Source organism: Chelmon rostratus, chromosome 15 (genome assembly GCF_017976325.1).
Source record: "Chelmon rostratus isolate fCheRos1 chromosome 15, fCheRos1.pri, whole genome shotgun sequence".
In the NCBI taxonomy this organism is placed as follows: domain Eukaryota; kingdom Metazoa; phylum Chordata; class Actinopteri; order Chaetodontiformes; family Chaetodontidae; genus Chelmon; species Chelmon rostratus.
In genome coordinates this window covers 23443676-23587854 of record NC_055672.1, presented here as the reverse complement: position 1 = coordinate 23587854, position 144179 = coordinate 23443676, and the positions used below count along the sequence as shown (strand labels likewise).

General features: G+C 42.1%; 3 protein-coding genes across 5 annotated transcripts in view; all 3 read left to right on the top strand.

Moving 5' to 3' along the window:
- The window catches only part of syne3 (spectrin repeat containing, nuclear envelope family member 3), a 40726-nt gene extending 12312 nt beyond the window's left edge, over positions 1–28414 (top strand). Inside the window, exons 7-18 of the mRNA XM_041954070.1 lie at positions 1703–1839; positions 6895–7069; positions 8112–8294; positions 9780–9923; positions 10579–10713; positions 11730–11891; positions 14564–14736; positions 15990–16647; positions 17326–17469; positions 17835–18014; positions 18740–18790; positions 23391–28414. Coding sequence (XP_041810004.1) covers positions 1703–1839; positions 6895–7069; positions 8112–8294; positions 9780–9923; positions 10579–10713; positions 11730–11891; positions 14564–14736; positions 15990–16647; positions 17326–17469; positions 17835–18014; positions 18740–18790; positions 23391–23573 — 2325 coding nt within the window. The 3' untranslated portion in view covers positions 23574–28414. The remainder of the gene's footprint in view (positions 1–1702; positions 1840–6894; positions 7070–8111; positions 8295–9779; positions 9924–10578; positions 10714–11729; positions 11892–14563; positions 14737–15989; positions 16648–17325; positions 17470–17834; positions 18015–18739; positions 18791–23390) is intronic.
- Positions 28415–42910: 14496 nt separating this feature from the next.
- clmna (calmin a) lies at positions 42911–92398 on the top strand. Of its 3 annotated transcripts, none has more exons than XM_041954549.1 (14): positions 42911–43172; positions 72251–72312; positions 76204–76299; positions 76420–76503; positions 76575–76667; positions 78822–79018; positions 79276–79469; positions 80047–80129; positions 80233–81956; positions 82002–82509; positions 85137–85315; positions 86417–86507; positions 86604–86656; positions 87811–92398. In XM_041954549.1, the coding sequence occupies exons 1-14, from the start codon at positions 43088–43090 to the stop codon at positions 87932–87934; spliced, it is 3573 nt and encodes a 1190-aa protein (XP_041810483.1). In that variant the 5' UTR covers positions 42911–43087; the 3' UTR covers positions 87935–92398. The 3 variants fall into 3 exon arrangements, with proteins under 3 accessions (XP_041810483.1, XP_041810484.1, XP_041810482.1); XM_041954550.1 differs by having other exon boundaries at positions 80233–82192; positions 82283–82509; XM_041954548.1 differs by having other exon boundaries at positions 80233–82509.
- Positions 92399–96295: 3897 nt separating this feature from the next.
- On the top strand, positions 96296–129626 carry dicer1 (dicer 1, ribonuclease type III). The gene is made up of 30 exons (XM_041953461.1): positions 96296–96422; positions 107870–107917; positions 108237–108350; positions 109328–109528; positions 109717–109879; positions 110070–110200; positions 111322–111456; positions 111547–111707; positions 111902–112070; positions 112328–112800; positions 113118–113250; positions 113422–113664; positions 113822–113976; positions 114079–114211; positions 114424–114499; positions 114604–114743; positions 115130–115309; positions 115456–115669; positions 115770–115923; positions 116065–116247; positions 117383–117488; positions 118405–118580; positions 119205–119940; positions 120363–120515; positions 121942–122577; positions 123431–123686; positions 124590–124858; positions 126736–126898; positions 127059–127134; positions 129264–129626. The coding sequence occupies exons 4-30, from the start codon at positions 109415–109417 to the stop codon at positions 129427–129429; spliced, it is 5694 nt and encodes a 1897-aa protein (XP_041809395.1). The 5' UTR covers positions 96296–96422; positions 107870–107917; positions 108237–108350; positions 109328–109414; the 3' UTR covers positions 129430–129626.
- The last annotated feature ends 14553 nt before the right edge of the window (positions 129627–144179 follow it).

Genomic DNA, 144179 nt, shown 5'->3' with positions numbered 1-144179 from the left:
TGAAAAAGGTCTGTCTTTTTCTTATCAAGGGCCATTTCAATTTTTCTAACATCCCTTCATGGTCATGCTGAATTATTGAGCACATATCACACTAACCTTTAATGCCATGACTGGAACTGCTTCTCTTTGGCGAGACGTCTGATGACAGATGGTAGTGATGACGATGCTACTCATAGCTGGTTTTCCAGGTTTGGGTCAGTCTTGAGAAGAACTTTGTCCAAAACAGGGTGCAAACTGTATTGCATGTCTCTTCAGAATGGGGAAATTCATACAGTTTATAGACTAGCTTTGAGCTTGTCGTTGTTTGCAGCTCAATTATTTTGTATGTAAATTGTCTGGCACATCAGCTGGTTTCACATCAAACAGCATAGCAAATATGTCCAGGTGCATTTGTCTACTCTTCATGTCCTGAAACCTCTCCCCAAACGCCTGATGGAGTTTTCACACTCAGCAGCAGATTCAGATCTCGTAGCAGCTTTTGGTCTTGCAGAGTAGGAAAATGCAGTGTTTCCTCTTTCCAGTTGCACTCACCACAGCTTTAATTTCACTTCAAATGATTTCTCATTCGAAAGCAGAGGGCTGAGAAGCTGCTGGAGCTCGAGGTTAATCTCTGAGAGGTCCACCATGAAGGACACATCACACAGTCACTTTTGATCACTGGGTTTCCACATCAGGTTTTCCTTTATTTCTATGAATTCTTCCAAATGGACACTTTGGAACAGTTTTTGCTTTGTTTGGTGCAAGCAGCTCCACAGCAACAATAAGGCTCTCTTTCACAAGTTCTCCTTCTGAATGAGGTTTCAGCTTCTTCACCATTAGCTCACTGACCATTAAACTTGCCTCCAACACTGTCTCTGTCAGAATGTGGTCTGTGAAAGCTGATTGTTTGGCACCTAAACTCTGAAGAGTGTTAAATTTATCCAAACACATTTGTCCTTGCAGCTCAGCCAGTTTAGCATGTTTCGAGCTGTAATGACGCTTGAGATTGGGCTTTTTCATCACTGCAAATGTGTCCCCACACATTAAGTTAGGCACAATGGGAAGTGTGACTGCCTCGACTTTTCTTGACAATTGCCATGATGCATCGGCATAACCTTTTTACATTATTGTTTTATCGTGGAAAAAAGTAATTTTCATGTAGAGAATGTTTTTGTATTTCTGAGTTGTTTTTTTGGTATTTATGATTTGCCTCACAGGCTGAATCAGACAGTCTCCTCAGCTACATACCACCCAGAGGCTGGAAGAACAGGAAAACCTGTTATTGTAACTTGGGATTGTTTCAGCTGGACTCCTACATGGTTACGCCCATGTGTGACATGTTTTTAGCAGTCAAAGTTTTATTGTTGACCATAGTATATGAGTAATTTATCAGTCTGTATGTCCTGTCTATTTAACTGAATCACTGTATTGGTGCTAATATTAGATTTTAATTGGTTACTCACTCCACAGTCATCTTGCCACAGGTTTGTTGACATTTCTGTAGTTCTTTCAGCCAAATTGTAAATTGTAGCTGTCAGAAGTTCTCATATCTCCAACTCAGAAATATAATAAGGAGACTGATTTGTACTTGTGGTCTGAATTATGTGACGTGAAGATGTCATTTAACAGTATAGACATGTCTGTGGTGAAGATCGCACCCACTGATTTGCTGCTGTTGTGGCTTGAGCTCATTTTGCTTGTGTTCTGTATTTGTATCTTGCAGGGTGTGAGGAATACTTTGGCAGGGGAGGAGTCCCAAGTGGAACTTCTCAAGGCTCAACTCAAGGAGCTGTTCAGGTTCTCAGAGGACTCGCGTCACCTTTCTGATGATGTTCTGGCTGTTGTCAAAGAACATCAGAGGTATGTGACAAGAAGCCTACCGCTGTTTAAAAGCCATGAAAGACAAAACATTGTGGATCACATGTTGGGGATGTAATACCTGCAAATAACTCTTGTTTAAACTTACTTTCAGTACCAAATGTTTAGACTGGCCCCAGAACAGTTCCCATTTCACTGAGTTCTCATTTACTGATCATGATTAATGATTGACTTTTTTAAATTGCTATGATGCCAAGTCAAATTTGTTTGCATAGAACCTTTCAACAACAAGGCGTTTCAAACTGCTTTACATGTGATAATGATAATAATAATAATAAACTTTATTTATATAACACTATTTAATTAACACTTTTAGCAAGTTACAAAGTGCTTTACAGAAGAAAAAATAAAACCAGAGAGGGTAGACATGAGTACAGAGGAAGTAAAGACGATAAAATGAAATGAGTAAGATCAAGTAAATAGAAATAAAAACAGTATCAATAAAACAGTTCAGTAGACACAGCATTCCACAGTGTGAGTACTCTAATGACAAAAGCCTGATTGCCCTTCATCACAAAGACAGAAAGGCATTAAGACCAGATATCAAATGACAAGGCAATATAACGCACACTTGAATAGGATTTTAAAGGATCAAAACATAGTAATATAGAAGGTTGAACTATAAATAAGATGAGAATAACTACAGTGCAGTGCAATATATGAATTAGTGCTCCAAAATTGAATTGAATGAAATGCAGTGGCAGACAGAAAAATCCTGATTTAAGCCTGATTTAAAAGACCTGAGAGTTGGAGCAGACTTAGTGCTCTGGGAGTTTGTTCCAGATATGTGGAGCAAAAATCTGAATGTTACTTGTCAGTGTTTAATTTGGGCTGTGGGGACAGTAAGCAGTCCTGTCCCAGGCCATCTGAGTTGTCCAGATGGTTCATAACGGAGCAGCAAATCAGAAATATATTTTGGCTGTATACCATTCATTATTTTATGAACAAGGATGTGTAATTTAAAGTCAGTTTTTGACACACAGGAAGCCAGTGTAAAGATCTGAGCACTGGGGTGATGTTATCCGCTCTCCTGGTCTTAATGAGGACTTGAGCCGCAGTGTTCTGAACTGCAGCTGTCATAGCTGTTGTCTGCTGAAGATAAATGTATGGACACATTTTTCTAAATCCTGCTGAGACAGAAGTCCTTTAATTCTTGATATATCTTTAAGGCGGTAGTAGGCTGATTTTTTGTCTTAATGTGGCCATTAAAATTGAGGTCTGAGCCCATGACAACACCAAGATTTCTGGCTCTGGTTTATGGTCTTTCACGTTAGTGACTGAAGTTGAGAACTGACTTCTAATCATTCTTATTTGGCTCCAAACACAATCATTTCAGTTTTATCTTTGCTTAACTCAAATTTTGTCTTTGTTTAACTTTGGCACATCCAATCATTGATTTGTTTGATGCTTGTATGGGGCCATAGTCAACTCTGCGTGTTGTCTGGGTAAATGTAAGCTATTTTGTTGTTCTCTATCATCTTTGCTAGTGGGAGCATGTAGATGTTGAACAGAAAAGGCCCAAGAATGGAGCCTAGGGGGATTCCAGATGTCTCTTTTGCACTCTCAGATATGTAATTACTGATCGACATAAAATAGCCCCTTCCTTCAAATAGGCTTAACACCAGTTTTGCATAATACCAGAAAGTCTCACAGTTTTCCACTCTGTCTAGTGTTGTGGTTGACCGTGTTGAATGCAGCACTGAGATCTGATAATACTGACTGAAACTTTTCCGTTTCCAAAAACAGCCTTTTCTCTGATTTTACATAAAAATGGGGATTTTGTTGTGGACCTACAGTTGTTCATCAGTGAGGTGTCTGGATTATACTTTTTTAGAGTGGCTTGCAGATCTGATGCCATGCAGTTAAAAATATTATAACTGTAGGCAGCAGAAAGAGGATTTGCACAATTTCCTCAAATTTTACGTGGGTGACAAAACAAAACTGTGTCATGCTAATTGGCTGGTTTTAAGTGGATTCAGAAACAGACCCTGTACCTGATATGGAGGAACAGACAGCTCATTTATTTTTTTTTTATTGTGTTAGTGAGGGATTTAGGGATGTGCCTGATTTAGTGGATAAAACAGGAGAGTACTTGTCAGCATCAATAACAGTAGCAATTAAAGAAGATTCACGTTTCAAATACTTACATGGCCCAAGAGATTAGTGTGCATCTTGACAGGACTGATATACCTGCTTTTAACACTTTTTTTATGTCCTCAGAAATGAATGCTATGCATATGTCAGATTCAGTTAAGCCCATGAACTGTGGGGGCACTATATTTGGATATAAAGGTCAACAGCAGACTTTGAACAACCCATGACAAAAATAGTTAAAAGTTCTGAAGAAAAACATACAGCTTGTCACTGCTGTTGCTTTTTCTGCCATTAACAACAAAGTAAACTCCTTGAGTGTTACCACTTTTAGTTATATTTACTTGAATGAATTTAAGGAACACTGTTGGCCAGGGGTGATTTGGTCCTCATCTGCCACCTAGTGGAATACTTTATAATTGCAGACAAAGAACTCAGGCAAGTGTAGTAACTGACACTTGTGTTGCAGCCATTTGCATGCACCCTGGTAAAATCACGCATATCTTGTTGTTTTTGTAGTTAATGTTGATGTAATTTACATTTGAAAGGTTTTAAATAGTCTTACATATAAGGTCATAAAAACTTGCAGACACCTGCGATTTCCAGTAACCCTGAATGAAAAAGAATAAATAGAAGATGAAAGGTTCCCTGTGGAGTTTTTGACAACTGTAGAGTCATATTTTGATGAGTAGGTCCTGATTTTGTGTGTTTTGTGTGTTTTGTGTATTACATGCTCTGCCAACACTTCAAGGTCAGTTAAAGCAAAACCCATGTGAAGTCTTTGATCTTGTCAGTTGACATTGTGCTTCAGTGCTGCATAGTCACATATAACAAAACAAAATGACTGTCAGTCACATAACTGCAAATGACAGGCCACAACAGAACACGGGGCTGTCGTGGCCTGTGGGGGTCTGGGGATACATGGAAGTTGCACACTTTGCCCTGTTGGTAATCCAGCCTGCCACTAACTTTTGTAATGTGCATTATGCATTAATATGCACCTGAAAATGTAGTTATTCAACAATAAAACAGGCAACAGGCAAATGCTAACAAAGTATTTAAAAAAAAGAAAAAAAGATTTTGCTAATTTTTTACGAGTTAGGAAATGTAATTTAGATAAACCTCAAACTGCATTTGACCGAAAACATCCAGTCAAAATGTGTCAACAGAATCAGGTTATGGTTAAATGTGCCTCTCTTCGCCTTTTAACAATAAAGGCTACTCAAAATAATAAGTAAATATATCCATCTGAATTCTGTGTCCCTGCAGCAGGTTGTCCTACTTAGCTTTTAGTACTACTTCCAGAGATTTGCGAGGCTTAATGGAGTGCCCCAGTTTTGGTTATTTAAAACTCAGACATGAGCTTTGCGTTCCCTTAGATGGGAGGTAATGATGATTTAAGTAGTATTTTGGTAAAAAACAAAAAAACAAAAATAAAGCTACATCAAAACAAATGAGACAGCTTCACAATTTGCTCATGACGCACAACAAACCATTAAGCATCCCATTTAGGAATATTGTGCCTTTAACACCCTAATTATGTGCTGTAACCCTTTTTGCCCTTGGTGCTAACAAATGGTGGTAACACTTTTATAAATGGGTCCATGGTTTCCTGATGGCTTCCTAATAATTTGCTGAGTTTCCTGGAAAGAATTATGTGATTCAGTGGTAATTGTAGGTAAAATGTAGACAAGTTTGGAGCTTCAGATATGTTATTTTAGTGAGTTTAGTTAGTTTTGATGAGTTTAAAGGCAATTTTGATTTTCAGAGGAACTTCCTTAAAGGAACAGCTCTATTTAAACCCAAGTAAATGTTCATTCATTATTCAAAACTTCAAATGTGTGCTTGCCTGAAGATACAATTCACATTTTTGAATATTCAGCTGGTCTGCTGTGCATAGGACTCTAGGTTATGCTTTCTTAGCAGCGAATTAATATTCACTACTTGCAAGGATATCAGTTTAATTGCCTGTGCTTTATCTGTAATTAAGAAAAAATTACATCGATCTTTTGCAGAAACTTCCTAGAAAATTCTTAAGACAAGTGAGTTAGGGACCCGTGAGATAAGTTTCACATTGTTAAAGCCACTGAGCTCATACTTGTGTTTTTAATTTCTTACAGCTTTCGGCTGTTGGGAACGGCATATGTTCTGCAAGTATTTAGTCATAAACCAAATAATTTGTCGAACTGAACTTTTGACCTGATGGTGCCGCAAAATGAAAAGTCAGAAAATCGTCCAAGTTATTACAACTCGTCCCGAGGGTAGCATGAAGGTCTGGACCAAAATTTCTTGGTGATTCATTCGATATTTGTAAAGATGAATCTCTCTGGTACAAACTAGTGGGCCTACCAACATTACCAACCACTAGTAAGGCTAAAAACTGCACAGCCAGCCCTGGCATAAGTTACATGTTGCACAGAACAAGGCAATGGAGAGTGGACCAATTCTGTAACTCTGCTCTCTGATCCCGTTGTAACTTTAGTTCAAACAAAAAGAGAAGACAAAGATGCTAGATTTGAAAATTGAGTTTATTATCTACTTTCCATTGTACTCCGCAGCATCCTAACCACTTTGTTCTTCCTCCTTCTGCACACTACCTCGTGTAAACCATTTGCTTTCGAGTGTTTGGTCTGAAAGTCTGAAGTTTCCTCTAACTCAGCATCAAGGGAGGCTTTACACATTTAAACTTTTTCAATAAAGAGAAAAGGATAAAACCACCAAGCTTCCACAACACATCACAAAGGAAGAGGAGGGCAAAAACAGAGATCAGTGCATCGTGTTCACAAACACAACAACACTCCCCGCACAATAGAACCAAAAGTACACTGATTGACAAATACATATAACAAAGCCGCTACAATCTGTGTGTGTGTGTGCATGTGCGTGTACACATCTCCTATATACAAGGTTCTCTGCTTGAAATCGACTTGTGTGCTCATATTGCAGTGTCAAATGCAGAGCGACACGGCTGTGTTCAGAGTCAGAGTCCGGCCTGAGAAACATTCTCCAGGACCCACTGCTGGTGTACGCCCAGTGGAGCCACATGGTCTCTCAGGTTCTGGAGGCTTCTGCTGAGGTTACTGACTTCTCCCACATTGCCATGTTGGTCCAGAACATAGAGGTAAAACACACATGTTTCCTTAAAGTGGCTCAACATAGTGAAGCATTTAGCAGCTAAAGAGACATATATTCTTCTTAGGAGTTAATTTCACAACACAAACCAGATCTGACCGGACCCCCTTTTTTAAGTGTTTTGAGTCCAGTTGTTTGGCCCACACCAGAGCTTGATTGAAAGCTTCCATACCAGCCTAAATGAAGAGATCAAGCGAACACAAACCAAGCAGGTTAGGTGTGAAAGCGACTGTAGAAAACATTCACAAACTTCTATAGTACAAAATAGACCTGAAGTCTGATTGAACTGTAATCTTAATTACAAATCAAACATCTTCACACTGTGCTCCAACACTCTCTGAATTACACAGAATGCATAATGTCAGTGATCGCCACTTATCTTTGATTTTCTGTCAGATACAGACAGTTTTTCATGAAGCTGTGTGTTATCTCCCAGGCAGAGAAAGCTAATGGAGCTGATAAACAGTCAGATAATATCTGTAATGTCAGGGAATTTTACAGTTGTGTCACTATCACAAATACCTTTTTTTCCCCCCTCGCAAAGTTCTTTTAATTGTCTCTGATGTAAAGAAAGTCAGAGATGCAGAGAAGATTGTGATGAGTACAGTAAGAAACATGTTCAATAGGCACTTGTGTTGTAAGTCAGCCTCAGCTTTCTCCCAAAGCTTCCTGTCTCACTCTGCTGTTACGCTGATATCACATAAAACAATGAGGATAAACAACAAACGCTCATTGATTTGCATCCTGCTTATAAAAAGATCAGAAAGCTTGTATAAGTTACAGACATGTGGCACCACTGTATAGTCATACAAATTGGGTATGAAATTCTGCGAGGAGATATGCGAGTTGAACATTATGAAAATGTATGTGTGCATAAGTTTTGATTCTAAAATTGCACAAATGTTTATATTTGCGGTAATATTTGTGAAGCCCCTTGATTTGGTCAGCAGTGTGGAGCGTTTACACAGGGGTTGCCTGAATACAAGTTTGAAATCAGCTGACTTGTCCTCCCTTTCTGTCCTTCATGTTAGCATCTGCTGAAGGATAGTGTCCAGCTGCAGGAGCGTTTCAGTCTGCTCCAGGTGAAGGGGGACCTGCTGGACTCCGTATTTGGTCCTGAGAGGTCTGACAGCCTGCAGGATGAGCTGAGTGCCGCCGTCAGGAACCGAGAGCTGTTGCACGCTCAGCTGTTGCAGAGGAAGAGCAGACTTCAGGTACCAGAATGTTACTGCCATTCATTTGGCTTAACTGCATCTTCAGATTTTAAGTGAACCATCCGAACCATGCAGAAAATTGCGAGCCAATGCTGCCAAAATGTAGGGCACCAAGGCCAAAACCAATGGTGCACAAACAATAACTCATAATTACATGAAGAGAAAACAGCACATTAGGAGTCAGTGTATTGGAAAACAATACTGAGTTTATTGAAACTGTAACCTGAATGTTTGACCTTTCCACAAAATGTTGTCCAAAATGTTGTTTTTTTTATGTGAATAACTCATTATGTTAATGGTCAGCATTATATTTTCATGATTAAATAAGTCTATAAATGGGCTAAGGGTGATCAAGATTAATTTAAACAAGTTTCAGCACTCATGCAACTAATTCATTTGTCTGAGATCACAAGAGTGTCACAAAAAACAACTTAAAACTATTTTTTACACGTCAAACTGCAAACACACTGATGAGAAACTTCTCAAACTGCAGAGAACAGAGGAATATTAGTTGTTTCTGGGTTAATGATTGTTTATGTTACCTATAAGAGTGAAGCTATAAAAAGGGCAATTAGAATCCTGAGCTTTAGAGTTTCATCAATAGTCATTAATAACACCACTGAGTGCATGTAGTTTAAGAACAAGCACACAAAGAGCTACCATTTACTGCATGCTGCCACGAGAAGCTGAGTACAGCTAGCTGATAATCAGCCTGATCAGAAACACGTTACTTTAGATACACAAGATAAAGGGAGGCGACCATGGGAATGACGGGTGAACTATTTAAAAAATTCAGATTTGTCACTATAATATGGGCTGGTTGGTGGATCAGATACACGCCAAAATGAACAGACTCATGTTAACGCTGTTAATTAACAGTGTAGCATCAGGTAAAAAATAGGGTGTGTCCCCTGAACGTGTTGATAGTGAGTTTACTTCGTACTTTTGGATATTAACGGAATGTGCATCATGGAATCTGGTCGCTGCACTAGAAATATACAGAATTGCAGTAACTAACTAACTTTTTTTTTTAGATAATGACATCAAACTTAACTGTCATTATTAATTGCTTCAGAATCTGTTTTTAAGCAGCTGCCTCTTGCCACACAGTGTGAGGTCAAGATTTTTGTGGAGGCAACAGTCAATGATGCATGTAAATGAATGACAGCAGAGTTTTAGGCTGTCAGACTAGCTGCAGGTGATTCTAAAAATAACACCATACCCACTCCGTTTTTCATTCGTCTGTTATCTTCATTGGTAGGAGGGGAAACATATGCGCACAAACTCATAATTGCTTCCTGCATACTGTTATAGTTTGAAAGATGTGATAAAGCACTATAATTTAGAAGGCACAAGCTCCTTGTGCAGACCACATTTCATAAAGGAGAAGGTGAAAACAAAGAGGAGATGCTCTGGTTTCAACACACAGTCCAGATATGAATAGCTGAATAACAACACACTGAATGACATTTTTCCAATTTACAGGGCTTAATCTCAAGAACCAAGGACTTTGGTGATGCCTATGAGTTGATTCGCTCCAAACTGGCTGGTCTCTGGGACCGACTGGCGGCAGCTGATGGCCCCCAGCCTGACATCCTGGCTAAAAAAAGCCAGTCTGACCAGTTCAGGGTGAGTTTAATCCCAGGTCAAGCCAGGGCCAAGCCAGAGCCAAGCCTGAGTCAGCCAAAATATCTGCTGGAACACAAGATGCTCATATCTAAGCCTCCAGCAAATTAAGCAGACAAACTCGGATCAAGTGTCATGGAACTTCTTCAGAGTTGCACTTTGTAACCACACCGCAAACTTGAAAGTGACTCAGTTTTTGCCATGCAGGCATTATCAGATTCAAGAAAGACACTAGTTCTTGATGGAATGGTGTTTACATAGTTGGATCCATTGCCAACAATAAGAATAATGCTGTGCAGTCATGGGCAGACACCGGTTCACTTCATTTCAGTTCACAATAAGAATGACACTGCTGAGCCTTGAGACTTAAATTAAACTGTGTAATGATGTGTATCTGAGTTTTTTGTTGTCAAAGTGATGGATTTATTCATTATAAAAGACTGTGCTGCAACAACGTACTGAATATTATAGTATCCAGTACCTAAAGTTTAGATATTTTGAAATGATGTTGCAAAATTAACTTGTAGCTCAGTGCCTGGCAACATGTGTTGCTGAACTTAAACTTAAAACCACATAACTTACAGTGAAACCACAGTTGTGTGTTGTTGTGTTATTTCCCATGACACGCTTTTACACTGTGTGTCTTCTGTTTCTGCAGGTGATCCAGAAGGACCTGGAGGACTGTGAAGCCCACATTATTGCACTGGAGACTCTAGTCTCATCCAGTCAGAACAACAGGACTCAGTTTGAGAGGCTCTGTGCTGACTGGAAACATCTGCACAAAGCAGTCAGGGTAAGAAATGAGAGGGATTCAATTGGATGAAGTTCCAACTAAACTAATCCTTAATATCTGATGAAAGATCTCCCCATAGTTAATCTGCACCAATCATTTTCTTTAACAATGAATCAAATGACTGTGCAATCAGGGTAAGGGGTTGCTCATTGTGATGAAAGACACATAGATTATCACCAACTCTGCAGTTCCTCTCAGGTCTTCTTTATTTTGTTCTGTCTTTATGACCCCATTAACATGTATTTGTATTACAATGTTATCTAGATAAGAAAAAAAATCTTAGGTAGATGTAAACATAATCCACACAATGTTGTTGCATCCGTACGCTACACAACATACAGGTATTTGTTTTTAGCCAACACAAAATATAGGTTGTTTGAATGGTTCGAATTTAGAGAGCGAGCAAGTAAGAAAGCTAAAAGAGAAAGGCCTCTAGCTACTGATTATACATCTATTCAGCAATTCAACTCGAGCTCTGACAGTTTGGTTGAGATTCAGGTCTATTATGCTTTTTCAAACAGTTGTGTGCAGCCCAAACCAATACTAACTTCACACAGACGGGTCCCCTTGGAGACACTTCATACAACTTTTTTCACATATGCAGCAGACTCCCCAACACCTGGAGAGACACCTTGATGTGTAAAATCGGTGGATTTTCTTTAAGGACTTCCGAGCTGGAGTTATTTTCCTCACAGCTTTTAAATCAATGTGGATAACTTACAGTATAAACTGTAGCCATCTCCAGACATTTGCACCTAAATGTGTTGATGTGCACAATGAAGTACAGAACATACAGAACCCCCACTTCTTTAGAGTCCAAACATCTGGACTGATTGTTCTTGGGGACTTTAACACAGCAAACCTCAGTCATGAACTGCCCGCTGTAAAACTGGAAGTGCAGCATCTGTTACAGTGTTGGAATGTGAAGTTGCATAATGGCGGCTTTTGCAGATGTTGCCAATAAACTGTGTAATTTTTTTTTGCTGCCATTGACTTTCTTTTCCTTTTCTTTGCAGGTGAAGGTGCATGAGAGTGAGGAGAACATCGTGGAACATGAGAGCTTCCACGACAGCCTGCTGAACATAGAGAAGTGGCTGATGATCATGAAGCAGAAGCTGGAGTCCTTCCACAGCCCCTCAGGAGAGTGGAGCGTAGAGGGTCGCCAGCACGAAGCTGAGGTGTGTGTGTGTGTGTGTGCGTGCGTGCGTGCATGTGTGTGTGTCCTTATTAGCACTCAACAATCATATCATATGAGTGCACATCATGGTTTGAACTAAAGGTACATGGTAGGCACCTCACCCCACCAACATCACTGACGCTCGGTAGGTGGGTACCAGTGATGTTCAGGCCAGTTTTAAGTGCTCCTATGCTGCGTTGTGCACGTCCCATGCCAATTTGCTGTGTTTCCAGTCAGGTGGCTTTCTATTAAATACAATAGTTTCTGAGCTTTCTTTAACAGGCCAGAAATATGTGATATCCATGGGAGGTTATCTGTGATGGTAATTCCCAAGAACTTTCCCAAGAAACTGTTCACTTACTCCATCTCAGCTTCACTGATGTAGAAGGGGTCGTGGAGCTGTGATAGTCAGGCGCTCTGATGGCAGCTTTGACTTCCTTCTCAGTTAGATTGTGTTCCTCATTTTGTTCCACTGATTGTTTAAGTGTGGTTTTAAGAGGCAGGATCATGAAAGCTGATGATGTGTTTTCACTGTGTATCAGTGATGTGAGACCTTTAAGGCGTTTAAGGACCTCAGCTAAAATTAAAGAGTAACTACCCTAGTCCAATCGCCCTGCACACCTGAGGTGTGTTGAGGTACACATTTCTTCTGATGGTGGTCTCCGTACCAAACTTGCGTGAGTAGAGAAAACCTAGAAAATGTAGAGGTACTGAGGCCATGCTCCCAGGTGTGTGTGTCTGTGTGAGTTGTTTTTGGAAAATAACCTTTTAAATGTTCATTTCCTTATTTTTATTTCCATTACCTTTAAGTGTATATTTTCATCTGTCTACAGTCCTCTTGAACTGACTGCATTATGTAAGGCTTGAGGAGCTGATTTGATAGTTTACTGAAATGAACTGAAACCAATGGGTTGTCAGTAAAGCACAGAACACTACTGGTATGGTCCTGACATGATTCAGAGTTGAACTTCATCATGACTGATAGGCGCACTCTCCCAGTCTGTTACTCTCTACGATCAGAGTGTTTGGCTTTATTGTTAATCAGGAGCCTTGGGAACATTTTCGTTTTGCTTTTAGTTTGGAAGTCACAACCTGTGGATGTCTGGGCTCATGATGGATATATTCATCAATTCATTAAAATCCATTTCCCTTGCTCTAGATTTTCTATCATTTACATGTGTTGTTCTGTCAACCAGTGCTGGAAAAGACCTGATGACAGCTCAGTGACCTTACATGATGGCCCGAGTCATGAATTTTAATGGCAATACAACGTAGTCTCTTTATAATTACAGTGTTCGTTATTACACTGACCTACCTGCCAATTTCATCACCCCCATGGGTTGAAATTCTTCACCTCTGCATTTCATTAATTCAGAGCATTTTTATATCCCTGTGCCAGCGATAGCCGTGGCTGGAGTCATTATGTTTTCGGTTTGTCCATCTCTCTCTACGTAGGTATGTCCCATTCACATGCATGCAAGAGCCTCAAGAGAATTTCCTCAAATTAGGTACAAACGTCCACCTGGACTCAAGGATGAACTGATTAAGTTTTGGTGGTCTAAGATCAAAGGTCAAGGTCACTATGACATCAGCCAGTGACTTGACTGGTGTGGTGTTAAAGTTAAATGTAGCTGTAATACAGTTCAGGGGCTCTGCTCTTTTAAAGTGAAATCGATATCAAATTTAAGAGTTCTTGAGAGTTAATTATCACCCATCTTATCAGCGTAGAACAGACACAAGGAGTGCATCAGAGAGGAGAAGTCCATTCCCAAAAATAAAACCGAGAGCAGCCGGTACAGAGGAGTATGTACGTTTCACTACAGACAGGAAATGATGTGTTAAAGAAGAAAAAGAAACATTTAAACTCTTTCTTACCCAGCAGCAAGTGAATGAGTGTTGCAAGGCTGCATTTAACAGCCTGCGACCTTTTGGTCCTCTTGTTTCTTTGCTTTGAACACAGCTGAGTTTATTAAACCAGAACGTGTAGTTAACTGACAACATGTTCCCTTTCGTATGTGATTTAACCCCTTGAACCCAATTGATGCAATTTTAAGCAGCCCTTTTCCTCGTAGTCATTGGTCAGTTAAATCAGAACAAAGAAGAACAAGAAATCTTTGAATTAGGTCACATAACTTCAAATGTTGCCCCAAAATCATGATCAATCAGCATTAAAGTAATCCAGTAATGTTGGAATGTCCTCAGAATGTCTCATCAACATGACACTTGTTTCCCTAGAGCACTCCATACATTCATATAAACTATTTATTTTGTGTTAAAAACCTGTGGACACAACAATAACAATGACAACATAAGGAAAAACAGTTTCACATTGCATTTTTCCGTAAAGACATTATAGAACATGAAAATACCACAGACATGCAAGTGGTGATTTCTAGAGATTTTGTCAAATAATTTTTCTTTCAACATTTTGAGAAAATAATCTACTGGTGAAAATCAGATACTGAGCTTGTCTGCTATTAGCTGAACTTTGGAGCTAGATTATGTCGTCTGTTGTTGCAGTTTTGAATACTACCTGTACAATGACGCAAAGTGTGTGAAGCTCATTAACACAAATTAACTTGATGGTGGTTCTGAGGTTGATGCTGACATATGTCATGACTGGTCTCATCTCTCTCTGACCGCTGTGTATATTAAAGTTGTCCTTGTCCACAGAGAGCACTGGGAGAGTTTCCAGAGAAGGAGTTACAGCTGCAGCAGATGGAGGTCCAGGGTCAGGGGGTTTTGGAGAAGACTTCGGCGGAGGGACAGGTCCACATTCTGCGAGACATGAAGCGCCTACGAGAGTCCTGGCTGGCGCTGTACAACATGAGCCTCAATCTTCACAGGTACCTGTGGATAATGAGTGGGTTCAACTATTCCTCTCTGAGATTTGTGACCAGAGAGCTCACATTCTCTGGTCACTCTGACTCCTTGTCTACACCCACCACATTGTGGATGCAGCTTACCTGCAGCAGCAGTCTTAGTCCTCCATCGGCATCTACTTGAAAAATGTCTGTGTGACTCACGTTGGTGCCACGGATGGCGTTGTTACACTCTGTACTCTCTGTGCTTTGTTTTCTTTACTTTAGCTCAGTTTTCAGCTCCCTGTCTCTGAACGTTTGACAGTTAGCTTGTCAAACTTTTTCATGCTTTTCATTCAGCCAGCTTTGAGTGGGAGGAGCAGCAGCTATTTGTGGGATTTGCCAGAGACACAGGCAGGGAAAAGCGTTCCAGAGTGGTAGTTGAACTACGAAAGCGGAGATTTCGAACTGTGTTCCCATCAATGCATGTGGCGATTGTCTTCTCTCTGGCCAACAAAATGGATGAGCTGCTGCTGCTCGACAGAGCAAACAGGGATTTTCTAGATCTGCTGCCCTGTGCTTCACTGAAACCTGGCTTTGTTAGTGCAGGCGGGATAGGACACTACATCCTCCAGGCTTCCAGCTCCTCTGAGCGGGCCGCAGTCAGTTGTGCGATTGGCATCAGGCCAGCCAACAAAAAAATGTTTCAGGGTCCCTCTCATTGAACCCTGGGACAAACCACAAATGACCCACCACATCAAAATGTGAAGAGAAACAGTCACCATACTTTTAAAAGTCAATTCCTTATCAACTTCAACCTAAAGCTTGCATGTTCCATTTGCAGCAGCAATGACCCCTTCTCTTGTTCAAATGTACTCTTGACGTAAGTTGGTCTCCAGCCAGCAGCCCGAAACTGAAGAGTAGATCAGGATCGAACTGAAGAAACCTTTGTGTCTTCCGGCTTTAGTGTTTGGGTGAGAGGGGGGAGTGTCTAGTGTCAGATGTCCAATGTCAGAGGTGTGAAACTTCACCTCTCCTCCCTCTAGATCTGAGTTGTTGTAATTATTTTCTTTTGATTCAATTTCTTTCCTAAAAAAATTAATGACATTTATTAGTTTGAAGGCCTCTGTGTTTAAAAGCCTTTTCAGCTGCTGGAGGATACCAAAACACCTTTATGAACAACAAAAGATTATCCCTAATAATGAAGTAGCAGAACATATTGAGGCAATTTAACATTTCAGAATAGTAATCATTACCTGAGTTAAAACACTTAACTTGTGTGTTTCTTTCTCTCCCAGGCTACTAAACAGCTCCACAGAGCAAACAGAGTCTGACTTATGGCGAGTCGGTGGCCTGACTGCAGACAACACATCCCTAACAACAGAACAAAGTCTGGGGGAGACGGACAGTCAGGTGAGGACAGCAAGCTCCAGGAACCAGAGGGGACAACAGGAAGTAGAGGTGTATGGAGCCTTGGCCAGCTCGGGGCCAGGAAGAGGAGGAAGCCTGGAGGGAGAGGCAGGAGAGGGGGTGATGACGGGCCACGAGGCACGGCTGCAGGGCCATGGTGAAGCCCACCTCATTCTGACTGAACAGGACAATGAACATCTCAGCTCACCAAGGACAGGCAAGAACGATGGGTGCTCCTTTAAAGGAGACACAGTAGATTCCTCTGCTTGGAGCATTCGCAGCAGAGCAGGTCATAAAGTTTCCAAAGACTCCTTCACCGATGGAAGCCCTGACAGCGACAAATCGACAGGGGGCGACAGCAGCATCTTGTTTGGAGACAGAAGGGAAACAGCATTTACCACAAGTTATGGTGAGGAAAGAAGAACAAGCCCTGGAGAAGGCAGCATGGAGGCAGGGGGAGGCCTGAGCCCAGCAGGAGGAGCATTCATGCTGTTCAGAAGGGACCCAGCCAAGAAACCATCAGCAACACCAATGGAACACACAATGGTATCGTTACACTCAAGCAGTGTTTGTTGTCTTTGTACTTAAAAAAGTCACAGATCACCTTTCTGCATGGCCAATACCTAACTTGGTGTATGTTAAGTGGTTGATTGCTGTGCCTGTAGGAAAATTGTTAAGTTCCCATTTGAAGCCTGCTGGGTGAACTGTATGTAATGGGTACTACAAGGCAGAGGTCAAAGAAGTCAAAGAAAAGAGAGTGGTGAAGAGCTCCTGTTTTCACTGTGGCTCACTTTTCCCCCCATATCTCTGCCCATGTTTCGCCTCTCTTCTGGGGGTTGTTGGTAGTTTTCAGAGCTATCTTTAAACTAGTCTTTTGCAGCTACGTAATTCCATGAAAATGCTAATCATAGTCAGATTATAACAGAATGAAGTTGGGTCAGAGCTTACCATTCGTTCCAGTGATGGATGCATCTGTCCAGGCATTGGTCTTTAGATGCTTCTTTTGCCATCTCGCCTGGCAGATGAAATATTGTGGAAATAAAACCATATCAATAAGTAAACAAAGAAGCACAGATGAGAGACCGGTGACAAATGACTGCCGTAACTGTCCACTCATCAGCCGTGTATCCGTACTCCAAACTCCAAAAAGGGCACAAAATGACTGCTGACTTGCTGTTAGTGTGCGCTGTGTAAGAGTTTTATGAGATGTTTGGGTTTTTACAGGGCGGCACAGGACAGGACATATCCAGGAGGAGAGAGTTTGAGGCCTGGCTGTCCAAAGAGAATGAATTCCTCTCAGGGATCCTCAACACCAAGGGGGCAACACTCAGTGCCAAACAGCTCAAGACCCGACAGGACACGCTCAGGGTGAGCTCCAGAAAACATTCAGGATGTTGTCTCATGGCTGTATTCTGTAGGTCTAGTATCACCTCTTATTTTTGGAAGCAAATTGTGAAACTGGAATATACAACACAGTGTTTTTGTTTCTTTATGCTTTGGAGGAAGCGTTATCCTGGAATGATCTGTGAATATTACGAATGTCAACTTTTCCAGTCCACTGATGTAATGTTAAACCTCATTATGCTAACTTGAGAGTAGTCAGCCTTTCATGGTTAAAACATTCGGTTTTGTTGCACCTTATCTTGCTTGTCATTTCTGAACTGGAACTAGACACTGGGAACTTCCTGTTCTAGTTCACTGGACCTAAAACTCTGTGCTGTGTCGTGGTGCAGGCTCTGAGGGCAGGAGTGGACTGGGGTCAGGAGCAGTTCCAGCTGTTGCTCCAGGAGAGTCAGGGAAGTGAGGCTGGACCAGCAGATGATGCGCATCTGGAGGAACTTCGCTACCGGTGGATGCTCCACAAGTCCAAACTGAAGGATGTGGGAGACCTCCGGGCCAGGGCCAGTGCCAAGGTGAGAGGACCAATCCTAAATGAGGATCAACAAGAACTTATTATCAAACTTATTCTCCCGATACCGATTCTGACACAAAACAAAACGGAGTAAAATTTGCAAAGGAAAGTTGAAAAAGAACGTAGTGTAGAGCTCAATAAATTTGGTTGCTGTTTGCATGTAAACACTTGGATTACATGTATACGTATATAAACAAAACCAAAAAGTCACATATTAATTTGTACTTGATTTGAGATGCTGTCTGTAATTGCTAGTTTGTGCTGGGGTGCTGCATTAACTGCTGTGTCTTCACTGTGATGTCTTGTCATGGTATTTCACTTTAAGCACACTGCTTTTTTTTCACCACAGGGTGGCAGTGTAGCACAATTTAGGACACTGCTTGTACAGTGAAGTTTCCCTGTCACACATCTGTAAACAAGCTGCTGTTCAGAAGACTGAGTTCTTAAAATAGACTGCGTGCTATTTGCACAGCCTTCTCCAGATGTGGTGGATCCATATGTTCATACATACACAAACTGATATGAGTTTTAAGAACAAACACGACACTGAACAGTCAGTCCAGCAGTGTGGTCCTGTACGAGAGAACAGGACCACACTGAACCCCATCGTGGTTTGAATTTAGTGTGATAATGCAGTGCAGAAGGTTAGTGTGTGGAGCTCTTGCTGAGGTTTTGAACACAGTCAACATCGTGACTGATTCAAATCTTTTCTTTCTCCATCTGCAGAGAGTCAAAGCCAAAGAAGAGGAGCCGGCCATCGCAGCAAAGGTGCAAAAGGTAACAGCAAACTGTTTATGATTTAAGAAAATTTGGCAACATAACTGAACAGCAAAGTTATGGCTGAGATAATTATCAGTATTGATTTGGTCAATAGTGAGATTTAGATTGCCATGGTTAATTACCCATTGTTTTGTCGTGTGTGCGTGTGGGGGTGGAAAGTACTGAATTGTTTGAAAACTTTTGTGAATCTTATCTTAAGTCATGCTCATGATTTTTATACCATTAGCGATGCAGCATGAACATCGACACCAGATATTCTTTGCCATTACTTTAAAAAACCTTGGATAGAAGTACTCAAGTGGCATGTGTGTTCATATATAGTTGTAAATATAGGCGTGTCTACAGCCCCCTGTACAAATATTGAGAAGAGTTTGATACCAAAGGTCATGTAGGTCCTTATAATTTCAAACAAACTTATGGAAAATAGTAGAAATGCCCTTCGCAGTTTCCCAAAACCCAAGCTGATGTCATGTAATAACCAACAGACAGTTTAAAACAGAGAGCTATTCAATTTACACTGAAATAAAAGAGAAGAATTAATCCTCACATTTGAGAAGCTGGAACCAAAGAATTTTTGATATTTTGCTCGAAAAATGACATCAGAATCAAAAGAGAACATGACTTAAAAAAAACATGCAATCATAGTTAAACTGGCAAACTATTTTCAAGTGCACATCACAAAAATCTTTCTTGGGGATCCTCATAGGTAAGGTCATTTTTTTAACCTGCTGTGCCACGAGCTTATTGCTGGGTTTTGTTTGTTTGCCTGCTTGCTTGTTTGTTTGGTGTGCATGTGTTTGTGTTTGTTTTCTTTTCTTTTATTTGTTATTCTGGATTAAATACAGAAGATGAGTTTTTGAGCTGGAGGTCCTGCAGATGGCGCTCTTTATTTAGTCTTTTAAGCCTTGCTGCCTCTTACTGTTTATTCTAAACACCCATTTCTTCTATTTATTTCAAAGGAACTAGAAACATTGTATGTTTTCTCCCAGGTAGTGGAGGATTAAAAAGGGAAAATGTTTGGTTTGGTCTTAAACCTCTGAACCAAGTGCTGTCCTGTATTCATTTGACATATTGAGATTTCCCAGCAGTCTTTAGGCTGGGGGGGGGCAACACCTGACCTGACCACCCAGGACTGGCATCAAATCAAGCATAACGAACCAACCCCCCAGCCCACCATTCATTTAGTAAGCAGTGGGTGGTGAGCAGATTAAAGAATGCCACCCCCCTCGACCACGCTGTTGACCCCTCAGACGCCCCCGCTGAAACAGCCCTCCAAACATTCCTCTTCAGAGTCTTTTCACACGGTTTTTACAGACTGAGGGTTCTGCTCCTGCTTGCTTTTATCAGCCTTTATCTTTGGGAGAGGGGGGTTGTTTGCTTTATTGACTAGGTGCTTTGTTGTGTCACGTAATGTGTTTTTCTTCTCTAATGCCATGAAGTAAAAACACCCACCATTTAGCAGCTATTTATGATACACCAGCTTAATTGATGTGCTGGAAAATTCTCTGAATGTTATTATTGGATTCATCTGAATCAAGACATAATGTTTATTCATCTTTGTCTGCATGTCAGCTCTTGATTTAAGGCACAACAGTATACATCCTGTCTGATTTGCTATTGTTGGGCTCCATGCCTCTAAGCTGTCACTCTAATAGATGCAGTATGTTGTCAGTCTCAGTTCACAGCGCGAGATGAGTGTGGACACTTTGCTAATGCTGTGAATTTGACCAGTACAGTAGTTAGACATCAGGCTTCCAGTCATTAAGTGCACCTAGACAAGCAATTCTTCCTAAGATGTTCAGCAACCATTGGCGTCACCAGCCACATAACCCTGACAGCAACAGTGAGCACGTCCACCACAAACTAGCATGATCCGCATCCACTTACGTTTTGTTGACAGGCGGCATGATGCATTGACGTGATATCAGCTGCTCCGTGTGTGTTGCATTAAGGGACTGCTCGGAAGAACGTGTTAGTCTACTATTTTATGTTATTTTTGTATTTGGTTTTTATGAATTGCCTTGCCGGGGGACCAGAGGTTCTCCACCCCTGGTACAACCCCACCTTTCCATGCAAAGCTTTTACTGTGAAGCATCTGCAGGAAATGTTGAGATTCATTTAATGGTGACTTAACAGCAATCAAAAAACTAAAGGTAGTTCCAACCCAGCTCAGCGTTGACAGCACAAATACTTTTTAAGGACACCTAAAATACTACAATGTTTGAATTCTATTTTTATGTTTCTCTATGATTTGTATTCACTCGTTCACACTAAGTTGAGGTATACACACCTTTGTCCAGTGAGTGTTTGTCATATGGACGTATGTTTAGCTGGTTTCACTTCCTCTTCCATCAGTCATTAACCTTTACACACACAGTCCAACACAGTCTGCATCTCTCTCTCTCGCTCTCTCTCTCTCTCACACACACACACACACACACACACACACACACACACACACACACAAAACCTGTTTCAGATTTTACCTACTGTACTTACTATAGTAGTGCACACACAGTTGTCCTGTGCAATGAGGGATTATTAGCAACATCTAAAGTGGTTTAGATAATCTGTCCCATTTACAAAATGTCTCTTCATGTGACAATTTATTTTTCTTGCCCTGTTTGCTGCTAATTTCCTTGGATTACAAAGTACAATGTTATCAGAATTGATAGAGCAGACTCATCTCCAGAGCTCTGAAAATAAAAAACAAGCTGTAATAAGTTGTCTGTTACGTACATCACTATTTCTGTGTAACATACATATCATGTGGGAGTAGGGTTCAAGTTAGGTGGGATCCAGCGAGAGCTGAGCTAAAATCATACTCTGTGGTAGTCGCGAATACATGACCAACAACCATTATTTTAATTACAAATAATGCACCTTTCAATGTAATTCTATGTTAAGTATTATTTACGTTTGCAAGATAAATATGCTAAAATTGACACGTTTTTTGCAGAAGAACTAAACACCATATTCTCCTGTGGCCACCGTGGTGTGTTGTTGAATATTGTGTAGAATAGTCCCGTTGAGAGCGTGTGAACATGAACATGAACTCATTTGGGGTCTTTAAGCCTGGCTAGTGTCTGTTTTTTTTCTCACAAAGAAACAAATAACAGCTTTAAGCGACTGGAATTCACCTGTTAACATGACAGCGAGCACTAGCTTTGCTGCTACAGAGGACGCTAGCTCTGCTGCCAGACCTGATGGCGCTGAATGTGTGAGCACTGCGCATTTGTTGGAGCGCATGAGGTGGGGCAGTTTGCTAAACATCTCGGAGAGTTAAGCATTGAGGATGTCAATGAGTTCAGACGCAGTGAATTACAAGGCAAGGAATATCAGAGTAAAACCTTGAAAAGACTTCATGACGACCAGCACTGTTCTTCAGACATCTGCAGAAATTTAATCCTCGATCATACGACCACCTTGAGTTATCACATAACATGAACTCAAGTTGACAGCAAGTTGGAAGCTTGTGAATAGTTCCCCTGTCTACCATCCATCCCATATTATGTGAATACTGCAGAAGTCTTCTTCACCATAGAAACAGTGGTTGAGGTTAATAGGCATTGTAGTAGTTGGAGCCATTCGCCACACCAAACTTAGAGAAAACAACATGACTTCTCAGAAGACGTTCAAATTATTAACTCTGATGCCTGAAACATATATTATTTTCAGATTATCGATTTTTTGCGTTTAAGAGCATTGAGGAGATCCTTTAAAAGAAAACTATGAAGTGTGAGGAACAATACTTCACTTCCAGTTTGCAACTCAACTGGACATCCACAAGAATAATGCCAATTAGTTTGTTATATGAGCAGATTTCATCAGATTTTTTTTTCCACAACTGTTACCTGTTCTTATTAGTATACAAACCTACTGCTCTATCATGAAATAGTGCCACAGGACTCTGGTGTGTGAGGTACTACGTGGGTCAACGTCATGAATTTTAGCAAATCATATTCACACGACAATCCAACACAAAAACACCTTCAGGATTTCCCCATCTGTTGCCTGATGCATCAGTGCGTGATGCTGGGGCCTCGGTGAATCTGTCCTCTGCAGGAAGCTGTTTTGCTTTCCATTAGATTATTTCCAGTGAGGTCGGGTAAGGCCGCGTTCAGAAAGTGAAAGATGAACGTGGGCAGTAAACATGATTCACAGAATAACTGTCAGAGAGAAAGAGTGTCCGTTTACTGGGATACATGATGTTCCTGACTGTGTGGGTGTGCTGCTTCTGCTTCGTTCATCTTCTCATAGTTCAGTTTTAGTTTAGTTTTTCTGAGCTAAGGAATTAGCACATCATCAAGAGATCATAGTTTCTAAGCATGTGGTATTCGTATTTTCATTTCTAAGATGCAGAGAAAGGGAAGCCAGCTCCAGTGGTATCGACTATATGTCTTTTAATAGTGGACTGTGTGGGCCTGCCCAGGAGCTCCATATCCAGCCTCTCAGGATTGCATAAAGCCTGGATGGCTGGACTGCAGGACAATGTTGCTTCCCAGCAGCTCAGTCATTCCCACAGTTTTTAATGATTAAACATACTTCACATTACGAGCATTAATGTGTTTTCCCTGCGTCGCTGCTGTCGTTGCAGAAGCCCGGCTTGTTGCAGCGGGTGTGTCGGCTGGCCCTCCCTCTGTGGCTCCTCCTCCTGGCTCTGCTGCTCCTGGCCTTCCTGCTGCCCCTCATGGACGAAGGCAACAGCTGCTCCCTGTCCAACAACTTCGCCCGATCCTTCAACATCATGCTCCGATACGACGGACCACCGCCTACATAGGCAACCTCCTCTGGATGGCACAAGATAAATATCTGATCTCGCTCTCTAAAGCAACTTATGGACCACGGCTTATGTAGGAAATGTTGACTTGACTACTTAAGATCCCACATGCCCTGCCCTTTGATCATCATACGCGACTGTAACAGACCACATACAGGACCATGAGGCTGTGCAGCTAAGTAGTCTTTGCCAACACCAGTGAATCAGTATCGTCTCTATTAGGATGCACCACAGTCTATGAAGGAAACCACAACCCAGAGTAGCACCCACATCGGCAAACAACAAATCCCACATTATTCTGATCCTTCTATGCATTCTGGACAACGGCATCAAATGTCAGCTCTTCTGAACCTCACATCCCATACATCTTTGCAGCTTAAAAATCATGACCTGATAGTTATGTGTCAACTATCTATCAAAGGATCAACATCTCTCCAACAGGACTACAAATCCTGTGCTCGCTCTGAGAATGTCAAAGTGTTCTAACTAGAAGCTGGACCATCTGTAAACCAAAGTCTTTTTCTGTCAGCTTTGAGTGGCATGTCTTCCTAACACCTAAAAGAGACCCTATTTTCCCATGTTTTTGTGACTAAGTGACTAATGGGGACAACAAGTTTTGCAGTTGGTCCAGTATTGAGCATGAGATGTAGCCAGCAGCTGTGAAACAGGCTGCAATGTAATCCTTCTGGACAATCATGCATCCACTGAAAGTGCGTGTTTTGCCAGTGACATGCTCAGGTTTTTATTTTAAGTGGGATTCTACAGAGATATAAAGTGTTTTTCTTTTCCTTTTGCTTGATCTGGTGTGTTGTTTAACAAAGCCTTGCTCAAGGAGAAATCTCTTTCTGAAATCTCTCGAGAGTTGAGTTGTTGCGTGAAGACATCAGTGGAACTGTGAGCGAGAGCTGGAGAGAGGAGGAGTGCAAGGTAGAGTTTGTTGTGTTTGAGTACAGAAGGTAGCTGAGTGTTATCCAAAAGGTTTTCAATGTCATGGCTGAATGTTAAGCTGATTTTGAAACAAGTAAGCAACAAGTCATCTCTCATGAGGCTTCAGAGGAGACAACAGACCAGATCAAGCAAAGGGTAAAGAAAGCCATTTATTTCTCTGTAGGGATCCTTTCCATAATGTTGTCAGACACTTAGAATAACAATCACCAATTTCAAAAATGAATATTCCCATGAGTCACTGAGACACAAAAACATGGAGAAATAGGGCCCAGGTTGAAAAACACCAAAGTTTCCCTTTAAATGTGGTTGTCAGCTTCTGTCTGATGAAAATGACTAAATTCTGATCACAGAAACTACAAGAAGAGTTTCTTGTTAAAACATAATAATTCTGTGTGAAGCGATAGTGAGAAGAATACCTTGACATGAAATGATTAGCATCAGAAGCTTCGAAGATACCACACTATGCAAGGGGTGAGAGGTGAGGACCGAGGCCATAGCAACACTACTGGACATGAGACTCACACCGTCTGAACAACAACTAATAGTGTTCATTAGACCGTCCCCGCCTGAATCTCTCACCATGAATCTCTGCCTGAGGTAAAGCGGTGATGTTGCTGTCATGATATGTAGCCATGTCAGATAGCCAGTTTGCAAAGAACTGCAATGCAGCTTTATATTTGAAAGTATTTAAAGGCCAAAACTTGAGATTGTGTGTTATTAGTATTACAGTATAAAATCAGTCAGTGTATGTTCACACTGGGAGCAACGTGGCTAATGCTAATCCTTGAGAGCCTGCAGTTAGAAAGACCCCGACAGGGAAACTGGATATTTTCGTCAAAATAAGTTACATGCGTCAACGTAGCTAGCTATCAATTAGCAGTCAGATGGCGCCACCTGCAGGCTGCTATTCCACTGCCAACATCTGAGGGTTTCATTCATCGGTCTCACTGTAGAAGTGAAACATGTTGATGGGGTTCACTGTGGTTTTCTACAGGGTGATGAATAAGTCGTTAACTCACAATGCTTTTGTAAATGAATCTGTTAGCATTTTTAAACATTGAGTGTAGCAGCACACAAATCAAACCCAACCTGAGCTGTCTTCTAGTGCTGTCTCAAAAACGTTCTAACTGTCCATGAATTGTTTACAGCATTAGTTCATCCAGGCTAATCTCTTATATCCCCGTTTCACTGGCTTCAGTCCGTCGAGCCGGTGACACTTAACCCACAGCAGTCATGGGCTTGTGGGAAATGTTCTTCAAAGGCTGCAAAGCAGAAATATTAAATCAACAATATTACATTGTTGTTGTTTTTTTTAATTTATTTACCATCCCTGCTTCCCAGATGAAGGAACTGTATGACAGCTATTTGAGCAGAGTAATGTTCCAAGGCACAAAATCAAGTAAGGTTTTCTTACTTTAGCCCAAAGCTCAACACAACAAACTGACTCACAGCTGATCCCAAACATGCAGCCTTTCATATCAAAGTTTCTGAACAGCCGCTGATCATGTTGCTCACAGCGTGGACACATTTGTTTGGTTGACTGATTGGGTAGCAGTTTAGTTCAGGCAGCGCCGTGAAGAATCACAGCATATAATGGAATGGCTTCTTTACTCCTCCGAGGTGTTAGTGTTGTGAGTGTGTCGTTTTGAGTCTGCGCTCTGTACATACGCTCTGTATGTTGCAGGAGCAGCCTTTGAAATTGTTCATGCACGCAGAGTCTTTGTACGTAGCTCTTTTCCCGACTCATAGTTTGACCCATTACCTCTTGGAAACTACACCCACAGCTTGATCAAACATGATTTTCAAACTGTGAGTCTCTTCATGTTTCAGTAGGGTTAAAGCAGTTCTTTCTGTGGAGCTGCTGTTAATTGTACAACCATCTCATGAGAGGTGCTACCATGATCTGTCTTTTTCACAGCCTGAACCACCTGTGAAAACAATTACGGAGCTGTCTGCCGTAGCCCCTGGCATTGTCTTGGACCACAGTGCTTTGGTGCAAGTGCCAGAGCTGTAAACTTGGCAATCACCTTTTTTTGTCCAAACACAAAATATCATGCAATCATTTTTTTAAATCCTGCATTCCCTCTCTTTCCTCACCACGCACACCCCTAAAAATACCCAAACACCTCCACACACCCTCACATACAATTACTCTCCTCTTTTTAGCTGAGTTTGTGTATTGTTGACTCATCATGTTACCGTAGCAACAGTGACCAAATGAAGTTAAGTCATTACATCTTCTCATACAGCAGCAGTCTTGGTTTGCTGCAGCTTCCAAAGCACTCCAGCATGTTTCAAATCAGCATCACCAAAATCATGGCCATGAAAGTACCATGTATGATTAGAAAGTGTGATTCCCATAAAGAAACGAAAACTTCACTGGCAAGATGACGAGCCGCTCCACGCTGTGTGTTTTCACTGCCGTCAGGGGGATGAACAGGAAGAGGATGCTGTTCTGCCAGCCACAAAAAAGATCTTAAGCTGTGTTACCCATACCGCAGAAACGTTGCTCTTGCTTTTGCTGAGCGATATGTCACCCTTTATATTCACCTGCAAGATAGGTAACTGTTAGGGTAGTTAGTGATTTGTTGTTGTGGTAACCTGAAAAAAACTGATCTGATGTCATATCCAAAATGCTTTCTCACATGGATGCTCATGGTTGTCATTCACTTGCATGCAGTAGGTCAGAGGGACAGGTCTGCTCAGTAGCATCAGCCTCTCAGGGCACATTTAGCTGCACTTAACGACTGAATGTTGAGTTTAAACATTTGGCTTCTCGCTGATGAGTTAGCTCTTAGAACAAAGGGGCTGTTTTTTTGCGCTCTGATGTGGACACAGCATTATATATTCAAACCCTGATGTGTTTAAAGACTGACGGCATGTGGGAAAGAGCGGGATCTGAACTGTCCCGCCTGCCTCTGACTGGTCTTCAGTGTCGTGTCATGTCACTCTACTCACATCATGGACGTGGAAAGCACTTCCTCAACTACTCGATTGGCTGGCAGGTTTTTAAAACTTTAAATCAGGTATCCTAAACACAGTTGTGGTCAACACTGTTGACACTGTGGTTTCTGAGGTTCCTTGAACAAACATAATGGAAGAGGCAGAGAGGAAGAAAACACAGCTCTGAGCTTGCCAACAGATGTCAGATGTCTTACAAGGTTTTGCATCGGGAATCTAATGAAATCCCACATTTAAGGGAACCATGGAGTTAATATTGGACTCGCTTTCATCACCAGCCCCCCTTGGTGTGTACGGGGAAAGCGTTATTTTGATGATGACTCCTAATGTGTAAATGTGTTCCCTGTAGCATCACATATTAGTGAAGACACACAGTTGCCATGGCCTTAAAGCTTTGTGTATACCATCCAGTTAATCAGCTGTACTCTGTGCCATAACCACATGTATTTAGTCCGTATGTAGCTTTGTCAAGCACTTCCAGCCCACGTACTGTATACCAGATATGTAACCATGTTAAATATAAGGTTTAGTCCTGTCGTGTGTGTTCATACTGAATCAGAAATTAGGCTCCATGGTATTGCCGCTTGTTGCACTGCTCTTCTATTATGCATGTGTCCCTTTAGAGAAGCCTATGCAACGCCTACATTAATGTGTCCATTGATACTTTATGCAACATATGAAATGACTTGAATCTCCTGAGCACAACTGGTTCTTTAAAATGTCCCACATGCCAGTGTCTGCTGTCAGATCGAGGTGTGGGTTCTGAAAATGCTCAGGCAATGAGCGACAAATGAGAGCTTTTTCTATTTTATTATTATTATTCTATTTTATTAACGTTTTGAAACAGAGTAGAGAGCGTCATATTATTCAAGAAAGCTTGTATTTAACCAATGTTTTTTTTTATTCGATGAAATAAAAATACAGTGGAAATATCCCCTTTTGGAATCTGTTGTTTGTGTGTGTTGTGTTTCACGATTGAGAGACAGGAAGAGGAAATCGTTGAGAGACAGACCAGCACATTTGGTCTTTGTCTTTTTGTGGGATTTAATAATACCAGCCTCATCCTTGAACATCAGAATACACAGTATCCTGTAAAAGTGGACACAGAAGCAGACTTCTTGTACAAGTGTGTGTTTGTGATGTCTCTGCTGATGTGATGTACACTGGTTTACACATTTAAACTACCCCGGGACTTAAACTCTGTTGAAGACTGTCTTAAAACGTTGTTTTCAGAACAATTAGCACCTGCCAATATTTATTGGCCCGATTTAAATCGGGAAGCTGACGTATCAGTCTAACCCCAGTTTGCTGTATGAAGCCCTCATTTCCTTTCTGTGTTATTTGAGGTATCCTGTTACCACCTCCTGCTACTATCAGTCCACTTTCTCCAGAGACATCATTAGTTTTCATCGTCTAATCTGCCTGCCTGTGTCTGTTGAGTGTTCTCACCGAGTGTGTTTGTGCTTCTACTCTGTGTGTGTGCAGCCTCCTACGCCGCTCTCACCTCGCCATCCCAGCCGGGCCCGCCGAGCTGTGCCGCAATCTGGAGCTCGCGCTCTGCCAAATGCACGGAGCAAAAATACCAGAGCAGCCTCCCCCCCCAAAGAAGCTTCCAGTCCTCACCGACCTGCAACACTTTTACAGAAAAATCGAAAACCACGGGGCTTTTCAATAACAGCTAAAATAAGATTTTCACTACAGCCTGATCAGTTCCACACTGGAAGCAGTTTTTATGTTGGATGACACAAAAGTAAATGCAAAAGCCATATGACCAAATCCTTTTCTTCTTATTGGATAACACCCCAAAATGATGTTGTAATAAATATGGCTGTATGATATGTAAATGATAAACCTATACAAAATCTGTGACATGTTAGTCTGAGCAGCATGGGTGTAGGTTTGCTTTCAGAGGTGGAGGCTGCACAGTGAAGTCAGGGCACGTTTATGACGAGACTATTTTCTGTGCATTTCAGAAAATAATAGTCCAACAAAACTCCAGTTTTTCATTTTAATTTTTTCTGAAGACAAAAAGACAAAAGTATGTGTATGTGTGTGTGGACATGTGCTACTCATGTTGTGGGGACATCAGTCTGTTTACACAGTCACAATGTGGGGACTCACCTTCCTTTTGCAGACCAAACGCAAGTCCCTGTAATGTCAGTCATTCCATTTTAGGGTGAAGACTTGGGTTAAGGTTAAAGAAAGGGGTTAGGTTTATGTAAGTAGTGCATATGGTTAGGGTAGGTCTGCAGGAAATGAATGTAAGTCAATGCAATGTCCCCAGAAATTATGGAAACATGAGTGTGTGTGTGCGTAACCAGTCAGTCTATGGAGCAGATGGTGGGAAAAAGCAGGGAATGGAAAAAGATTAACATAAATTAATAAATAAATAATAACAATAGAGATAAAGAAATAAGACAAATAAAGTACACTGATGCTACTCCAGCGTCCAGTGCTGCTGATACTACTGCTACTAATAATAATGGGTTATTATTTCCTTTTGTTATTATTTACATGAAATTGGAATTTTCATATTTTCCTTTCTTTTTTTTTTTTGATGGATCAATCCACCAGTGCACGTTTGTTATTATGAATGCACTATTCTTACTGAATTACATTTATTTTCATTGGTAGATACTGGTGGTTCAAGTGTGTGTTGCTGTGTGCAGCTTTCACTGTGTCAGGTTCGGTACCAGTGTGCTTGTACAGAGATCCACTCCCCCTGCCTCCAGTCTTTATGCTAAGCTAGGCTAGTCACGTCTTGTCTCCAGCTCTCTACTTAACACTCAATCTGAGGATCTCAACATCCGAAAAGACAGCAAAGCACTTCCTTTAGTGATGGATGATGTTTTGTGTGTTTGATCCTGCGCTGCCTTATCTTTGATTACCGTTCAACAGTACTGTGAGCTGTTGGAGGGTATTAAAGGGCCACGGTCTGCCTGTGATAGATGACAGCTGTATGATTTGAAAAATATCTCTGAAGATGTTATCAGTGTTTTTTCAGTTTGGATTCAAGGCTTAATATGTTTGCCAGAAAGCCTGCGTTATATTGGGATTTGAAGTGGGCATTTAGGAGGCACACAGAATCTAATGAAAGACATTATTGAGATATATTACAGGAAGTGAGGGTCCAGGACCCATACAAAGGACTTGCACTCGGGATATCGGGATATAGATCTCTCTCTTGTGAGTCCCTCAGCTTCATGGAAATACAATAATAAATAGAAAAAAATATAGATTTTTCTGAAGTGCTCTGTGTGTTTGACCTGTACACACCTTAAAGCTAATTCTACAGTATTATGGCCTAAAGTCCAGATTTCTTACATCCCCTGTCTTGCTGTCCCGTCTCTCTCTTTGTTGTTGTCATGGTGAAAATGTCTCTGAAATATTTAGACTTTTATACACAGTCTGTCAATAATCTTTTATGATTAGCAGGCCACAGATGGGACGTGTGTGTGAAGGTCTTAGGCCAACTGTGTGAAATACACACCTTATTGACAGTAAAATCTCTTTTTTTTCTTATCCCTCCCACACACACATCCACACATTTCCTACGCTCGGCTCGCACAAACTGTGTTCAATGGCTGCTTGTTTCCTGTTTAAACTACTTTTACATACAATCCCAATTCCAAAAAACTGGGACACTGTGTAAACCGCACATAAAGACAAATGAACCGTGTTTACCAGCAGTGGTTTCACAAAGTGGTCCTGAGCCCATGTACTATCCTTTACACAGTCATGTGATCACAGAGTGGGGACCCTCAGGAGGAGACCTCCATTCCTCTCCCAGGCGGTGCCACAAGTTCTGTTCCAAGCTCGTTTAGACTGCTGCAGCTTACTCCTTGCTGGTGTCCCTGCATGTGCCATCCGACCCCCCGCAGCTTGGCCAGAATGCAGCAGCTCAGCTGGTCTTCAGCCTCCCTATTCAAGGACTCTTAGATCTTCTTTAAGGGTCAAAGGAACTTCTTCAAGCCAACTTTTAAGATCCCTGGAACCTTCTTAAAAATCTTCTCCTTTAAATTATCAAAAGACCTCAACCCCCCTGGAACTTAGAGGACCCCTAGACTTAAAGATCACTTACTCCTTGTAAACTGATTTATCCACAGATGCAATTACCCTGTCATGTGCCATTGTTTCTAAAAATGTTAGAGGTACGCAATATGATTGAACAGCCTACAATGTTGCCACTGAGCCGACTGCAGCCCACCATGGTGATGAAATGTTAGCATGGAGCTGAGCACTCGGTGGTCATTGTTATCATTGACAGAACAGGCTGCTGGGTGCAGCCTGCACTGCGAGGGCAGTGTGTCTGACAGAGGCAGGCGGGGACGGCAGTGATTATCTGAGCAGGAGAGGGCTCTGGGTGAGGAGCTGGGACAATGCTCGACAAACCTCGGTCAGCACCATTATTAAGGATTACAGAACTCTACTGTTAACTCGCAGTGTCATTACGAGTAAGAGCCTTCTTGATAAGGACGGTTAATACATCATTTCACCCTAAAATACCCAGATTTTTAAAAGTAGCAGACACCTGTGGTCAGAAAAAGTGAGGACACAGGGAAGACATTGCCGTTTGAGTTAGCATGCTGCTTTGGTAAAGTCAATAACCACGTGGTTAAGGCTAGAGGATGAGCATGGTCACGCTTACAAAACACGTGGGCTGTCAGTAGGAAGTATGACACAAACCTCCCGTGTTAAACTCCAATATTTTGTTGGTCCATGCGACTTCCTGCTTTGCCCTCGATTTCACATCCGAAACTCGAAAAAGAACAGAATCCAGATTACACTGATCACGCCATTTAACACTGTGACATATTTGTGTGTATCAAACACCTCTTGGCGAGGCTCTAAAGCTTATATAGACCACACAGTCTGAGCCGATGCTAATTTGATAATGAAATGAGCGACCTGGGATAAGGTCACCTGCAGTATGCAGAATTAAAGAGAGAGAAACAAGAGGACTCAGGTCAGCAAGAATTATTCTACATGGCATTATGATGTTTGATCATGGTCTGACTGCTCCTGCCAGCTGTCAATAAGTAAATACACACTATAACAATATTATTTTTATCACATGATTGTTATTGTTAAGCTAATCCTACCCATGCTGTGTTCAAGTGTTCATCCTGTTCAAAGTTCAGATGTGGACACTCACTGAGCAAACAGCAGTGCTTATTGAGATGTGACTGCGGTTAGCTGCATGATAAGACAAACTGAATCAGCTTTGTGTTTGTGCAGCCAAGTGTTGACTTTCCCTTCCTCTGACTGCGTGTAGTCTCAGTGACGTGTGGACGGGTGAAGCTGAGGATGACTGTGTGTGTGTGTGTGTGTGTTTTCAGCCGTCTGTATTCAGGCAGTCACACAACAGATGGACGAGGAGCTGGACACCATGTTTGTGATGGGAAGCGGTGGAATATGTGACAGTGTGTTGACATGTGTGTGTTATGGAGATGATAAGGAAGTGTCTGTGACTGGATGAACCTGTTTCTGTGCTTCGGCTGTTTGTTTTTTAATCATCTAATGTGTGATTTTTTTTTCCAAGTGTGCAGTAAAGAATTTATTTTCCATTTCCGAGGAGACGTGACACGCTCACATGCGGTTAATAAAGAATTTGGGCTTACAAGCCCATATTTTTGTCTAAGGGACTGACCAAATGCTTCTGAAATGAAATGTAATGTTTCTGAATGACGGGATGTCCTCTTCCACAGTGCACCACACAGACTGCTGTTGATGTTGATTTTATGGGGACAATTAGGGCTCAAGCTGCTCTAAACAAGAAAATGTTGCAACATTATCCAGAATTCTGCACATTCAGTACGATTGGACTCAGACCCAGATTCAGTTAAATATAGCATCTACCATGGGTCCTCCTGGTCCTGAGGCAGGCAGGGACTCTGTGCTGTTAGCCTGTTTCTCAGGACTACGTCTGATGCAGAAGAAGCTGTGATGACTGCCGACACCTGTAGAAAAACTGCATTTACACCTACAGACTGTCGCATGGCTCACAGACAGCAGAGGAGGAAACATTTACGCTACTGTCACACTAGCCTGTCCATTATACACACACACACACACACACATACTGTACATTCACAGTATATAAACAACCCCGATTCCAAAAAAAGTTTAGATTAAAGCAAAAAACAGAATGCAATCATTTGCAAATGAACTGTGTTTACTGACGACAGTTGTTGTATGTATTGTTCTTGAGCTCGTGTAGTAATATCCTTCATACAGTCATGTGTGTCACAGAGCGGTAAACCCAACACATCATTCCAAACTCATATATGGATGCTTTGTTGGGATGCCCCGATGTCAGTTTTTAAGGCACTGGCTGCCACTTTAGCATCATTTTTCGAGGTGCATTATTTACACCGTTAATCTGCAAACATTATATAACTTTCACACACAGGACATGAATCCCAATGCTTGATCCATTCAACAAAACCACAACCTTTCCTCGCTCTTTACGCTACATCCTTTAACACATTGTGACAATGGGCTGTATATAGAAGCCTATCAAGTCACCTTGCATGTGAAAAATGATGCTAAAGGTGTTGCCATTGCCTTAAAAAGTGATGCCAAAGGGCTCTGACCAAGCATACATATGTGATGAATTGGGAGTGAGAACAGGTTGGTGAACCTCCCTCCATCCTTGCTTCTGAACGACTGAGCATTTCCAGGATGTTCCTTTCAAACCCAATCATGATACTATCACCTGTTACCAATTAACCTGTTTACCTGTGGAATGATCCAAACAAGTTGATGAGGTAAAACATTAAATATATTGCTGTAGTTCTGTTTTAAATTGAGTGCATGTCAAAATGGATTGGCAAATTATCACATTCTGTTTCATTAATGTTTCACACAGCATCCCCAAGTTTTTTGCAATATGGGTGTGTATACACACACACACACACACACACACACACACACACACACACACATATATACGGGTTACAGTCAGGGGCTGGGTCTGGACCTGAAGCTAGGATGCAGCAGCACCTATAGGTGGAGCTGGGGACAGAGTGCATTAGCAGGCTGTATTACACACCGGCTGACTTCTCACTGAGCTATTTGAAACCGTGATTAGAGACAGAACTAAGTTGTGGCTCACTTCCTGTTTGTGTCTTCACTGCCAACTCTGTCACAGCCAAATGTTCTGCAATAAATGACATGATGTCCCTGACAAAACTGCAGAAATGTTCAATCATTTACTCGATGCTAGAGGAATGTGATATGTTGATAAGTGTATTCAGAATTGTGACTCATAAGCATGTTAGTTACTATAAATAATGCATGTGCTCACTAATCAGTTCAAAGTTCTTTGCACTGAAAAGTTGCCTTTGGCCTACTGCTGTACACCAGTATTATGTTTCACCATCTCCAAAAAGGACAGTCCCAAGTTTGACTGAATCGTAACATCTAGCTGATGTCACCTTTTTCAAATCATGGGGATGTGGTTTGAAGTTGAAAATGAACGCTGATAATAGTCATAATGAAGCATCTTCACAGTGCTTCTTTTCAGTTATCGTCAAGATTTGATCAGTTTTATAGATGTAAAAAAACATGGTTATGGCAAAACTCAAAATGACACTTACTAGATTTCTTTATTCGGAGGTTTTTGCACAGGGGTACATCGGGGACTTGTTTTGATCATTATGGGACCAGGCAATGACACAGCCTTCCTTGTTTTTCTGGATTAATTTGCATGTCACAGTCAGAGTGCAGGATTCAAATCATGTTGCTAGGTGTTGGTGGTAAAGGAAAATGTTGACAAGGCAAATTTTAGACTATCAAATGAATGCAAAGACCAAAATGTTTCTGCAAATGATCTGCAGCCAGGGTCACAATATTCCTCCATGTCAAAATGATGAGCTGTGTCATTTATGTGTGATTTAATTTACATTGAAAATGAATATGGTTTCGCCAGTAGTGGCATTTTTTTTAATCTCCAATCAGTAGCTACCAAGTTCTTACCAGTACTACCACCCTAACCTTCATCACTTCATATTGTTCTCCTCCTTCCCCCAGCTTCATATAATACATTTTTTTGACTGATGCAGAAAGATCTTAGAAACACACAATGGTGCAAGTGCCACAGATTAATTTGTGAATGTTCACAATTTATTAATTTATGTATTCAGTTAGAAGAAAATTAACGCTGAATTCATCAACAGCAGTCGAACAATTTAAAATGTCTCAAAATGTCACTTTCAATGTGCGCAATGGTGGCATCGTTTATCACTCGTCCCTGCCCGCTGCAAACAGACTCCACTGACTCTTTGTTCACAGTGAGTGTAAAGTGTGTTAAACTAATCTGGCAATGTGGTGAGAGCACTCCTGCTTTCGTAGCCTGTGATGGTCTGGATCCCTTGCCACATATCTTTGATGTTGTTGGTCTTAAGGCCTTTTTCCAGTTTCTCCTGCTGTCTCTGCTTTGCCTCCTTGAAGGCAGCTTTCAGTCTTGCTCCAGCAGTTTTGTATGGCTCCTGTCACCTGACCGAAAGACAGCTTCTTTGGCTCTGGATAGGGCTCAGTATTCATCAGATCAGATCGTTTCCTTGCCTGCCTTCCTGACTCCTGTGTTTTTGTGCTCAGGTGCTTGCTCCCATCTGTTTGCCTCCATGCCCTGTTTGTCTGTGTCGATGGACAAGGATTGGATCTCCACCTGTTTAGCCTCCTCACCCTCAAGCCTCGCCATTACTCTGGAGATACATTGACATTACTTGTGGTTCCTAGATTCAGTGTTCATTTAAGACTGTTAACTTTTGCCCTGTTTCCGGCGCTCTCTACCTAAGTGTGACATTTTGGGTCCAGTACTTTGCTAAACAGAAGAAGCGGGTAAATTCCACTGCTAGCACCACAGAATTTCACTAATTAGAAGAGTTCATTTTTTTGGTTCTTAACAGCTATTGCATTTGCTGCCATTAAAATTGGCACAGATATTTAAAGTCCCCAGATGATGAATCGTTATGATCTTGGTGAGTTTTCACTTATTCATTGATATGACATTCATTAGATGGACTGGTATAGACAGAAACTTTTGTACAGACAGTCATAGTTCATTTATGGAAAATGTAATGTATCCTACTAATTTTGTTAATGTTCTGATTTTTCACCATCATCAGGTTAAAGTTCACTTTGTCCAATGGGTTAACTGCACTTAGCCTTTACTACTAATTAGCATAAGCTAACACACTTACACTCCAAACTAAGCTTGTGAACATGGTATGAACATGGTAACAGTACACCTGCAAATCATCAGCATGTTGCATAGTGTTATAGTGAGCATGTTAGCATGTTGATGTTAGCATTTAGCTCAAAGCACCACAAAGTACAGTCTTGTAAAAGGTGAGATTTGCACAGTAAAATAACAGGAACACACTCACTAAATTGGTCACAAATGTTTATTTTCATTTTGAGAAACATAAGAATCTGCAGTCACCTTCCTGGTCAAAACCTGCAAACTGTAAAGCAACCATCAGCTATCATTCTCCCTTGTTATTGTACTGCAGCCAGTCATCCCTTCACAATAGCTTCTTAAGCATTTTAACACGTAAAATAAGACTGAAGTCTCCGCACACAGCTTCCCCTCATCTGTGGCATTCCCTGCATTCCCCACAAGCAATTACAAGGCTGATGCACTCACAGATAGGAGCCACACACGGCAGCAGGGTCAATGAGACCAACACAAGTACGTGATTACATACGAGACTGAGCCAAATAAAAATCCACATCAGAGGGACGGCAGCAGTGGAATAACATGCAGAACCATTTTTAGCACTGTGGCTGAGTTAAGTGGCTGAGTTATGTTGTGTGCGGATTGCATGACAGTAATTACAAGAAATATGTTGTTCTGGTGGAAGTATTGCTGCGTGATTTGATTATTTGTTGAGAACAGCTGGGTGCAGTGAAATGTGCCAGATGGCTTTTAAACAGATTAGTCCAGATGATATCGTCCAGCGGGTTGCTGATTTTAGCTCACCAAAGATTAGGATCAACTTTAAGGATTCACTTCAGTGTCTTTGCCTGAAAAAACACCACAGTTTTGTCAGTAGGAGGATGATCATCGAAGAGGTTACGTAACGTCTTCCTCTGCTTTGTATTGTGTGGACTTGGGTGCACTGACTCTTCTGTTTACAAGATAGCATCAGAGAGGGTGAAAATAACCTCCTAACTGTTACACTGCAGTGATGTGGGTCAGCATGCAAATGTGCTCTCTCTCATCTATATTTATTTATAGAAATCCCAGTTTTTGTTGCCAGTGGTGTTAGCTTGTGTGGGTTTCTACATGTGGGTTAAACAGAGTCCTTGAAAAGTTTTGAAATAAGTGACCTTGTCGTACAATGTGGTTGAATATAAAGTCCTTGGCAGGGGTCTAACAGTTGAATTCATTCTGAACCGTTCGGTACAAGTCATTTAGTTTGGTGCATGCAGCTTCCACGGTTTGGTACCTGGAAAGTCTTAACATGACACTAGCTGTCTATCAGTTGTAGCATGTTAGCCACGTTAGCTTATGCATAACTGTAGTGTCGCTGCATGGCGACCACAAACAAGAGACCAGAGCTGGAGGATCCTCCAATGACATTTAGATCCACTGTATAGTTTCCTTGCAAGGTACAACAAAAATGGACAATTCTGCCAACATTGTTCAACTGAACTCAGGTGTGTCTTTGGAAACACTTGAAACATGTCATTTACAACCAGCCATGTGTGCTTTTGCAAAGCCAGTACCTAGCTTTGTTGACATCCATGCTTACTAGCTTGCAGTCTTCTTCTTCCCTGCCTATGTTTTTGCATTGCAGTGACATGTTGACACATTAGCACCACCTGCTGGTCAGTGGAATATTATGACACAATTGGTTCGACTGTGGATTGCATTACCCGTGTGCATGGTGCCATACAAGACACAAGATAAACAAAAAACAGCTGCATGCACAGCTCCTGGGAGAGGTCAGAGACCCCACAGGGAACATTTAAGACAGACATCAGACTAGCATTAGTCCTTATTGCTGAGAAACAGCGACAGCCTTTCAAACTCGCTGACACCAATGTTAGAGATGGAGTTGGAGACAGAGGCCCTGAACGTGGCAATAAAAGAAAGAAAATGGTTAGTAAAAACATCCGAACATCTAAAGCAGACTGCTCAAACCGAAAAAAGACACTTTTTTCAGTTGGACACCTGTCTGTCACCACGTTCTTTGCAGCTCCACTGTATCCTGAAACACTGCTGTCTGTCTGAAGTGTTTGAACACACTTCACTAATATGATCCTTATTTCCCGTGTGGTGACAGTAAACAGAGACCAGACACAGCGTCGGCCTGGACTTAATGACTGCAGCACAGGAAGAGACGCACTGCAATCATTCAGCTGCACATTCACCTCGAGCATTGTGTCAGCTGCAGTTTGTGCACAAATGAAATGAGAGAAACACTAAATCAGTCTTCTACAGAAAGGAAACGCCTGTTTTTACAGAATCCAACCTGCGTGTGCTTTGGAATTACCGGTATTTTAAGACCAGCAAACCACAGAACATGGTTATCTTTTATCTACATACTGTAACACACAAAATCTGAGGAGGTCCTGGCTAATGAACTGGAGTTTATTTTATAGTTCCTTGGAAATAATATACTGTTTTTTTGACCTAAAGAGGCCAACAGTTTATATTTTGTGCTGATGATTGTACACTAAACTCAAATTTACAAGAGTTTAGTGAGATATTATGACATTTACTCATATAAAATTAGTTTCAAAGGCACTAAAATCCTCACACACACCATGTCAGTGATTGGTGACAATGAAAACCTAACCCGTCTGTGACCCCATTGGGTCCTATTGAAGAGGAAAATCTTTAAAATCGCCTCTCAAATATGTAGATTCATTTTTATGTACTGATGTGTTTTTATGGTTTCTGGACACGATGGAGCTCTATGTCACAGAGGAATAAGACACACCAGGCTTTGGATACACACACAATACTTGCTAGTAGCATCATTCATCGTTGCGTCTGCCTCTGGCATGACCACATACCCATGGCAACAGCTTGCATGAGTTCACCTGGAAGTAATTCTGTTTCTCTCTGCTGTTGTTTTTTTCCACACAGGAACTCACATTAGCTGTCACATATTAGCAGACCAGCATGACTTCAGTTCAAAGTTCCAGTTAAGCCAGCCTGGTTCTGTATGGAGGAACAGCGGCACACACGCTGTTTGGGAGTTCCAGGTGAACTCCAGGTGTGTGGTCATGCCAGAGGCTTCGGAGCGGTGTTGGCTTCAGGAAGAGTGGCACTCCTTCCTAAGCATGCACAATATATGGAAATCACTCCCAACACACCACTCCCTGAAACTGCCCCCCCCCCCTAAAAAATACTGTCACTGAGAAAAGGCTCTGAAGATCAGAATACAGCAAAACATCAAAATACATCATAAAATCATTTGAATGCCTTTGTTTTGTCTTTCAGTGCAATGTTTTTCAGTGCCAGTGCGGACTTCACTGCCAATATAACTTTCTCCAGTTCAAGTGTTTCAATGCCAGTGTTTCCTTTTTCAGCTCGGGCTTTGTTCTCATTGCCAAAGTTTATGTTCAATGCCAACATTTCACGTCACTGTCCTGGTTCCATAGAAAGCAGGCAACTGGCACAGAGACCTGAAAGTTTCAAGTCGGCAGTGGGACAGTTGGTTTGATGTAATCAGATTAACTGTTTCTGTGTTTGAGAAGATGTGAACATGCACGATTAAGGTGCTGGTATCTGGTATCACCAGAGCACTTTATCAGCTAACATTATCTGTAGTTATAGACCCAGTTTAAGACATTTGTTTTTTAATTTTGTGCTTATATGTTGCATATTTCTCAGTTAATATTCTGAGTAATATTCCCACACAGTAGAACTGAGGCTATGCAGTATTTAAACATTCAATTGATTAAGACTTATAAAAATACCTGAGGACCATCGGCACCCACTGTCATACTTTTTGGATAGTAAGTAATATAATCAAATAATAAAGTCCGGTACAAATGCACTGCTTTACAATCATTTTATTATTTAGAGTGCAATAACCGCAGCCTTTTGTTCAAATGTGTGGCCAAATGTAAGGCACTCAGGTGTGAACAGGTCTCCACAAAACAATTCAGCCTTTCTGTCACAGCTCGACAGTCAGATAACACAAGAATCAAGCAGCTACAGATCCTTAAAAGCTCTGTGAAGCTGAGAAATACTACTCACTCAGAAACACTCACTCTGCAGTTTATGACCTTCAGATGAGAGGCAACTCACAGACACTGATGAGAGGGGTGATGCTAAGATCTGGACTGTAGTGCACAGGCCGGGTCTGCTTTGAGAGCAGTGGTTGAAATAAGTAAAATGTCAGGTAGGTGCAAGCAGTTCATGTTCCAGTTCAGCTCAGCACTTTTCAGCTGATGTGGGGCATCGTCAGGGTCCAAGGACAAAGGAAGGGAGAAAAGCAACATATCCTATTCAATAGCAGTAAAATCCTGAGAGAGCCCACTGATCTCTGAAGAGAGACATGCGATGGCTGCTGCATGTCTCCTCCTTTTCACACCAGTGTCATCCTGTGGAAAACTGTCCATGTCCTCATGCAGCAGGGACATATGAGGTGCTGAGCTCCGTCTGTGACCGCTGCCTCTGGAAAAGTTGGAGCTTGCTTCCAAAGGCCTTGATGTGTGCATATAGCTGGCTCACCCCTGCTTCTCGCCTTTGTAGGCTGATGCTTAATGCCTTCAAAGGCTTTATTGTGTCAACCAAAAATGCCAAATCTGCCAGCCAGACAGGATCCAACACCTCTTGCATTGGCTGTGCCTCTTCAGCCAAAAACCGATTGCACAATTTTCCAGTTACCCTCGGCTGATAATGTCTCCATATTCTGCCTCGATGTCACGCAGAAGCCGCTAAAATTACTGGTGATGGTTCAGGGCTTTGGAGCGAATTAAGTTAATAGTCTTTTTCACTGGTTTCACAGCATTATCTCATGTTGGGCACAGAGAATTACGCAGTTGAGTTTAGCAGCACTGCCTCCCTGTTCGCTGATTTTATTACATATCAGTGTCAATCAGTCCAGCAAATCCACCAGCCATAGCCACATGCTACCAGTAACCAAACATTGGCAAAAGCTTTCACAAAAAGAAAAGTTAAAAGATCTTTCAAAGGAGAAGAAATAGAAGCTAGAGACTCAATTTTCAGTCGACAGAGAGCCGACTGAAAATCAGGGCTCCATCCGTGGATCTTAATGGCGGAGAGGTAACACATCAGGTCAGTAAATCAGGAATGGATTTAGTATCCCACCCAGCTTGTATGCATTTGCATTACTTTTTAGCTGCGGTAGCCATGAAAAAATAAATTAACTCATCCCTGGAAGGGTGTACCATGTAGCCAGACAGAGCTACAGAATGGTGCTGCCACCCAAAGGTGAAGAAGTGAGAGAAATCTGATCTTTAATGATTTATTAAAGGTCCAGCATGAAGGATTTAGTGGGATCTATTGGCAGAAATGTAATATGATATCCACAGTTATGTTTTCATCAGTGCATAATCACCTGAAAATAAGAATAGTTGTGTTTTCATCTACACATCTACAGAGGGAGCAGCTCCTCCTCTACACACAACCAACAACCAACATGTGGCACCATCATGTTTGTACAGTAGCCCAGAATGAACAAACCAAACTCTGGCTCACTCTGGGGCCCTCTGCGTCTCTCGCCATCGCAGGGGAGGGTGAGACGAGGACTGAACACTTAATCGCAATGTGCAACCTCACCACTCGATGGCACTAAATCCTCCACGCTGGACCTTTAATTCTGTTTGACAGTGCTGGCAGGTTGTAAATAATACAGTTTAAGAAGGACACTGTGGACCATATAAAATCTGGCCTTGTGCCATGATTGGCCCCCAGGCTGGACTTGTCTGGCTTTAGGTGACTTCAAATTGCTTGTTTGGTTTTTTTAAACTGAAACCCAAAGACATGTACAGCAGGGAAATAAGCAAATGTTCACATCGGTGGAAGCTACAAGCTACAGGCTGTATTTATTCATTCACGCGCTGTTAACATCTGTTTGTAGCTGTGGAGCACGTTGTCATGCTGATTTTGAAAAGTGCTGTACAAATAAAGCTTTACTTATTTACTTACATAAATGATTAATCAAGTATCAGAGGAGTTACTGATTAATACTGTGTGTGTGAGTGTGTGTGTGTGTGAGTGTGTGAGTGTGTGAAAGAGAGAGAGAGAGAGAGGGAGGTGGGCGGGCACTGGATTAGCTCCATCCCACCTCGGAAATACCAACCAGGTGCCGCAGCTCTTTCCTCCCCTTCCTTCACTCATCTCCACGGCTCTTCCCCCGGAGCTCCATCGCGCCCTCCGCTGCGCCTGACGGGAACAAACACGCAGCAGACAGCAGCGATGTCCGACCGGTGAGGGAAACCCTCCCGTTATCTCCTCCTGTGTGCCCGCTTTGCATGGCTCCCGGTCGGCCGGCCGGACAATAGACAGCCCGCCTGTCCGCTGCAGCAGCAGCAGCAGCAGCAGCTTCTCCTCCTCCACCCGGGGGAGCTTTCTGAGCGCTCCTGCCCAGGGTCCCTGCAGCACCCACCAAATGGCTGGACACGAGTGGGACGACTGGTTCGAGCGGGAGGAATTTATCGGACAGATCAGCGACATGCGGGTGCAGAACCTGCAAGGTAAGAGCATCCCGGGGTCTGGTGGGCTCGATCGGCCGTTTCATAGCACTGAGCCCCGCTGTGGGATCGGTGTGTGTCCCGGCCACGCACGCACGGACTGTGAGGGACTCTCAGGATGCTGCGCTCTCAGGTTTTGGGAACTTTGGACCGTGTTTGGTTGCTTTTCAGCGTTCACAGCAGACCTCAGAGTCCCAAACTTTCCAGATCAGGCTCCTGAACAGGTCCGCACTCCACCACAGAGCTCAGTGTCTGCCTGTGGAGACATCGCATCATGCAAACAGTAATCTAACAGCAACCATAACTGTGCTGCAGGGTGGAGGTATGTCATTCATCAGGCGCACGGTGTGTGTGCGTGTGTGTGTACGTGCGTGCACTCTGCCCCACTGCTGTTCAAAGGACTCACTCAGTGAATTTGGAGATACGAGCTTACTGCACAAACTCATCTAAAAGCTGAAACGATGAGTCGTTTCACTGATTAGTTGACAGAAATTTGGCCTAATTGTCAATAATTTACTAAAATAGTTATTTAATCTGTTATGTAAGATAGAGTCTGAAGGTTCTGGCACAATTTGAACCATTTCTGAAGCTCCTTTTGTACATCCTGTCGTAATCCAGTAATTCAGAAAGACTTTTTATTCTTCGTTAAGTAATGGAATTGGCAGTGTGTGCATGCCTGTGTGTGCGTGTGTTATAGCTGTGTGTCTGTGAATAAAACAGAGCAGCAGAGAGGAAAGTACCGTGGCCGTTACTATTACATTCATTTGGCATAGCAAAGTGACTGAAGGCACCAGGACTGGACTCTGAAGCCAAATATGTGTGCACATACAAGCAATCTGACTCTGGATTGAACACTGCATTCAATGTACTTGCACAGGAAAAGAGGGAAAAAAATCAAAAACAAAAGACAGAACAATAAGTAGTGCAAAAATATAAATCAAACAATATATGAAATGATGAGGCAATAAACAGTATATTCGATGGCATTTATGCATATGTGATGCGATGGGGGTGGAGGGGGCTCACTTGTTCTATATTTACAAACACACATATCAGACTCACCTCTGCATTGGCTGGAACTGCCTCTGTGGTGAGACGATAGTGATGATGATGATGATGATGATGATGATGATGATGCTACTCGCAGCTGGTTTTCCAGGTGTGGGTCAGTCAGTCTTGAGAGGAACTAAGTCTTTGCAGGAGTCAGTTTTGAAAAGAGCAGCTCACAGTAGTGGGTCATTGCTTTGCAGCTCGACTACGACTTTTTATTGCACGGAAGAAGTAACTGCTGTCTAGATGTTTTTTTTGTGTAGTTCTGAAGTGCCTCACGGGCCTCATCAAACAATCTCGTGAGATGCATTCGGACCGCAGGCGGGACGACCCCCTCCCCTTACTGCCTCTTCTCCAGTGGATTTATTTTATGATTATAGGAGCAAGTTTAAAGAAGCCCGAGTTGTTGCTTTTAGCTGGACCAACACACGAGCCTCATGTTCGCAGTTGGTGTTGTTGATGAGATCAGCAAAACATTTTCAGATGTCGAACTCCACTGAGGCCACAGGGAAGTTCTGGCACGATGAGCACATTTTCTACCTTTAGCCCGTTATTCACACAAACAAGAGCCAAGAAACAGTCAAATGAACCCAGAAAAAGCAAGTTACATCACTTAAGAGGGGAGATTAACTGTGGAACTTTTTTTTAGAAGTGAAAACACACATCTGTGACAAAATATTCTTAATTTAACGTCTGCTTAGTAGATTTTTTGTGAGCCTTCAGCTATATCTCATGGGCTTTTTCAGAAAGTGGATCTTGCTCAGGTGTTCACATCACATCTCTGAAGTTCTGTACTGGCCATCAACAGTGTTACGTGTTTTGTTACAGGGAGTTTTTCTTTCATTTCAAAATGGGAAATGATTCTGATGGAATTCAAAGTTTGATTTTTTATTGCTGGCTGTGAATGCACCACAGATAGATAAAGTCAGAGGGCAGCAGTATAATTACAAACATTTTTGCAGCAGAAGTGTTGTTGTACACATCGCAAACGCTGAAATAACGAGCAGCAAGTTTCAGTTACAGTAAACGAGTTGCTCTGCTGGACTGGAGTGAACCTGTGAATCATGTGGGAAAATCGAATATCCTGTAAGCGTTGCCAGTTTGCCAAACAGGCCTTCACGAAAAGATTAGAGGAGCAGACTAACAACAATTGCTCTTTAAAGTGGAAGTAATTGATGTAATGAGTGCGGTAAGAATGAAAGCTTTGTTCGGCTCTAACCCGGTTCATCCCAAAGCCTGTAACAGCAAGATCTCCTGATGCGTTATGCACAGAGTAGTGGAGGAATAGTGCAACAGCATGCTGAGAAGAGTGTTAAATGCAAGGCCTGTTAGTCAGTGATCATAAGACTCGCCACCACCCACCAATAAAAACCAAACAGCATTTATACTTGTCTCGTTTTGGGCTCTGATTTAGTCTCAACCAACTTCTGAGGAAATTATTTGGCTCTTCAGCTGCTAATGGTGCACCGTGTTCACTAACTAGTCACTGCAGTTTGGTGCTGCTAGTGCACAGTGACTTTATGAGCTTGTTGCCTGCTGCTGCTGCTGCTGCTGCTGCTGCTGCTGGAAACCAGCTTTATGAGAGCAGTGAGACTGAAACAAACCAGTGTATTTGCATGAAGAAAAATGGTTCACTAAAAGAAGCTGGAAAGCTCCGCAGAAATGAGGGAAACTGCAGAGTTGGGTGATTTGTCTCTGCGAGCAACGCCTTGATTTTCAACAAGTTTTCTCAAAACTGAGAAAGAAAATGCAGTTAAGTGAGACTGGCTTGACAGCAGGTCAGACTTGCAGAATAATAGAGTAAAAGAGGCACAAGAAGCTTACTAACATTAGCTAAAATCAACCCCCGTAAGATACTGGTCATACCAGACCAGATAACGTGGTAGCAGCAAAACAAGGCGCTTTAAATGAACTGCCTTTCATCTGTGGGATAAATGTGTTATTTCTTCTTTCAAAAGTCACGTAGCCTCACTCGAAGTAAACAGACCTTATAAGGATGATCAGTGTGATCCTCCTCACCGCACTAACTGCACATGTGGGTGATAAAGGCTTTCTTCACCCTGAGGGGTTTGGCACACGATGGGCACCGGGTGAAGATGGATGAAGTGGTCCGCCCCCAATCCAAAAGCAACATACAGAAGTGGATTACGGTGAACTGTGTCTCTTATTACACCTGGTGAGCGACTGTTGCCCTGGAAACACACAACTTTGAGTTCCAACACAGTCTCGGCTCAGACGTCAGAGACAACATTATAAAAATGTATTGGAATGTGCTGCTAATAACAGATTAGATTTATTATATTTGTTGTCATATGTTTGTGTAACAGTTCAGAAAAACAGTCAGGTAAAGTGCCGTTTTTCTGTTCAAGCCCAGGCTTTGATGAGGTGGAACTCAAGACAGATTCCTAGGTTTTAAAGAGAAAGTCTGAATTAGTCCAAAGTACAAGATCGTTCTGGTTTATTACAGCTTGGGTCTTTTGCTATATCTTCAGTTACTCCTAGTGGTACAAACACCACTGTACACACCTGAGTGCTCATGTTTTGTGCCCCGTTGGACTTGTTGAAGTGATTGTTCCCAGATCTCCCAGTTCACATAATGTTGTCATAACCAGTAGAAACGACGTGGTTGTCCTCTTTGTAGGTCTTCATTCATGCAGTGCACACTTGCAGTTATTCAGCACTCAGTGGATATGCCATTGGTTTGTCCATAAAGTTTCAGGTGACAGCCACTCTTACATGTTCACGTGAACGTGCAGCAGCAACAAAGCGCACAGTTTGGGCATTGTGTGTCACTTTGCAGCCAGCGGACCTGCAGGTATCACATTTTTGCACAGGATACATTGGATTGGCCAGAGGCGATGTGAGCCACTGTGTCAAGGCCATAAGAATGTGATAAAGTCCCTACAGCAGCAGCACAACCTGCGCTGTCTCTGCTGGAGTATGTGCACTAATGACTGGGTTGCAGATGTTAGCTGCATGAGGGCTTCAGTCCTGCACATTCCCCACTGGCACTAAACTGAGCTGTTACCGTGAACTTGGATTTTTTTTTCCCCAGCCTCTTGAAAAGATGCAGAAGTTTTGGTGCTTTTGTCCATATTCTCTGCAACATTCACAGATGAGCCAGAGCCATCTGATGAGCGGCTGTGATCCCCTGCATGAAAGCTGGAAGAGCGGCGAGCACTTTAAAACAATGGCCTGGGGGCTGTTACATAACCCGAGATGAGACGAGGAGAGAGGGAGGCAGCTCCCTCTGCATTACTGTGCTGGAGTCCCTGAGCTGAATGTTCCCACATCACACATCCCACACAGCTCTCTCTATCGCTCTCTCTCTCACACACACACACATACACACTGCCTCCCACCTGATTGGGGTGCAGGTTTCTCTCTGAGTACAGTGAACATTACTGGTGTGAGCTCAAGCACTTTGCTGGTACTGCATGCTGTTAATACAGCAGTTATATCACGGCATAAAGCTGGAAGGGAAAACTGCCTTATTTTCAGATGTCTGTTTGACTCTGATCATCAGGGTTATCTTGGTCTGGTCTTTTAAACAGACAGCCTGTATTTCAAATGAGGGCTGTGCAGTTGAACATATTTAGGCAATTAACCTGTAAGAAAAGGTTTTAATTAAGAGGCTATCTCATATGCATTATGGGAAACGTAGGCTCCAGTGTTTTCTGGAAGCTTGCCTTATCCTCTGTACTAAAAGTCAGGATATCGTGTCCTCAGCTGCTTCAGATTTGTGCTTTATCAAAGTGCAAGGCCAACTCTCTTGTGTCCCCCTTTAAATTCGACCTTTATGGAAACACGTAGTACAGCGTATGAGGAGGAAAAGCTGGCGGTGGAAAAGGAATGACGGATCCTTGTAAAAGCAAATCTGATAGAAGAGGAACTGACCAAAATAGACCAGGATAAACATGAAACCTCGCAGGACTTGATTCTGTTTTGGCCGTTTCTAGGCTACAGCTTCTCCCCCTTGTTTGAGTAGTAAGGTATCATTTATGGCAAGGTTGAGAGAGACAGTGCCAACACAAAGTTTCTGTTTAAAGAATGTTCTGCCTCAAAATATGGGACAGAACACTTTAATCTTTGGAAAGCAGTGACAGGTGTTCATTTCTGATAAGAGCATGGCTCGTCCTGCACCTGACCCTTTGCTTCAGATGCCTCCAGTGCACAGAGAGTCATGTAAAATGCATGTTCAGGGGTTTTTCTGGTCCCAGTCTCTGCCCTCTGGCTCCCTCTCCGATCTGTATTTTTTTCAGCCACTGTAAGAAATAAGTAATCCATGAAAAGCTGGTTTTGAAAGCAGAGGCATTCGCTTTTGTTAGCCATGAAAGTTGCATTAGTTATTAGACAACTGACCAATTGCAAAGTATTTATTCATATTTTAGGGCAGAAATGCTTTCTAATTGTACTGTTGTGGTATCTTTATCAGCCATGAAATAAGTTTCATTTGATTTAGTGACAGAAACACATGGCCTTTGGCGGCCAGGAGAGCTTAACATGATGCAAATGAAGAAAACACACTAACACAGAACACACTGAAAGCAGAGTCCAGCCAATTTACTGGGCTACCTGTTTCCCCTTGCTTCCAGTCTTTATGCTAAGCTAGGCTAACTACATCGTGATTCCATCTCTGCACTCAGCTCACAGAGTTGACCTTGATGCCATTTTCTCATATTGCGCAGGAAGAATATGTTCGGAAGTGTTCCTGTAAGTGTGTTGAGCTCTCTCGGCCACCGTACGGCTAAAACTAGATTAGGCCGCTACATCATTCAAGGGCTTTTATGGATGGACAAGTATTCAATCGTGGATACAGCCTCACAGTTTCAAACCAAACAGAGGCTGAAGATTCAATTCCCTGTCTCTGTGGCACCGTTATCCCAAAGAAAAAACTTTATTTGAGCAAACAGGAATCACTGTGAAGCACAGCCTCGTGTGGCTCATTGCATTCATGGAACGTTACTACATACAACGCAAGGTTTTATGAAATGAAAACACGACAAAAAATGTAAATAGTTTGGTGATAACAAATAATCATTCTTCCACCAAGCATTTCACTTCTTCAGCCACCTTTAGCAGAATGGTTGCCAAGCAACACACGACGCAGCAACAGAGATTTTGTGCAAAGCGTGCTTAAAGACTGGGCTTAGCAGCATTTATGTGAATTGCGCAGTTGTTGAAGTAGTTATGTTAGCACTCCTCTTTGCTGCTACAGGGGCCTTTGGCTCAGGAGTCCTGAGCGTTTTCATGTAGCTTCGTGAAAGTAAAAGTGAAAGCTTTGTAATCAGTTTTACCTCCCAGGGGCACTGTCAGTGCGTACATGTCCAGTCCTGCGCAGGAGAGAAGTCATATCTGAATCTGCAGTGAGAGGCAGGGCGATGTGTGAAGGATTCCCCGTAAACCACCATGCTGTGCAACAAACTGCAGCGCGTCAAGGAGAGTTCAGATAAGCAGGACGGAGGGGCTTCTCCCTCTGTTGGCTCTCCGCTGTCTGGGCGAGACTGTCTGCTTCGCGCATCGGGCAGAATGTGGCGTTCTTGAATGTGTGCCCAGTCCCCCTACATCCAGGAGCAGGGTGGATGGCGAAGAGCCTCAGCCTCCTCAAACTCTGCTATGAGTTTTCTGGAGGTTAGAGGGGGCGGAGGCAACAAAGGTCCCTTCTCTTTAGTTTTGCCCCTTTGTTCTTCTTGAATTTGCTCCGCCAGTCGCTCCCGCAGCAAAGCTTTTATCGACTGTTTCAGGAGTCCGCTCGATTCACAGCAAAGAAGCCTTCTCTGCACAAACCCTCTGAAAGACTGATACATGACAGCAGAGTTTGGGATGAGGCAGCACATGTTGCACACACACCATGACACCAGACTGCGCTCTGACGCCACAGCGGGCTGCAAGTTTAACAACATTTTGCACGCTCCCACATTGCTTTCAAGTACAGCACTGTGGGCAGATGCTGGTATAAATGCTGCAAATTCACTTCCAGGCCTGTATTCACACAACATTGTAATGATTAAAGAAGCTCCTAACTGGCCCAGAAGGCGGCTGTCAGTCCTCACATGTGTCAGTCCTAACTAAACAGTCCTAACTTTTGCTCTAAGAGTGACTCACAGAGCATTTTAGTGATCAAACCAGCTGCTGAGAGAAGGTAGAGGCAGTACAGTACAGCACATGTCAGTGGCTGGTGAGTGAATAAGCATCCAATCAGCTCACTAACAAATGCTCTTCGGACCCCACTTTGTTCAGCAGCTCATTACATGATCACCAACTGCAGTAAATGTATGAATATAGTTGATTTCATGGCCATTTATGGAGTTCCTGGTAAATTGGGTGTACAAGTAGAATTACCCGATTAAAGGACGACGGTTTAGTCAACTAGAGTCACAGCATCAACATGCAGCTCACATGTTTTTCCTCAAGTCCACCTGACAGAAAGTGACCTGGAAATCCTTAAAGCTCAGCGAAAGTCCTAACAGATGAAAAATGACAAAACAACTCGGATGACAAACACTGTTGTTGTGTTCAGGCCTGTTCCCCTTCAAATACTGAGGGAGCAGCAGACTCTGATGCTACCACCCCCATGTCGTCAGACTACTACAGCCAGTTTGAGAAAAAATGAGTTGTCATTTCTTGTGTTAACAGGTGCTATTAAAGGATCAGCTGCTACAAAGCTGTGCAAACAACTTCCACAGTGGAGTTTATGTCAGAGCGCTGCAGCAGTCGCCGCAGGTTTGCTTTCCAGTTCCAGACTTTGCATGTAGTGTTCATTTGCTTAGACAAAGTAGCCTCCTCTCTGGTGATGTTACAGCACAAAGAGGCAGAGGTCTGCCAGAAGTTCTCCCAGCCTTTGTCCCAGCTCCCTCTTTGGCCAATTAGCTGAGGATTGCCTTCACAGGCTGAGGTCAAAACAACAGAAGAGCTCCATGGACTAACTTAATAACAGGGCGTAGTTGGGAAACTCCTACAAATAAGCCAAATACAGTTTTTAATTGTTATGCTTTGTTGATGACAAATGTCCACCTCCTGTTCCTCCTAACGGCTGAAAGCTACAGTATAATCCTGCATGGTTTGATCTAGATTTATTCTGTTGTTTTTATTCTGTCCACTGTATCCAGTCTTTCTGAGAGAGTGATTCACTCATCCATCAGCTGTCGCACACACCCTCAGTCACCCACCATTCACAACAAAAGCTACTGACTCAGTCGCTCAGTCACTCCCTCCCGGCCACAGGTTGGGCTTTAATGTCAACACATTTTGAATTTTAAATATCTGCAAAACTTATCCATCCCCATCACCCTCAGCGGTGCTATCTGGCGAATGGCAACATGCTAAGATACATGAACATGGTGAATATCATGGTAGGAATCGGCATATTGGTAGAAAAAGCTGATTCTCCTCACAGAGCTGTTCCAGTTAGTCTAGCTCCATGATAATGTACGATGAACGGCTGATAACACTTTCTCCTCACTGTCCGGCCTGGTATCACACCGAAGCACCCGTCAGTCCGCCGTGTGTCGCGTCACGCTGTGTGTCGCCTTGACGCCTTGTCGAGTTTTTTTTCAGATTTGTTGTGGATGGATTTTTTATCATGATGTACATGTACAGAAAGTGACAGCATGTCTATGAGTCATATGAATGATTTCTGAGGAGATTAGTGTAAACCATGGCAACAGCAGGGGTGTCCACTTTTGCGTGTCCCCTGGAAACCGTTTCCGTTGTCATCTGAGCTACTTGCAGCGCGTTTCTGCATTTGGTCGTCCTGTCTGAAGGTGCAGCGTGTTCGTGTATTTGCAGCATGTTTTCTAAATGCTGCCCATGTGTTGTCAGATTGATCTTAATTTGCTTGTTTTGTCTCTTTGCACGTGCTTTCCGAAGGCGTAACGCGTTGGAAACCTTTAACTGCTATATCGAGATCCCGCAACATCCCCTCTCTCACAGCGGGTGATGAACTCAAACTGAAGAGTGAGATATAAACTCGGTGCTCGGCGTAGGCGTGTTGAAGTGTGGGCTGACGGGCCACATGATGCACAAGCAGGTGATGAATAAGCACCTGGTCTCTGTGGAGGAGGCGATGAAACAGTGAGGCACTGAGGGGACTATGCTGCAGAGATTCTGTCGAAGGCGTCCTTATTCCTCCACTTCCAAACACCGTCTTCACTTCAGCTGAGAAGTGCCTCTTTCCTGCACTTACTGAATGGCTGAACGACGGTTTTCATGTGCACTGACATCCCCCAGCAGGGTCTTTTGAGATAATCGAGAGCGTTGTGTTGACAAAACACACAAAAGGGAGACTGAAGCCAAGTCTGTGCTCTAAAGGTATGCTGCCTCTGAAATAATGCAAAGCAGGGAGCAGATCTGTCAGCTTACATAACTTCAGCAAACAACTGCAAGCAAACCTGCAAACCTGCTTTCATTGAGTTACACGGTGTCTGTTTGATTTATGTCATGGTGGATAATTGAAGGCAGAGGACAGCAAAGCAGGCCGCTGTATACACACACAGACCTGACTTATCTTTGAACATTACAGAGAGCTGTGCACAGCTGGAGAACATCCAAATCAAACGCCGCAACAGCTGGACTGACCACAGCATTCAGGTTGTCAGTCCTGCTGTCAGCTAATGTAAGATAACAGGCAGTTAGCAAACCGACAAGGAGGGAGTCACTTCCAGGACAGCAAACACACAGTTAGCTGTGGTAAGGCCAGACAGACTGGACTGAGATGATTTCACCATAAAGCTGTTAAAGGAGTGGGATTACATGCTGCTCGTAGATATTACCTTTAAACATTTCACAGAGAAAGCATAAATCACTGTTAGGGATGTTGAAATCAAGTTTCCCATTGTACAGATTATAATTAGACTATAATGCGTATGTACATGCACTAGAAGCTAAATTAAATGTTGATTAAAATATGTACGATAGGTGAGCAGCTGCAGACTATATAATAGCATGCCATAAGAGCTCCAATACTGAAGGTTCTGCATCAAAATAATCAGTCCGATGAGCTTCACTTGTTGAATTGAGCTCATGAATCAAAGTATGAGTATTAGTTCTGTCAGCTACTCAGTGACAGCTGATATGACCCACTGCCTGTTTTCAATATAACCTGCAAACGTGACGGTCAGCGGCTGCTGCCTGAACGTTAATTAGCTCTCTGTGAATGTGACAGAAGAGATTCAGTAACAGATTTGTTAAAATCTGAGCAGATCAATATATTTTGCCAATCTGGGTGTCAAAGCACACAGTCAGTCATCACCGACACCACAGATGTGCAAGAAATGAATACAAATCTTGATAAAAATGGTTTTTCACTCTTATTTTCACACTCATATGCAGTGAAATGCTTCACTGTAGAGCCCAGCTGTCCAGTAGGGCAGAGATGATAGTTCATGCTGGGAATCATTAGGTCATTCACAGTAGAGTAGGATACATATTCATACCTGGCCTTTCCTCGGATCTGACTGGACTTCAGCTGATCAGCACGTAACTCACGGAGTGACGTCACCTGACAGAAAATAGATAAATAGCTTCATCGTCTTTTATCCTCGACCCGTGTGCTCCGCTCACTGACTGAACGTTGAGAGAAACCAGCGGCATATGGTGACAGGCACAGATCAATCGATGCAGGTGAGGGTGTCAGTGCTCAATCTGCACCTCCTGCCCGGTACTGTGCATGTGTGAAAATGCGGCCCTGCACTGATATTGGCTGGAGAATGGTTGGGGTTAGAGTGAGCCATCGGGTAGGCGTTAGGACCAAACCTCTGCACATGTGCAGCACTGATCCGGGTACTGACTGGGACTGGTGGTCTACAGTTCTGACTGACTGCAGCTGTCCCCAGTCATTTTCACATTGATTTACATGTTTCATTTTGCGCTTTTAACCCCAGCCTGACACTCTGAGCCAGTCAGCTGAGCAGGTGTCCAGTCTGGCCTGGATTACAGTTAAGAAAGAAATGTGTTTTGATCAGCTTTATATTAACCGACACTGATTTATTACAATATATTGATCCGTCCAGTTACCGATCTTTAGGATTAACTCATTTCTAATTACGGTGTAAACTGTGTAATGAGAAAAGTTCTGAAATGCAATATTTTCTGTGATTTAGGAAGAGCAGCTGTAATGCATCAATATCTCAACAACAGGCTTTATCAGAAATAGAGCAGCAATGATTAGTCGATTAATCGATTCGACAATCATAATCAGCAGAGAAATGATTGAAGTCATTTTTTTTTACTATTTCAAAGCCTAAATGATTTGTTCATTAACTGAGAAAACAATTGCCAGATTTATCTACAATGGAAACATTCTCTAGTAGCAGCAATAATCAGAAATGAAATCAAACTCAAACTTGTTTTTCTTGGTATATCTGAACATCTCGAGCACACGCACCAGCCAGTAGGATTTGATGTGGACAAAGAGTTGAACATCAGAATGTGTTTTTTCTCTTGTCATAAATTCCTGTTGCCTAGTGCAGCTTTAACTGACTCCCACTGTCTTTACCAAGCCCTCACATGTAAAACCATTCCTGGGAAGTGCTCCGAAACAAGTCCGACCAGCGCTCCTTTTACAAAGCCATGCCCATTCCCCCTTCTAAAAATACCTCGTCTCTTTTTAAGAGGTCAGTCGTTATATTGTGAGATAAACCTCCACCGGTGGGTTATGTAAGCCTGGCTCAGCTCACTCTTTGTCTCCGGTCTATGATTGGGCTGGAAGGCTGGCGTTTTATGAGATGCAGGTGGTTCCCCTGCCAGAGAGATTGCACTAACTGGAGCCTGAAGCAGAGCTGCCTTCAAAGGGTTAACGGCAATGATGACAGAGAATGCTGTGCCTCACCACGCAGTGTTTCTAAGAGACGCTGCTCTCAGGTTGACCTGCGGCATTCACTGAGCGGGTATAAGCGCTGCAGAAAAACATACACCCACCAGGGATTGCTTTTCAATTTTCCACCCATTCAACCTGAGCCGCTGTTCCTCTCTCTGCTGATGTTTCACTTCGTTTCCCCTCGCAGTCACAAAAGGGTTTAGGCCATGATTGCTTCTGTTTTTCTCTTATCCAGAGTTTAAAAGTGCACAGTAACAACGATAACGCTCAGTTTACCTTTACGCACCTGTTGATAGCTCATTTATTTTTTAACCTAATCCATCCGCCTCTTGGAACTCCTGGCTTTGGTTTTTGGTCACGAAACTGCAGTCGCTCCTGATCCTCAGGTGCTGCGTGAGCTTATCGGTTGAATCGTGTTCCTCTGAGATGCTGCTGGTTTGTGTAATCTGCCGGAATGTGGGAGACGTTTGATGGCGGATGACATCAGCCTGTGTGTATTGTTCGGCGCTCAGTTCAGTCAGTTGAACAATTGAGACTTTCTCAAAGGGGGTCTGTCTGATTTAATCCGAGGGATCAAAAAGCCATTATCAGTTTGTGTTGTCTGTTAAGTGTGTCTGCAGTTCAGTAGAAGGAGCTCAGAAGACTTCACTTTAAACACACACCATCATGTTCATCAGGGTTATGTCATCCTTCTGAGGATACATAACACCTAGGTTATTTACCCTGACTCATAGACCGTAGAAACACATGGGGGTACAGTCAATCCATGGGTATCTGATGTGAGGTTTTTTGTTAGCTGACTTTGCCATCCTGAAGCCAGCAGATCCATATTTTACAGAGGAGGGTGGAGCTGGGGTTGCAGCTGAAGCAGGTGGCCTTCACCCCAACTGACTCTGGTCAAACATATATGCTCCTACATATTACATCTCTTTAAAATTACAATATTTAAAGAAAATATAATGGTTGAATTTGACACACCTTTTTGTGGACAGAAACATGAGCTATAAGGATTCATATTTTGACATTTTTAAAAATAGTCTTCCTCTTCCACGGAACCCTAGATGCCGCCAAACCCTGAACAGCGGACATTTAAATGCAGGGGTATCATGGCGCACATTGTTAGACAGCGTTGCATGAAAAAATCAGCCATTGGTGATGGTTTTTGTCCCTTCATAACATTCAACATTTGGGAGGACATATTGCCCTGTTAAGTTGTATTCCACTCAGAAAGTGGAAGCTAGTTAGCCTAGCTTGCTAATATTAGCAGTTTTTCCTATTCACCATCTTTTTTTGTGAATGTATTTCAACACATGCTGGGCCATTGCAGCTTCTGTACACTCAGTGCTGTTAGTCCTGTAACTGAAGTCTCAGAACTTCTACATATGCAGGTTTGGCCGACCAGTCGATGACATCGAAGGTCGGTCACAAAATTCCTGCACCCTAATGAGAATTAATGTCGGGGCGGCATTACAGAAAAATTCATAAATAACATTTTTGATTTATTATTTCAATCAAATAAGTAGACAATATGCACAAGTTTGACCCAAGTTTGAATTTCAATTTCAATTGTACTTTAATTTGGACTTGGATTTCTTAAAATCATCTCCGCAACACGTGAAAATAGCTGTTTAGTGTTCAGTGTTTCGTGGAAAAGTAGTGACTTAGTATTTTCAGAGAGAGAGGTATTTGAGGCCACTATAAAACTGCAGCCTGAGGCACTTTGTTATAGGCTTCAGTTTTCAGCCTTGGCTGTTGCTGCTTGGTAAAAACCATTGTGGAAACTGCTTGGTGCCGCGTTTCATGCCGTACTGATATTAGCGTTAACCCATGAATCATTTCTTTTTGGGATCATACTCTATTGTTGTTTCTGATTACATTCGAACTCCCCATGTGCCACACCTTGGAATAAGATATCCACATATCCAGCAGCCTTTGTACATGTATATGCTCTGTGTAAATACACTCTGACTGTCAACATACAAGTGATGAATGGAAATGGCATATGACTGATGGCCTCCGGTCTTCCTCATGCAGTATTACCTAATATGTTAATATGTCTCAGGTGCTACAGTGAAGATGTTCTTAACGCAAATTTCTGCAGCTATTTTACCTTAAAAAATAAAAGCACCAGAACCGTGTTGATGGTACACTGACGTGTAAGGGATAATGGTGCCTCTTTCATTCCTACTATTATGTAACTTGGGTTATTGGGTACCATCAGGCCACTACATCACACACCACCTATGGAGAAAATGTTTTCTGGCTCTCCCTCTGACGTGGCTGCTCTGCCTCAGCTCTGGGTGAGGAGTTCCCTGATGGCCACATAGATTTAGTCATTGCTAAACAGCTGCTAGCGGTAGCTGGCATTAGCTAGTTAGCTCAGTTAGCTGTGCAGCTAGCTGACTCTTCCCAGACCAGTGGGGGCACGGAGCACGGAGCGCCAGGGAAGTGTTGATGTTTACTCTGCTAGCACAGGAACTTTGGAACATGGGGAAGAGGAGGTTTTCAGGCCTTGGGTCGGGGCACCCAGCGGGGAATGCTGGCTAGAAACGGCACCAGAGCCAGGCGGGTTGTCAACAGATCCGGGCTCAGCAGCTTCTATTGACATCATAACAGAGACGGAGAGACCAAAGACGATGTTGATAGAGGAAGCTTAGAAGAGATAAAGAGAGTGAGTGAAGAAAAGGCTTTTATTCGTTGGTGAGCTTTACAAAATAAAAGGCTGTAGAGAAACACGAGCTGGCCTTCTTGCTGTTGGACCAGTGAGTAATGTATTAGCTGGCTTGCTATGTAATGTTTTGTGTTGCAGCACTTGCTTGATGTTGGCTGCATGAGCAAAGTTGTCGAGTAGTTCGTTTTTTATGTAGTATTTTATGTGCATTATATAGTTGTATATAAATATAAAACATTTGCAGATTTCTTGTATGTATTGTATTTGTTTTACATTATGAGTTATTTTTGTGTGCATTGAAAAAGTTCATGTGGAAGGTGTCCTTTATATCTAAATCCTGATATAGATTTATGAGTCATTCTGTATGCATTCATTAATATTGAGGCTGATCCAACGCCAGGTAATCATAATGTGCAAAAAATGTGCATGTGCAACTGACTATATTTAAGTAGATTCCATTAAGAAAATATAGGGGCGCCAAATTGAAAAAAAATGCCAGCTCTTGCAGAACGTTGCTTTAAGCGTGTTCTAAAGCAAAACTAAAGCACGACATATTCTGATGCGGTTTCAGTCCACCCACACTGATGGCATGCAATAAAGCTTTACCTTATTCTCTCATCAAAGCTACTCTGACATATTTCTCTGCTGGAGCAGAAGCTTGTATCTTCAGTTTTACCCTTAGCTTATTTGTGCAAAACTCTTTGATCATTTAGTGAAGCTCTTGTGTCAGTTGACCTTCTCAAACAATAAAGAGATTCTGTTTCTGTGTGCAAAGAAGCACTTAGTCTGTCGAGCTTAAACCTAGGTATTTACCATCCTGTTCAAGGACTGGTGACCAGGGCTTACAGTGCTGCTGTTAAAACACCCAGCAGACAGTGTGTGGTCCCGGGGCAATGACACCAGGACCAGCACTTACTTCTGGCCACTGACCAGTGATTACACAAACATACTGATTAGAGTACAGGGAATAGCATGTTTCTGATCTGGATCGCTGTGTAGAGTTTTATCTTGGCTGTAGAACAATCTTTCTCCGAGACATAACTGATATGAACTGGTCCAGATCATCTTGTTCTCTACCAGGAAAGTGGGCTTGTATGTATTTGTTTTGCCTTTCATCATACAGTTGAATGTGTTTATTATTTCCAATAGGAAATGCGCACAGCTGTGGCATGTGTTTTAATAAAGTAAATTGTGGGCCTTCGTATTTTCCGTCATTATATGTCTTGGGAAACTGGACCTGGTTTGGATGGGTATTTCCGGGTGCCCCGTTTCCTGGATTAAAGGTTCAGTGTGTCATATTTAGGCAGATCTAGTATTTGCAGAAATTGAATATATGTTTTCATTGTGTAGAATCATGTGAAAATGAAAAGATGCCACTAAATCCTTCACATTGGAGCTTGAAGCTGTACTCAACGTTATGAATCTTGGCATTACGTTGTGTGGCTTTTACATTGTATTAACGTGCTTTTCATTGCCTTGTGTTGCTTTACATCCTGTTGTGTTGCTTTACGTTATGTAGCGGGGCTTTGTGTTGCACTGCATTGCGTTCAATGTGACGCCTTCTTTGCAATGAATGAATGCTAATGCTAATGTCAGTCTGAACATGGCCTTGGAGGAAAGTTATGGTTTTATACAACTTGGCCTTTGCTTTTGTTGTTTTGGCCTTTGTTGCCATTAGTAAAAAACCTTACACTCACCGTGTTAAAAGCTGAGGCCTGGAAAAGTGGTAACATTGCCAAGGATGATCACATGATCAGACAGGAAACAAACCCTCAGATTTTCCAATTTCTCGTTAGATTGTCTGAAACCACTTGATGGAGCTTGAATGATGAGCCAGCTGTAGCACAATCCAGGAGCGTGAATGTAAGTTTGATCTGCGCTGGGACAGTTTGGAAAGCATGCAGCTCACTATCCACCTCATGCTTTAAGTGGTGGAGCAACATTGAGACTGTTTGTACATACTACTACTTGAGATGTGTCAAACCTCCTCGTTCTGCGCGTCAGACTTACTTTTTGTTTTGTTTTCTCCTCTCGTCCCATAATTTATTAGCCCTTTCCTACAGATAAGCTTGATGAGTAACAGCTGCACAGATAGTGATTGGCCCTTGTCTTATCTTTCATGTTTCATTCCTTCCATATTTCTTTATAGTTTTATTAGTCTTCACAGATACCTTTTCACATGATGTTAGTCATGTGCAAACTTCAATGACCACACTCAAAAGTGACCTGCGGTGAACTATTTCTCTGTTCAGCTTCGTTAAGAAACATAGTTTTTCAGTGAGCCACTTTATTGATCATGCTATTAAAGTTATGAGTAAGTGACAAATGTGAACTATGTGTGGGTATTTATTGATTCACTTGATATTCCTGTAGCTGTGAATCAACATTGGTGAATGAGAAAGGCAGGAAATGGAGTTGATGACTCTCCTGTAAATGATTGATTCACCATCCAGAGCCACAGCCTTTTTCTCTTGTCGCTGCTCTTCTGGAGCCAGGTTATGTAATCATGCTTTGTGGGGGTGGGTAGTAACTCCTTACACGCATTGCAAATGAGCAAAAAGGTAGTTCTTTTAGCAACAGTAGCTTTCCATATTCCTTCTTAACCCTATAATGCCGTGTGTATCATATTCGATACATGCATTTCTGAAACGTTTTGCATTACCATATGGTAAAAACTTTGCTCAAAATGATACAAACAAAAAACATATTTGCAAATAGTTTTTTAAATAAAAAAAAAATTGTTAAAGGGCCAAGTAAAGTCTTCAAATTAAAAAAAAAAAAAAAAAATTCTGTCCATTATTTCTTGGGTCAGGCATTATAGGGTTAAAGCTACTTTTTTAAAAAACTTTTTCTACCCTACTTTTTGAATTTAAGGTTGTGTTGTTCTACTAATTCAACTCAAAACCAGTAACTGCACAGCACCACTCGATGGCCTGTTAAAAGCGTATTTAGCCTATGCAGAACAAATGTAAGCTATGCTCTGTGTAAACATCTAAGTCAGATGATCTCTGCATGCATTTGGAAATATTAACAGAATCCTCTTGTCGCACAGGACGTGGCTTTCTTTTGATGGAAATTAGCACATTTCTTTTGATGATGAATTCATTAAATAGGAAGTTGCTGGTGAAACTGATTTTGCCTTCATTGAAGAGGCTACAGTTGTTTTATATTCACACACACACACAAACAATATATTTATATATATTCAAGTACAGCGAGAGAGCAAATATGGGTGGATATAACAGTCCTGTCTGGCTTTACATTGGACTATTTTTGTATTGGCTTACCCTACTTCATTCAACAATGGGCTGCTCCCATGTTATTACCACAGTAATCCTTTACATTGCAAGGATTATGTTCACATATTCTTCAGGAATAATCATACTGTATGGGGCGTCTGTGATACTGGAGAGGACAAATCATACATCTTTTACTTAGGTAAAGATTATCAGTGCTCTACCTACCACTGATGCTTTGACAGACGTTGTCCCATGTAACCATCTGTTCTTGCAGTGTCAGCTGGTCTGTCTGTCCGCCTGTCCTACACTTTTGTGTGGAGGAAGGTATCTTGACAATTATGAATAAGAATGCCACAAATTTGATCCATGTTTCCATGTTGCCCCATGGATGATCAAACAGGTCAAACAGGTAGAACTGATAGCTTTAACAATGGCTGAATTCCATTCAAGTGGAGCAGTGCCAGGACTCTGGTTTTGTGTGTGTTGGCCCACTGGCATTTTTTGGCTCACGCAAATGGAATGAAAATGGAACAAGTGCTATGTGTTTCAGTTTAGGCCCTCTTAGCTTTTCCAGCAGTGGGCAGACTGACACTGACAAACTGTAACCTACACAGTACATTAACTGCTAAACTGAGAGCTCCAGTGCTAACCTTTCCACCAAAGTACCAAGTACATGTTATTAACCACAATGTACATCCAGATTAGTAAATAGGTTCAGCACTGATCAGAAAAGTGAGGAATGTGCATTAATTCATCTGCTCTGACTGTGTCTTGACAAGACATCGGCCTGATACCTGCAGACAGCTAGCTGGCTGGCATATCAAAACTTCCTGTCTGAGAAAAGTTTTGATGATTTGGTGACCGTCTTGATTGTTTTAGTATCTGTTCCATGAGTCTACAAATTATTGTTGCTTATAGCAATGATTAACTTGACAATGGCAGCATGAACTACTGAACTAGATTTATTGTGTCATACAAAGCGTGATGACAGCGTGATCCCCACTGTGGCTAAAAAAACTAAGGACTGGGGGGGGGGTATCAAAAGTAGAGCAAGGAAATCCCCCTATTTACCAATTCACACCCATATAGCAACTACACTGTAATTAATAAGAGTTCTGTTATTTTTTGAAATAGTCTTGTTATATAGTTGTGATAAAAATGTCATATGAAGATACTGAATCTGACGTAAATTATTCAAAAAACACGGTTTTGTTGAATGGACTTTAATATTTTACTGAATGTGATGAGTGATTGATTTCAGTAAAAGCTATATGTCAACATTTAGATAATGGTGTGATAATATAAAGTCACAGCTACAAACACGCAGCTGTCTTCCTACATCCTTACACAGACCTGAAATACTAATGACAGCAGGTAAGATGATGATTTAGCCCCAGAGGCGAGAGGAGAGCGAGCCTTTCTGTGAACTCTGCAGTTATGTAATACCTCTGCATCATGCAGCACCACAGCCGGGATGTCCCCGTCAGAGCTGCTGGATGAATATTTCAATACAAGAGCTCTCCTGCGTTTTTCAGAACTGTAACAGCACCTTTGGCTGCATTCAGAGACAAACTTACAATCACACTCCCCATCTGATTATGATGTGCAGTGGCACAAATATAAAGCAGTCAGGAGCGTCTCTCGCTCCTCTAGTCATCTCCTGTCTGTCTTCAAAGTGAATCTGGGATTTGCGTCGGCGGCTCCAGAACATCTGCAGGCGTTTCTTTTTACTGTTTTATCACAAGAAGTCGTCTTTTTGCTCTAATTGGCACCTGGGAAGACTGAAATGAAATGACAGGGGAAGCAGCAGGACACCCACTTCTGCCCCACAGTGTATAGCTGAGAGTCATCCAGCTCTGAGTTCTGTCACTGGACTGAAAGCAGAAGTAAAAAACCTGTTATCACGGATTTCAGCCTGACTTGGTGGCAGATGTCTTGGATTCAACAAATGTAGGCTGCTCCAAGTTTTTCTTTTTTCCTGATGTTGCCAATAGAAGTCCTGCTCTGATCAGTTACCACAAAGCAAATGTATGATGTGATTGGCTGATCAGAGTCACCTGCTGAGCTCACTCAGGCAACCCTGACACATCCCCTGTCATTATTTAGTGACTAGATGGTGTTCTAAACTGCTGACTTAATCATCAGATATTATTATACATAAATAACTTTATTTTTCCTAATCAGTTCTTCAATGTTCATTTTTATGCAGAACTCAACTCAATGTCATACTCACTTTGTCTTTGATGCTTTCCAAGTAGAAGTCTGAATCATATATGTGTTTTACATGTAGAAAAGACCAAGTACATGTTATTCACCACGACTACGAGTGTCTCTGACTATCCAGGGATTAAAACCAACCAGGTCATGAATAAGTTTTTCAGCATCTTTTTGGTTTATAAATGCTTGTACTGTAGGTCTGTTTCTACGGTAGAAAAATGAAGCTGTCGTCACCTTGTTAATGTGGGACCTGAAGCTTAGATCTGAATCCAGGATAACACCAAGACATGTAACCTCAGATTCAATCCAGAGAGTTAATTTCCCGTTCAGCTTTGTACTCGTTTAACTGCAAAACACAAAAGCACTGAGTCTGTCAGCATGTTGGCGTGCTGTTCACTACCGGGACTGTTTGTAACCAGTACTGACAACATTATCTTCACTTCACCTGTCTGTCCTCTGGGTCTAAAGTGATATTAATGGATGCAGAGTGAATATAGGGGAACACTACATGCTTGTGATCTTGGCACAACTAGTTTCAGGTATTCTGCACCTTTTAAGTGGAATGGACTACAAACTGCCCTCAAGCTGCATTCATTCATTCCCTTTGGAGATTTTAAAGCTTTGTTATCTGACGTTGACGTTGTGGTTGCGCGGTCTGATTTGTGTTTTCAAGTGCTGTTTATGTGGCTGCATGATTATGAATGTTTCTTGTTCTCAAATCTCTCTTAAAAAAAGAGATCTGAGAGTGTGAGACTACCTGATTGCAAAGAAAGAGCCACAGTGGGTAAAATGCATGCATGACTCCTCCCTCTGAGGGAATACAACACGATTAACTTGTGTTCTTTGGGTGGGATTCAGAAAGCAAAGAACCACAAAACCCCACAATAGACTCACTCACTGTTTTTCCACAGATGTGTGTTCGTTTATAGCCTCCCGGGAGCTGATAGCTATTTAACTATATTTGCTTGCTCCCTCTGTTCCCTCGCCTCCACCTCTGTGGCACCCAGAAATGTAATAAAAGAGCTGTCATGCTAAACGCATCACTCATGCACCAGTCGAGAGGCTGCTGCAGCCATGTGGGCGCGCTATACTCAGCCGAGCCTCCTCTGTTTGCATGGCAAGCAAATTAATCAGAGCGCTCAAAGTCTGAGAGGGCTTATCTTAGACAAACCTACCTGAGACATGCATGAAAAGGTGGTAAAGTATAATATCTTACATTCAGACTGTGGATTATAAATATTTGCAGCAAATGTGCAGAAACAACAGAATAATTTCAGTGTTTTCCCAGGAGTTTTCAGACTAAGAATGTGAGTGGCATGGGAAATTGTCATTTCAAAATTACAACTTGAGGGCAGACAAAGAAACGGGACAGAGAGGCCAAAAGGGCTCAGAGCCTTGCAGAAAAAGTCAAGACAAGAATGATGAAGGCAAAGGCCTTTCCAGTGTGACCAGTGAACAAACACCAGGATGTAACAGGAGGGTTTCGTGGCGTGGAAGCTATTGAAAACAAAATCCAATAAAAATGGTGTGTCCTATTTGCCCAGCGTAGGAATGCAATTCGGACCAAACCATATGGTTTGCTTTCTCTTCCATCTACTGTATCTGCTCTGACCAGCGGATGTGAGAATTTAACCATGTTTTAGGCTTTGTCTCATTGTAATGTGCAGCATTGGTAAAATAAACTATTAACTATCTACCAGTTAAACCTGGTCTCTGGAACTGCTTTGGCTATATAAAGGTCCTGTTTCCAGTAAAACAAAACTGTTATCCCCACTAATATGAGAAGAAGGGGCTCTGTTCCCAGGCCCCACCCCTCTTCACTGTGCCAAGTCTTAGCTTGTTCCCAGCTATGAAAAGTGAATGCTGAATGAATGAAACAGGCTTGTGTGTTGCGCTGTGTGTTGTTGTGTTTCCAGAGTCACTGCTTGGCTGAAAGCCAAACCAGACTGAAGAGCCTGCTGGTTTCAGAAGCTAATCACTAAATCACTGCTTGACACAGCTCTCACAACTGGCTAACATGTCCCCGCTAAACTCGACATCCGCCTCGAACTCTAAGTTCTCACTGTCAAACTCAGACTCTCACAACAGTATTGAAATACTCTGATCACACTGATTATCATTTGTGTGACTCACTAAACGAGGTGGGAGGTACGTTATCAAGTTCAACGCTCAACAACAGGGAGACATTCACTCAGAATCAAAAATTCATGGTGGGTTAGTCTCTTCTTGTCAGTGTGTGCTGATGATCAGCTCATTTTTATCAACAAAAATGCTCAGAATCAGAGTCACTGTGTCAGCAGAACTCTGCTGTTGAGGTGGAGCTCGGTTTGCCTCCATGAGTTATCCCTCCACAGGATCGCATGATGAATCTTTTTTCTTTGATGGATCATAATGGCTTACACAAAGTGGTTGCTAGTCTTCCCCGGGTGCTCAACAACAATAAAAATACCAATTAAAATCGCGCTGTATCAGTTAGACCAAAAATTACAATGTGAAAACACACCAAAAAACGGAAGAAAAACAAAAACAACAACAAAAAGATTCCAGAAGTGCTATAACACCGATAACATATGATAGATTCCTCAACTCTGCTGGTATTTTCAACAAAGGTGGCCGCCAATAATACAAAGCAGTCCACCTTTGAGTTAGATAGGCAGGGAAAACCCTGGTAACGACTGTCACATGAATGTAGGGAAGTGCAAAGTAACATGTAGTACAAAAACACTCGAGTAAAGTACATCAAAATTTGACAAAGGTAGAGTACTTGAGTGATGATTGGCTGGGATACTTCCCATCACAGTTTATCCCTCCAGTGGAGTTCCACACAGCTGGAGAGTCTAAAGCAATTAATTATTGATTAATTAGATGCTTTAAGTCTAAAATACAGTCAGCAGTCTTCATCTATGTACACTGGTGCTGTTTGCTTTCATGTAAGGATGTTCTTAGTTAGTAGAAAAGTGATGATTGTTGTTGAATTTAACACAGCATTCATAATAGATCAGAGTTAGCATCCAGTCGTGCCACATACATGCTTACTCGCACATTTGTACAAAGCGCCAAACGGTAACGATGGTATCAAAGGGCTCATTAGCACTCTTCCTCACGTGCTGCTGCACCCTCAGAATATTTGATCAAAAAGAAATGCCAACACCCCCTTTCACAGGCTGCCTTTTCTGCTGTGTGTCAAGCTCAAAAACTGATGATCTCACATCCACAGTGAGCACTTTGTGTTTTTGCAAAGCTGTCATTTTCCATATTACATTAAGAACACCTCATTTGTGAGTGAGACGTAATAAGCGACCGCGGGGAAACACACAGAGTCAGACGCGTAAAATAAAACTCGCCATAACTTTTAAAAAAAGCCCGTTATGTGCAATAAAAGCAGTGCTGTCAGCTGATGTCATTTTTCCAGGTGTATTATCCAAAGTGGAGCTCTGGTTTCTGTTAGCCAAGGAATGCGGAGGGCACGGCGTCTTAAGCAAACCGTGGCTTCAGAGTGCGTGACACTTTTATGAAAGGTGAGATCACGGTGTCCGGACTCACTCGGAGACGTCACAGTGTATGCTTATGAATGTGCCTTATTGTAAATTCTAGTGATTTATTTCATTTAAGTGGCCAAGAGGGGAGTCATTCTTCGCAGTCAGGCATCCTATCAGAATCAGAATTAGCAAGTATGAACACATAAAAGGAATTTGACTCCAGTATTTCATTGCACTAAATGTAATAGACCCAATATGGTATGTTTTTAGTGCCTGAAAACCAAACAAACCTTAATTTAATAGATAAATTGTTAATTTGTCAAGGCACAGTATCACATGTTCATCTCTGTATACAACCGTCTTAAGGTGTCTGATGACGTTAATGCTCACCAGTCTTACTTATGGGAATCTTCCCCATCTCTACCGTCTATCTCAGTTCTTTCACAGACAGTCTGTGGCCATTAAACTTGTCATTTTAATGGCCGTTAGTGACAGCCAGCATTGACAAAATGTTTCCTTCATTACTCGCTTGCTATTGAAAATAGCGTGGAAAGGTTTAAAAAGAGTCATCAGCGTTGGAGCTTAGCAAATGTAGGTGCTCTGGGAACTGGACTCGGGTATCAGAACCCAACCCTCATAGGGTGTGTTTGTTGCGCCGGTTGTTCCATCAGCGTGTTTTCATTTCACCTCTCATCTTGCTCATCTTCCCTCGGGCTCTGTCTCTCGCTCCTTACCCCTGTCATCTCCTCTTCTTGTCATTCTCTTTCTCCTCTCCTCTCACCTCCCTCCCTCCCTCCTCTGCCACCTCCCTGTGTCTGCCCTGAACAAGATTCATGCATTGAAGCCTCCGCTACGCCTCTTGAATACCAACCAAAATCCCGCATTCTGTGAGAACACTGGGGGAAATTCTCTGCGTTTGAGGCGTTGCCCTGTGACGAAGCACCGAAGGGACAGCCTACTATTGCGTTAATTGATCACATTAACAGATCAGTGGCTCAGCCCTTCACACATGCCGCTGCTCGACACCAAGAGGCCAATATGGACTACAGTCTTGACCAACTCCCATGATGAAGATCAATATCTTCTCTTGTATCAGTGTTTTCTGCTGTGATGCAGGACTGTCTTCCCCATCAGACCTCAGTGAGGCAGTCATGACTCCACTGGAGGGAGAAACAATCAATATCAGTCCAGCAGCCAAAGCTCTCATTACCCTTGGTGTGTATAATGCAGTGTTTACCCCAGTGCCTCCAGTGAGCCATACTGGACATAAAGATGAATAACGACTGACTATGCTACCATGGTAACCCCTCCAGAGTTCCTCTCATCCTCTATCGTTGCCAGCCACCCGATATGTCTGCTTTCTGTCCTCTGGTGCAGCAGAGTCACTCTGGACTGAGGCAAACAGTAAACATGCTGCAGTGCCCCTCCTTCTCCCAACAGATAAAAAATCATGATGCTATTTAGACCTGTAATTATCATGACTCACAAAACCATTGCATGCCTGCAAGGTTAGCATGACTGAAACTGTTGGCTAGTGATTAAAGTCCGTCTTAAAAGGGACATCCTAGAGAACTGTTTTACATTGAGTTTTCAAATCATGTTTAAAGGGTTTTTATGAGGACTTTCATAAAGCTGGTGGGGGGAGGGGGGGCTCTTAAAGGGTCAGTACACCCAAACATATCCTCTTTCTCACATACACAAATAAAGCCACACAGTGCGGACAATGCTAATACCAGTCTCTCCAGCCTTTCTCCACTCACACTCAGCAGCTTAGTTGCTCGACATCTCAAAATCATTGATTGGCTGCTCCACTGGAACACACATCACAATGATTTGCTGCACATTTTGGGTTCAAACAGATCATCAGGGAGGTGGTTGGGATGGATGAATGGATCAAACGCAGGACTTTCACCCAGGAGGCAGCTGTTCGTGTCCCGTTGGAAACCAAAAGTCAACATTAACTTGTATTAACTTACGTATGCAAGTAAACTTCAGTTACGCACGTTACGTAAATTACTTTATGTAATCTAGTGTATGTTCACTTACGTAACATGCTAAACTTGCAACAGGAGAACGAGATTCATGGATTCCAACAAGATTCCGATGTGATATCGGCAAGTTTCTCACTAAAGCGAGTGATGGCGAGTCTGATCAGGACTCGGATCGGTATCGGGACTGAGCAATGTGTCCTGGGATCGTTCATCTGACAGTGATCCAGAGCCTCAGAGACAAGTGAGGCGGACTGACTCGCCACTTCAAGACAACTTCAGCAAATTTCGTCTTCTCACAAACTTTAACTGTGTGTAAAAAGTTTTTTTTAGTCTACAAGGCCATTGCTTTAGCCTTCCTCTGTGTCATGAGTATATCTTTTTATATGTTATAAATAAAAAGAATTTACCTCATGTTTCTTAGCGATGTTCTGTCATTCCCTCATTGCTGAAATGCCTGTATTAATAATTGATTAGGTGAAATTGTTCACTTGTTCAAATTTGTTGAGACAGTAACAGAACCATAACTGTGGTGGTTGTTTATTGTTGTTATTATTATGGCTATTATTGTCCATTTGTGATATGTATCTTTCAGTTTATCTGATTTTACCAGCTGGTCATTTCAGGTAAACAGCAACCTGTGGAGCTTCTAGGTCATAAAGCCATTGGTCAGAGGTGTGTGTTTGGACAGCATTTCACATTGGGGGAAATTCCTGATGGTTTGATCAAATGACTCTCCAAATTATCTCTTGTCCACATGTTCCAAAAGCTGAAGACACTCGAGCTGCTGGCTCACTTTGACTGAAATTGCAGTTAATCAAATGGCCAAAATAAACAAAACATTTGGCAAACAGTGAACCTGTGACTTTTTGGGGCTGCGGGGGTTCAGGGGCCCAGGGGCAGCTAACCACTTTGACAGGTTGCTAATCCTGCTTTGATCTCAACTATGTATTATGTGATGTTGAGATTGACAATATTGTAGCTGGATAAATACTTTTTTTGGTTTGTTTGTTTCAGTCTTTTGCCTTTTTACTTTTTTATGAGAGACGGTGACATATGGCAGGGGTTGGGAATCCCTGTGTGGACTGCTTCTCTTTGGTGATGTGTCTGATGTCAGCTGGTAGTGATGATGATGATGATGATGATGATGGTGATGATGCCGTTTGCAGCTGGTTTTCCAGGTTTGTGTCAGTCATTCTTCCGTCAGTCAGTTTTGAAAAGAGCTGCTCACAGTAGCAGGTTGTTGCTTTGCAGCTCAATGACTTCATATTGTGAGTTGTCTGGCACATCAGCTGGTTTCACATTAAACAGCGTATCAAATATGTCCAGGTGCATTCGTCTACTCTTCACGTCCTGAAACCTTTTACCAAATGCCTGATGGAGTTATCACACTCAGCAGCAGAATCAGATGTCATAGCAGCTTTTGTTCTGTATCTTCTAAGTAATGCATTGTTTAGATCAGTAAATTAGGAAGCACACTGGTGAGTTTTTACAGCAGCAACAAGGCACTTCACAAATTCTCCTTCTGAATGAGGTTTTAGTTATATAGCTATTAGCTCACTCCCCACAAAACCTGCATCCATACCACTGTCTCTGCCAGACTGTGGTCTTGCGAAAGCTTCTTGTTTGGCACTCAAACTCTGAAGCAATGTTCAATTTCAGCTCATCCAGTTTAGCATGTTTCAAGTTTGATCAAGATTGGTCTTTTTCATCACTGCTACCACCATGACCTCCCCACAAACTAACTTCAACACACTGGCTTGCCTTCACAATGAAATAGTCGTCTGTCCATTTCTCAAATGCAATACTCTGCGTCTTCTTTTTTCTTGATAGGCGCCATGATGTGCAGCGATGTGATATCTGCTGCTATGTGCGAGTTGCGTTCAGGGAACACTCAGAAAAACATGCTAGTCTACTATTTTATGTTATTTATGTTATTTTCTTTATTGCTAAAAAAAATCATGCTTTTTTGTATTTCTGAATATTTTCCATTATAAATGTACTCTGTAACAAAACTGAAAAGCTATGCAAAATTACAGATAAAATAAAGCATCAAAACTGATGTTTACTGTAATTAAGTATGGTCCCCTGCAACACATTACATTCAGCAAAACTCTTCACCAACCATAAACATCAATTTTGTTTGTTTTTAATCATAATTTGTTTAGAGTCGATAAATAGGACGACAGCAGTTATTTCCCGGCTGCAGAAATTCACAATGTAACAATTGTGGATGATGTTAGAATTGCACATTATATGTAATAGAAAAAACTCATAAAAACTGATGATATAATAATCTGCCTGCAATGTAATAAATATTGTGATCAAATAATGTAATAGCTTTTTGTGCATTACAACAATTAATTACATTTTATGCAAGATGTTACAAGCTGTAACTGTCAAAAAATGTGATAACATGCTGTATATTGTAGAAAATTCGGTACAGTGTATGTGATATGTATCACATAAAGTGTGCTGTACTGTGTATTTGGGACACAGTGCACCACCACTCGCTTCCCTGCCCTGACATCGTGGTCTGCATGATCCACATTCCAATGGTGCCCCATGCATTTCCACATATAGGGTTGCCATTCAAATGCAAACCACATACAGTGATTGCAGATTGTTCCTGCATGTGAAGTGTTTTATACACTGAAATAAAGGAAACCTTTCCAGAATCCACCTCATTAAAAGGCCAAAGCCAAAAACAGAAACAAAGTATTGGCAGACAAGCCAATGAATGTTTGGATATAAATGTAGGCCTACATATAAAATACACAGGAATTTTATATGTAGGCCTAAATTAAATATACAGGAATTTAGTTTGTCAGTATTTGCTGTCCCTAAGTTTTAGTGAATCATCTTTTTAGTATGTTGTCAGCAAATTATTACATTTATTACATTTTTTACTACATTATTCATACTTTGTACATTATCATCAGCTATTACACTATGACTTTCTACACCAGCCCTAATATGAAGACAGTTACACTTGTCATGGCAGTGTCTTCTAAGTAATGCATTGTTTAGATCAGTAAATTAGGTAGAAGCACACTGGTGAGTTTTTACTTTGTTGGACTTCTGCCTCACACTGTGTTGGCTTTGCTTTTGTTTGGCAAGGACAACTAACAGCTTAATCCTTCTCAATGGTACATGCAGTTTGACGATGTCACATAATTTCCATCATAGCTCAAAGCCAAAATACAGCAGAGGGGAGCAGATGTGTAATCAGACAGAATGCAAGGAGACACCTGTGTGAGTGTGCAGGCCCCTTAAATGTTCAGCACAAACGGTTTTGTTCAAAACGTGGAGATTCCTACAACTCGAGTGTGTCTTGTTAAAAACATCCAAATGCAGCGTTGAAATGTGTTGCCTGTTTAATTGCCCTAAAAATCATCAGTGATGTCTGAGAATGTATTTTACCGTCAGGATGTAAGAGAGTTTCTAGGCGTGTGTGTGTGTGCGTGTGCACTGGCTGCTGTTTCTTTGCCATGGTGATATGCCTTTGGCGGGAGGTGATTCATGCTTACTTGCGTCTTCAGACTCTCTGATGAGCACTGCGGCCCTGGCTTCAGTTTCCTGATGGCTGAAATCTTTTTTTCTTCTCTTTCTGTCTTGCAGTTGAAAGAGAAGTGGTTCAGAAGAGGACCTTCACGCGATGGATGAACCTGCACTTAGAGAAGGTTTGTTCGTACCTTCATGAAACAGCGGCTGCAGAAAATACAAAAAACAGTGGCAACAGTAATTATGGTCTCTGCACTCACTCATTACAGAGCTGCTCGTTTACTACCTGGGTGGAACAGGACAATTTCTTTCTTTTATTGCCACTCCACCCCAAAACACAGGGCAGCTCCATTGTCACCACAGCTCATGAGGCTGAGATTACTCTACCATGCTCACTGTATGTGTTTTGCACTGCAGCTGAGACACGTGCCGTTCATGAACAGCAGCTGCAGTCTCTGCATCTCGCTCTCTGAATTATACATGTGGTTGTGTGGAACTGCCTCTGTGCAGCATTAAAGTTTCATTAGGCTGTAAAGTGTTAATCTGAGGGAACAGCGGCGGTGTTACCAGTCTGGCTAACGCAAGGTGGTCGTTGTGCTCGCCCCACCACCCAGATAGCTGCTGTTTGTGAACAATGGCTGGGTGGATGAGGGCCCCCCTCCTCTGTTGCTTGGGGGCTTTGGGATAAACACAGGAGAAATGCCCTGAGGTAACCAATGAGAATCCAGTCAATGAATGGGACTAGAAACGAGGCAAGTATGGTGGCCCAACGGGGACACATGAATATATACATGTGATTAATAAATGAGAAATAAACAAATTGACATCACATAATACTATTTTCAAATTAATAGATGAATGAAAGATGTATTTTTCACATTTATTTATTTATGCATTTATTTCTTTTCACATCTACTGTAGTCATCAGAAAGGGGAAATAAATAAGCAAAAGAAATTGAGCCTATCCTACATATCGCCCAATATGAGTTAACTGTATCATCTGCATATATGTGAGCTGATTAAGAAATTTTTGTACAGAAATGACAAAAATATGTTTGATGTAATTTAGAAACGTCTCATTACATAGTTTGTCCATAAGAGCACAAACTGATACTCACACAGTAAAATGTCAGTCTAACCACATACAGCTGAAGTTAACATACACCTTAGCCAAATACATTTAAACGCAGTTTTTCACAATTCCTGACATGTAATCACAGTAGACAGTCCCTATTTTAGGTCAGTTAGAATCACTGCTTTATTTTAAGGATGTGAAATGTCTGAATAATAATGGAGAGAGTGATTTTTGTGATGGCCACTCCAATACTTGACTTTAGACAACTTAGGAAGTATGCTTGGGGTTAACCATTTGTGAAGTGCACCCGTCCCTCTTGCAGCAAAACACCACAACAGCATGATGCTGCCTCCCCTGTGCTTCATTTTTAGACTCATTATGACACACATGTCACGATCCAATGCCCATTGCTAATACATGTCCATTAATCCACTTAGATATCATAGAAAAATGACATTTCAGAACTTGTCTGAGAATCATTCTTCAGTGTCAAAGTCACCCAGTGGTAGTTGTCTGAAGATCCATGGCTACATTACAAAACGTGAAACTGCTAACGGCTAATTCCAATGCTTTAATGGTACCAGGTGTCTCAGTTTTGTCTGCCAATATAATGTCTTCAGATGTCTTATTTTGTCCAACTAAGCAGTCCAGAGGGAGCAAATCCTCACAGCAGAGAAGGTGGAAGCAGAGAATATTTGGTTACTGTAGCAGTTAATCGATGATCAGAATAGACAGCTGATTGATTAATCGATTGATTGAAGGTCTGCTTGAAGAGTGTATATAGCATCAGCCCTCCATACTGATAGGTTGTTCATATTAAGTGACTGCACAGTGAGAAAGTAATGATTTCACTCCCTGCCACAGTTACAGTATACCTGTGCATCTAAACACAGAGCTCCAGATGAACTGTTTACACTGAGTCACTCCTCAGCCTTTCTGGTTTCAGTCTCCAGCCAGGGGTGAGTCAGGGCGAGCTGAGAGTCTGAGCGTCTGATCAAATCTTTTGTTTTCTCTCACACAATGAGCCTCTCTTCTCTTACTCACTGTTTGGCCCTGCATCAAATCTCTGACCCACTAATTGACAATCCTACATTTGTCTTCTTGTCATTTGTCTTCTGTCGTCTTGGAAAGTTCCCGTCATTTACCCGCCCCCCCCTTCACACATTCATCATGTTCAGACGAGTTCACAAATGCCTTTCAGTTAGTAATGACTTGTTGTGATGACAGGGCTAAATGTTGGCTCAGGCAGCGCACGCTGTAGGTTACTGACTGATTATTTACGATAAATCTGCAGACAACCCCGATACCAAAAACATCAGGACATGAAAGCAGAATGCATTTATTCACACAGGAACCATGGTTACTGAAGAGCTTCAGGACGGGTTCCTAAGCCCATGTAGTAATCTCCTTTACCCAATCATGTGTTCACAAAGTGGTGCACCTCGCTCCATCCTAGCTTGTGAATGACTGAGCCTTTCCAGGATGCTCCTTTCATACCCAATCATGATACTATCACCTGTTACCAATCAACCTGTTTACCTGTGGAATGATCCAAACAGGTGTTTTTGGAGCGTTCCACAATTTCCCCAGTCTTTAGCTGCTCCTGTCTCAACTTGTTTGAAACGTGTTGCTGCATCAGATTCAGAATACGCAGATATTTACAAAAATCAATGAAGGTCAAACATTAGATTATTGTTTATTGTTACTGACAGCATACAGCAGTGAGTGTGTTGATTTTTCAGAGGTGGTTGTTTGAAATAGACCAGTGCTAATTGGAGAGCTGTTGAGTGCCATTGCATGTGTTGAATTAAAGCTGAAGGGTGTGTTTGAGAGGACTGCTGGCACAGTGCTGATTTTGAATGCTGATTGGGCTCTTTATGTTCTCTTTGAAACAGATTAAGAGACCTGCCACATGCAAAATTCACCCAATTGAACAATAGCGAGCTGTCTTGGCGGTTTTAGCCTTTTTAGAGAATTCAGCATCTTAGAGTCCAAAACAGCTCTCATAGCTTTGTTAGCTGTGTATCTCTGTCCTCCTCCGTCAAAGTATACACTGAGCCACAAATGAGGCATATTGATAGTTATGAGAAAGGAGTCAATGGTATATATCTTTAAAATAAACTGTATTGTTTTAGCAACCGAGCTGAAGAGCTGGCTAAGCTAGTGAGTGTTTCCATCTTAAATAACCCTTTATTAAATTAAATTATGTGCAATCCTAGCAACAAGTTGGCAGGAGGAGTAAGCAGCCCAGGACAGAAAAAACTGAATTTGAAGAACTATTGTGACGGACCAGAGCTAGCACCAGCTGGTTTAGTTACAGTAGCAGTTTATCTGAATAAACTAACTTAAACTCATGGATGATTTGTATTTAGAAACTATGAGCAAGACAAACGTTTCATCATCTTCACAGGCACTCATTAAAGCTCCCTCGTCCATACAGATCACTGCTCTCTCATGCACACAGGTTATTTAGTGGTTGCGCTCATCTGTGATTAAATGCACACCACAAACACGTGCTGGATGACTGTGGAAGTGGATTTGTTTTTCCTGTGGCTTTAATGAGACAGGGATGATGGCCATGTATGTGTCATGCAGAGATGGATTCATATGCACTTTATAAACATCAAGGTAGAATGCAATCAGATTTTATGTCCACCTTGGATGCTTGTCAGTTGCATTTACAGTTTGCATGGGGTTGGGTTGCATTTTGTCCGCCCTGCCCAAGATGCAGAAAGTGTGAATGTGGTCAAAATCGGTGAAAACACACCCTTGTCATGCTATCCATTTCTGTTTTCATTTTCAGGGTTGATTACCGATTAATGTGCTGAACAAAAAGATTTTCAGTTGACAAAGAAAAGCATCAAATCCTCCCATTTAAGGAGCTAGAAGCAGCAAATGCTTGACATTTTTGCTAAGATTAAAACAGACTAAATGAAAATCAAAATAGCTCCTGCTGATTGACTTTTTCTCTCTCTTCCCTTCTCTCCATTTTCAGTGTGACCCACCCATTGAGGTCCATGACCTTTTCCGGGACATACAGGATGGACACATCCTCATGGCCCTGCTGGAGGAGCTGTCCGGCTGCAAGCTGGTCAGTATTGTGCATATTAATCACATTATCAGCTCCTTTAGCAGTACTGGTAGCAAAAGTCATTGTTGGCTGTTTTTATGCTACCTGACAATACTTTTCTAATTCTGAATGATTTTCCAGCTTCATGGATTCAAGAAGTCCTCCCATCGTATTTTCAGACTCAACAATATCGCCAAGGTCCTGTCTTTCCTGGAGGAGAGAAACGTGAGTACCACAGCAGGTAGAATGAAGACATGTCATGGCTGAACTGTTAACACAGGCACATGTGTTCTCAGGTAAAGCTGGTCAGCATTGATGCAGCTGATGTTGCTGATGGAAACTCCTCCATCATCTTGGGACTCATTTGGAACATCATCCTCTTCTTTCAGGTAATCTACTTTTCTTTGAGTCTGTCCTCTCAGTTAATAGCTCTTCATCCAATCACATCTGTACTTTGACTTTCCATCTCCCCTCCTTTCCTCTGCCCTCTTTTTACTCAAAATGACGTCAAGCGTAAGAATAAAGTGTCTACTTCACAGCTTGTGGACTTTCCATTCACAAAATCCCATCAAAGTGCAGCTCTCTGGGTAGTTTATGTAATCCACGCTGCGCTTCAATGCCCTGGACAGACACCATGAGGAAACAATTATCTCTGCAGTTCACGTACACTGTCGTCTCACTTTGGAGGCATTCCACTGTAAGAAGCAGTCTGCACTGCCAGGTCTGAGCGAGGATGAATGGTCATAATGAGCAAGATACACTAAGCTTCTTTGATGGCCCTTTACAGAGGGTTTTTTTCTGCAACTTGCTTGGAAGAACTGATGGGAAACGTCACCAGAGTGACCCGATAACATGAAATCATCTCAGAATGAACCTGTAAGCCTAGATCCCTAGATTCCCCCCCTGAAAGTCAGCACATCCCTACATTTCATTTCAACTCTGCCATTTGCAATTTTTTGCTCACGAATAAATGTGGAATAAATGAGGTACTAATGATGTACCTTGGGAGCAGTAGTTTGACAAAGTAGTCACTACGCACCGACTGCACTAGCTTTCATTTGCAGTGCTTTCATTTTCTCTCATCTTTTGTCTTACACATTTGTTTAATGACACCTGGTTGTGTATTCTGTTTTATGTCAGTATCCAACAATAGACTGACCCTCACAAAATCCCCCTTTATTTCACGTGGACGAGGAGACGTTCATCAGAACCCAAAATGACACACGCTCACCCACGTGACGTTGATGGGGCAGGAAACTTCTCGAAGTAGTGGCCACTCGCAGGGCCGGTGAACTGCTGCAGCTGGCAAGCTAACTGCTAACTCGCTAACCATTCCACGTGGGCTAACAGTCAGTTAGCGAGCTTGTTAGCTGGCTAGCTTAGCGTGGCCACTAATGGGACAAAAAGTTCGTACAGTTTATTCAAAACATGGCTCACTGACTGTGTGCAAACACAGGAAGCTAAATAAAAGTGAATGGTACAACACAGCTAATAATTTATCTGCTCTGTGGTCGTATGTAGTCATGTGACTTCTTACGATTGGCTCATGCATCTGTTCAGGTTTCTGGCTGCGTTGGGATGCTTGCTGCTGCTGTTGCTTAGTTGTATTGTTTTGCTGTGGACTGGAAAGATCCTCTGAGCATTTTATTGGCTTTGATTCTGACACATCTCTGTTGGGCCCCGCGTCCATATGGCCCTTGCTCCTGCCACAACCCCACCCTTTTCTGTTTCTGCACCACCGGCAGAGATACCCACTCCACCTGCTGCATCACAGAGGGAGGTCAGTGGCGGGCCTGGGCCCTCCATCACCACCTCTGTCACCATCAGCAGCCCTCTCTGTGGTCCAGCAGGGAGTGCTTCGTGCCATCAACAAAGACAATGCAGAGGAGGAGCATTCTTTTGTTTGTGCCCAGATATTGCAATCTGTAAAAATACATTGCATACACAATTTTTATTTTTTGTTCAGCTGCTTAAAAATGTACCTGTGCCTATGTTGTAATAGTAGTAGAAATCAAATTAATTATCAGTTCAATCACTCAAACATATTGATATTCATTCATTCAAGTGACTGCACTGTTAACCAGGTCAAGGCCTCAGCATGTCTCCTCTGAGATGGAAGGCCTTAATTGTCATAGAGACATGGGGGAAGGGGCCCAGCTCCTCTGTGCAAGGGAGAGGGGTTCTTCACGCCATGCCAATGCTTTTTTGACAGAAAAAAAACACCATATGGATTTGGGGCCTTGATCATTTGTTAAAATGTGTACAGCATGTGTCATAGTTGCCATGGTATCCATTATGAAATAAATCCTGTTACTTACTTAGCCTTTAACCTGTTTGCTGTCTTTTCACAGAATTTTAAGACAGAACAGATGATGCTTTATACCTGGGATAGTTTCTGTCCCAAGTCGAACTCGCACACTGTTATGCTCAAATGTTAGCATAAAACACTTGGGAAAATAATGTGCTGCAGAGACATGGATGCATCTGATACTCAACATCTGAACTGACTACTAAAGGGAAATGTTATCCAACTGTCCTTCCAGATTAAGGAGTTGACTGGCAACATCAGGAGCCAGTTCCCCTCCTCCTCCAGCCTGTCATCCATCCCCACCAGCTCCGACTCCGACACATCCTTCTGCAGCACGCCTTCAGACGAGAGACAGTCGGCGTCCACGGCCATGCGAGAACATGGCAAGGCCATCAAGAAGCTGCTGCAGTGGGTACAGAAGCGAACACGCAAGTGAGTGTGGTCTGCCATTTCCGATAAAGATTGCTCTTAAAAGTCTGGAAAAGTATTCTGTAGTTTTCTTCTTGTGAATATACAGTACATAGCAATAGACTACATACTGTTCCTCACCAAAAGAGTAAAAAAGGGCCAAGCAATAATTATTAACCAGTAACCATTGGTGTGCACTTTTAGTCTACCCCTTACAGCTGTCTGTCTAGTGGTCTTTCTGGACTGACCCTGACCACTGAGTATGTCCTACCATCCTGTAGGTTCAGTGTGGCAGTGCAGGACTTTGGGAAGAGCTGGACAAGTGGTCTGGCCTTTCTTGCTGTCATTAAGTCCATTGACCCCAGCCTGGTGGACATGAGGAGGGCACTGCTGAGGACCGCCAGAGAGAATCTGGAGGACGCCTTCAGAATAGCCCATTACAGCCTGGGTATCCCACGCCTACTGGAGCCTGAGGGTAACGAGGAAATGGCAATTTTTTTATATCAACATAATGCCCACATTAAACTGTAATACCATGGCCAACCGAGTTAACACAATATTTTCCTTGTGGTAATGAATTACTAATTTTCTAATAAAAGGGAAACCAACATTTCCAGTAGTATGTACTAGTTGATCATCAAAATGTTTCCATAATGTTTGAGTACTTGTTTAGGAGTAAAAACCAAAAGTGAACGGTGTTCCCAGGTGTTTCCTATCTAACATAGCCATAAAATAGACCTCTTGAACAGTTTTCTCGTAGTTACATAATAATCTTAACAAGAACATATAGCCCAGTTGTAACATTTGCATGTGCTCAACCAAATCTAGGTTGCAGAGAAAGTAGCCTAAGAGTGGTTGTCTCCATGCATGGAAACTGCATCATAGTTATTCCTACTCAAAGCTCATGTTGTGCCTCTTTGTAAAAGTGGGCTGAACAAGTGATCAAGTCATGGAAATCTTCTGCCATAGCTGTTAGTACGAAGCCTAACTGACATGGGAGTTCATATGTACATGTAAGTTACCACTGTGGTAATAGTTCTTTATCTGCCTAGATGTGACCATCAACGCACCAGATGAGCAATCAATCATGACCTATGTGTCCCAGTTCCTGGAGCACTTTCCTGGCATAGAGGAGGTAAGAATCCCTTCTTACATTACAGAATTTGATTTTGACGAAACGTTAATTTCTGTATTTGAGCACTGACAGATTTCTGCCAACTTCTTTGTTTCTCTCTTAGCCAGAGGAGCCCTGCCAGCTGATTGAAAGAAGTGTCTCTATGTGCCGACTCAACTTCCGTGAGAGTGACTCTGACTACATAAGGAATGGCGCTCACAGAAACAGAGTGAGGGAGAGGTCCTATATGTTCCAGAGGGACAGTGGCCAACCCCCACCCAAAATCTTAATTTCTTCAGTGTCAGAGGACAGGAGCACTATGTCACCCCCCTTCAGAGCGGCTGCAGCTCGCTCGTGGTCCAGTGAAGACTTCTTAGCAGATTCCCCACATATGGGGGACATCTCCAGCAATGTGGCTGAAGAGCCGAAGGAAACTGCCAGTGAGGTCTTAATCGACTCGACAGCTGACTCCCTACAACTGTCTTGCACTCAGTCGCCCACTGGCTCATCAGTACCTGAATCTGTTAACACTGAGTCAGTAATTGGCGACTCAGCTATCAGCTCACCTGACTCATGGGTGGATAGTGAGTTTGGCGTCATGCCAGAGAAGTTTTGTGAGAGCCGAAGCGACAGCTCTTTGTGTGACAGTGGAACAGCCTGGGATGTGTACCGTGCCACCCCTGTGGAGATCTCTGCTCTTGATGAAGGATTTGTCCCATCCATAGAGGGTAGAGGTCCTGATGAGCAGTCGATTACTGAGTCGTCTATAGATGAAGGGATTTATTCACTGAGTTCATTGGAGAGCACCCAGGAGAGAATCCAAGGACAGTCAGTGAAAAAGGAAGTGGACGTAGAGAGGGGGAAAGAGGCCGACCTTGAAAAGCACAACCAGGACTTGGCACTAGAGCAGGCACCTGATCATAGTGAAGCTGGGATTACAAAAGAAGAAGGCTCTAAACAGGTGGATACAAGTCTGCTTCAAAAAGGTGCGGCAACAAGAGAGAAAGAATCTTCTTTTGGACTGTGTGATGGAGAGGCACTGGTCAACTCTGGTGCTGAAGTACTCCTTGAAACTGAAAAAACTAGCCACTCCCAACTCATCTCCAACAAAGAAGAATTAGTAAAGCAAACCAGTGTTGAAGAGAGCACTTTCAGAGAGCAGGAAGATCTAAAGAAAGCTTTTGACTTCACTGGGGATGCACAGGACCATGAAGGACAAATAAAAGGCCGAGCTGAAAGTCAGAATGAAAGAAGTGACTCTAAGGAGCTTGAAGTGGAAACTAAATGTCAGAAAACGGATTCTCCTCCAGAGGAGACAAGAGGGAAGTCAAGAGAAGAGTCAGGCATTTTAATAGAAAGGGATGAGGGTGTTGCAAAAACACAAGACAAAGGAAGTGAAGAAGTTCTAAGAGATAACCTGGATCATCAAGAAAGCTTTAGCTCAGTGACCAACCAAGACGGAGCCTCAAAAACAAGTCTTGACCCAACCATGAACATGAATATTCCTCTCATCTCTATTTCCAGTGAGCCAGAAGAGCAGGACAAAGAGGGAAGATGTGACCTAGAAAGACATGCTGAAGATGAGGTACATCAGGCAGAGGCAACTGGAAGTAAGGGAAGTGACACAGATGTTAACAGCTCTCAAAGTCCAGATGAACTGAGCTGTGATTCCAGTGACAATAATGACAAAAAGCCTGTTGACATTACTTCTAAACCAACAACTTCAGAACAATTACGAGGCATAGAAAGTGGGCATTTGGGTGATACAGATGAACATGACATGAGCAAATCATCAAATGCAGATATATGTGGGCCAGACACAGCAGACAACATGGAAAGACATGAGGCCAAACAGGAATGTGAGCCTTGTCAGCACGAATCTCAGACAGGTAACACTGAGAAGGACTTGATAGCTCAGACCTCTTCTACAGATGCTAAATCTCAACCTGTCATTACTGAGCAGGAAATAGATTTAACTGATCAACTGGAAGGACACCAGGACAAACTGGGTTCCACCTTTTCTGACATGGAAACAGCTACCACACAGCAGAAGACAATGGATCCAGTCAGCTCAAAACACAACGGTACGACAGGGACTTCATGTTGTGAAGCAGGTACTGTGTCGAGAGACGTGGACTCGTTTTATACAGACTTTGATCGAAATTCTCCCACAGGTGATCTAGTTGGTGACCCTGTTGAACCCATGGATCTGTTCTATCCTGACAAAGAGGAGCCCATGTTTACAGAGCCACCTGATACTGAAATGCAGAGTTGGCCATCTGTTTTGAGTGTATCTGCTCTCCAGCCAGCACCAGCTTCAGAAAGTCTGCCAGATGACCAGCCACTCAGTCTGCTGGGTGAAGATTGGAGTGGAGTGGATTCAATACAAGAGAATGACAAGGTATATATGAATTATTCAGCAGTGCCACGCTACAGTCACATCACTTCCCTTTCATATGAGAGCTTTTAGACAGTTTTAAATATTTCAGTTTAGATTCAGTGTAGTTTTTGTAGGCCAAAATCTTCTATCACGGTATATCCCCTGACTTTTCATCCAGTGCCATGATCAGGTCTAAACACCAATTTGTCCACTAGTTGGGTTTGGGACCAAATGTGTGAAAAATGAATTACATTCTCATCAGTCTCTGCTATCTTATTTTGGTGGGCCCTGTTGCCAGCTGTGCTTTGTGTTTAGTGCTAATTAGCAAATGTTTGTATGTGAACATACCAAATCAAAAAGGTGAATGCCAACAAGTTTTCTTGCACACAGATCCGCATATGCTCAACATGCTATCCATTGCAGTATTCTCCCAAATGACAGGAGATGTGCTATCAAAACATTCTGTGGAAAAACAAGAAGTCATTGAGTGTTACCTGAAGAACGCTATAGACCAAACATGGCTGCACACTCTGCTGCTCAGAGCAGAAAATGAATTGTCATTAACTGTAACATATCTATTCATGGACATGTGGTAGTTCATGGCCTTTAAAGAAGTCATTTGGAATAACAAATGCAATGCAACAAAATAAATAATTATATATATCCTGCAAACAACTTCATTCTACTGGCAAAATATTGTGCACTCAAATGTAGATTTTTAAGATCTCCTCCTGTTTTTTAAAGCATTTAAAAATCAAATTGGTATAGATAAAGTAAAAATGCTCTTTCCTCCTTAAATTAAGTTCTTTGCTTTAATCGGGTAGTGGCAGTCATGTTGTCAGTTGAACTAATATCAAGTTTTACAGATTCCTGTTTGGACTGTTGTGTTCAACTTTGAACTGTGCAGTAGGCTCCTACTTGCAAAAATTGGGAGGTACATGACCACGTGTGGAGCACAATGACGTCACTTTTGGTCCATGCAACTCGTGCCAATAGCACTGGTTCAAGCATAAACAACGCTTTACATTGAGACATGGAGAGTTCTCAATAACGTCCTCAAGAGCACATTGCCCATGCACGGTCCATTCATTTACTAGGTCTCAACTTGGTCTTGTTTTTTTTATCATGTGATACATGAAAATAAGTAACAAAATAAAATAATGATGACATATGCAACTAGCTTAATTTGTCCATTGAGAAAATAAGTCATTTTCACATTTGAAAAGCTGGAATGTTTTGCAGATTTACTTGATAAATGGCTTTGAGGAGTGGTCAGTTCAGATACATTTCAAGATCAGTTGGATTTTTCTCCTTCAGTCCTCAAAAATGGCTGCTTGAGCACACTAAACAACCGCTTGCTGTTATGTTTTGTTACCAATATGGTGATTTGGGTCCATCATCGGTGAGTAACCAGCGCTAGCAAAATATTACATGTGCTTCAGGCTGATTGAATCACGCTGTGCTGTATTTCCATAGACTACGTCACTTTTCTTGCTACGTCACTTTTTCTCAGTTGATCTGGGAATTAGAACCAGCAACTCACTAGGGACATGCCCATTGTCACCATTGGGCAGTTTTTATTAGACTAGTACTGTCTGCTTTCAGCCTGCGTGTGTCAGTATGTATTTGTCGGTCCAACTGCCCAAACAGGAACATGAGGCAATGTGACATTTCACACTTCCACAGTATCTCACTTAATAACCAGATGACCTGCTGAAATTCATCATCCACAGTCACACCATTCTGTCCCACTGATGTTCTTTGAAAGCTTGAGGCCTGTCAGGGCAATGATGCAAATGTTCTCTGTTGTTATGATTTATTGATTGGAAAAACTGGATATACAGAGTTAAACAGACGGTGAATACCGATATCATGACAATTATCTCAACTAGTTTGAGCCATTTGAGTGCAGCCATTTTTTGTGCATTTTACTAGATGAAAACTCCATAATTTTGAACAAATTCATGTTCACAGTGATTAAAGATGTCAAATGTGGTATAAATGGAACTTATCATTCACTTGGACATGTGAAGAGTAGGAATTTGTTGAAAGTCTCCTAGTCTTAATTGTGAGGGTTTTGTCCTCAAAGGACTGGGCGACTAGCTGCATACGTGCCTCAGTGCAAACTTGGCTACACTGTCATACATCAACTTTTTGCAGTTTCACAGGATTACACAGGAAGAAAAGAAAGATGATGCAGCCGATTCAGTTGTTGGAAATGGGGGTTGTTGGGGTTTAAATGATGGGATAGAAAGGATTTATCTTGCCCAGAGATCAGTAACTTTCATGCATGTCAATCTGCCCATTGAAATTAAGGGTTTATTTTAAAACACTCACAGTCTTGGCCTGAGAGTGGTGCTAGAGAAAACAGGCTAATCCTCCTGAGACAATGACTAAAGTAAAAACAAGTTTGATCAACATTTTGTAGTTTGTTTTAGAGATGCATTGTTGTGGACTGGTAATTTGGCCAGTAGTTGTTGAAATGTCTTGCTCTGGACTTGACTGACTGATGACCCACACACCATCGCCATACTCACACAACCCTGTAAGTGGGACAAAAACATGATGCACATTGACTCCATCTTTCCCTCCTGGACAGTACGAAGCTGCTTAAAGATCTCTCTTTCTTTGTTTCTCACTCTTATTAGGTCATCTCTAAGACCAACCAGGAGGCTGACAAAGCATCTGAAGCCCAGGAACACTGTTGGTTGCCCGGGGAGAAGATAGGAGGACTCTGGGGTGGTGATGTTTCCGCAGACGGCAGTGATCTCAGTGAGGCTGAGCAACAGATCTCAGGCCGCGCCACAGAAAACACAGAGCTCGTGAGGTAGGCTTTCTATTCTTAGTCAGCTCCCTGGCACACTGAGAAACACACTGGACCCTGGAGGATACCAGTGTTGTGGCAATGGATGGGACTGCTCTGACCTGGCCTCTCTCAGTTTTCTCGGATATTTCCTTAAATGTACCGAACAAAGTTATCTATGTAGGCTGCTGATGCGAAATAAGACAGGCCTTATGAGGGTTGAGGGACTGTAGCATGAAGAGAGGGGATGGGGCTGACAGACATTCATGTGGCTGAATTCATTAATAGAAGAGAGTTTTGATTCCATTAATGTTCAGCAGTGGAATTAAAGTTTGAATCCTTCATACTTTCATATATCAAACTCCATTTTTTGCATTATTGATGGTCAGCATTTTATTCAGTAAATCCTGCTCAGGGTATTTTCATTCTGGAATTGTGTAAACAGTATATAGTCGTTTTCACTGCTACTGGCAGAGTCAGCTGCATCCCTACACACAAGGTACTCAGAGGCAAGGAGGCATACTTGGGGAGGCAGGCTTTCAAGTGATGTGGAATGTGATGTCATTTTTTCATACTTTATTATCCTTAGTTTACTCATGTCATTGGTGGGTTTTTAACACAATTCATCATATTTCTTACATTTTGACAGTGCAGACTTTCAAAATGTTTAACACAATAAAACCAGAAACGTAATAAAGGTTAAAAAGGTGTCTCCTTAGCAAAGAGAAGCCAAGTTTAATGAGATTGAATTTATGAATACTGGACCTACATTCATCAGATGCCAAATGAGTGCTAATATTGGATGTGTAAAAGGCAATAGCTTGCTAACACATGAATCATATGGACTTTATGACGCCACAGTAAGTTAAAAACGTGACTTTCAGCTTGATCTGTGGCCAAACAAGAGATAAACACAGCTGTGGAGATTAAACTTTAAACAGAGACGTTTAGACCTGAAGTTGCAGGTTGTAGTAAAATCACTGAAACACATGTATTAAAAGTAGCTTTTTTGATTCTCTTATTACCTGAGAGGTGTCACAGTATTCATAGTGGCCTCTACCAGTGCATGTCCAGGGCCTGCTCTCTCTTGTTGAGACCTACCCTAATGGATTTTTTTCTTTGCAGGAGCGACGCTCAAAGTTGCAGCAGGCGAGACGAAAGCCAGATCCCACCGGTTCTCCGTCAAAGAAAGGGACCTCGCTTCCCCGAGTCCACGGTCGGTTTGACATTCCATTTCCTTCTCTATGGACACATTGCTGTCCTTAAATAAATATTCTCTCTGAGTGGACTGAGGATTTTTTGTCACCCACAGGACAAGCAGACTGCAGCGACCAGAAAACCTGACAGTGGTGACTCTGAGGTTTGGTAAGAACGTTTCCCTCCTTGCTTCAGTACAGTCTGTATACTACACAAGGCTTTCACAACTACACATTTCTGCTAGTTACAAGGATTTCCAGAGTAGCTGCTGATTAGTAGTCGTCTTCTCATGTTGGAATACTGTACATCTACTGTATCTACAGATCCAGTAATAATAATGTCTCACTTGTCAAATAAGACTTTTATGCACAATGATCACCATGACACTAAGACTGAATGCATGCATGTGAGCAGTTAAAACAGTGAATGATGATCACTTGATGACAAGCCTGGAGGCACCAGGTTTCAGGACTCAGAATGCAGACCACAGACAACTCAGCGAGGTTTCAAAATAAAGGAAATTTATTAACTCAAAGCGCTCAGGATAAATGACAAAGTACAAACTAAGAAATGTAACAAAGTGCAACAAAAAACGCTAAGGATAACTCGACTAGGAAAAGAACAAAACTTTCAAAGGCTCAAAGATGGCTCGATACAAAGTAGCAAACAAAAGGTACAAGGCTGGACTAATCACTTAAGCTAGATACAAAGTAGCAAACAAAAGACTCAAGGCTGGACTAATAACTAGACTTACAGGGACACAGAAGACAAGGATCATGGAACGCTATAGATAGCAAGGCAAGTACAAGGCACGAGACAATCTGGCACAGGACAAAGGGAGACGCAGACTATATATACACGAGGTAACAATGAACAGGTGGAGACAATTAGGGCGGGGTAGACAATCAGACAGGCGGGAAACACACCGGGAAGTCAAGGGCCTGAAACGAGAGGAGAGTTAGGTTTCACAATAAAACAGGAAGTGCAAGACAAGACATGACGCTCGTGAACAAAACACATGAACACATCTGACGAGACATGACACTTGAGGGCAAAGCATCTGTTAAATGTGTCGAGTTCACATCACACACGTGATCAGCTTGCAGTGGATTGTTGGACACTGAGGGCAGCGTAGGATACGCTGCTGGTGTCTCTGTGTCATTCCTAGAATAAAATAACTGTGTCAACTTGATATGAACTGAAATGCAGACTGCTGATGACCTGGCCTATAAACTGGGACGCATCACATGAGAAGACCCAAAATGTAAGATGAATGTAAATGTAACAAATGTGTGTGTGTGTGTGTGTGTGTGTGTGTGTAGGTGGAGTGAGAGCTGGGAGCTGTATCTGCTGCTGCTGCTGTGGCTGCTGCTCTACTGTTTCTGGCTGCTGCCACAGATGGACCTGAAGACACTGCCCAGCCTGCTGCTGAACCTCAACCACTGAAACACACTCACACTCACACACACGCACACACACACATAGTTACAGGAAAAGGAGAATATTGTCCACCATATAAACACCGTCACAAAGACCAACATATACACACAACAGACACACATGCAGCTCAACTGCCACTCCTCTTTCCTTTTCATTACACCGACTGTACTCCAGATCAAGTGAAGGCATTTAAACGATGTGTATTTCAAACTACTAAAGCTTTTTTTAGGTTTTTGCTTTTTAGCTTTTGATGTGGCTTGAAGTAATCTGTATGACAGTGTATCAGGACCGCTGCTGGGAAAAAAGAAGTCTGAGATTTTGAGAAAAACATCGCAATACTTTGAGAAAAGGTCCTAATCATATGAAAATGAAGCCATAATTTTGCAAAAAACTCATTGTGGTAGGGGAATTAAAAGTCTGATTTTTTTATGAGTAAAAAGCCGTAGTGGTTTAATTTCAAGAGTTAAGTTGTAATAATTTGAGAAAAAAATCAGTAGGACATTGTTGTACGTAGAAAATATAAAGCTGCAATTTAAACAAGAAAATGTCAGAATATTTCAAGAATGAATTATTGAAAGAAAAAAAGCATTCATATTTTAAGACTATATTGTAATTGTACATGGAGAAATCATGATATTTTGAGAGTTAAGTTGTAAAGGTACAGAAAAAAGTCAAAGGTCATACTATTTTGAAAAAAAAAGTCATGGTATAAAAATGAATGTTATTCTGAGAAATAATACATCACATTAATGATAATAAGCAACATTATGACATAAGTCATAACTTCTTTCTGTTAAGATGTATTCTCATACAGTACAACTTTATCTCTTAATATTATCTCTTAATATATAGTCAAATTTGGATTTTATTTGTGTAACATTATAGTTTTCCTCAAAAAGGCGTCTTCCGTCTCATAACATTGCCGTGTGTTACTCATGAAATCTCTGAACGGTGGCCCTGATACTCTGTCACAGATGTGCTCCTGTTTTAAACACACTATACAAGTTTGTGGTTTATTGCTGTGCAAAGCCAACAGAGCTAACCTTGTAAGACTATATGACTGTACAGCACTCTGATCTGTAGATAGAGATATACACAGTGGATATATTATGGTATTATTGATGCACAGTTGCCTATCTGAATAGCCATTTAACCCAGATGAAGATGTTCAAAGTAAAACTGCGTCAGGCTGATAGTAATAACTGGAGATAGTGGAGCTGAAAGAAAAATGAAATCAAGGATATAAATGATAGAGCCAGGCTTTTTGAGCTCATGTACCTGTACTATCGTAAAGAGAACTAATCAGTCTGAATGAAGGGGTATTCTTGGATCTGCTGCACTTTTGAAAACAAATACAAAACTGCCAAAGATAGTGCTGAAAGTGCTGAAGACAGAAAGTACACAGCTCACCGCAAGCCCGATAATGGAAATCCTGTTTTTAACACGTAGAAAGTCTAGTATAACTCTGGTACTAAAGCATCACCCCAGCTCTATAATGTATAATAGATGAGGCAGAATATGTATTTGTAATATTTTATGGCTCATAAGATGTATGAATGGATTTTTAAAAAGTTTTATGACAAAGAAATGTTTTATGCGACTGAGCTATGCTTGAGCTTGCCCAAGCCTGCCAATGGAAAGAGAATGTTTTACAATGAAATATCTTTCTATATGTTATTTTTGAACAATGTCTGTAATGAAGCACTATGACAAAGTGGATATCCGTCATTTGATCGTTCCTGCACACCAGCCGACCTGCGGGTGAAGTTTCTGTTTACTCCCAATATAAATACAGCTCGTCCATCCGCCGACTGGGGGGCAGCAAAAAAGCCATTCATCCCTATAGCACAGTGTATCAAAGTGTTTGTGTGTGTGTGTGTGTGTGTACTTTTATCCTTGTGAGAAGTAGAGCTGTGTCCCAGTTCCATCATTTTTTTCTAACGGCATTCAGATCTAATTTCTAGCTGTTTCCTGAGCATCTCCAGTGTGTTTTCCAAACACATTTCCAGTTCATTATTACCACAAGCCGACTGTCACCGAGTCAAACTGGAGCTTCCAAAGCGTCCACCTTACTACAGACGTATTATCACCAAGCATACACATCCAAAAATAGGAGTTTATATTTGCCACTAAAATGGACTCTGTGAGTGATACATGACATTATTGGGTTGCGACTGATGCATCAATGCACGAAAGGCATTTTATTGTGAAAATGTGTCAGTTGTAGGCAGTTTTAACTACTGCTGCTAAAAATCTCCCCTCATGGTTGACATTGTTTCCTTTCTATCCTTTTTGTGAAATCTTGGACGGTTTTTGCTTTGTGGCCCTTAAAAAGCTACTTCAAATAATGTCACCAGTGTGGTGGATATGCAAGGAGCTTCAACCACACTGCATTTTTGTCACAAGTCCAGCAACAATGTTCAATCCAGTGTTCAGTGTTAATCTGAAAAGCTCCAGAAAGTTGCTCCAAAGTGGCATAAAATGGAAAGACTCAAAGTACAAAGTACTCCAATTTGTACGTAAGTGCAGTTCTTTAGTAAATGTGCCTTGTTACTTTCCACCACTGACTAAAGTAGGAAAAACAAATCATTTTACTAATACTGTCAGTAAGAATATTTTTCAGCATTTCAGATCTCTTCATTGAGTTCCCCACTATGGTGATAAAATAAACATAATTCAGGTGGCGTCACATTTCAAAATGAATGGGACAGAGCTCAGCTGTACAGAAGAAATGTATCCAGTCGTCACTTTAACCAAGGGCTAGTTTAGTTTAGGATTCAGCCAGCCATTAAATAATCATTTGGATGGTGAACGAAAGCTATGACGATCATTCAGCTATCCAGTAAACAAACCAGAAAAACATGCTCTTTCTGATCTGATTTACAGTTTAGTCAGGATTAGGATCAGCATACATTGCAGAAGCATTAAATAACATTTATCACTGTAATAGGTTTAGGCTTTAGATAAGATTTAGGTCTGGGTTAGAGCAAGGCTTAACTTTACATTTAGAGTGGAACCTCTTTCAATTAAGATTAGAATATTACATTTAGGTAGGGTTAAACTGAGGTTATACTTGTAAAAGACTTTGTTATAGACTTAAATGAAGTTCAATGGCTTTTCGTGTGGTCCATTGGTCATTAGTATAAGTGTAGGGAACTCATCATTGTGGTTTTAACAAACAGCACCATCCAAATCTTCAGTCATTCTAGGTATTTAGCATTATCCTAAATGTGACTTAAAAATGAAGTAATGTGCACGGCATGACTGAACTTCAAATGCTGTCTAAGGAACGGGGAAACTATTGGTTTGCACTTGATGTACCTTTGAATTGCAAAAATGTCATCTCTTCATACCGTGCCATAAAGAGCAACTGGCAAGATACATTTTTTATGAAATTTATACTTAACGTTGGAAATGACTATTTGAAAGTGACAGAACAGCAGTAAAAATTGGACGTTTTGAGCAAAAGCTCCAAAAACACAGCACAGTTAATACATTCATCATGTGTTTTCATGTGCTGTAATGTTGGTGTGGTGTCAGGTTGTGGGAGATACTGCAGTAATGACGAATGCACCGTTAGCCAGTACTGCAGTGTTTGTACTGATTCTCTCCACCTGTGCTTCACCATGACTCACTGCAACCTCAGACCTGTCCATAGTTCATCAGGTAGTATAACTTTACTTGTATATTTAGCATTAGCTGTGCTTATTCTGTCGGACACAAATTCACAGCATTTGCATTAGGCCAAATTATCCTTGATACTGCTGCTCCAACCACTGATTACTACTGCTCAGACTCTGGCTCCCAAGAACTGCACCAGAGCAAGATGGCTGCGCCCAGATCCAGGACCAGCCCTACTCTTACCCTGATAGTCTTCCCCTAACCCTAGCCAATCATCACTTACCATGCCCAAACCTAACCAATCCAACCAACAAAGGAAACGAGTACTAACCAATCAGAGGCAGTGTGGGGTGGGTCATTCCTTTGCCATCTCAGGAAAAAGTTTAGTATTTTGCCTTCATTTTTGTACAGCGGGAAGGGGACTGCATCTCCACCCAGAGTGCCACAGGCCATGTTTCTATGGCTATGGTTCACACAGCGTCCCAACTTTTTTGGAACAGGAGAAAACGACAAAGCATTTTCATGCACAGATGATTTTAGTCCCGAGTTTCCCAAGATACACTGGGTAAGGTCACCAGCTGCTCCCAAAATGCTGTGGTTGTCCTTCAGAGGTGGAGATAGGAGTTAAGAAGAGAGGGGAGGCAGTGTAAGGTCTTCACAAGGATACAGTCGACTGTGTGTGTGTGTGTGTGTGTGTGTGTGTGTGTGTGTCCAGTGACCATGGCCACAAGAGCCGCCTCCACCCCAACACCACCGCCAAACACTGAAAGGACTGACCTAGTAAAAGCATATTAGCTTTTGTATTGGAACCTCAATCCTTCTAATTGTTTCAACAACACCAGTCAAGTGCAATAAATGACACGTTTTAAACCAATGGCCTCTTGTTGTGTGTGTTTTGTTTCCACTTGTTTTTTTTTGTTGGCTGATCATTTAGATGTCTACGAGTAGTTTAAAGGTATTTAACTATAAAGCTTAACTCCATGTTTTTACCATGTTAATCAGGCTATTTTTTGTTTCAACCTGCATGAATCAGTGACTTACATCTGGTGAAATGTGTGTTTTACAGGAGAGAGGTGTCTCGCAGTGACAAACCCACAGAGAATTATCTCTGACTCTGTAGCTACCCTCAGCTCTAATTACTTTTTTTTAGCCTCGTTTAGCTCTTTGTTTTGGTTTGACGACCCAAAAGGAAATGTACTGTTTTGGTTCACTCCCTCGGCTCTCTCAGTCGGCAGCAGCCGTTTTCAGTGAAACAACAAACGCTCAGTGTTCACTACCTGCTCAGCACCAAACAGCAGACAGACAAAGCTGGAGACATAAGAGCCAGGATTTACATCCATCACGTGGACGCAGAAACAGCTCCAGATGAGCGCTAACGTGGCTCTGTGTCTACTACAATACATCAGATGTGTAGAAGCTTGTGGTGTTCTGCAACCAACAAAACTAAACTAAATAAAAAACTGTTCAGTGCAGCTTTTGAGTTTTATTTTGACACAATTTAAAAACTAAGGAGCAATATTAACAGATACTTTCAGTGATGCACAGTCAGGTATATAAAATAACTAAAACAAACTGTGTCAAAACCATCAAGTGTCAGTATTTGATTTTGATTTGTGTTGATTTTTCTTGTGCTTTTTTTATATTCGTTTACTAATTTTTTGTTGGATGACTGATATGCACACTAGTGTATGTGTGCACATGTTCTATACCTCTTTTTCCTCTTTCATATAGAAATGTGAACAAATGAAAAGCTTGAATCTGCAAAAGAATAAGAATATCTGTGATATAAGGGGGCAGCCTCCAAAGGCTCAGCCGCTCACAAGCACAAAACCAAGTTGCGGCATGATTCAGAGTGAGCCCTAGTAACATCTCCAAACCGAAGGCCAAGTTCCATATAAGGAGGGATGTCAGAGAACACCGTTTCCTCACACTGTTATCACTTAGAAACCGTAGGCAGTCTTCTACAGATTTGCAGGACGATATGGCCGACGCTCTCTGCCCAGACAATCCGGGAACAGCCTGCACGCAGCCAGTCTCTGGTCTCACAGGGCTACCAGGAGGCCTGCCATGACTGGCATTTCACTGTCAAGCCGTTAGGATCATAGAGTCAAAGTGTGGAGAAGACGTGGAGAACGCTATGCTGATTGCTGCACCGATAGAGTAACATCTTTTGGTGGAGGCAGTGTGATGGTGTGGACTCCCTCACTGGAGAAACAAGGCTTGTCATCATTGGAGGCATTCGAGACGAGATTCTGCACCCATTGGCAACCCCATATCTGGGGCCGAACTCTACTCTCCAAGATGACAATGCTCGCCCCCACAGAGCGGGATTTGTCAGAGACTCTCCAGAATTTGGGAGTGGAGAGGATGGATCCTGACCTCAACCCCATGGAACACTTATGGGATCAGCTTGGACGTGCTGTTCGTGCCAGAGTGACCAACACAACCACGATGGCTGACTTGCAACATATGCTGGTTGAAGAATGGGATGCCATCCCACAGCAGTGTGTGACCAGGCTGGTGAGCAGCATGAGGAGGAAGTGCCAGGCCTATGTGGCTGGCATGGGCGCAACCCACATACTCAGCTCTGCTGCTCATCCCACAAATGTTCCATACAAATGTAGCACCATTTAAAAGGGAACAACAACAAGTGTGGTCCAACAAGTGTGTGGAAAACTCAACTCATAGTAATAGTAATTGCTACGTTGTTTTTTTGTTTGTTTTTTGGCTGTTACTGCCACCTGTCCACCAGTAGAATGCTGTGAAAGTGCCAGCAGGAATGCATATCATGCCACTCACATGCTCATGGACATGCTAGTGGAGCACAAGGTACAAACAAAACAGGAACCCAGTCATCAAAACACTGCTCCATCGTTCCTCCAGTGATCCACAGGGTAACTGTTATGGAACTTGTACACTGTGCACTCCTGACCTCTTGTGGCCGAAACTTGTAGAACACTCTTTCAATGAGCTGCTTTGCTCCTATTTTCTCACTGGTTCATGTCAAGTATGAGATGTGAAAAGCTGAATAAAATAAACGTTGAGGGCCATCCCTGTTTATTTGAACAACAGGAGGTGTCTGTTTGGATGGATCATTGGCAAAGTGTTATGGTTTGGGAGGGTTAGACACTCCTGGAGCTCTTTGCTTCTGTTACTGAGTCATTAGAGTAAGTTCACCAGCAGAGCAGTTAAGATGGAACTGAGACACAGGAAAAGTCATCAGGGCATAACAGTACTGGTACTGCTACCACTGCTAGCAGCAGTATCATCAGTTGCACTAGTAGTAACAGGAATGGTTGTAGTGATATTAATAAGCAGGCAACACAAAATGTTGACTTCATATTTTATTATTATTATTTTGGATAACTTCCCGAAAACAAGACATGAATGAAATGATTTTGTCTCTGGTTTTAGAACGATCTTTATTTTATTCAAATAAATCTAAAGCTATAAATTGAAAACATACTTATGGAAGTTTTTCACAACGAATATTAGAAAAAAAAAACAGATGGATAATAAACTGTAGGTAATGTGCTGCTCTGTTTGAAACTGTTGTCTGCTGTAAACCTGATCACCTGATATTCTGTAAATCTATCCCCTCTTTCAGGTTGTTAGGCTACACAGTTGGCTTTAAACCCAGCTCCAGGTCTAGTTATTGTATTGCCTCTTGCTGCAGCTGCAGATATAATATATTTCTTTCTTTTGTTCAGGCCTGGTAGAGTGATTGCTAATGAGTTAGTTTAATAGGAAGTGTTTGAGAAAAAAAGTTGTAAGATAACTATACAGACTTCACACTGCATTGAAGGCACCTGTTAGGCCTACTAACTAAACAGCAACTCTGCATCAGGAAATGTGTCGTAATACTTCTGAGGGACATCATGTAACACAGTCTTAAGAACTTGTTAATAAGTATAAAGGTTTTACTCAGATTTTAAATTCCTTAAAATGAATCCACATAGACACTTGCACAACTTTGGTCAAATGGCTTGGAATCTTTTCTGTGTATGATGCACAAGTAATAATACATTTTAAACTGTGTCTTGGTTCTTGATGTGTTCTAATAGTTTGCCAACTTGCTTCCCTTTTTACAGGCCATGTACTGGTAATGCATATTTTACAAGATAATATGTTATCTTTTCCTGTGTCTGCAGGAAACAGCTGGCCACGTATGCCATCAGAAAGAGGATGAATTGTCTCACAATGTTTCAGTGTCACGTATTCTCATCCTAAACTAATGCATGTTGACACTGATTAATAGCACTGTATAGGGAGCATGTCAGCATTTAGAGTGATAATATTAATATAGTAAAATAGTGATTATATATATACACACACTATGGAGATTATGTCTCAGTATTTCTTTTACTATTTTATTTCATTGTGTATTTAATTTTTATTTGCCTATATATGCTACTTATCTGTTATTGATATATTTCATTAATGTGTTATTGTAATTTAACTAAATCTGGTCGTGCACTTTAATGCTGCGCAATTATAGAATTATTTTGTTTTTGCGTAGGGTCAAGATCAGCAAAGCTCCCATATTTTGCTTTTGCGCTATAAAATTAATTTGGGTCTGCGACTGGAGTCAGAAAACTTTTCCTGTCTTCCCTCAAATGAGGCCAGTGGAACCGCAGAGACCTCGACAGACACGGGTTTACGTTCACTTTAGTAGAATAGCGTGCCAGAGTGCGGTAGTTACGCAGTTTACGTTAATGTTTTTGCGTAGCAGAGGCCCAGGTGAAAGGAAGTGGTCCCACCGTGGACGAGTAGCCACCAAATCGAGACAGTAAGAGTGAATGGCAGTTAGGATATCCAACGAATGATTTGAAATCTTTTTAGCCAAGACCATCAATTGAAAAACATCCACCAGGTAAGATAATGTACCGAAATGTAGGATTTGTCTTTCTGGAATAACGTTACTCTTTTGCATGTGTTGGCCTTGCTAGCTGTTAGCTAGCTAGCTGGCTGACATGGTGATGGTGCATGGTGGCTGCAGTTACTGTCCAGACGTTGTGTTGCGTTACACGCTGTAAATTTTGTGTGAAGCCATGTTTCACTTTAGATCTATAAATCACACAGTCGGGGCCTGGCTAGCACACCAAGACATACATGCCTTTGGCCATTAAAATAGTGAGGCCAATAACTGGTTCCAGACAGGCGCGATCCATATGATTTAACATTCGCTAACCATGCTAGGTGAAGTTACCCTGTTGATCGCTGCAAGAGGGTTTCCATTGCAGTTACGCGAGTCTTTGCACAGTAACGCCATGTAAGCAGCTAATATGCTATGTGAGACACTGTTTTGCTACTTAATATGAACTAAGTCTTTAGTTACAACATAGTATCAGCTGAGCTAACGTAACGTAAATACGCTAATTTGCCATACGGTAACGTTAGCACCCAGTAGTTTTTAATGAAAGCTAGGTAACGTCACGGTTCATAATTTTTTCTAGCAATTATGAGGCCAAGGACCTTGAGCTTGCTTTAGTATGTATATCATTTCAAACAGCCATCTTCAAATATTTAATAAAATTGATTTAATGTTAAGGACGTGTATCAGCTCGGCTAATGGTAGTTGTCTCTAGATGCTTGGCAGAAATGGAGCTGTTTAGTTGCTAACTAACTAGCTAATGTTACTCAGCATGTCTTCTTCTTTTTCCCGTGTTATGGCGGGTGGCAACCAGCGTTAAGGTGCATTACCGCCGCCTATTCTGTTGAAGTGTGGCGTTATTTGTCTCATTAAGACAAACACAAACAAAAGAACCTAAGTTCTATGTATCTTCACTTCGCACTACATTATTTTGACTAGTCCAGTTTCTTTCAAACAGTGGAATAGACTCCCTAACCCAATGGCTAATGTAATTTTTAGTCTTAGTTGTTACACTTACACTCCTTATTTCCCTCATTTATGTTTCTCACTCTTGAGAGTACTTTTGGCAGTTAAAAATGACCCAGAGGGGTGTTTGTTCATCAAGTGCAGTGTTGGTCTGGTATGTCCTACCCTCAGCCTTGTTCAGATGTTCTCCTTGGAGCTCCTTTTAACTGTCCTCACTGTGCCCACTGAACGCTGTGCAGCATAAAGGTGTGTGTCCCGCTCTTTAATGACACATCTGATGGGTAAAATTTCCATCATATCCTGTTTCAGAGCCTGTTTTGCAAATGCATCCACAATATTGTTGCACTTTATCCCCCTATGGGCTGGAGTGCGCAAAAGTGTTACTAAAACATTCAGACTTTTTAAATCTGCAGTTTAATATATGTCACTAACTATATCCTGCATGCTGTGAGAAGTAAATGATTACAATGTACGGATTGGCAATATTAAAATTTATACTAAGGCATTTTTTATTTTAGTTTTTATGGTGATGGTATTATGTTACAGAATAATATAAATAGAAGGGATAATTCTGCCTTTTTGTACTCTATTAATAATTGAAAAGGAACATAAAAATAGATGTATTATAGGCACACATCCACATGGCAGGAGTAACCTGCTTCATAATGTAGGTTAATTAGTAAATGTAATGTGATTCATTCTCAGAGTTAGACAAAGGGTAGGATCAGGCATCTCGCAGCATTTATTTGGCAGAAAACCCAAAGTATATTATGGTAAATGGACTACAAATAGTACTCTTCTCGTGTTACTGAACCCTCAAAGCGCCTCACAACACAAGTCAGCATTTACCATTTCACACATACATTCATACACAGGTGGCAGAGGCTGCCATGCAAGGTGCCACGTGCTCGTCAGGAGCTATAACCATTCACACACACACTCAAACATGGATGGCACAGCTGTTGGGAGTAAGTTGGGGTTCAGTATCTATTGAACCACTGACCTTCATTATATAAGTGCAACAGTCAGTGTACCACATGGCACGTCTATCAAGTACATTTACATACGGCAGCAGCAGCAGACACACATACCAATGCAGCACGCAGCAGAGGGGGCTTTCCTGTAACAACAAAAGCAGCTGAGCTTGTGTTGGAGTGAGTGTGGAGATGCCATTAGGTCTCGCTGTTTGAGACAACACAGAAACCAAAGAGAAAAAAACTGTTTCCCTCCTAATTTAATTTCCGTCAAATGAGGCTTAATGTTGACAGTTTCTCTTGATCAGTCCATCAATACTAAATATGCCAATATTGCTCCAGCATGTGGATCAATAATGGATGCTTCTAGCCACGTCAGCCACAGAATGTGCTATCACCAAATTCTGCAGGGTAACCAGCAGAGTAAACAGTAAAGCATCATAAAAATGGCAAAACTTGTTGATTAGTGCGCACATAGCCCAAATGATCTGGTGTTCTTTTCTGGTTTTCTTTTGAAAGGAAAAAAAAACCTACTTGGATGGATGTTGAATATAATGTTTGTAACTCGTCTTCAACCAAAAACTGCAATATTTCCAAAACCTTTATGTACCTGCATTTCTTCCAGTACATAAAAATCTGGAGAAGTTCCTCTTGTTGTTGGATCCCGATCTTCAAAATACCCTTGAAGATGTACTGAGTAGTGTTTTGTTAACTGTTTGTGTCTAATATGCAGCAGCATTTCACCCAGCTCAACCTGAAGTGCAGATACAAGAGTCATTTTGAAAGTACCACAACATAGTCTCAAAGCTTTGGCTTTCTCTTTTTGCTGCTGAACCAGAAGCAGTATGGCCATAGTCTAACACTGATCTAATCAGCACTACATAAATATTTTTTATTGCAGATCTGCACACTCCCCCCTCTGACCCTGTCAAACATCCCATCACATTCAATATCTTTTTACACTTGATGTTTATCTTATGAATATGTTCATTCCACATTAACTTTGCATCAAACCACACACTCAAAAGTCTAAAGACTTTCACTTGTTCTATTCTTTGCCTATAAATCTTTATGTATCAGCACCTCCTTCTAGTGAACATTAATGTATTGTTTTTCTCTAGTGAAAACTTGAATCCTCACAATTATGACAATTTTTCAACGAAGTTATGCTTGTGTTTTTTTTCCATAATGTGATTAATATCCCTTTGGAATTGGGCCCTGAGCAGTACCAAAACCTACCATATAACTTTCTGATAAGGCTATGTGAGTTCTAACTTATATAAATCCATGATCCAAGTATTTAATCCAATTGCTACAAATATGTTGTTTCTGCTATCATATTTAATTTGATCATTAATCCCTCCTTCCAAACCATATACTATGCCTTTTCTAATAAAAACACAACAGGGTCCATGCTTCCTCTACCATTCCTAAATCCACTCTGATGAGGTGATAGAACCTGATCTTTCTGTAATATTCTTTCCATTATTTGTTCTATATGTGATGTCATTGCTGTCGGCCTAAAGTTCATTGAACTTCATGGCTCCTTCCCTGGTTTACTGATAGGAATAATCACATTCTTTCCAACCAATTAGCAATTTTCCCGCCCCCAATACCTTTATATTATAAAACTTTGGCAATGTTATAGATGCTAAATGCTTTAACATTGCATAACAGATGCTATCCTTCTCAGACCCGAGATCCTATCATTGCTCTCCTCATTTCTTCCAAGGTAAATGGAGCGTTCATTGTTCTGTAATTGTCCTGCCCTCAGTAATTCCAGGATGAGCTGATCTTGTCATTACCCTTACTCTCTTAGCCTCCTCAGTGAAGTTATCAGAACATCAGGCACTGCTGCTTCCTCCCCCATCTTCAGTACTGGATACTGCCATTACCTTCTAATTCCTCTCATACTCCTACTCCTGCTCAAAACATCTCCCACGGGTGTTGATGTACCAGTTTTCTTTTTAACTTTTCTAACCTTTGATAGTGCTTGTTTGCATTTCATGAAACTTATTTTATTAGAATGTTTTCAACTTTTTGTCCTCAGTTTATTTAAGTCGATTTTGTCTATTTCAATCTTGCTTGCATATTGAAACATTTCCCATTTTCGATGCTAGATACCCACCTTCCCAATATTTCCTTTTGTTACATGTTTCTTTTTTTTTTTCTTACACAGCACTGGAAAATAATCACTTCCAAGTTATGGTTCAAGTTATGAACCAAAGACTCAAAACAGTAACCCTAACTTTCTTTCAAAATGGAAGCCCTAAGGTTCCCAATGAGAACAACAGAGATGTAGTGGAGGTGTATTCTCGCCAACAAACTGTCGCTCTTGTCACGTGAGAACGTGGTAACCTTCCTGCTGCCCAAATCACATGCCCTTTAGAGGCAGCATGATTGCTTCATCACGCTGCCTGCCAGGATATATAGCAGACACCAAAGCTATTTTCTCATATGAACACCAGTCAGTGTCCACAGAATCAGGTCCAGACATTGTCCAGAGTTGCACTTTCACACATGTAGCACATTTGTCTTTGTCAGACGCAGTCCAATTTACTGGAAATACCCGTTTAGGTGAGGGTGAGGGTGTTGCCTGGGTAGAGTGTGCAGGAGGAAGAGAAGGACTTGGAAATGATGATGGTTTTCGTGTTGGTATCAATACTACATGTATTTGCATCTGTTGCAACATACAGACAAGCAGAAAAGAGTACGAAGCAGCTACACTCCCTGTCCTCAACACACCCACTGGCTGGCTATGTAGCAGGGTAGCAGTGCATGCAGTGGGAATGATATTGTGTTGATGCAGCTTAAGGGATAGCTCTCACGCTGGAAACCGTATTGCCAAATCTCCACTGGTGGACACATTTCACCCATTGCATGCTATATACCACCATAATGCCCTGGCCTAGTATTTACTCTCTTACTCATGAAGCGTGAAGTCACCTTTTGGGAGCACTTCATCCTCAAAATCAAGCACAACAGCTCACTGTGTTCTCACTCCCTCTCTTACATGCAGCCAGCGAGCACCTTTCAGAATTCCTCCTTTTAGGTTTGATTTAAATTCATCCATTGAGAAGCTGACTGGCACCCCCTAAATCACTGCCTTACTCTGCTCCTACCTCCTCTTTCAATCCAGCTTGGATTCTCCACCCTATTTCTTTCATCCTGCCAGCCCACTTTCTCTGCTCTTCATTACTACACGCAATCAACAAATGTCAGTTTTTTAAAACCTTAGCCATGTGTATATCCCGGGCGGGCTGTGGTGCAAGAGAAGGCTGGTGGTTTGAATCTGTGCAGTCTATGTGTTGAAGTGTCCTTGGGGATACTGAACCTCAAATTGCTCTGGATGCTGTGCCATTGGTGTGTGGCTGTGAATGTTTATTACTCCTGATGATCAGGTGTGCACCTTGCATGGTAGCCTCTGCCATCAGTGCATGAAGTGTGTGTGCGTGTGCGCGTGTGCGTCCTCACCCAATGTCATTATGAACTTGAACTCTGCCCTCTATTCCTCATCTATAGCCTCCACTGCTCCTGATTACCTTTGCACTGGTCTTTTTCTCCCTCATTCTCTCACTACCTTGGCTTATCTCCATACCATCATCACTATCAGCTATGTTACAATCTCCCCACTCTCGTCCATTCACAATATAGTCGGGCTATCAGCTGCAGCTTTCTTCAACTCGCTGGAGTTCTCCGTGCTTGTTTGTTCTTCTCTTTTCCAATCTCCAGCTGTGCCTTTCTCCCCTGATCCTCTTTCAGATTTCTCTGATTGTTTTGCTACAAACTTTTAACCATATATTCACAAGTGTTATACGTGCCGTCCTTCCCGTTACCCAGCATGGTCTCTGCTAGAAACTTTGATTTAATGGTCATCTGTAACCAATGAGTTCCTGCTTACATATTGAGAAAATAAGCGAATATGGTGTCAAAATGAGAGATGAAAATGTGTTACTGTTTTAACACTATGTACTGCACACAGAGAATCATAGAAATTAGTGTCATACTGGCTTGAGGTCACAGAGTTGATGACAGCTATTGGATATGATGCAATGAAAATGAATTTTTGTGGCTAGTGTTTTGAACATTGTGTTCTGCATGGATGCTCTGCTCGACATAGCTGACAGACACGTTCCTCTCTTTCTGGTAGCAACCACTGTGCCAAACTGTGAAACAATTGCAAATGTAAATGTGAGGAGTGAAAGATTCACTAAATTAAAGCTGCCCTGACTTCTCTTTTGTAAATAATCATGCAAACTGAGTTTGCCATTGTCATGTTTGAAAATAAGTTTAAATCCCCTTTTCGTTATGTTGCTCAGGCGCTCTGTCTGCTTTGGACCAAAGATTTCTGTAGCTCTTCCTGCACGACTTACGACTGTATACAGTACAGTCACAGGTCCTTCTTCATAGTGTTAAGGTCTAAATATCTTAACACAGAAAGTGCGTCTTGTTGTGTAAGATGTATGATTATATTTATAGTTTTATTTGTTGTGTTCACATTAGGGCTGCAACTAATGATTATTTTTGTTGTCGACTAATGATTATTTTTTCGATTAGTCACAATTATCTTCTTTGTTTACAAACACCTATTTTGGGCTTCTCTTTAACCTAACTTGCTTAATAAACCTTCACACCTGTGAAAGTTACCCTGTTATACTCTAACAGCATACGTTTTTAAACAAATATATTAAAATAATGACACATAAAACATGTATCTGTAACAGCTGATATATTTTTGAACATATAATATCACTGTGACCACAACAAAAAAAAATTAATTAAATAATACAAATTTAAAGTGCAAGTGGTAGTAAACAAAAAATCTCTGTAAACAACTAACTCAAAAAAGCTGCAGTTAACCAGCCTTGAAGGTTGAAGAGACAATAATGTTTCAACCAACTAAGGAGTTGCTTTCACTTAAAGTAATTAAGTCCATAAAAGTAAAAACACAAAAAACAAAAACAAAACATCCATTTTGACAGTTGGCAGTTAAAATACCTGAAACACATTATCACTGATTTTTTACAGCTTAAATATGGAATTAATATGCTCCAAATCACACAGTTGATAAGTGAAAGATGTTTACAATTCAGTATAAACGCTAGTATCGACAGGGGCTGAAATTAAGTATGTCAAAGCAGCTTCGCCTGCGATTCATTGATTTCTGCCGTAAAATACGCATTAATGTAAGTGACCTAGCGTTCCCTCAACAAGCTTCTTCCATGATTTTCCGACTGATAGACGTACGACACAAACCTATTATGTACGTGCATCATAGGCGGACAGTTAATTAACCAGTTAGCATTGTCTAGTTGCTTTTGCTAACCTCTACTACAAACCCGTCTCACCATTTTTTGTCATGGCCTACGAGCCAGGTCGTGATAATGTAATTTAATAATAAAAAACATCTACTCGGCATCACCGTTATTTGTGAACTCTGATCCAGTGGCTCCGGGGTGTCGGTGTTTAAGGTGTTAGTGCATCGCCGTTGTGCTGCCATGAAATGATAGTTGAACTTCACAGAATTTACATTTCATGTGTTTCGCTGGATTATTTTCTGTGAAATGTTCAAACTTTAGTTTAGGTCGGGGTTTTCGGGCCTCTCCTTCTGTTTGTTCTGCCATAATTCATTCATTCATTCTTCTTCTGTGCAATGTAAACGGCGAGCGTTACTGCCCCCAGCACTTCCTGTAGTACACTGCAGTTACAGATGAGCACGAAGCGGACTGTGTGTTTTCATCATACATGACTAGTCGACACTTAATTTTTCACTTTGACAAATTTTTATTGTCGATGTAATCGATTACGTCGACTAATCGTTGCAACCCTAGTTCACATATAGGCCATCTGATGTGTTCTTATGCAAATCTGCTTGATTACACAGTGTTAGGAACAAAATACAGTGAATGTGCAAATTAAGGAGCAGATGTTGTCATGTCTTCATGTCTGGTGAGGATACTTTTGGAGTGACACAGGGATCACAAAGTGTTTGATGACTTTCCACTCTTGTTGAAGTGGTATCTGTTGATTCTGAATGCTATGCCATTGTTCATCCTTGTGTCTTATGCCACTTACAAACATTATGATGTCACTCACCTTCCACTGTCATACTTTGTCATTGGAATATACAGATTCTTATTGACATGCATATGCTGCTGATGTGTCATGTTTTCTGGCTCTGTTTTTGCATTTGAAGCTCATATTGAGGTCTCAGATGACGCTTTGAATGTCAGTCATTATATTTTACCCTAAAAACAAAAAAACAAAATCCTCAATTTGAATAGTGTGGTTAATTGGATTAAATGTCTTTTTAACAAAAATCAGATTTCTTTAATGAATAGCATTTGTCAGTTTCATCAACATGAATACTTGGAGGCAGCAGGCTACTCCAATAAAGGCAACCAAATTTAATTTTCTGATGAATTTATCCCCTTGTTTCTGGGATTCTCATCAAATTCTGCCTGCTAAGTGCAATTAGTAAAGACTAAGACTATTTACAGCACTGTCAATTATTAGATATTTCAGTATTTGTTACTGTTGTTTCAATAATGTAGATCAATGCCTCTCAACTTTTTGTAGTAAACTAAAATTCTCACAGAAGCACCTCCCAGTACATTTCCACAGGGAAACGGAGAATAATTCTGAACTCTTATTTAGTCGTTAGTGCTCGGCTCTGCACAGTAAATAGTGAAATTGAGAACAATAACAATATTTTATATTCATATGTTGTAGTTGGTATATTTATAGTAAGTATATTTATTTACACATAGCATGTCTTTTAAAAGATACCTACACACACATTCTAAAATTGACTGATAATGGACTGATTTGCCATGAAAAACTGAAAGGTAGGCTACTGAGATTATTGACACTCCTGAAGCGCTGGCATAAAAAGAAGAAAAGTAAAAACTAAGACTGACTCAGCTTTTTATTCCATTGTCACTGACTCTCAGGCCTTTTTATTCCACTGTCACAGTCAGGTTTGAAGGCCTACAGGTTATTTGCCAAAAACACAAGGCAGTCCGCATATGAAGAGGCCAGTGCCAATCTCTTCTTATTCATTATATTCCCAGCAGAAGAAGTGTTCAGAACGCACTGAGGATCCAGGGATGGAATGATATTTCCTTGCCATCTGGGTGATGTGAGGGTTCTCTCAGAGCCCGAGGTTTTCCACCACACGAGATGATTTTGTTGAGCAGTCATCGGAGACTCTTTTTCATACGTCGACGTCTCTCTTTGAACCAGCAGAGTGTTGTTCTGGTCTGGCCTGTCCATACAATATGTGTCTCTGAAAAGATTTTCCATAGCTTTTAAAGCAGTTTTGCCAGTGGTTTACCCATTAAGGGTTGGTCCAGCACTGGCAGAGGGCTCTGTATCACAGCCTGTGCCTCTTGCAGCTGCCACATTGACATTTTTCCTTTCTCCCAGCGTGGCCACCTGCACCTCCCGCTTTTGATCCTGTTTTAAATGAATAAGGCGATGGAAGCATGGATCCATGTAACTTGCTTTGTTCAGCAGCATAAATGCGCCCTTTTCCTCACTATATCGCTTCTCCAAATCAGTGATGATCTTTGTCTTCATCTCTCTCTCTGTCAGTACAAGTGGTTCTGGTTGGTATGGTGTTTGCTTGCACAGTTGAGGCAGCAGAACATGCTTTGAAAGCCCTTAATACGCAGCTAAGTTGATGGTGTGTGCCACACATTGTATATTCACTGTTTTAAGATGTCTCTCCACTGCATTGATGTAACTGGCAGCATTGTCCGTTGTAACTGCAATCACAGATTCCCTTTTTATGCTGTAGACGTCCGAATGAATTCACCTACATTCTGTGCAGTGTGTTTTTTTCTAAACTCTTTTATTTTGGGTACATAATCTTGCACTTCCCAATAATCTGAAACATAGTACACCCTCGCTCTGTAGGTCTTTGAGTAATTCTTTTTTTTTTGTTGAGGTGGTGTTTTGCATTTCTACAGTTCTATTTGTAACTGTCTGGGAATGTGGTACCTCAGTTCCAGTTCCTTACAAAAGTCTCTGAAGCACTCTTCATCAGCTGTATTGATCCCCTTCACGTCCGTGAACAAAGTAAGCCTCTTGTCCTGCTGCAGGTGGTGAGCTTGTGGCGACCGGTGTAGAATATGGGTCGAGATGTGCTTGTTTGGGTGGAGGGGTTCTGGACATCAGGCCTTGCTCATTTGGGTGCATATTTTTGAGATGTGACCTCAGGTTGCTGTGGTGGAATGGTAGGCTAACTGTAGCTTACAGAGCTTGCGTACAGCTTCGTCTAGAGGTTTCACAATTTCGCTGTCATCTGAGTAAAGTGCCTCCCCCACGTGCAGCCACGGAAGATCTGCAGGTGGTGTGTCACTCTTTTAAATGTCAAATTTAAAATCTTGGTGATATGCTGCTTTGATAAGTGGTATGTCACTGATGTTCAATTAGCATGTGGCACATAATTACGGTATGTTACTGGTTTTACACTCGTACATAACACTAGCATTAATGGTCAAACTTTGTCCAAGGCTGTGCTTGCCACATACTCACTATACAGGGTTTATCTGTAGCTATGGCCCCACTAGGTTCGATCCCAGAAAAGTATGGCATCCATCAAATAAGTGACAGCTGCCTGGGCTGAATGGTCCTGTATAACATTATAGCATAAGCTACTAGTTTACATGGGACTTGCCTGTGAAAAGTACTCCCTGTGTGTGGATCATACGTTACGTGTTTTTATATGGCACAAAGCATCGGCACAACAAAAGTCAGCAGTGACAAGTCAGTGAGTAAGAGCTCTTTGTGCTGGTGACGTACCGTTTTATTTGCTATATGCACATAGAACAGCAGCAACATGCGTTCTAAAAATAGCAGTGGCAGTAATATTAGTGACAGTAGAATCTGCATGTGACACGAAACTGTAATAGTGCAGCTGTAGAGAGGCAGTTGTCTTGGTCCTGGAGGTGGACTTCATCATGTCACAGGTTGCATTGAGGTTCACAGTTGCGTTAAACCACACTGAGCTTGAGCTTTTCCCCTGAATTCCTAACGACGTCGTTGACAAATTGTACGTGTCAAATTTTGACGCTGCAAGTATGTGAATCACAAGTGTGGTTCTGTTCTGGTGTGAAACAACACTTTGTCACAGAATGTGTCAGAGAACTCACTTTGGGGCTGTTTTACTTTGTTCTTCAAGCCCACTGCTTGAATGAAGCTCCATAGAGGAGCTTCACGTTGGGTTATGTTTTTTTATCACCACCAAATATGAGCTGCGCCATTAATGTAATGACTTAGTTTTGCTGCACCAAGCTGACTGCTAGAATTGGTTACAGCTGTGGGGCTTAGCAGTCTTCACGGCAGAGTCATGTGGTCTGGTTGTGACTTTGGGCTGTGTCAAATGTGTTGTTTACTCTAGTGGTGGACCCTTCTTCCATTTGCTCAGTGTACCTTGTTCAACACCTGGCACCCAGCAATACCATGCCATTCTCATTTTGTTCTCTGCTTTTGTTTTTGCAGAGCTGGAGGACCTGTTCACAATCCCCGCCACTTTCCATTTGTGTAGAGGTGAGAGATTTTCACTTTTCAATGTAACTGTACTATTACTTTATGATAATCAGCACAGAAGCAACAGTGACAGAAGCAGTCTCTGCAGAAGTCAGACTAGTTTCAGTGTTTCCTCTACATATTCGTCGTGAATATAGAGATTCTGGTGTAGGTTCTGATTTGTAGGTCCTTCAGAGGGCTGAATCAAAATGCAGCTTTCTAAAGCCAGACTAACTTCTCCATTGTCATTTATTACACTGTGATATAAATGTCATATAGACTTCTGTGTCTGTCCTGTGTCTGAAATGCATGATTATCACAATATTCTCTGGTTTCTCAGGTCTGTTTCCACCTAAATGTGGGGGAACATCAAGAGTTGATAGAAAAGAAATATTTTATCATGAAGCCCAGATTAAGCGTTGTCTGCTTATCCAGAAAGTCTCAGTTATTATCTGTAAGTATATTTCCTAAGACATTCATTCTGTAAGCGTTATTCCTGCCTATTCACCAAGTCATTTTCCCATTCAGCACTTTGGTCTCTGCTGTGTAAAGGTTTATCCCAGGCTGTGGTTATGTTCTAAACAAGCGCTATATAAGCTAGATTCAAGATTCAGCACTTTATTGCCATTCTAACATCATCATAGGAATTTGGTTTGGTGAGCTCCCACAAAACAAACACAAAGCAAGAGGCTCACGCCACATGCAGTAACCCCTTTGAACATTGAACAAGTGATTTTCAAAATAGCAATAAGAATAGAAGAAGAATAAATCAGTATAAATAAAACATATAGCAAACATTTCCAAAAACTTTCACAAAAAGAGAAGTTTGAAGAAGAGATTTAAAAGATGCGAGAGACTGGACTTCAATTTTTTGGACACTCTCATAGCAAAAGTCCAATCACCCTCAGTCATCAACCGTGACCTGGGAGTAGCCAGCAGGGCTCCATCCACAAATCTTAATTGGCGAGAAGGCACATACCAGGTCAACGTATCAGAATTGCATTTAGGACCTTAAAAGCGAGCAGTGCAATGTTAAAATCAATTGGAAATGTAACAGGGAGCCAATGTAGGGATGCAAGCGCAGGGGTGATGTTATCATGCCTCTTTGTTCCAGTAGTGAGTCGAGCAGCAGTGTTTTGTACCGACTTGAGACGGTAGAGGGAGCCCTGGCTGATACCTGAGTAAAGTGCATTGCACTGATCAAGCCGTGTATTGGCAGAAACATGTACAACTTTTTGTAGATAATCAAATTATAAAAATTACCTAATTTTAGAGATTCACTTGAGCTGGAGTCTGCAGGCTGCGGCCTGTGGCTGGGTGTCTCTTCTCACCCATGGCTCTGCTGATGTGGTTTTTCAGCTTTCTGAATAGAGAGTGAGACTGTAGTATCTGCTGTCTACATTAATACAGTATCCTCATCTATCCTGCTAGTGAACTTCTGACAAGAAGAGGATGATGAAATGAGATAAAGTGGACGACTGGAGGAGCCCAGCCCCCACACCTCCACCTCTTTGAAGCATGGCAGGACTACAGCTCGTCACCCCTGCCACTTCACCCATGGGGCCTTTCTTTGGTCTGCCATGGCAGCAGGAGGCTATCCATGATAACATCTATACACCTAGGAAATATCAGGTCAGAAGGCTGCCATCCACTTGGATGTGTCTACTAGCTGCTTGATGTATGGTATATAATTGGCATTAATTTGACAGAAGAAAAGTTACTCATTGCTGTGCTTTTGTTTTAGCTGGTTAGTATCGTGTTTATTTTAATTGACGCTTTGCTTCATCTCACTGTCTGTAAAACTGGATGTTCCTCCACAGGTAGAACTTCTTGAAGCAGCTCTTGAACATAATACTATCGTCTGCTTGAATACTGGCTCAGGGAAGACCTTTATTGCAGTACTTCTAACAAAAGAGCTCTCCCACCAAATCCGTGGACATTACCAAGAAAATGCAAAGAGGACTGTTTTTCTGGTGAACACAGGTACCTGCAGCACACTATGCCTGCTGATTTTCCGTGTGATTTACTTGCACGTACATTTGGGAACTATAAAAAAAGATTTTGAAGCTGGCTTTGTTCATGCTCAAGTTACATCCATTTCATTGTTCAGCTAAATTCAAATGGAGTGATTTTTTTGAAGTAGTTTACCTTGTCTCTGGTCTACATTGTCCAGCTTTGTCTGTAGTTCAGCAAGCAGCTGCAGTCAGGACGCACTCTGACCTCCAGGTGGGAGAGTACACAGATTTGGAGGAGACCTCAGCATGGACTGACCAACAGTGGAGTCAAGAGATAATTGAGAATCAGGTGTGTTGGTTATTCTCATTGCCTTTTACAATACATGTTGAAATTAGTTTATATTTACTTCATACTGGTTCCATGCTTACATGTCTTGTAGAGTTCTGCCAGGTTTAACAATAGGCCTAGGTGTTCCTTCAGTATAGGTTTACATACAAGGAATTGTAAGAAAAAATGCATATCATTAATGGCCTCAAGCCAGTTTCAGCACATCGATCAAGCAGTCACTGCAGATTGTGCATTATCCAACTCCTAAAATACCTCTTAGTCTGATATGTTATGGTAAAAAACTTTGTTTAATGTCTCTATCTAAGAAAAATAAAAAGTGTTGTAATCCTAGTTCATTATTAAAATAAAGCAGCTAGCAGTGATTCCAGACTTTTTTTGCACTTAACATGAGGAAGCAGCTCAATTTAAAAATTTAAGATTAAGCAGCAAACAAGCTTGTCGCAGTCTTCGCAAAGGTGAGCAAAGTCCCTTTCTCTTTCTGGAGTGAGCGATTACTCACTTGTTCATCATCACAAAGTCTGTAGCATAACAGTAATCATGCTTTCAAAGTTCTGAAGTTTAAGCACAAAACTATTGAGCATTGCTTTTTTAGGCAAATTAGCAAAAAAAAAAAATACATATATCATGGCAGACTTTTAGGTTATTGGGCTGAGCTCATTGTTTCTAGCTCATTCCAGCTCACGGCAGTTTGACCCATTGTGGCAGACAAAAAGTTATAATATACCAGCACAAACACAACAAAGTTCTAGCCCCTAGCAGAGTCAGTACGGTTCTGGAGTCTACAGTTGACCCTACAAGCCTTGTCACCTGCACAGTGGCATGCATGTGGGTTGCACTCAATTGTGCACATTTTCCATTGCACCTAAATTTATTTCCATTACAGTTATGTTGTATGTATGTTGTAATTTGAGACAAGACTAGCTTTGTAAAACCTTGTTACTTTGTTACCAGTTGTTGTTCTATTGACTATGACTCATCAAACAAAGCACAGTGCGTTGACTGACAACCTGAGGTTGGACTCAGGACTGATCATTCGAATTGTTGACTTTTAGTAGGCAGCTCTAGTTATTTGACAACGATATCCTCTTCCCTCCTGTCATTCTCAACCTTCTCTCATACAGGTGCTGGTCATGACTTGCCACATATTCCTGCACATTCTGAAGAATAAAATCTTACAGTTGTCTAAAATCAATTTGGTGGTTTTTGATGATTGTCACCTGGCCATCACAGACCACCCCTACTGTGAGATAATGAAGGTGAGATGGTGGTTGCAAAGTCAAATCCTGTTTTTTGTAGGACTGGTAAACAGGGAACATGTGAATGACCTGGTTCTCCTCTCTGTGCAGCTGTTTGAGGGCTGCTCTACCAGTCCTCGCATCCTGGGTCTCACAGCTTCCATTCTGAATGGAAAGTGTGACCCATCAGAACTGGAGCAGAAGATCCAGAATCTGGAGAGAATCCTGAAGAGCAACGCTGAAACTGCCACTGACCTTGTGGTCCTGGACAGGTACTTCAAGCTTAGATATGACCTATACCAGAGGTGAATAACTACATCTGCTGTATGGCTAAATGTGTCCAGAAGGAAAAAATTGTAGAATCACCTGATGAATGGGAAAATTCATGACAGCAATTGAGTGGCAAGCCAGTTAGAAGCTGTGTGTGTATGCTGAAGTCTAACCTGTGCACTGTTTTATATTTCAGATACGCCTCTCAGCCAAGAGAGGTGGTGCTGGACTGTGGCCCCTACATGGATAAGAGTGGCCTCTCCTCCCGTCTGCAGGCGGAGCTGGATGAAGCTCTCCACTTCCTGAATGACTGCAACATATCTGTTGCCAGAGAGGACCGTGATCCCACATTCATCTCTAAACAGGTCAGAGTGAGACAGATCTAGTGTGTTTTATTTTAATTTGTTTCATTATTTGATCATATGACTTTTGCCTTTTTTCAAATTCAACTTTGTTTGTGTGTTGTGAAAAGGATGTGTATGTCAAAGTCTCATGTAGTTACAAACCCACTGAGAATGTTCACCAACCCTGAGTTCCCCTCAGCTCTGCTGGTTGTCTCATTGTTTTGATTTTTCAGTGGGAGACTCTGCCCTCATTAGACTTGTTTCTCTGTCCCGTCCAGGTCCTGAGTGACTGCTGGGCTGTGCTGCAGGTGCTGGGACCCTGGTGTGCAGATAAGGCGGCGGGCATCATGGTGCGGGAGCTCCAGAAGTACATCAAACACGAGCAGGAGGAGCTCAACCGCAAGTTTTTGCTCTTCACCGACACCATCCTGCGCAAAGTGCACGCCCTCTGCGAGGAGCACTTCTCCCCCGCCTCACTGGACCTCAAGTTCGTCACCCCGAAGGTCCTGCGGCTGCTTGAGATCCTGCACGAATACAAGCCCTTTGAGCGGCAGCAGTTTGAGAGCGTGGAGTGGTACAACAACCGCAACCAGGACAACTATGTGTCGTGGAGCGACTCTGAGGATGAAGATGAGGATGAGGAGGTGGAGGCCAAAGAGAGGCCTGAAGCCAACTTTCCCTCACCGTTCACCAACATCCTGTGTGGGATCATCTTTGTGGAGAGGCGTTACACAGCTGTGGTCCTCAATCGGTAGGCCTCTTTCATGTCTGAATGCCCTGTGGTGTGACAGCTCTACTTGACGCAGTTTTTAAACTAAAAATAATCCTGATTTTCCATTTAGTAGACCTTCATACATGGTTGGTAGTGGCCTTTAATGTGCAGCAAATTGCCCTTGTCTGTTGTCCTGTTTTATCTTGAACTATGACACTGTTTAACACACTGTTTACTACGAAGACGTCCGAGGTCCCCTGTGAAGCCACCCACATGCACATGACTAATTCACTTTCATTTGTTGTGCTACTGCAGCTGAAAGAAACTGAAATGTCCTTTTTTTGTGTTTTCCTCAGTCTGATCAAAGAGGCCGGGAAGCAGGACCCAGAGCTGGCGTACATCAGCAGCAACTTCATCACTGGCCACAGCATCGGCAAGAACCAGCCGCGAAACAAGCAGATGGAGGTGGAGTTCAGGAAACAAGAGGAGGTACAGACAGACAGACAGAAACCATGTGGCCTCGATTTGTGGCCATTTTTTTATTTGCAGAACTGGGTGATGATTTTTTTTATGGCAAGTAAAATGCTTAGGAAAGCATTTGTCGACACATCAAAACATATCGAGTGTCTATTCAGTTTGGGCGCCGTCCTTCTCTCGCAGGTCCTCCGCAAATTCCGGGCTCATGAAACCAATCTGCTGATCGCCACCAGCATCGTGGAGGAAGGTGTGGATATTCCAAAGTGTAACCTGGTGGTGCGGTTTGACCTGCCCACTGAATACAGGTCCTACGTCCAGTCCAAAGGCAGAGCTCGGGCACCTGTCTCCAACTACATCATGCTGGCTGACAGTGAGAGGACCAAAGCCTTTGAGGAAGATCTCACTACCTACAAGGCCATAGAGAAGGTAGCACTCCCCCTTTGTCTTGTTTGATTTACTTCATAGTTGATCTTTCTGATTTTGTCTCAATAAGGAAATGTGATGTTAGAAATAGTCTGCAGTATAATGGTGGGAAGCGAAGCAGGATGAGGCAGTGATGATGATCTTATGTTACTTTGAGCAGATCTTAAGAAACAAGTGCTCCAAGTCAGTGGAGGTGAGTGAATTTGAAGTGGAGCAGGTGCTGGACGATGACAACATCCTCCCACCCTACGTGCTTCGATCTGAGGACGGAGGACCCCGGGTCACCATCAACACAGCCATCGGACACATTAACAGGTAAAGTGCTGTTTTTATCTTATCTTAAAGCGAATAACATGGACCAACAGTAATTGGCTTTAAAATAGCATTACTTAGTGTCGTTTTTGCTCTTGTGCTCAGGTATTGTGCTCGGCTGCCCAGTGACCCATTCACCCACTTAGCACCAAAGTGTAAAACGGTGGAGACGCAGGATGGACGCTTCCAGTCCACACTCTACTTACCCATCAACTCCCCTCTGCGAGTTCCTGTTAAGGTGAGGAAGAACATCTACATTTTTAGAATGCTGGTAATGGTTCCAGCCTGAAGCAGGTGGGTCCTGAATGATCCCCCCACATTTCAGTGCTTACTCCATTCATTTCATAGGCACACACCAATATGATGGACTTTCTCTGGGATTCAGTAAGAAGGAATCATGCAACTGCTCTCAGGGTCATTCATTTGATCAGTGCATCACTGTCTTTACAGGGTCCTATAATGAACTGTACCAGACTGGCAGAGAAAGCAGTTGCACTAGTATGCTGTGAGAAACTCCACAAAATAGGTAAAACCAGAATGGACATTTTGCAGATCTGTGATTTGAAAAATATTCACAGTCTAGAGACCTTTTCCCTGCACCTGTTTTAGCTTGTTTTTGTTGCCCCCCAGGTGAGCTGGATGATCACCTGATGCCGGTAGGGAAGGAGACGGTGAAGTATGAGGAGGAGTTGGACCTTCATGATGAGGAGGAGACCAACGTACCAGGGCGGCCCGGCTCTACCAAGAGGAGGCAGTGCTACCCTAAAGCCGTAAATCTTTTTGCCATTACAGCTAGAGTTCAGTGCCTCTCATTGGATGCTGAGAACTCGCATTTCAAAGCAAAACCAATATCTTGAATTACTTTTTTCTTTTGGAGAGTGAAACCTTTGACCACAGATGTACCCTCATTAAAACAACCAGATAGATTTGCTATACTTTTTAATTGCTAGTTGTTCAAAATGAATCATAAGGTTAAGTAATCAATCACCGCTATAATGTCAAGAGTTTCAGAGGCTAATAAAAAAAGATGATTGTTGGCCTGGAGGCTCTCCATACCTGTTTAGGTATATATGTAACTCTGATAATTGATGTTTTGTTTTGGATTGTGTCAGAAACATTAAGCATTTTTAAATTGTGTCTCTCTCTTTTTGCCCAGATACCAGAGTGTCTGCGGGACAGTTATGCTGTACCGGAGCAGACTTACTACCTATATGTGATAGGGATGGTCCTCACCACCCCTCTCCCTGATGAGCTCAACTTTCGCAGAAGGAAGCTCTACCCACCGGAGGACACCAGCAGGTGCTTCGGCATCCTGACTGCCAAACCCATACCTCGAGTATGTTCTGGTCAAAGCTTTCCCAAATTCTGTCTGACCTAAACAAACATGTTTTCACTTCTTAGAACGTTCGCTAATCAAAAGAAAGAAATGGCTCCAGCACCGTCCTCTCATCATTGGATAACTGATTCTCACCTTCTGTCCAGATCCCCCATTTCCCGGTGTACACTCGCTCGGGTGAGGTGACCATCTCCATCGAGCTGCAGAAATCTGGCTTCACACTCACCGCCTCCCAGCTCGACCTCATCACCCGCCTCCACCAGTACATCTTCTCCCACATCCTCCGCCTGGAGAAACCTGCTCTGGAGTTCAAACCCACTCTGGCTGACTCGGCTTATTGCGTTCTACCTCTGAATGTTGGTGAGTAGAATCACTCTGTCAAGCTTGGTGGATGACTTTTCCAGCTGTGTGGAAATGCTCATTGGTTTCTTTTTATTTTCTGCTTCATGTGCTCCTTCAGTCGGGGACTCGAACACACTAGATATGGACTTTAAGTTCATGGAGGACATTGAGAAGTCTGAGGCCCGCACTGGCATTCCTACAACTCAGTACACCAAGCAGAACCCGTTCACCTTTAAGCTTGAGGACTACCAGGATGCTGTCATCATTCCAAGGTACCACTGCACCATATGAGTCCTAATCACATACTGTAAGAATGGTTTTACTGAGAACGAAAGCTTTTGATGTCTGAGGAAGATTGTGACGAACAACTGGACACTGGTTTGATCGTGACTGTCACACGGCTCTTCCCCCAGGTATCGGAACTTCGACCAGCCTCATCGTTTCTATGTCGCTGATGTGTATACAGACCTGACGCCGCTCAGTAAGTTTCCCTCGCCAGAGTACGAGACATTTGCTGAGTACTACAAAACCAAGTACAACCTGGACTTGTCCAACCTAAACCAGCCGCTTCTGGACGTAGATCACACCTCCTCCAGGTCAGTAGCATCGGGGATCATGACAGTTAAATAAACAGTTGTCCTCTTTCTGTCAGTGAGATGTGATGGTTCAGATGACTTTCCAAAGTGTTGGGGAGTCAAATTTTATTAAACTGTGTGAAGTGTGAATGTAATCAAGTAATGTCACTTGATTCGGTGTCAGCTGGGGCTGAAGAACATAAGTTTGAAATAAAAAACACTGGCGACGTGGAGTTAGAAAGGAACTTACCAATCCTCTGTGGGCAGCTCCTCGTCTCTGCCTGAGGCACCAGGCTCCAGGCTATATTCAGCCACTACAAGCATAAAACACCCAGGACTGTAACTGAAGGGCATCCCGCCATCCGACAGGGACAATAAAAGATGCGTTTTAGGTTGGTCGCAGGATGGAAGGTAGAGCCAGCCTTTAAAAATACAACTGCGATTAAACCATAATTTTAAGCTCTTACAAAGTTGTCAATGTATATTGAATGTGCAAGCACTGTGTCACACACAGGCACAGCGAGAAAATAAACTGCAACAATGACGTCTGAAAGCAGCGTTTCTAAATGTGAAAAGAAAAATGTTTACGCAAGCTTTTCCAGTTGTTATTAAAAATGTGAATTTATGAATTCAATGAATGTCAGATTAATCAGAACAAATAAATTAATATGTATGTAACAAATTTACAATTACATATCATGTTAAAATCTCATTATTTCCATTGTGTTTTATTTATGCCAGAAGTTTTTTTTATAGAAAATGAGCCATTTATAATTGGTTGAAGCCCTGACACCCAAAATGCTGACAGAACTATCTGCAGTCAAGTTGCATTTTGGGTAACTAAGGTGCCTGGTTTTGATAAGGAAGAGGAATGCATGGAATAAAAACACCAATGTCTCCAGTTCAGCTGCTTTTTTTAAAATTGTGCACTGTGACTCTGAAAATGTTAACTGCAAAGCTAAATTAAAGTTTTTGGAATATGTTCACTGAGGTCTTGGAACTCGGTCTTGAAATGTGATGAGCAATGTGATGAGCAACAGCCAAATTTGGAAGCACAGTGTCATAAAGTCACAGTGTGATGACAGCACTCTGGAAGCATTCCTCTTTGTACATGCGTTGGGAAAAAGTAGTGACTTTTGTTTTCTTGTGCTCTCAGACTGAACCTGTTAACCCCTCGGCACCTGAACCAGAAGGGCAAAGCCCTGCCACTCAGCAGTGCAGAGAAGAGGAAGGCCAAGTGGGAGAGTCTGCAGAACAAACAGGTAACAGCTGCCTCTGTGGTCACACTGACTGTAGCCCCGTGCCCCCCTCCATTTGTTTCACTGAGACCACTGTCCTGGCTCCTGCAAAAACAAAACTCGGGGTCTGCTGGAAAAAAGGTTGCACCTGGCTGAAGTTTTGCAACAATGCAATGCAGCTTCATCCAATAATGCACTGCATTGATCTTGTAGTTGTGGAGAATGGGTATAAATGGGTGGATGGTGAAAATGGTGTAATATTAGCTACAAGCAACACGACTAATACTTGTTAACTTGGTGTTAACAGTTTCACATAAGACAGGTAAACGTAAATAACGTACCCTGTATGATTTCGTGACGGTCCACATCTTTGGTGGTGTTTCACCAGACCTTTGTGAGCAAACAACCGTAATGTAAACGGCAACATTCAACACTGCAAATCTTTCAGTTCAGCTGAAAAATCACTCCTCTTCATAGCATAAGAGTCACATCCAACAGATGTTCTGATTTTCTGTTTCTATCGTTCACTTGTAATTTCACCTAAACTAGCACGGTAAGGACTTTCCTCCATCTCGTCTATTGCGGTTTTCACTTCCTGCCCTCCATCTGAATTTAATGTCTCTTTTCCATCATGCATTTTTGATTTCCATGTCTTCTAAGCTTTCTGAGACTACAGCTTTGCTGTTTTTTCGATTTGTTCAGTTTACATGTATGCAGGTGTTGTTCTTGTGTATTACAAGATTTGCAGAAAAGGCACTAGTAACCAGTTTCTACCTGTTCAGTTTCACTATATTTAATGCTTGAAGTCTTGGTTTTCCTATGGAAATCTCTGCTGTTGATATAAATTCAGACATGTTGGCTGTACAGAAATGAGTTTCAGCTATATCCCCATGCATACATTCTGTACTGCAGCTGTCTTACAGTGTGTTGTGTGTTTCAGATCCTAGTTCCAGAGCTGTGTGCCATCCACCCCATCCCCGCCTCCCTGTGGAGGAAAGCAGTGTGTCTGCCCAGCATCCTCTACCGCCTCCACTGCCTCCTGACTGCCGAGGAGCTCAGAGCCCAGACAGCCAGTGAAGCTGGAGTGGGAACCCAGACCCTCCCGCCCGACTTCAGGTCCCCGTCACATCGCTGCACAACATTTGAGCTCAGTGTTTCAAGAAAATGAGCCACTTGCAGTTTTTCCATTGGCTGAATCTGGACTTTATTTAAAGAATGGAACCATGGCCCCTCAGCATTATAATCTATTGTAATACTACAATTGCATTTGTAAATTCAGGCAATTCATGCATAATCTCTTACATCGTTATAGTGCAACATAAGAATTATGACGGCACTGCTCTTTGCAACTGGAAAGACACCTGCTAAATCTGTAAGAATTAATTCAGAGGTATATTTGCATGGTGGCTGCCGCAGGTGGTACATATAAACACTGTTAGTGGAGTGTGGATACTATCCACAGCATTTCCAAATGCACTGTGGTGGCAATTCCCACTAGTGCAGGTATTCTGTTAGTGCCAAAGCAACACCATGGAGCTGGGCTTTAACAGTGTCCACAGTCTGAACCTTTATCAGCAAATCTTTAGGAAAATCCAGACTGAAAACAGAATCACTGCTGACAAAGGAATGTGATTTTATAAAATGCTTAATTTTGAATAGTATCTTCAGATTGTGACCATTGGTGTTTAAACTTACCCAGACAACATTCTAATGTAAAGATGGTCTGTGTGCATGTGGCAGGTATCCAAACCTGGACTTTGGCTGGAAGAGATCTATCGACAGCAAAACGTTCATCTCCTGTCCTGAGTCCTGCAGCGAGGATGGAGAGGGTCACTGTAAGCACCAAGAGACTGTAACCCCCGACCCCGATTCCCTAACACATCCCAGTAGTCACCACTCTTCCCTGCCCGAGCAAGCCACCTGCACGAGGAACCTAATCAACGGCACTGCCCTAGTCGCCGACTGTGACGACGACGGCCACCAAGATGAGCACCTTCACCAACATGACAATTGCCAACGCTCCCAGCCCAGCTCCCCTGGGCTGCAGAGCCCTGAATCAATACAAACCACTACCTCAGTTCCCGTGCAGCCCTCTCACAGCTTGAAGATGCCCAGCTCCTGTCCTCCAGAGCCTAGTGATGAATGTACACCAGGGAGGACCTCAGACCACACAAATAAAGCTACCTCAATCTGCAGCCGGGCAGCCACGGGTCCCAACGCTCCCACAGCACCTTCTCTTGACCTTGCCGCTGTCCCGCAGCACAGAACCCAGGCAGGAGACTCCCCCAAAAGCCTGGGCCCCAACCCAGGCCTCATCCTGCAGGCCTTGACCCTATCCAACGCCAGCGACGGCTTCAACCTGGAGCGGCTGGAGATGCTTGGCGACTCTTTCCTCAAGCATGCCATCACCACGTACCTGTTCTGTACTTACCCCGATGCTCATGAGGGACGACTCAGCTACATGCGCAGCAAGAAGGTGAGACACGTCACTACTTTATATAAGGACGTGGCATTATTTCTAAGAAAATACAGATACCTATCAGTTCATTCATGGATCGCTAGTAAGCGTCACCTGCTAGTCTGCTGTTGTACAGCGGCACAGATCCACAATCAGATGGGTCAGTAGTCAGAGATGTAATGTTGTAACGAGATATGCGCACTCTACCAGTCATTGCAGCTTCTGATTGGTCAGCTAAGTCAACCAAGATATCAGTTGAACTCCTTCTCATCTTTCATCCATCTATACCAAAACAGCAGATGAATAACCACTCAGCCCTCTCACCTTTTATTAGTCTCCATTAGTATCCACAAATAAATTGCACGTGACTTCTGTATTGAAACTACTGATGATGCCGTGCACACGACTCGACTCATGCTCTGTGGTTTGCCCATGCCCAGGTGAGCAACTGTAACCTGTACCGTCTGGGGAAGAAGAAGGGGCTCCCCAGCAGGATGGTGGTGTCCATCTTCGACCCCCCTGTTAACTGGCTGCCTCCTGGCTACGTGGTCAACCAGGACAAGAGCAGCACAGACAAACTGGATTCAGAGGAGGTCAGTGGGCTTCCTGCTGCACTCTTGCTTTATACTGCACTGCATAACACACTCTGTTATCACTTATTTTTGTCTCTCTGTTCTGTGTATGTGCATGCGTGCACTGGAATTGTACACATGGATTAGGGTTTGGCATTAAAAAAAGAATTGACTGTAGGTATTTGTTAGTTATAGGATTTAGAGAATTACTGCTCAGTGGTAGGCCATTCACAATACAGTATTTATGGTTAATAATCCATCCATTCATTGCTGTCTTAGATGTTGCTACTGTTATGATGTTGTCAGGCCACTAGAGGGCAGGCTTCACCTTGTCTGGCAGTACACCAGGTTTGTCCATAGCATTTAACTCCAGGCTTTGCCCTAGATTTAATACAATGAAAATTAAAAAATCTGAAATTCTATTACACTGAGATGATGATGATGGTACATAGCATGTGGGACAAGAGAGCGGCTCATTGGTTGTTAGAAATATAACACAAGATGAAGAATTTAGACAAATGTACCAAAGAGACTCATTTACAAGAATAGCACCTCTGTAGTAGGGTGGGTGATATAATTATCCAATACCATGGGATGGTATAAGTTTATCAACCAACTGATCTCATCATCGTATTATCATGGCTATCTTTTTTAAATATGCTTGTATACTCAGTATATTAGCATGTCAGACTATAAACTTTTAGAAACCAAGTAGAGTCTTAAAATGACCAACTACAAAACTAACTGTAATGGAACTAAAGGGGTGATGGAAACAGAGGGCAGCCCCACTTGTTCAGCTGCACCCTGAATTGTCAGCCTAAATTGGCGACTTTAAGTCACTGTGGAAAACTCTGATTCAGGTACAGCCCTAGTGCTTTTAATTGTATTCCCTGATGCTTAAGATTGTCATTTATTTGGACAGGCGCTCTTATTTCGGGCAAGGCAACATGCCTCAACTATATCACACTGCAAGGAACACTGCTACAAGCACAGACGAATGACGAATAATAAGATAGAAGTGCTCTTTAAAGACTTGAGTTCTGCAGTTGTCTTGGTTCAGACTATGGCAGAAAGAACAGGCCACAGATAAATGTTTTTTTAAGTTATAAATGATTGGCAGTGTCAGTATTTCGACAAATGTGTAAGTCACAACTCTTGTATTATAGCTTTATTATTATAAGGACCATTCCTAACCACAACTAAAGAGAGTGACTTGTCTGAGTCATGAGTTCGGTTTGGCAGCGTCTCCTTACACGCTGCAAAGGCCTATTGAAACTTGTAATCTGCTTGAGTTTCATCATTTTTACAACATGTTAGCAGCTCATATTGGAACTCTTACACCACGAAGGTTCATTTTAATGGCGAGCTCCTAAAAATGACTCTTATACTTCATTCTACTTCCTTTTTACTTGAACTCTGCTTTCCTCCTGCTCTGTCTATCATCCAGGCCAAAGAGGAGCTTCTGGCCAACGGGCAGTCTGGAAATGACTACGATGAGGACGATGAGGAGGGTGAGGAGGTGGACGAGGACGGTGAGCTGATGCTGAAGGATGAGCCGAAGGATGAAGTCAACATGGAGGACGATCTGGAGTATTACAATGAGCACATCAAATTCATCGACAACATGTTGTTAGGATCTGGTGCGTTTGGGAAGAAGATCTCTCTGAGCGGCTTCCCTCCCTCTCTCACCACGGCCTCTGGCTCCTCCCCTGCCATGGAGTCTCCATACGAGTGGAAGGCCCCCAAGAAGCCCCTCCATCCCACCACAGCCCACTACCCCTCAGAGCCGGTGCCCAGCGGGCCCTCTGCAGAGGAGTTTGACTATAGCTCATGGGACGCCATGTGCTATCTGGATCCCAGCAAGGCGGGAGAGGAGGATGACTTTGTGGTGGGTTTTTGGAATCCGTCGGAGGAGAACTGCGGCGCCGAACTCGGCAAGCAGTCCATCTCCTACGACCTGCACACGGAGCAGTGCATCGCCGACAAGAGCATTGCTGACTGTGTAGAGGCTCTGCTGGGCTGCTACCTGACCAGCTGTGGAGAGAGAGCCGCCCAGATGTTCCTCTGCTCACTGGGCCTCAAGGTGAGCGAGGACCTCCACTCCGTTCTGTCTCAATATCTCATCATTCAGCAGCGATACCTTGGCACAGAGTGCAACACTATATATAAAGATCATCTTATCTGGATTCAGAGCATTCAAATCTTAAAACGCTGTTGAAAATGGTATTAGTCATAGTATGTTCCTCTCTCTTCAATATGGCAGCTGTTCTCTAGGAATTGTGGGAATTGGCGTTGGATATACAACTACCAAGTAAAAAAGTGACGTGCCATCGATTCAGCTCTCACATAAAATGAAGTACACAAACCCTCACGTCATACAAACAAGCAGCTTTGATTATGTCCACACTGATGCATTTATTTTAAAGCTTAAGTGGTCTCTGTCCAGATGAGTGTTTAAGCATCGTTCCACACACACAATATGCAAACCCGTGTCTGCGCACGGTTGCTCCTGCAGGGATTCATTCATTGCACAGACAGATGTTTTCACAGCACATGCACACCCTGTCTTGCACCACACTTATTGGCTTTACATGTAGGGTTATGCTGGCTGCTACAGATAAACCATCTTTTTAAAAATCTCTATGTTCCATACTTGTGTTGCTTTTAAATGAATCTCTGTGGTTTGGAGTTTAGTGGCATTACTACACTCCAGTTGGGACTGTGATGTAAAAAGATCAGACTTAGATATATAATAAATATAACATCACATGACTAATGACAGTTGAGTGAAAAGTACATTTGTCCAATGATTTTGGGTGTTACAGATAAACGTTTGGAGGAACCAAAGCATGCAAGGCGCTCCTCCAAAACAACCAATCTCAAAACTATCAGCGGGAGTTTAGAGAGGTGTTAAAAGTTGTTTTTGTTGATAACAGGTGTTGCCATTGGAGAGAGGCATCCTGACAGCAACAGTGGTGCAGAGCCGTCAGACCACAGCTATCGACCTGTGCTACGGCTGGCTGAAGATCCCACCCCGCTGCATGCTGGACCATCCAGACGCAGAGCGGACTCTCAACCACCTCATCTCTGGCTTCGAGAACTTTGAACGAAAGATCAACTACACCTTTCAAAACAAGGCTTACCTCCTGCAAGCCTTCACTCACGCGTCCTACCATTACAACACCATCACAGGTCAGACTTCAGCTCACAGCATCATCACAGCTTCTTGACCACCTTGACTGCTGCTCAGCTCTGGTGCACTGGTGTCTCCACAGACGTGGATTTGACTGTTTACACATTCAGCAGAACGGCATTAGCAACAATCGGGCTCATGTTCCCGGCCACCTGCAGCTTGTTGCATCCTGCATTCTGGTCATACCATACACTACATACTAAGTGGAGATTTACACTGAATTAAAACAGGTTACCCCATAGGAAGTAGTTTTCACATCGACAAAATAACACAATATATCTCAAACTACAAAATGTTATGCCAATAAAGTTAGAATAAATTCACAAATAATGTATGTTAGATTAGCAGTAAAAGTGCTAATTCTGAAACGCACACATTTCTCTATGTACACTATGAAAAGAGAAAGAAAGAAAGTCATATCTACATTTGTGAAGGGTTGGCAGTGAAGTTTAATATATCCTTTGGCCTTAAAACTGCTGTTTTTGGAAGTGTCTTTACAGCTGATGCTGCCGTGAGAGCAGATGTTTCGTAGCAACTGCTTTATACTGGTTGTTTTTGCATTTGACATTAAACTAAATCAGTCAATGTGTATCCATGATCCTGGAGTTAAAACTATCCAGTTAATTCATTAGTAGCAGTTGATATAACCTACGCTTCAAAACCCTGCATAACTAACTGCATTATCACTTAGAAAAACTCAGTGGCACGCAACCACACGCTACATAGTCTGTCTAGCAGTTAAACAGTCCACCCTGCTTGCGTGATGCGTCTTGTCTGTGTCACATGTATCTCAGCTGTTAGGGTCATTTGAGCCGTTGTCAGTTAGTGCGTGAATGCGCTCTGCTTTGTTTCATTTCATCTGCCCACATCTCAAGCTGTTGTTTATTTCCCTTTCTCTTCAGATTGTTACCAGCGGCTGGAGTTCCTTGGTGATGCAATTCTAGACTACCTCATAACAAAGCACCTTTATGAAGACCCACGGCAGCACTCTCCCGGTGTGCTGACCGACCTGCGCTCAGCACTCGTCAACAACACCATCTTTGCCTCTCTGGCCGTCAAGTACGACTACCACAAGTACTTCAAGGCCATCTCGCCCGAGCTTTTCCACGTCATCGACGACTTTGTGCAGTTTCAGTTGGAGAAGAACGAGATGCAAGGCATGGACTCCGAGGTGAGTCCCGTCTCTACCAAAAACACAACTCGCATCAGTACTGTAACAACAGAGTCCTGTAGGAAGAAACCTAATCTTTGCTGTTGTAGTTTTTTTTTCCCCTAAAATAATAGTCAGCATTCAAAAAGATCTGCCTGAATAACAAGGCTGTCAGCTTCTATCAATCTGTTTCATATTCCACGGATTTCAGCATCGAAGAGAAAATGCAGTTGGATTTAATTTGCCTGGAAATGGCTATCTTGGCACCAGATCTCCTCTCATTCTGCTTGAGAGGTACTTCTATGCCTTGGGACAGCAGGCACATACACAAGCACACTGAAGAAACAGCTGAAAGAAATGAAGAAATGTGCCGCAGTAATGTGGTACCACTCCGCTGCTCGCTATTCATCAAATGAGAGTAACAATAACATGATGAAGCTGTTAATGTAGCATGCTTTAACTGTTACTTGTCATGTCAGTACATTAACAATCAGCAGTGGATGTTTGCAGTTGAGATTGTCTACAGGCTCATATTTGATACTTTTAAAAACGGTTTGCAGAACAGCTTCGCTTGTTTTTACTTGGAGCTCACCCCCTTCATATATTAAAAAAAAAAAAATCATTCAAAACCAGACTGTTTACATCATATGCCTTTCAGCCGTGTTAATACCTAGATGGAAATCTGGTGCTTATTTAGAATACATAGAATCGTGGTTACATTGGTTACTCTTGTTTTAGCGCCAACAGCAGCCAATAGGGGTTTTGCGATTGTGTCATGTGACCCAAAACCAGGGTTTTCCCTTGTTTTCTGGAGAGCTCAGGTGCTGTAGAAAATGTGACGTTATTCGACTAAAAACAACTCGAATCGTTCCAACATTTTAAAAAAACGTCCACAGAGGTTGGAGTTTTTCCACATGACAAAAAAAGTTAAACAAGGTCACAGATGAAGTAGGCGTGGTGTCCTGAAGTAGTCCTTCACATTTTTTGAGTGAGCCATAAAAAATAATCACTAAATAACATTGGTTAAACAAGGAACAAACACTGGAATTTACCCAAAGTGAGGGTGAAGCAACTAACCCGCTGTCTGGGTGGATATGGTTAGGATTTTATCTTTATCTTATACATACTCTTATTGGCCTGGTTCTTTAGCAGTAGTCTAACCTCTTCTTCTTCTTTGCTTTTTTTTAGTCAGCATTTGTAAAAAGAATTCATTTATAACAGGATTAGAATTGATTTATATTTCAAATCAAATAAAATATTGTTCCTAGAGCAGCACTTGTAAGGTTTACAACAGCAAAGTCACGATATACACTAAAACAAATCAGAAATATCAGGAAAATCAGTACTATTTCAAATACAGGGCCAAAGTTAAGATGAGTTTAAATGAAGAACGCAGACATCCATCACTATCAGTCCTTCCTCTGTTGCTGCTGTTTTACTGCTTGTAGAGAGGAGGTGCTGCTGTCTCAGCCAGGAGATAAGACCCAACTCACCAATGCACCCAAATCATTTTCGTATTGACAACACTGACTACACACTAATTTTCATGCTGCATATGCAGCGATAAAGGAAAGAAAAGCACTGTAGTAGAGAAGGATCAGCATTTCATGCAGCTGATTGTAGATAAAACCGCTTCATTGCAATGTGCCCAGAGCACCCTGGGCTTCACCTCTGGACTCTGTACATAATTTACCGTAATCTCATTATTGACAGCTTGGTTTGATGATTTTGGCTACTGTATTTATCCACAACCTGCTTATTTTACTGAAAATAATTGTCTTCATTCAAAAAATCTTTTGTAAAGCTCTTTTTTTTTCTTTTAATTTGCCCATATCACCCAGCCCTAGGTGTGTGTTATGAAGGTATCAGCTAACAACTTTTTGTGTTTTTGCTACCAGCTGCGACGCTCTGAAGAAGACGAGGAGAAGGAAGAGGACATCGAGGTCCCAAAGGCCATGGGAGATATCTTTGAGTCGCTAGCCGGAGCAATTTACATGGACAGCAGGATGTCATTGGAGACGGTGTGGCAAGTGTATTATCCAATGATGAGGCCACTTATAGGTGAGAAAGAGGGAAAGCACATTTATTTATATATTTTTTCCCCAGCCATGATTGTTGAGCAGTGAATGCAGGGAACATGAGTGATCGCAAACATTCAGCATTTTTGCCAGCTGTGTTGACCTGTTACTCGCATAACCCTCCATCTCCCCACCGCCTGCAGAGAAATTCTCTGCCAATGTGCCACGCTCTCCTGTGAGGGAGCTGCTCGAGATGGAACCAGAAACTGCCAAGTTCAGGTAGGAGATCAGCACCTCCACAAAACTGTATTTGCTGTATGCTTATGTCATGACATTATATGGAAGAACAACCAAAGCTAAATGAATAGCATCTACATTTGAATTAGACAGAATGGAAAACATGCAGGTACGCAGGTGTTCCACCCGCTCCTATCATAGGACAGTCACAAATGACAACGAGTTAGGTTACATTCCAAGTACATGTTAAAAAACACACATTTACATATCATGGACATGAATATTGATAAGATCCTCACGGCACAGAAGAATAATATCTGGTCCACTGCTATCACACCTTCAATATGGCCAGATCTAGGGTCTGCTCTCACCGGCGTGGTGCAAAGATTAGATGCTCCTTTACACACAGCATGAGGAGGGTTATTGAAACAAGTAAAGGGTCTATATTAAAATGAACAAGTGTTTCTTTAAAACCTCTTCAATGTCTCTTCCCACTGTTGAGTACTGAACTGTACTGACAGGTACTGTAATTCTGGACTGATCGGATCATTATGGCGATGTTGGTTGGTTGATTTTGAAGCTGTTCTGTGGTTGTCTGGGCTTGTTATTGTGTTCTTTCTCTAAACGTGAAATTACCTCCATTCATTATGATTTGTGTACTTGGTTTACTCCAAAATGTACAACCCTCCCCTCCTTTGGGAATATCCGGGGCCTGGGTACTGTAGATTCCTTTTCCTATATGTTTAAGGGGGATCATACTCTGAATGCAGTGGTATGCAAAGCTACCCTTGGTCAACGTGAATAGCTAAGCAAGTGGAAGAAGACCCGGCTCCCAAACAGCATGAAGTTAAAGATATTATTTTAAGCTAGATTACTTCTTTATGTCTGGGTTTTATAGTTTCAAAATAACAAAAAAGGAAAAGGGCCAGACGTCAGGTCAGTTCTTAGTCACCAGCACCCCCTTCGGAAGGTATCTCAGCTTGTAAAGGCTTTCTGTACCCTGTTGAGAGTCTTTCAGTTCTTGTTTAGATCCAGGGACTGTGAGGGCCATGGCAAAACCTTAAGCTTGAGGCTCTTGAGGTAGTCCACTGTGAATATTGAGGTGTGAATGAATATAGGGCGCCACTATTCAGTTTAGCCATAGGTGTGATGGCTGTGGACCAGATGTTATTTTTTTGTGCTGTGAGGATCTTATCTATAGTCCTGTGTATGATGTGCATGTATGTGTTGTTTTTTTTATAATATAACTTGTGAGTTGTATTTCACTGATGTCATCATGTGACACTGGTGAATGGTCAGAGCATTTGTATTTAAATATTGCATCTCAGTATGTACGTCTAAGTCTGAAGAAGAGCGTACATTGGCGTCATTAAATTGCACTTAAGGGGGCCTCAGTCAGTGTGCAGGCCTTTTGTCAGCCTTTCATTGCTGTCTTCTCCAGCAGGTCCAGCTCCTGCCTTTTATTGTGTTTGGATGTGCTCGACTACTGTGCATTGTCAGCATTGTTACATGGTCATAAAAAGAGTTTTATCAGCAGCACGAAGGAAAGGAGGGCAATTAATGGTCGTACGTCAGTCAGTCACATTAGACAAAATCCAATTACTGTAAATGCATGTCACCCATGAGAGGGTCTGTGTGAATGCTGACACCTGCCCCTGTCCGGGAGCATGCTTGTGGTGACTACGTAGACCTTACACACCGATAAACGTGTGAGCATCTCCACCTGTGCAGAACAGAATTGGGTGTGCATCTGCTGTCTTTGTTCCTGCCCTCAAGCTGCTGGAAGGTTTTTTTATATGAAAATATCTGTGAGAAGTTATTTACGTGAACATAAAGGGGATTCAAGAACTTCAAAAGGGAAGCAACTGCAAACAAAATGTTATTTTTCTCAATGGAAAATTATTTGGTATGTAAATAATTCTGTTGTACCACTCGAATTAGTGATGTGGAAATGTAAATTATACTAAATGTATGAAGACAGCAGGTAAATATTGAGGAGTTGTTGTGTTTCATCATATGGGGAACAGGGGAAAGTACTAACAAATGTCTGTCACCAATAGCCTGTTAGAAATAAAGACTTGGCTCTCTCTGTAGTTGAGGTAAATAAAGGCCGTTGTTGAAGAATGTTCAGTATCTGCAATCTGAAACCGTTACCTTTCCTCTGTGTGCAGCCCTGCAGAGAGAACATATGATGGGAAGGTCCGGGTGACGGTGGAGGTCGTCGGTAAGGGCAAGTTTAAAGGAGTCGGCCGCAGCTACCGTATCGCCAAGTCGGCGGCAGCGCGACGAGCTCTGCGCAGCCTCAAAGCCAATCAACCTCAGGTCCAAAACAACTGAGCTCAGCATTAGCCCCTAAAGCTATTGACGCTAATGGAGACAAAGCAGCGGCGGCGGTGGCGGCGGCGGCTTCCCAACACAGCGCAATGCTAGCCCTATATCTTCAGCCTGCGATGGCACAACCAAGGCAGCCAGGGAACACTGTGTGGAGACGCAACAGAAGAAGCAGACTGATCTCATAACAGATTTCACATCAGATTTTGTACCTTTTTTTTTTTTTCTTCTTTTTTTTTTTGCGCAAACACAATCTTTACTTTCCCTCTCTGCTTTGTGTAATCACATGAGTGCTTTATTAACGTTTAGCAAAGTGTTTAAAAAAAAAAAGGTCAGGTCGCGATGTCTATTCCTCACTGTTTTTGATTTTTTTTTTTTTTTTGGTTAACCTCCATATCAGTGAGATGAGGCTTATGCTTATTGTGTAGTATTAGACTGTACATAGTTCAATCAAAGGTGTAAATCAAAGTATGTAGTAGGAAGAAAAAAAAAAAAAACAAACGCTAAACTCCTCAGCCTGTGCACTAGTGCCAGTCAGTTTTAAAGCGGTTTTTAAAACGCTAATGGCAGACATGGCTAACAGATACCACTGGAGCAAAAACCTGGTGGCACTTCTGTCTGAAATCTGTCTTGAAATGGTATTCTTAATCATTTTTGCACTTATTCCATTAGGGTCTGTTACTTTGAGAATTGTGTGGTCACATTGACACCAAAATCATATACGTAGCAAAAAATATAAATATATATAAAAATGATAAAATACATGAATGATATTCTTGGCCTTAGATGCTAAGGCTCACCCTCATATCCTGCAAAACGGATAGGAATTTCAACATTCCCAGTTACTGTAATTTAAACTAGTTTTTAACCGCACTTGAGGTTGCATGTTCTTGTAGCTTATGTATAAACCATGACAACTGGATGGCTTCTATAAATGTTCTAAATCTATGGATATATCTAGAGTGTGTGAACGCGAGATTAAATGTTTATGGCATTATCTTGATGATTTGGTTTAACATGTTTTGATACCAAGAATGGATGGAATTGAATTAGTCATTCTTGCGCACTAAATGTCTTTCCATAGAGCGAATAATCCAATTTTGATATAAGAAGAGAAAGACATATCACACATTCAGTATGCTGCAGACTTTTCTACAAATTGGATACTCGTGTGAGACACACAGAATCTTTTCAAATACAGTCTTTGTGAAAAAGGCCAATTCATTTCAACACAGTAGTGTTCCTCACATCCCTTACCTACCAAAGCTATAACAGATGTGACACTATGAGGTTGAAGTCGATTCCTAGGGATAAGGATACCAGCCTATTTTTTTCTTTCTTTCTGTTCCGACAAATTTTGCTTCTCGCGAAATGTCTTTTTTTTCTCATCAATAAGCCCTTTTTCACTTGAATACCTCAGTTAATTGCATGCATTTTCTTTTCTTTTTTTTTTTTTTCTTTTTTGTTTGGTGCTATGTTTTTGTATTAAGCTTGAATTTCTCATCTTTTTTGCACTGTAACTATAATACCTCTTTATTTGACCTTTTTTTTATTATTATTTTTGGAAATCTGTTTGATTTGGTTGTCGTCAGCCATCAAGCTGTAGAGGAGAGCTGCGTTGTCATCTTTTCCCCCTCCCATACTTGAGGTTGACACTTGATGATTTTTTTTGAGGGGGAGGGGAAGGGGGTGTATTCTCTGCACATAAGCCTAACTGTTTTTTTTTTCCCCCTCATTCATTGGCTGTTAATTTCATCAGTTGAGAATCTTTTTTTTAATTCTGGGTAAAATCCATTGACTGTATATAAAGATGGACGACATAACAGCTCAGTTAAGTCAAAACTTCTCAAGCGCCCCCTGGTGGCTGGCTGCAGTATAGGTCATAATACCTGCCTCCTCCATATTAGTGGATTTGACGTGGGCCAAACTAAGTAATCAATGAACATGTCGGATACATTTTCCCTAAGATCTTTTCTGGATTTATGTAGTTCTCATCACACTGGTGTATGTTCAAGTGTGGATTTTTCTTGTAAGTTTGATTTGAATTAGGTACTCGACGCTGTAAAAAAGGGGGTATGCCATCATGATTGACGGCCGAGACCTGCTCACGATTGGGTGGAACCTCAGTGCCGCAGCTCCGTCACCTGAATGCTACTGCACAGACTGTGGCTCCACATGGCATCTCCAGAGCGTGTGCAGGATATTTTGGCTTCGATTTTGTACAGTGGGAGGAAGTGGGGCTGTGTTGTCCATAGTTATTTACAGTCTCTGGTAAAGACAGAGGATGGATTGATCAGGCGTCAGTGCTTGCAGAGATGATCAGATTGCACTCTTTGACTTTGGATTTCTGACATTTACTTCAGAACATGGGTGGAGGGAAAACACTCAACCTATCTCTTCAAAGCTATTTTCATTAGCAGGGGTTGGAAGAGACAAATACCCCTGTGTGTTCTGAACTGTATGAGTACAGATATCTGAAATTTAATTCCCAGACATGTAATCCCAGCTACCTCAAGGACGGTGCAGTCAGTGTTCAGTTCTGAAAAAGACCAATTCAGTAAGTCACTGATAACAACACCCACTGTAGTCTTTTTACTGTGATAACTATACAGTCTACATCACATACGCAGTTGCAACACAGACAGTCCCTCACAGTAATTTGTGTCCCTTGTCCTGAATAAAAACCAAACAGAAGTCAGTGCCTTCTCTGTGGGAGCTCACTGTCAGCAGAGACTGGTTTTAAATGCAGTCAGAAAGGGGTCGAATGAATGAATCCAACTTTGAGTTTGTATATACAATCGTAATAGACTTGCCATTTAGTTTTTATTTAAAAAAAGCAATACATAAAGTGATGAGTAAATTGTGTATTTTCAGTGAAAGCCTTCCCTACAATACAGCATAGAAATAACAATAAATCCAAGTCACCCATGAAATCCTTCCAGCCGATTTGAGACCTGTAGAATAACACTTAACTGAGCTGACCCAACATTATCTGAGCTGCTAGAATAGATCCCGGACTCCTAAATACCAGTTACAGGGAATATTTCTGATGCTTTGCTCAGATTATCAACAAGCAAACAAAGCATGCAGCTATCTGCCCCGTGGCTCCAGAGGCTGCTGGGCTCACTCTGTAAAAATGAGTGTGTGGTAATTGATCAGTTGCTAATTTGTTTTGTAATAATGCACCAATAAAGCACAGTGTAAACTACATGCAGGTAATAACCTGCGTTATTACTTGTAGAGGTGATCTGAGTTCAAATCCAGTTGTAAGACCTTTAACAGCCAGTGAGCAGTGTCAGTATTTCAGAGGTAGTGATGCTCATTAATAGCGTGAAGATATATTTTAAAGGCCTCTAGTGAAAGTCACTGGGGCTGTCTTTTGCCACGCTGTGATTAGCTGACAGGAGACTGTTCTCAGGCCACGCTAACATTTAACTGGCGAGGAAGCTGTTCAGATTCAAGCTGAAAACGACACAGACAGGAAAGTTGGGGTCAGGTTCTCGGTGCTCAGATCAGCACGAACTCCTCCAGTCCCGAGTGAAATAAGGACAAAATGTCAGCCAACCAGTGAAAACTATGAGCAGAACCAGCACGCTGTGACCGTGACTGCATCCTGTTGGAACAGACAAAAGTATTTGTGAAGCTGCGGCTCTGGCAGCATGTTGAGAAGGTTCGTGTAAAAGAAATCTGCTCTCTCTTCGCTGGGACTGATCTTTATCCTTTATCCCAACAGCCGAACGTCTCTCAGGCCGCTCGTCGGCACGTTTGGGGTCCCACAGAGAACCGCGTGAATACTCAAGTGTGAATTTGTGAAATCTTTTCAGTTCTCGTGTCCAAAACCAATGTGAACTCAGCTCCACCATAAAACATGCACGTCTCTGTGCAGCCTGTCACGTGACAAGAGTGCAATCTGTCATTGTCATTGCAGCCCCCTCGTCTGCCTGTGTAAACCCGCAAATCTGGCCTTTGTTATTTCACCTTCCTGTCAGAGAGGTATTGTCAGACTTCAGATTTGGAGTATCTCAGTCACACACCTTCCAACACCTCAGTCTATAGTGCGCACACACACACACACACACACGCAGAGCCATTTAGACTTTTCCTCTGGCTCAACACACTAATTATCTAAGAGAAAAAGAATGTGAAATCACTCATACGGTGCCATGCCCACTCTGTTTTTGTCTGTGACTGATAAAAATAAGCATCACAAATAATCCTGTCAGCCACAACTGGCATCAGTATCCAGCAAACGTGTTTGTTTTTGTCTTGTTTTTGAATCGAGGAGGGAGGTGTGTGTGTGTGTGGGAGTGCTGAAGTTGAGCTAGTCCTGTGTTATTCAGAGCGGACTATGTTTTCTTGTACTCTCGTTTTTGTTTTTTTTCTTTTCTTTTTGTACATGTAGCACAATTGAGCATTGCACTTGGGCGCCATACTTTACCTCATGTCAGAGTGTGAAAGGGAGTGAACGATGGAGGAAAAAAAAAAGTGTATATATGATGCCGTAATGTTAAGAGGACTAACTTGTGGTTCAGGCTTTGCTGCTGTTTCAATTGCTGGTATTATACAAACCTATTTAAAAAGAGAATAAGGGGCTTCGGGAGGGGAGACAAAATGTGCCTGCAAGTCATCATCTGACAAATACACTGTAAAAAGAATCTCTGCAATTTGGGCCTAAAATGTCTGGACGGGGTGTACGCTGACGTCCTGCCTTAAACAGATGTTCGGACATGAATTGTAAGTCAAACTACCACACCCGGTCATGACTTGAATGATAAACTGACGCTCTTGGGTTAATTCTCTACTGACTACTTTGATGCGGACATGTCATCCCAGCGCTTCTCCCAGCCTCTTCCTCCGCCTGCGGCGTGTTAGTCTGGAGCGTGAGACAGGCCTCGCCCTGCCCTTTTATCGGGAACTTCAAGGGAAAAATCCGCTCGAGCTGGTACTTTCTGGATAAATCGCAGATCACAGTGGTGTGTCGTCACCTGTCGTAGCAGCTCACACTGGCCTTCACCTGTTTGTACGCCAGCGTGTGAATTCCTCTGAACACTTCCTGTGAAACTGTTCCAATTAAATATTCATTTTTTAATGATGTGTTCAAATACAAAATTCTCCGTGTGTAAGTGCAACAGGCCGTGCTTCCTCCTCCAGCAGGCAGGATTGGTTAAAAATAAACTAGCTTTTCATTAACACAAAGTGGAGTTAATTAGTGAGGATGGAAGATAATCATGACGCCAAACAAGTAGCCTAAAAAGTAATGTATAAAAGTATATAAACTAAGTATTTTTGAATTTCATTGCCAGTAAAAAGTGTTCATGGAGCTTGGACTTAATCATGTTTAATTGTAGTGTAACTCTGAATCACTGTGGATGTTAATTTGGACTTTTTGACAACAGAAAAAACATATATATATATATATATATATAACTATTCCCTGCCTTCAGTACTTAGCAGATGCAGCTTTGGCTTCAGTTCAGTTCAGTTTCTGTCCATCAGTCTGTATCTGCTTTGAACATCACATGGTCTGAGCCATGAAGCCCCGTCGCTCCGTCAGAGCGTCATCGCTTTTTGACAACAGCCTGCTCAAGGTAGATTTATAACTTTGTCATGTTCTTCCAAAAATCTCATTCTGATTATGCTCTTATTGTGCTCTGAGGGATTTCTCTTACATTTCCCCTGATTTGCCACAAATCTGTGCAGAATCCTTCTCTTGCAGCGTCTTAGTCCTGCTCCAGGACTGTCATGGTGCATAACGCAGTCCAGCATCACCGTCTCCCAGAACTGTGACACTGAGCAAACCCACTGAAGGCAGCGGAGGGTGGGGGGGATTTAAACCCTGCTGAAGTAAAAGAACTGCTCAGCAGCAAGACGTGGCTGATGTATTCATATGTGTTGAATTATTGTTACTGATGCATCTGTGTAAGCAGCATTTTACTGGTGGAGCTAGTTTTCACTACTTTATATTTACACCTGTATTCAGTAGTTCAGTCCAGTGGTTCCAAAGTAGGGGCTGGGTCAGCTAATCTGTAGTTGGTTTGTTTTGTTTTTTGACTTTTCTTACTAATCTGTTTTTTGTTTTTTTTTTAATACTGGATATGTTCAGAGGAGGATGTCTTTCTGATAGAACTGCTAACCACCCATAGATGCCTGAAATGTGACAGTGGGGCCTGAATCAGACTTTGTTTTTGTAAGCGGTCACAAGCCAAAAAGGTTGGGAACCTCTGGTTTTAACCTAAACAGCGTTTGTCATGTCTTCATCATGCAAAAAATCTTAGTCTGAAAAGTAACTGTGACTGACTGAGACTTTCTCAATCAGACACATCATGTTTCCTGTTACTTTGCACTCACCTGCTTTGGTTTTTGGTTTTTGGTTAAAGGGTTTAGTAGCCTGTGGTGAGTTTATTTTTCACATTATTCCTCTAACAAACTTTCTGAATGAGTCAGGGCCTGAGTCTGAGTTCTGGGAGATGGTGAGACAGGACTGTGAGTCCTGTCCTGGATCAGGGCTGGCATCCTCTGGAAACAGCGGGCTGCACCTGTGACGCTTGTGTTTGTTCTTCATTTTCAATCACTTTGACTGTATTGGATGATGGAAGTCTCCTGTCAGTCACTCGGTCTTGATTACATCTACAGTGATTCTACAGTCCTCGGAGTGCCTTTATCTGAACTGTATGTGGATGTGATGTTGTGTCGTCTACCTGTGGCGAGGTATTCGCAGGAATTTGGAAAATAATTACGCCACCAAACTAGAAAATGAACCCTGATAGCCAGCGTGTTTTCCAGCTGTATTAGTTTTCGGCGGATTTTTCCTTGAAGGTCCATGCAAACGTGGTCATTCTGAACAGAACTGAAAAGCCTTTGATAAACAGTGAAAGTGGGACGGGGAGAGAACTCTTTGCAGCAGGATATTGGTCTCATAAAGCCAGCATAGAGCACCGACAGAGACTTGGTTTTTGTCTTTGTTGGGGGGCTCACAGTGGAGCGAAACGGATCGAATGGTGAACTGTTATCAGTATGGGGAATTATGGGCCATCACAACTGCAGCAAATGTTTAAGGGACATTGGAATAGAAATTGAACTCCTCACTCATACTGTAATACCGTGCTGCAGTGGTTTGCGGTCTGCACCTTATTGGATCACAAATACCTTTAATTTTTTTTCTTTTTTTTTTGTTGTTGTTGTTTTTTTTTTTATAATTGTAGCCCAGTCTATCTACAATAAAAGTAATGTTATGGTCATTTACCTTAAGTCCTGTGGGGTTATTTCAGTGTTTGCTAATTTGTTAAAATATGTGAACCGCTGACCTTTCCTCTAGCACCACCATGAGGCCAACATTTCCACTTCTGCTCCGGCAGGACCCAAACCTGAAGGGAACAGTTGACCAGCTCAGTCGTGTTCATCCACGCTGTCTGAGTGTGGACGACGCAGCTGGAGTCAGGATGTGGCTAGCCTAGCTTAGCATGCAGAGTGGCAGCAGGGGGAGACAGTTATAGGTACTGATGAAGTGTCATTTGTTTCGTCTGTGCACAAACTAAAATAATAACGCTGGTTTTAGGTCAGTCAAGCTGGAACCTTTTCCTTTAGGACAGATTAAAATAAAACCACGATGCATTTTATGAGTACCTTCAGGGGGCTGTTTGTGCCTTGCAGCTCTGTGGCCACACAATGGTGAGATTTCTGATTGATCCCAAGTGTTTTCATCAGTATGACGTCTGATGGATGTTTACAACAGACAGTTTGGTTATTACTTCTTTGGCCATTTTTATGTGTAGTTGCATGGTTGAAAGTAGAAAGAGGAGGAAGGACGTGCAACATAGATCCTTGGCCGGTCACGAACAGAGGATGTCAGCTTTGAAGTTGATATGCTGATAAAGGTCCAGGAAATGTGTATTCTCTTTCTCGTGCCATTTCAAATCCGTGTCCTCCTGATAGGCTGTAGTGCTCAGCAGAGAGACCTGTTTTCACTCCCTCAGCCTGCCCATTGTGCGCTCAGCTCCTCCGGTCTGCAGGCTCTGAGGTTCGTCAGCAGCACCCCGCTATATTGGCTCTGTCTGAGGTGACTGCAGACGACACGCCGCGGCAGTGTAAGCAGGACAGCAGCTTTAGTGGGCCCCGGGGACCAAACAGCAGGATCAGCGAGAGAGCAGGTTCACCAAGAGGATCAGGTTTCAGTCTGGACCAAACAGTCAGCTTCATTTTTCTGTCAAACCAAAGTCTCCTCAAGCTTTGCATTTGCCCATGAATATTACTATTCCCATGTTTGAATATCAAACTGTTCATTTAACAAACAACATGGTGGTGGATGTTTTTCATCTCACCATATCAGCCACGTTCAATGCATAATAGGTTAATTCATAAAAAGGCTGACATATATGCTGATGTCATATGAAAGGTGGGTTGTTTGAGTGTCATCTCTGATGATGCAGGTTCCTGCTTCACTATTGAAACAATCTGAACTCTTGCTGTGTTCCTCTTGGCTGGATGTGAAGTGAAACCTGTGCAGGTCTGGCAGAATGAATGCCAGCTTTGATGAGATGAACAGGTAACGGCTTGCAGGTGAGGAGAAGCTCAGCTGCAGGGGGAGCAGAGTGGGGCGCCAAAGTGATCAATATTACAGAAATAAATCATCACAGCAATAAATAGTTTTTGACTTTATGTCATAATGGTGTTTTCTACGTCGCACTTGTATTCCATTTTTTTCATACTGTCACTTTTCATTACAGTGGTGATGTCACAGATGTCACACGCCCCCCTGCTGCTTGAGATAGCAAACTACAGCCACAACCAGTTAGCCAGTTAGCTCCTGTTTGCTGGATCAACAAAGTCACAGTCATTCTGAATCAGTTGAATCAGCCTACTGTATCTAGCAGCTGCTGTGAAGAGCTGTGTGTAATCAGCTCAGGCATTGATGGAGATAGATGGAGATATCATTACACAGATTGCACCATCCTGTAGCATCACATCTTGGCTGAAGAGGTGGTTAAATAACCTTCCAAGCATCAGTGTCACAAAAAGGAGTTCTTTTAGCCTATTTATTATTATTTAGTTCAATTATTTAAAGTATAGGGCGATCCGAATGTGAATATTTCAACACAGAGCCTGCATCCGTTTTCACCAGCATTGTTTCATTCTCGAGTAAAGAAGTACGTAACAAATGCTTTTAGAATCATTGAAGAGATTCTGCGAGTATGTCAAAAAGGAGCATTGAGGGGTTATTCCACCAAAGAACATGCAGACCAAAAAAAGTGCATCATGTTGCTTAAAGTTCAGTTCTTCCTCTACAATTTATCTTTGAAAGTGTTTCTGTCAGCGTGGGTCCAGATGAGAAGCTGTAGAGGCTGTGAGTTCAAGGTGGAGGTGGTAGTGGCTGTGCTGGTGGCCGCCGTGTAGGCCACCGGGCATCACTCGAACGAGACGAGCTGTTTTTTGGCTGGTTGAAGACCAGATGTGCTGTCACATTTTGGACATTTTGCAGGGGTTATACTGCAGACTGGCAGCCCTGCCAGAAGGACGTTATTTAAATCCACATTAATACTATAAATACATTGAAATAGCCCTAGACATTTTAGCATGATCCCAGCAGACTGTGTACTTGCAATATATTTGTGCAATACGTAATAAATATTATTCTAACTGGTCTAATGAGTCATTAAAAAGCTGATGTTACTCTGTTTTATTTATTTCTTTATACACGTGTCCCTCCAAAAAGTGTGTCCCAATACGCTGACACTGTAAACTCCAGCTCATGCAGCTCAACGCAGCGCCTCACATGTTCTGCATGTGAAACCTGTGAAGTGACTGTACCTGCAGCTGTCAGAGTAGCCAACTCATGCTAAACATAATACTAAAAGTAAAGACTGTGGCGATATGGGACTGCCACTGGGTGCAGGATCTCATCTCGATATCTCTCTGCATTGAGATGGCCCCCACTGATGACAAGCCTTGTTTCTCCAGTGAGGAGAGGTCTCCATCTGGGGGAACCAGAAGCTCAAAACAGGAGTAAATAGCAACAGCAAAATAAGCTGTTCGCCATTGATATGGAAGATTTGGCAGATTTTTCATGGGCGCAGCCCACATACTTGCATGCATGTTCCTAACAAATGTGGCGCCATTTAAAAGAGAAATAAACAGGCTTTCCAACAGTATAAGATTTATTGCCAAGAAGCAGAAAAGAAAGAAAAGATCTACCAAACACAAATTTCCTCACCCTTTTTTAATATACATTCAAAACTGCACTACCAACTTCAACACCATGAATTTTGACACAAGTGTGTTTCAGTCAATTTTTAAAAGAAGCAAAGAACATTTTAATTAGAAAAAGACTGAACAGCGTACTGATTCATCACCTGACTTGTGTAGTTGTGCTGTAAACCGAGTGCTCAGAAAGCAGAGCTGGTTGGGAACAGTGGAGGTCAGGGGAATGAGCAGGCTTAATGATGACTTATTGCCTGTGTTGATAATGTGCAGACTAGCGCTGTGTCACATGAGCCATTTATTCTGTGCTGGAAAAACAAAGGAGGCCACGAATAAATATGGGAGTTGAAGGATGGGGGGCGGGGGTGGGGGGGGGTGTCTGCCTGCATTGTTGCCCTCTGAAAAAGTCTCTCAAAAGTTCTGGTCTGTGACTTGCAGAGCTGATGTCCCCGGTTAGTGCTCAGGTGTCTGTCAACCGACAGTTTGTCCTCCACCCCCACCTCTCAAAGGTCCAGTGTGATGGCTAATGATGGACATGTGCATCCTCAGTCCAAACCGCATCCAGGTGTGAGATTTGATCATCATCATCCTTTCGCGAATGAAACCTTCAAGCTGCTGCAAACGTTTTTTTGTTCAGTTTACAGTCAACAATTCTAAATCCTGAAACGTGAGATATTTGTTCCTAGCCCGATTTCTCCTCATATATCAATTGGTTTAGATGTTTTTCTGCTCAGTTTATGCTGTGGTTTGTGCCACACAGGCCGATTTGCTTACACACAGGGACAGTGGCTCCCAACCTGGGGGTCGGGGCCCCCCAAAGGGTCCCAACATAAATCTGAGAAGTCACAATATGATTTAAGGGATGAAATACTGGCTGCAATAGAACCCCCAGAGAGAGGATTCTCTTAGTACGGAATAATAACTGATAACTTGACAATCACACACAAGAAAGTAACTTATGAACACAATATATGGGACAAGATAACAGCTTGTGCACATAGGCCAGGGGTCGGCAACCTTTACCACTCAAAGAGCCACTTGGACCCGTTTCCCACAGTAAAGAAAACACTGGGAGCCACAAACCCTTTTGACATGTCAAATAAAATAACGCTGCAGATAACGTTTTTTTTTTCCTTTATACTATGTACAAACAAACTATCATGTGTTGCGTTTATGAAATCAATGAACAATTGCAGAGAAAATGAAATGACATTTCTGCGTGCAACAAAAACATTTTCAAGTCCGACAAAAAGACGTTGGGTTGAAGGTTATTTTAAGTGAAATTCTCCATGTCTATTTCAGTCCTTCTTGTATTTATGAAAAAAAACACCGAACTCAAATTCTCCACCGGCAGCAAGGTAAAAATGCGTCCGCTCTCTGCGTGCCGTCATCCTTTTACTGGCGCGTGCAGTCAGCTGTCAGCCTGAATAATAAAAGGATTATTTCACTGAACAATGAAAAAATATGAATATATGCTAAATAATAGGCAATTCAAATATTAATCAAACGTGGTTAATGTGATTTCTGCTCCTGACCCTCAGCGCACTGACGGGCTGTGCGCCGTCACCTGCATCTTTACGCAGGATCGTAAGCTGTCATCTGTGAGCGCGAGCGATTTCTTTCAAAATGAACGAAATAAAATCAAATATATTTTAAATAAATTCTCATTAATTATTTTCAGGAGCCGCATCAGAGGGATGAAAGAGCCACATGCGGCTCCGGATCCGCGGGTTGCCACCCCCCCCTTCATCTTCTAGACGAAGATGGAGGGGGGGGGGGGGGATTCAAAGTGCATTACATCTGAACTAATTATACAATATAACTAGCAAAAACATAATCAATTATAACCATCAGACAGTGTTAACATACACTAGCAGTTTAGCCTGGTGAATCAACAGAGACTTTTGTAGCCTACTTTACACCGAAAACGGCAGACCTAGCTAACATTACATGTTAGTTAGCAAAACAGCGTTCTTCAACCTCATTGTTATCATCTTAAAATCAGCATTGCAACTATACTGGCAGTGTGCTTTAACTATAACTACATATCTTAACAGATAGACATATGGATAGTTGCTCAGTTTTTACCTCTTTCCTCCAGTGTCTTCTTTCCTCGCGACTCCTGGCTCCCTCGGTTTTTCAAAACAAATCAGTCTCTTACTGCGCATGCGCTGCAGCCGCTGCGGCCTCATCTCCTGCTGCATTCAGCACAGTCAGACACTGAAGTTCCTTAATCGTAAATTTCAAATTCGTCGCGGCCACTTTTCTAATGCGTTACCCTGAGCGCTGCTTATCAATCAGTGTGAGATTAAAAACAGGTGTTATAACCTGTTCAGAGAGTTGTCAGTGGTGCAGTCCTTTTGTTTACGTTTGAAAAAAGAATGCAATTTTCAATTTAAACATCAACAAAAAGAAACTGTACAGATCAAGGCAAAGATGACGGCAAAGATCAAGGCAAAATGCTGATGACGTCATTAGGTCGCTGTATGAATGAACAGCTGTTCAGGTGGATCATCACTAGAACAAGAGAGAGAAATACAAATCTGTGAGACAACATCATTTATTTTAGACATATTCTACCAGCCAAAGAAAATGAAGATTAAAAGAGACATGGAGAGAGCAATCCTTCCAAGACCACGCAGGTCTTGGAGGGATTGTGGTAAAGATGTTTGCAAGCCCGCAAATACGCTCGTCTGTAACAGCATAACGAAGGAGGGAAAGGACACGAAGAGAGAGCTGGAGAGGCAAGAAACATTCTGCAAACCAGAACCTCTCAACACTGCAAAGACCAACACTCAGGCAGGAAATAGTGCCAAGAGAACGAAGGAGGAGAGACACTGTCAAGTAGATCATAAGGAGGTGCAAGTAACGCAGAAAATCAGTAAGGACAACATCACAGCTGAGCTCCAGGCGGAGAAGCAGAAGAACAAGGCTCTCCAAGAAGAACTGGACAGAATCAGCGTTGTCAGACAGCAGGGTGAGAGCCTTCGCTGTCAGCTGGAGAAGGAACGCCAGCAGAAGGAGCTCCTTCAGAAAGATTTGCAAGAGCTTCAACAAACATATGCAGTCAGCCAGCAGAAGTTCACTGCTGAGCTAAAGGAGGAGAAGGAGAAGAACAAGCATCTCATAGAAGAACTGAAGAGAACCACCATTGTCAGACAGCAGGGTGAGAGCCTTCGCTGTCTGCTGGAGAAGGAACTCCAGCAGAAGGAGCTCCTTCAGAAAGATTACCAAGAGCTCCAACAAACATATGCAGCCAGCCAGCAGAAGTTCACTGCTGAGCTAAAGGAGGAGAAGGAGAAGAACAAGCATCTCCAGGAAGAACTGAAGAAGATCTATGTGGTTGGCCAAAAGATTGAAGCTGATCTCATCACCATGAGACAGCAGGCTGACACCCTTCAGTGTTCCCTCGACAAGGAAATCAAGTCTCACGCAGACACAGTGTCAGAGGGCTGGCGTGTGATCAACGCCTTGAGGGCTGAACAGGACGCTCTTCGCCAAAAGATGGCGGAGGGGACGAATCTGTGGCAGCAACATGTCTTTCAGAGGGAGAGATCGTTCGGGAAAGAAGTGGGGGAGCTGAAAACACAGCTCAGCGCTCAGATCTCACTCAACCTTGAGATTTCCACCGAGCTCCAGGCTGAGAGAGAAGACGGGCGACCTCCCCGGAAAAAGGCCAGGCGTGAGGAGAAGCCTGAGAATGAAGCACAAAGGGATCCCTCCCTAATGCACCCGCTTTCAAACCCATGAAAGAAGCTCAAGGCGCTGAGGAGAAGCCGTCAGCCACCACTGCTACATCCACCCTGAAATCCATGGAGGAGGATGAAGATGATGATGATGAGAAGCTACCAGAGACAACACAATCTACAAACCACAGAAGAAGGAGACTTCAAATCAGAAAGGACAGGAGAGAAATAATCAATAATAAATCAATAATCAATAAATCAATAAACAACCAAAAAAACTGAAAAGAAAATTCGATTCCTGCAATATTATTTGTTTTATATTATATCATTTAATATATTTGTTCGTATATTTGTTCATTTATTTGTATAGCTGTGATAAAGCTTTCATTTATGAAGAACTTGGTTATTTAAGTTTGTGCCTATACAGCACTGGCTGTGATCACAGTATATATGCACATGTGTGCGTGTTTGCTTATTTGCACACGTGTACGTGTACAGAATGCATCTGGCTGATATTTCACATTTGGGAGAGATGTGGAGAGTGGGTGGGTCAACTGGGGAGAAAATGCACAGATATGCGTCAACTCATACACACAAAGCTGTTAATTATGAAACAGCTGGAATGTATAAAAACAGAGGATGCAATATCCCAGAGCTGCAGGGTTTGGGAATTTGCATCATTTCATCTCATGTTATCATGAACGGTAATTGTTACAGTAATTTATTGCTTTTTGCAGTCATGGAGTAATTTTACTATTAAAATTTTAGTAATTGTATTATAACTACTATATCACATAACATATTGCCACCAGCTATTAAGTGTTCAACAGCTATCAGCAACAGAGGGAAGAACTCAAAAACACTGTTAGATACAGC

Coding starts and splice junctions, on each gene's coding strand:
- clmna (XM_041954548.1), top strand. CDS start 43,088: ATGGCTGGACACGAGTGGGACGACTGGTTCGAGCGGGAGGAATTTATC. Junction 82,510..85,136: donor CAATACAAGAGAATGACAAG/GTATATATGAAT, acceptor CACTCTTATTAG/GTCATCTCTAAGACCAACCA. Junction 85,316..86,416: donor GAAAACACAGAGCTCGTGAG/GTAGGCTTTCTA, acceptor TTTTCTTTGCAG/GAGCGACGCTCAAAGTTGCA.
- dicer1 (XM_041953461.1), top strand. CDS start 109,415: ATGGCAGGACTACAGCTCGTCACCCCTGCCACTTCACCCATGGGGCCT. Junction 109,529..109,716: donor ATACACCTAGGAAATATCAG/GTCAGAAGGCTG, acceptor GTTCCTCCACAG/GTAGAACTTCTTGAAGCAGC. Junction 113,977..114,078: donor GCCATCGGACACATTAACAG/GTAAAGTGCTGT, acceptor TCTTGTGCTCAG/GTATTGTGCTCGGCTGCCCA.